General features: G+C 43.8%; 7 protein-coding genes and 1 pseudogene across 13 annotated transcripts; 4 read left to right on the forward strand and 4 right to left on the reverse strand.

The window, feature by feature from the left end:
• Positions 1 to 2,462: 2,462 nt before the first annotated feature.
• Positions 2,463 to 5,648, reverse strand: Tmem125 (transmembrane protein 125). Its single transcript, XM_090333774.1, has 3 exons — positions 5,452 to 5,648; positions 4,056 to 4,201; positions 2,463 to 3,838 (listed from the first exon to the last, which is right to left on the reverse strand). The coding sequence occupies exon 3, from the start codon at positions 3,706 to 3,708 to the stop codon at positions 3,052 to 3,054; it is 657 nt and encodes a 218-aa protein (XP_090189900.1). The 5' UTR covers positions 3,709 to 3,838; positions 4,056 to 4,201; positions 5,452 to 5,648; the 3' UTR covers positions 2,463 to 3,051.
• An 8,259-nt stretch (positions 5,649 to 13,907) lies between these two features.
• Cfap57 (cilia and flagella associated protein 57) lies at positions 13,908 to 75,117 on the reverse strand. 5 transcript variants are annotated; one of them, XM_090335052.1, is made up of 23 exons: positions 75,008 to 75,116; positions 74,636 to 74,809; positions 66,576 to 66,892; positions 64,237 to 64,523; positions 60,887 to 61,094; positions 59,434 to 59,586; positions 53,386 to 53,525; positions 52,275 to 52,440; positions 50,833 to 50,946; positions 49,408 to 49,620; positions 47,089 to 47,262; positions 42,602 to 42,763; positions 39,899 to 40,054; positions 38,227 to 38,320; positions 37,216 to 37,406; positions 35,962 to 36,135; positions 34,772 to 34,930; positions 32,704 to 32,847; positions 28,817 to 28,933; positions 27,248 to 27,382; positions 27,008 to 27,151; positions 18,957 to 19,089; positions 13,908 to 14,268 (listed from the first exon to the last, which is right to left on the reverse strand). In XM_090335052.1, the coding sequence occupies exons 2-23, from the start codon at positions 74,790 to 74,792 to the stop codon at positions 14,054 to 14,056; spliced, it is 3,753 nt and encodes a 1,250-aa protein (XP_090191178.1). In that variant the 5' UTR covers positions 74,793 to 74,809; positions 75,008 to 75,116; the 3' UTR covers positions 13,908 to 14,053. The 5 variants fall into 5 exon arrangements, with proteins under 5 accessions (XP_090191178.1, XP_090191181.1, XP_090191179.1 ...); XM_090335055.1 differs by having other exon boundaries at positions 66,576 to 66,697; positions 74,636 to 74,812; XM_090335053.1 differs by having other exon boundaries at positions 64,237 to 64,418; positions 74,636 to 74,812.
• LOC150061977 (chromobox protein homolog 3 pseudogene) lies at positions 51,010 to 56,226 on the forward strand (annotated as a pseudogene). The gene is made up of 2 exons (XR_016535971.1): positions 51,010 to 51,067; positions 55,262 to 56,226. The product of XR_016535971.1 is annotated as a chromobox protein homolog 3 pseudogene (transcript).
• Positions 74,991 to 82,868, forward strand: Ebna1bp2 (EBNA1 binding protein 2). The gene is made up of 9 exons (XM_090335056.1): positions 74,991 to 75,395; positions 75,498 to 75,581; positions 75,784 to 75,959; positions 77,469 to 77,592; positions 78,588 to 78,677; positions 80,391 to 80,466; positions 80,702 to 80,813; positions 82,375 to 82,537; positions 82,674 to 82,868. The coding sequence occupies exons 1-9, from the start codon at positions 75,330 to 75,332 to the stop codon at positions 82,722 to 82,724; spliced, it is 942 nt and encodes a 313-aa protein (XP_090191182.1). The 5' UTR covers positions 74,991 to 75,329; the 3' UTR covers positions 82,725 to 82,868.
• A 25,461-nt stretch (positions 82,869 to 108,329) lies between these two features.
• On the forward strand, positions 108,330 to 109,429 carry LOC150061979 (olfactory receptor 2A12-like). The gene has a single exon (XM_090333775.1). It carries the CDS (start codon positions 108,432 to 108,434, stop codon positions 109,377 to 109,379), a length of 948 nt encoding a protein of 315 aa, XP_090189901.1. The 5' UTR covers positions 108,330 to 108,431; the 3' UTR covers positions 109,380 to 109,429.
• Positions 109,430 to 112,894: 3,465 nt separating this feature from the next.
• On the reverse strand, positions 112,895 to 113,833 carry LOC150061980 (olfactory receptor 2G3-like). The gene has a single exon (XM_090333776.1). The coding sequence runs from the start codon at positions 113,831 to 113,833 to the stop codon at positions 112,895 to 112,897; it is 939 nt and encodes a 312-aa protein (XP_090189902.1).
• Positions 113,834 to 122,558: 8,725 nt separating this feature from the next.
• Positions 122,559 to 126,142, reverse strand: LOC150061981 (olfactory receptor 2A12-like). 2 transcript variants are annotated; one of them, XM_090333779.1, is made up of 2 exons: positions 126,134 to 126,142; positions 122,559 to 123,488 (listed from the first exon to the last, which is right to left on the reverse strand). In XM_090333779.1, the coding sequence occupies exon 2, from the start codon at positions 123,321 to 123,323 to the stop codon at positions 122,559 to 122,561; it is 765 nt and encodes a 254-aa protein (XP_090189905.1). In that variant the 5' UTR covers positions 123,324 to 123,488; positions 126,134 to 126,142. The 2 variants fall into 2 exon arrangements, with proteins under 2 accessions (XP_090189905.1, XP_090189904.1); XM_090333778.1 differs by lacking the exon at positions 126,134 to 126,142 and having other exon boundaries at positions 122,559 to 123,506.
• A 10,465-nt stretch (positions 126,143 to 136,607) lies between these two features.
• On the forward strand, positions 136,608 to 137,546 carry LOC150061982 (olfactory receptor 2A7-like). The gene has a single exon (XM_090333780.1). It carries the CDS (start codon positions 136,608 to 136,610, stop codon positions 137,544 to 137,546), a length of 939 nt encoding a protein of 312 aa, XP_090189906.1.
• Positions 137,547 to 142,023: the final 4,477 nt, after the last annotated feature.

Here is a 142,023-nt window from a genome sequence, read left to right on the forward strand (position 1 = left end):
TCCTTGGACTTTCTCAAGGCTAGAGCTCTACCACTTGAGCCTCAGCACCACTTCGGGCTTTTTTCTATGTATGTGGTACCGAGGAATCGAACCCGGGTCTTCGTGCATGCTAGGCAAGCACTTTAACTGCTAGGCCAAACTCCCGACCCTAACTTCTGCTTTTGTGTCAGACTTGTTCCTTTGATCATGGACCCTAATTTTGGGGGACTGGATCCTAATGCTCTCAATACCAATCTAGATTTCAAGGTCTACCATTCAGCCCCCCTCACCAATATGCTCAGTTTCTCTGCCCCATTGTTCCACCAGTACGTGCTCCACGTGAAGACGCTGTGCCCAAAGCCAGCTGCTCCCATCTGTGTCCTGGAGCTCTGGTAATGTCTGTTCCCATTTCACACGGGCTCTTGAAACTTCCAAGGCTCTTGCTGCTTTCTTGGTCAGATCCCCGTCCCTCCTCCATGACAGCTCTATTCCCATGGGGTTCTAGTCCCTCTGCTTCTACCTTGCAGAGGCAAGATCTGTTGGCGAGGGCCTCCCTTAAGTTCCTGCCTCAAAACCCACAAAGTTGCATATATTCACATTCTTCCTTCTATCAAAATAGAGCTGCAAGCCCAGCTCCGCCTTGGGTCCAGCCTCTGCCGCCTGCAGCTAATCAGCCCTCTGTGTTGTCTTCTTGTCCTCTTGTCTCTGGGCTCTGTCTCCTGCTACTCTTTCCTTCTGGGCTTTTCCCATCCTCTCATCCCTCAGAGGCCAGCCAAGATAGCACTTGTTGGTGTTTGGCCATGTTGTATCTTTTTCTCGTAAGATCCAATTCTTAGGCCTTACACAGCTGCCAGCACAGTCTAAACCTATTCTGGCCAGTACAAGCTTGGTTAAAATCTCTCCATGTTTTCTATTGTTCTAGAACAAAGCCTGCATTCCTCAGCTGAGCTGACAAAGCCACTTGACCCACAGGAGTAACTGAGGAAGGCTCCCACCCCACCCTCTCATTTTCTCTTGTGGTGGGGGTCTAAGGCTGCTGTCAAGGTCGTTGGGGACAGGAAGTAAACCTAGTGCTGATTTCTTCAATAACTTCTCACTGGAGGGTAGGGAGCAGGCGCTACTGCAAAAGCTGAAAGTGGATTGATTCCTGGAGAAGTTTATTTGTTTCTTGAATGGAAGAATGGGGCCCAAGAGCAGGGGTTAAGTTAGAATAATGGAATAAAGAAGTCTGTCAAAAACCGAGTGAAATGGTGGACCAAGAATCTTGACCAAATGGCAAGGACAGTGAAGACAGTGGTGGAAAGTATGGTGAGGAGGTAATTTAGAGAGAGAGAGAGAGAGAGAGAGAGAGAGAGAGAGAGAGAGAGAGAGAGAGAGAGAGAGAGAGAGAGAGAGAGAGAGGGAGAGAGAGAGGCAGAGAGAGAGGCAGAGACAGAGAGAAACAGACAGACAGACAGACAGAGACACACACACATACACAGAGACAGGGGTGAGGGCAGAGGCAGAGAGAGAGAGAGAGAGAGAGAGAGAGAGAGAGAGAGAGAGAGAGAGAGAGAGAGAGAGAGAGAGAGAGAGAGAGAGAGAAAGAGAGAGAGAGAAGAACACTGAACACTGGCTGTGATGACAGTCAAGCCAGCCGCAGAAGGGAGCAAAGGGTCTGTTTTAGCGATGGAGGACGCAGGAGTGTTTCTGTCATGCCTGTGTACCAGCACAGCACTCTCAGCTGCCTCATATATGAGTGTGTGTGTGTGTGTGTGTGTGTGTGTGTGTGTGTGTGTGTGTATGTTCTTTTTGCCAGTCCTGGGGCTTGAACTCAGGATCTAGGCTCTGTCCCTGAGCTTCTTTTGCTTAAGTCTAGCTCTCTACCATTTGAGCCACAGTGCCACTTCTGGCTTTTTCTGCTTATGTGCTATAAGCACTCTACCACGCAGCCGCATACCCAGCCCCTGCTGCATATGTTCTGGAGTAGACAGATGCCAATTCTACTATCCTCTGCAGTCGGCCCACAGCAGCGCCTGCAGCCGGCCCCATCTCACCTCCTTCTGGGGAAAGCCTGACCCTGGCCTGGGGTGGCATCTCCTTGGTCAGGTGCAGCCACCTGCCATTCTTAGGACATAGGCAGAAGGCAGACAATGTAAGGGAAGTAGAGTATCCAGGGGAAATAACTGGTAAAACCTCCTGCTCGAGTCTCTTTGATGAACTAGGAAGGGAACACAGGTGAAGGACTTCCATTTTCTACCCTTGTCTGTGGGGCCAGAAACCCACTATTTTCCCAAGCCTGTGTATCCACCAGGCCATTTGTTCTCCCCTCCTTGCCCCGTGTTACCTTAGAGGAGAAACCTGTGGCCTAGCTGAAGACATCCTCAAGGCAGCATTGATAAGCTAAGATGGAAGCAAAGAGCTATGTATCCATGGGCAGGGTAGGGTTGGGGTAGAGAGAAGGGAGGTCTTTGAAGTGAGAAGGTGAGGTGAAGATGACATGATGACAATAGCAGCTATCGTTTTATTGCAGATCTGTCAGGAGCCCAATCCCTCCATTCGTGATGACATTTAATACTCATAATCAGTGATGAAGGGATTCTCAAGAAATTGAAGCCACGGGGGCTAGCTAAGTCATTCGCTTGAGATCCCAGCTGTAGGCTCTGGAGGGGGTATTCCAGTCAAGGCCCATCTCCTTCCGGAGCCCGTGTTGCTCCAGCTTGGCCACCAGTCACTGTCCCCAGTGAACCATTCCTGGTACGTTCTTGGTGGACAACAGCCATCCCAATAGGAATTCCTCATGGTGTTACGGGTCAAGGCTGACGTTTAGGGACGTTAGGAATCTTCAGAAGGCAGAATGACAGTCCACAGACACAAACCCAGAGTTCCAAAGAGACCCACTAACCTTGCCTGGTGTGGAGGTGTGGTTGCACAAAAGGCTTCCTAATGGTACAGCATGCAGTCCCACAGAAGGACTGACCCTGCATCTCACACTGTCACACACATGCACACATACATGTGTGTACCCAGGCATGAACTGGTATGGTTCTGGGGACACTGAGGCAGGCCATGGGAAGGAGGGTTCTGGCTTCATCAGATGAGGCTGGCAATGCTGGAGGTAGTCTCCCGTTGTCGGCCAGAGGACAGCTGTCCTGAGATGCTGAAGATGCCGCTGTTGCTGCTGTGGACTTGGTGGGTAGAGGGGGCCTCTGCACAGATCGAGGGGCAGTGTCCACTCACACCCACCTGATACAGCAGCAGACCCAGCAGCAAGAAGGAGCCCAGGGCAGCCAGGGCAATGCCCACAGATAGCATGGCAGCCAGTGGCCGAGCCGGGGCAGGAGCAGCAGCCAGTCCAGCCAGGGTCAAGCCGGTGACGAGCAACACGAGGCCACTGAGCAGGACCATAAGCGCATCGGCCCCTCCCCCGCTGCGGAGCAGGGCCACATGGTGGGCCTGGCGGACACAGTTCATGTCCTGTATGGCCGAGCTCATCAGCTGCTTTATCAGAACCAGCAGGGCCAGGAGGCAGAGCACAGTGCCCACTGCTAGCCGCCATTCTCCAGAGCGGCTACTGGTGGAGGACAGCAGTGCCACGCCACCGGCCCCGCAGCCAGCCACGAGGCCCACAGCCACAGAGAAACACAACAGTGAGCGCCGGGGCTGCTGGGACCACCATAGCTCCACCTGCTCTGCCAGCACATCGGGGGGCAGTGCTTGGCCCAGCGGAGCTTGAGCTCGTTCTGCCATGCTTGGTCAGGCAGAGGCAGTGTCTGTCGTTAGAGGGTGCAGCTCATGGCTGGGTGCCCCCACCACCTGGTTTGCAGCTGCAGGCCCCACGTCTTGTTCCTTTCTCTGTCCAGGCAGTGGTTACCATCACCTGCAGGGGGCGATCGTCGTGTTATCTCCACCCACCCCGGCCCTTATAGTTGGGGTGGGGGTGGGCTGGGGGAAAAGTTCAGACTCTTCCCCCAGTGTCCTATGCTCTGCCTCTGCACCACCCCCAGGGAAAGCCTTTCTAATGACCCCAGGAGAGTTCCATCTCCCACAGAGCAACCCTTCTCCCCTCCAAGGAATCCCATTGCCCAGCCCCTGACCTCTCTGGCTCTGTCTTTCTCAGTCGCCTGTTCCATCCTGGCTGGCCCGAGGGAGCTGGTGACACAGTGGATGATGAGATGAACAGCCAGAAATAAAGCCTCATTCAGCATCAGACTCACATGGCCTCAGCTGTCACCACTGGTTCCTGGAAAGGGGGCGGGAAGGAGTTGTACGGAAGGAGGGGGGCTGATAACTCTTCTAGAACCAGCAGTCTGACCCTGGACTTTCTCCCTTCGAGCTGTGGCTCCTCCTCTGCTGGCTAGCCTCTAACTCCTAACACTCTCCTTCCCCTCCCATCTCACAGCCGGACTGGCAATAAAAGATGCCAGTTGCAAATCTTCTGCCCCCACCCAGAGCCCCTTCCTGAGCCAAATGTCCTTTTCGTGTACCACAGTCATCTCTGATGCAACAGGTCCCAGCCCAAACTGTGTCATCTTACCCCAAACCTGCTCCTCTTGTGTATTCCTCATCCAGGATGGCGCCAACACCCTCCCAGACTCCTCATGTGCCTCTGCCACCCTTAGGCATGCCTTTAACCATGTCTCTACTGCCACCCCCTCTTTGTTCCCCATTGTTCCTTCCCCTCCCCTGCTCCCTTCCTGGGTGCCTTCCTCCTCCATGATTTCTTCAAATTGGTGCAGCCACTAAGGGAGGGCTGTGAACCCCAGCCCAGCCCTTCCCATGAAAGGAAGTTAACAGTGGTTACTCATTTAACCTATCTGCTAAGGGAAAGTCCATATGATTCACACTGCCCCCGAAATAAAGCAAGTTTGGGTCCTGCCTTAAAGGAGCCCTGTTTGCTTCTGCAGTAGACAGAAGTAAACTGGACCTGTTGGTTCACTTAAGGTGCCTGTTTGTAGGTTGGCCAGAACACCTATTGTAGTTGTCCAGGATAGGTGTTTGGAATAAGACAGGAAGCCCCAGAAGTTTTCTTCTTAGAGCCTCAGTCTCCTTATCTGAAAAATGAGGACAATGGCTATGATCTAGAGAGAGAGGAGCCAGTCAGCAGGGAGTCGGCAAGAAGGCTCCACGTATGCTTTTGGAGCAAGTGATTAGGCTGTAGCCTCGGCAACAGGAGGGGACTGGGGACAGAGATCCTGAATCCTTCCAGGAAAAGGACAGCGTGGTGCACAATTTATACCCTGCAGAGGCATTCCCTCCTCCTCCTCACAGACTATGGGTGGGGCGGTACATCTCCCCCAGGGGAGATGAGGGAGGGGCCATGGGCAGAGTCAGTCCCAGCATTCTCCTGGGCTGTGGTTTGCAGGTCTGAAAGTGCTGGCACAGGGATACTGGGACAGCGGGCCCAGGCTGGGGGTGGGGTGAGGTCCCCAGGGGAAGAACCAGTGGGAAAAAGTAGGGGCAGGTGGGGGTGGAGGGGCTTAGGGCACTTACGCAAAGCCTGGAAGTGCTGGATCCGATTTGAGAAGACTGGACAGGTGGGGCACTTTAGTTCTGTTTCCGGGGAGACGCTTCACCTGCCTACCCAACCTGCACTCAGGTGAGCCTGGAGGGAGGGGGATTAACAGGTACTGTTTCTAGGGCAGGGCCTGAGCCGATTGGCTGACGTGGCACTGCTTCTTCGGCTGGGCAGAGACATTCCTAGGAAGGGAGGGGCTTCTGTCTGCTGCAGTTCAGGCTGGAACACAATTCTCACAGACCTGGATGGTGGCAAGAATGTTGTGTGTCCAGAGCCTGAGTCCCAGCCCAATTCTCAGCTGCAAAGCTAAAAACTTTAACTTCAGCTCCTCTATCAAGACCTTCTCTAGCTCCAGATGTCATCCTAAACCCGACCTAGAAGTTCACACTCCATTCCATCCCCGCTCCCATTCCAGGCCCAATGCCTCCTTCATTTGGACTGAAATTTCAGCTCTACCTCCAACTCCAATAGACTCTGGCCTTAGGTGAGAGCCCAGCCACACAGTCCCCTCAACTCCCAATGTGGACTTACTGCTCCCAAGTCTAGTCCCTCAAATCTAATGACAGCTTCAAAACCAGCCGCAGGTCCCGAAGCTCAGCATCTGACGATGATCTCAGTACTTCTGAGCCTTGTGCGACCAACCAGCCCTCTGTGTGGGCCTCAATCCGAGTCCCAATGCCTGGGCACTGGTAGGCCTGTCCCACATGGCTAGGGAAGCTAAAAGAAGGGGTAGAGGCTTTACCAGAAGGCTTGGGAATACATGCCGATAAATAGATCCCTTCATTTATCAGGCTCCCATAGCCCCTTCCTTCCAGTCAGGAGGAGTGTCTGTTCTTCAGTGTCTCTCTACCAGGGATATTTAGTACTCTCCAACCTTAGACTGGCCAACATGAATTCTTCAACCGAGTTATCACCGTCTCCAGGAAGTCCTCTCTGACCTGCAGGCTGCTTCGGTCTGCATTCATAGTCTCTACGTTTTCTCCATAACTGCTCATATTGAGTTGTGTTTCATCACTCTTTATTCATTTGTGTCATCCCCCTTTCCCAGATATATGACCTCCACCTCGTACAGGGCTAACCACCCTGACCCCAGTGGCCTGTATTCAGTAACCTGAACATGAGGAATCACCTATGAGTATCTGTTGGATGGTTGCTAGATAAATAAAAGCGTAAATCAACTGTTGTGGAGGATTTCTGCAGTGAGGGTGTAGATGAAATCAGAAAGACAAATCCGGCCCAGAGTATGTGGGACCCTGTTTGGGAATGTATGTGGATTGTGCATCTCCTTCTGATGAGTATGGAATAGAACAGAAAAACAGGACAATCTCCAGCTCACAAATGGTGCCTGACCTCCATGCTCGTCCCTACCCCCCACCATGGAGGTGACAGGGTGGTGTTGATTACTCGACATTAGCACTGTTGATACATACACATATAAACTACACGCTTAGTTTAAACATTTTCGATCAGAAAAGAAATATTATTTCCAAATAATAGAAATGCATCAAAATGAATATATTTGAATTCCAATACGTTTTGATACAGTCTTCTTCCCCCCCCCCTCTCTCTCTCTCTCTCTCTCTCTCTCTCTCTCTCTCTCTCTCTCGTGCTGGTACTTATACTTGAACTCAGGGTCTTGTTTAGCCTTTTGTTCATGGCTAGAGTTCTACCATTTGAGCCACACCTCCATTTCTTTTCTTTCTTTCTTTCCTTTCTTTCTTTCTTTCTTTCTTTTTCTTTTTTTTTCTTTCTTTCTTTGGCTGGATAACTGGAGATGAATCTCATAGACTTTCCTGCCCCAGCTGGCTTTGAACCATAATCCTAAAATCTCAGCCGTTTGAGTTACTAGGCTAGCAGGCATAAGCTACTAGTGTCTGACTTATTTGGTAGTCTTTTATTTTGCACACAGCCTTAAAATGTGGAGTGTATTTGACACACACAGTACATCTCAATTTAAACTGGTCACATTTCAAATGCTCCTGTCACCACATTTGGCTGTGGTTGTGCCCTCACTGGGCTCATTTCCTGGAGAAAAGGTTAGGGAGGGCTGGCTGAGTGCAGCCTGGAGATGAATGATGGTGGTGTGGTATTTTCAGGCATTTGGCCAGTCTATAAGGCATTATAAGGGTGTCTCTTTTATAATGAAGAGGCATCAATCCTGGCAAGGCTTGGCAGCTGTAGATTCCTCCTGTGTAAGTTAGATGTTTATTTATCCTTCTGATCCCAAGGAAAGTCTGGTTCCAAGCAGACTTGCTTTCCAGCTGTCCTGGGCAAAGCCATGGCAGGCGATCCATGAACTTTCCCCTCCTTTTCTCCTTCCCTGGGGACTTTGAAGTCTGTGGTAGCAGTGGGGAAGAGAGCCTGAAGAATTCTCAGTTTAAACATTGACTGGGAAGTGGGTATTTTAGTTCTGGGTTCTGTCAAGTGATTGCTGGGCGAGAAGGGAGGCTCTGCACAGAGCTGTTGCACTCTGTCCCTTGAGCAGAGGTTATGGACCTCTGAGATGGGTAGTAAAAGGAGACCTGGAAGGGGAGGGGGGAAGACAAGAAGGCTGTAGGCACACAGCAGAGAGGTATGAGTCTCACTTGCCTTTGGATGCATTGGAAGGCTGTGGGTGGACTGAGAGTGGAGGAGAAGCTGGAGGGCCATCTTCCTGCCATGTTCCCATCTTACACTTGGCTCACTCAGGAAGCTGAAGTGATCCTGTTGTAATGTAAACCTGATGAACTTTGCGCTGAGTCCCGCCAGTGACCACATTTGTCCTACTATCTTTTTCCTCTCTTTGTCTCTCTGTCTCTTCCTCTCTCTCTGTGTCCCTCTCTCTCTCTGTCTCTCTCTCTCTGCTGTTGTTGTTGGTCATAGAGCTTGAACTCAGGGCCTGGGCCCTGTCTGTGAACTTTTATACTCATGGCTAGTGCTCTAGCACTTTGAGCTCAGCACCACTTCTGGTTTTCTGGTGATTAGCTGGACAGAAGAGTCTCATGGACTTTCCCGCAGGGGCTGGCTTCAACCTGCAGTCCTCAGATCTCAGCCTCCTATGTAGCTAGGATTACAGGTGTGAGTCACAGGTTCCTGGCTCCTTCTGCTATGGTTAAGGAGTTCTCTGACCTCGTGCATACCAGAGCCTCTGGGCCAGCTGTTCCCTCTGCCTGGAATGCTTCTTTCCCATGTAGCTCCATCTTTTCTTTCCTTCAGGAGTGTACTCAACGGTTACCTTCTCCGTGAGGCTTTCCTGGCCATTGTATCTAAAATCACAGTCTGCTCCAATACTTTCTATCCCCATGCCTTCATTTCTTCCATTCCTCTACATTTCCCCCTAGCGCTTGGCCCTCTGTAATAGGCCCTATAATTTTCTTATCTGTCTAGATGATTGTCTATCTCCCTCTTGCAATAGAAGTTTTGTGAAGGAAAGGATTCATCTCTGTTCACTGTTGTGGTCCCGGCTCCTAGAATAGACCTGATATTTAATGTCAAGAGGTGTGATAAATGCTTATTAAATGAATAAGCAAACTGTAGAGACAATTGATGGTTTCTTATGCCTATAATCCTAGCTACTCAGGAAGCTGAGATGTGAGGATCACAGTTCAAAGCCAGCTTAGGGAGATCAGTTTGTGAGACTATCATCCCCAATTAACCAAAAATGTGGAAGCAGAGGTGTGGCTTGAGTGATAGAGCCCCAACCTTGAGTGAAAAAGACTTTAAGGACATGCCTAGGCCCTGAGTTCAAGTTCCTGTACTGGACACACACACACACACACACACACACACACACACACACACCACATAATAGTAGAAACGACACTGCTTTTGGAGCTAGAGAAGGGATCTTCAAGTTTCAATTTTCAGCTCTATTTGTGTAACTTTGGAAACATGGCTTACCCTCTGTGTGCCTCATTCTCTTTATTTGTAAAATGGGAATGTCGGTGTGTAGTCTGTGTGTTTAGTAATGAGAAAGGTTATGCTCATTCAGCAAACATTCCGTGTTGCTTCTCTTGACCAGCTATTGCTCAGGCATGGGAGATGGAGGGGTGGGCTGCACCTAGAACAGGGCAGCTTCAGGCCTCAGTTTCCCCAGCAGCTCCCCACTCGCCCTGCTTCGTGGAGCACTGGTCAGACTCACAATGACCCTCCTCTTGCTGGGGTTGTATTTCATGGCTCACCTTCCTGGCCAGAGTTGATTGGATAGAGGGGGGCTCCACATTTGAGCTTGAGCCCTGAGGCTCTATGTTGGCCATTTAAGAATAAACTGGCCGGGGCGAGGGAAACAGGGACAAAAACATGAGAAAGGGTATCAAAATGTGCGAGAAGTAATCCACCTATTAACTGACCAATGTAACTGTAACCCCTCCATACATTATCTACACAATAAAAGAAGAGAAAAGAATAAAGTGGATATTTCATTTCAACTTCAGGGCTTCTACCCAGGGGGGGTGCGAAGAAAACTCCTGCCACCTTGGCTGGCAATGACAGACTGGTTTCTACAGAGAGGCAAGGACAAGAGGGGGCAGGCCTCCAGCAATGTTTTAGGGTACCCTGCCAAAGACAGCCCATGCTACTGTTCCCCACTTCCCCAAGAGCAGGACAAGAAACTCTCCTTTTTGACCTGAGCCATCTGGAATCCAGCCAAAGAAGAACACCTATACCTTCTGTGATCAAAACTAGGATGCATTAATTCCAACCCATTGAATACATAAAATATATCTTTCTTAAGTGCCAGTCTACTGTCTCTGCCCCTTCCAAATCCTATCCTCTGACACATAGTAGATAGACAATAAAAAGGAAAATTCTGGAGCTGGGAGTTTGGCCTAGTGGTCGAGTGCTTGCCTAGCATGCACAAAGACTCGGGTTCATGGGGCCAGGAATTTGGCCTAGTGGTTAAAGTGCTTGCCTAGCATGCACAAAGACCCGGGTTCGATTCCTCGGTACCACATATATAGAAAAAAGCCGGAAGTGGTGCTGAGGCTCAAGTGGTAGAGTTCTAGCCTTGAGAAAGTCCAAGGACAGTGCTCAGGCCCTGAGCTCAAGCCCAGGACTGGCAAAAAAAAAAAAAAAAAAGACTCGGGTTCAATTCCTCGGTACCACATACATAGAAAAAAGCCAGAAGTGGTGCTGAGGCTCAAGTGGTAGAGCTATAGCCTTGAGAAAGTTCAAATACAGTGCTCAGACCCCAAGTTCAAGCTCCAGGACTTGCAAAAGAAAGAAAGAAAAAAAGAAAGAAAGAAAGAAAGAGAGAGAGAGACGAAAGAAAGAAAGAAAGATAGATTGATTCTGTACTACTGGCTGTAGTAGGTGAATGCTGCAGAAAGACCTTGCTGCTATCTGGCATACAGCTGGGTTTACTTAATCATAAATCTGGTGCTCAGTTGGGCTCAGCTCGGGGACCCTGGTTGTATCTCAGACATGATGAAAGTTTGTGCAGGTCCCTGGACCTCCAATGGACTTGGGGACCTTCTTGGAGAAAGAGCCAACTCCTGGTCTGCGATGGCTTCTCCCTCACTGCTCACTGCTCACTCCCAGTCCACAGCAGTGATTTGGAGGCGGACTTGCCTAGGTGCTCCCTAGGCACACAGGTGACTATCCCCAGGAGCACCTGCTCCCTTCATGGGAACAGCTAGTTGAGCGTCTAGATCCCGAATGGCTGGTGATGCTTTGTCTAGGAAACAGTAAGGAAAAGGGGACATTGATGCTAAACCCTGATTGTAAGACAAGGTCCTTGGTGCGCAGAGAATAGGATGCCGAAAAGGCCCAATAAATGTCTGAGCTCAGAGAGAAAGGATTCTGGAGGCTCACCTATCAGAATGGCACAGCAGCCTTCAGAGGCACCAGCTCTCATATTAGAATTGTACGAATCGCCAAAGACCACCAACAGAGGCAGCCAGCATGGTAAGAGTGGGGTCCATGTGTCAGTGTCTAGTCACCAGCGGGGCGGTAGGGGGCCCATCATCTGCTGTGGCCTACTCCATCAACAAGTGGTCAACCAGCCAGAAAGCTTGTGTAGGAGGAGGTGGCTCAAGTAGGTGTCTTGGGCCTCCCTGCAAACCCAAGGGAGGTCTGAGATGAGTAGCTGGAGAATCAAGTAGACAAAGGAGTACCTAAACCAAAATGTACATCTAAACAAGATTGTACCCTTGGCTCCAGTTTACTAAGGAGAAGCTGTGTTTATACCTGTGTAGCCAAGAAAACACACTGCTGAGCTGCTGGTCAAAGTATCAAGTTCTGCAGGGGTGGGGCTCTCCCTCACCCTGGACTGGCTCCTCCCTCCCTCCCTCCCTCATTCTCCTCACCAGCTGTACACAGCAGGTGGCTAGGTTTAGGTAATTCTCTGGTTAGCTCAGCTTGGGAGTCCTCTGTTCCTTTTCCTTCTGTTTGAGACCCTCTGGGAGTCACATTCATGTACCTCTCACCATCTGGCCTAGAGCATTGCGTGGGCACCTGCCTCTGCAGTACAGTGTGGGAGAGCACGGGCTTTGGAGTCCATTGAACAATGAGGCTTCCTGTGTGATCTTGGACCTTTACTCCTCATGGTTTTGTGTTCCTCATCTCTGTAAACTGAGGTCCATCTGGAATCAAAAACTTCTTTTTCAGTTGAGATGCCCATTATCTGACCATGGAGGTATCCTAGCCACCATGAATTTCCAGACTTCAGTTCTCTTCGCATTTGTCTTCTTTCCAGGCTGTTCTCCTTCTCCTCTGGCTTGGCTAACTCCTACTAGTTCTCCACCCTCCCATCATCTTTATCCAAACTACCAGCCTTTCACACCAGGACTTCCGTAAGTTCCTCCTAACTGGGTCCCCGTCTAATCTGGATCCCCTCAATCACATCCATGGTCAAACACCCAACTGAGCTTGGACTCAGCACTTGCCCACATGGAACTCTCCTAGTAGGAGAGGCAGATATTAAACTAAACACACAAGGTATGGTGAGGGCTACTGAGGAAAACAATATGGCCAGTGTAATCTAGGGGTGTGTCAAGCACTGACTCTCTGAGGCTAAGATCTGAGGGAGGATTGGGGCAGGAACAATCTGTGTAGAGGAAGCAGGATGTGGAAAGACCCAGGGGCAGGGAGTCTGTAGCCTATTGTTGGAGCTGAGAGGAGGCCAGTGAGGCAAAGGAGAGAAAAGCAGGTGCAGTGACTCACAGTGGTTTGGCACTGGCCTCTGGATTCTAGTCTATAACTTCCATGTGTCTTCAGGGCTCTGCATAATCTGGGCCTGCTGATCCCTATCTCCTATTCTCCCCCAGTTCCATTTTGAGACAGTTTCTTCTGCAGAGGTAAACTCCAGATGCTAGCTGGGAAGGGATATGTTCAATACACACAAGAGATCAACTGCCTGGCAGGATAACGTAATAGGTAATCATTTTTGTCTGAATTGCTTCCTACTCCTGGGATGTGAGGTGCATGTTGGTAGGGAGAAGGTGAGCTGGCTGTGGATAGGGTGCAGGCAGGGTGACGTGGTCCTTGGTGATGAGCCCACATAATCCCTGCGAAGCATTCTGCTATATGGTCTCTGCCTTGTACTTTTTGTACTTTCAGGAGACAGCTACGACCCAGTTCTTCTGTGACAATTCATCCAAGAACCATGCTTAAATTTGGTAAAGCAGCAGGAAAAGGTAGGAAGCTGAAGATGATTGCTGGAGAGGACTAGCAGAGATAAGAGGGACTGAAGGCTAAGATAGGGAATCTGGTCTCTAAAGGTAGAAGTTAGGAACATTTGGCTTACACTTCTTTGCTCTTTTGTGCATAAGGGAGTCTTTTCTGATACTTCCATATGGCCAGGTCTCCTAGAGTAGGGCTTAGAGGAGAAAGTGTCCCCCAGAAATGAATGAGCTGGGGAGAGTACACAGAAAAGATAAGAAAGAAGAGCAGAGGTCTGTCATCCTAAGAACAGTGTGAAACTTTGATATGCCTATTATTTTACTCATATTGTCTTTTCTGTCACCCTTACACATCTCCTTAGAAACAGGACTGGGGATGTAGCTCAGCAGTAGAGCGCTTACCCAGCATTTGAAAGGCCCTAGGTTTGGTCCCCAGAAACACACATGCATGACACGCACACACACGTGGGCATCCGCATGCTCACAGGCTCCTCAGCCTTACTGCATTTCATATAGGAACAGAAACTGTAGGAAGCTTTGGTTTTGATTTGGATCAGAGTTGAGAAAGCCAAGAAGGAGGCAGCAGGTGGGCCTCCCTAAGATGTAAGCAGACAGCCTAGTCCTTGGGTTCAGGAGGAGAACAGTGGGTGGAAACACAGCCTCACGTGCTACGTGATCTCTGCAGTCCAGGCAGCCCAGTTCCCGCACAGGACAGCCCACCGAAGCTTTGAATGAGCAGCTGGCCCCCAGTTGTCATGCTCCCCTCTTCCCGTCTTGCCCAGGGCCATTTAATTAAGCAGAATTTGGACAAGGTTGTAGGCAAAAGCCTTTATTCTGACCATGTCCCCAGATCTCCAGGATAGGAGAAAAAGGTCAGTAGGGTTAGTGGGGACAGAGCTGCAGGGACCAGACTGGGCTAGTGACATATCCTTGGGCCTAGGAACTTCGGGCTGTGACTGGAATCAGCTTATCAGAGGAGTCACTTGGTATGCACTTCAAAATCTACCTCTGAATCGATGAGGGAAGGGAGCCGGATCCCAGCAATGGTGTGGAACCCTGGAATCTGCTCTTGTTCTTGTATCTGGTCTCGGAGGCGCCGGATTTCCAGACGTTGCATTTCGATGATTCTCTCTGTTTCTTCTTGCTCATTCAATCTCTTGGTGGGAGAGACAGGGGCCATGGCTGTGGTGGGCGCTGTAAGGGTCACAAGGAGGAGATATTTGGCCTTTTTTACTGCATTGCTGCACCCACCCTACTTAATATTCTTTGGGCATCTTCTGCAGGGAGAGACTAAATTCCAGATGCTGGGTAGACAGAGATCAATCAGGCTACTTCACAGGCTCATGCAGAGACAGAGAAATGAAGAGATACACTGTGGAGTGTTAAGGCAGACATTGAGCATGATCCAAACCCAGCCCCTTCTTGACCTCCAGGTACCTTGCTGAGGGGAGGCTGCCCAAGCCTTGGCAAGGCGGCATGTCCCTGTACACTACCCAGGCTCCCAAGCATCAAGGACCTTGGCCTCTGTGCCATGTCAGTGCTCATTCCTATGGATTCTCTCACTCTGCATCACGCAAGATCCTTTACCACGAATGCTATTCACACATCAGCCCACTGTCCACTGGCACAGCCTGCTTGGTCTCAAGCCCTCTGGCTGAGTCCTCAGCTTTCTGGACTACTCCATTGCTTTTTTCTTTCTTTCTTCTTTCTTCTTCTTCTTCTTCTTCTTCTTCTTTTTTTTTTTCTTTGGCCAGTCCTGGGGCTTGAACTCAGAGCCTAAGTACTATCCTTGGACTTTCTCAAGGCTAGCGCTCTACCACTTGAGCCACAGCACCACTTCTGGCTTTTTCTATGTATGTGGTACCAAGGAATTGAACCCAAATCTTCGTGCATGCTAGGCAAGCACTCTACCACTAGGCCAACTCCCAGTCCTGGACTACTCCATTTCTTAGTCATCAAATGGCTCTTGAGTTCATTCCCTTTCTGGCCGCAGTGCTGTCCTGGACAGCATCCTCAGTATTCTCCCTGCCTAGTCCAGACCAAACAGGCCCTGTCCAAACTGAATCTGAGGTAACAGTGTCTACATGTCGACATCTGCCTTGGTGTAGTACCAAAATATGCAGCATAGAAGACTTGGATTCTTCATCTCGAACCAATAGTCATGTGCTTTTTCCCAGGTCTATGATCCCTGTATTACAAACTCTCCAGTAGCTGGGATTAAAGACATAAGCCACCAGCCCTGGCCCATCTCTCCTTCACTCTTAACAAATGATATTGCTGCCAGACTCTTGTTCCCAGAGCCAGTCACCAGTGACTCCTAATGGAAAAGAAGCTCAGCCTTCCCACTGCCAATACTATCAGGCAGAGGTGGGGGGAAAGCTAGAGAGGAACAAATATCGGAGGCCAAGAGAAAGTTTTGAAGAGGAAGTGGTCACGAATGGCTAGTATTGCCTTGGGCTTCTAACTGGTCTAACAGGGGCATTTGACTTATCCTTCTTCCCAGGCAAAGCCTGCAATCTCCTCTCTCTACTCCTTGGCTCTTCTTTTCAGCCATTGATAGACTCTTGATTTTTTTTTTTTTTGGTCAGTCATGGGGCTTGAACTCTAAGCCTGGGTGCTGTCCCTGAGCTCTTCAGCTCAAAGCTACCATCCTACTCCTTGAGCCACAGTGCCACTTCTGGTTTTCTAGTCGTTAATTGGAGATAAGAGTCTGAGGTCCTTTTGTGCCGGGGCTGGCTTTGAACCTTGATCCTCAGATCGCAGCCTCCTGAGTAGCTAGGATTGCAGGCGTGAGTCACCATGCCCGGCTTTGATCATTTTTATATGTCTTCCTCAGGCTTGGACCACCTCCTCTTTGCCCTCCTGGTAACCATGCCCTTGCACAAGCTGTACCCTGGTGCTGGGGTCCTGGGAGAGCAGTATACCCAGGGAAGGCAGAGCACACAAGGCCTCCCTGCTCCGTCTAACAGTTAGAGCTTGCATTGCTCACCTGTGTTTCTTTTCTTTCTCTTTCTCTCTCTCTCTTTCTTTCTCTCTCTCTTTCTTTCTCTCTCTCTTTCTTTCTCTCTCTTTCTCTCTCTCTTCTTTCTTTCTTTCTTTCTTTCTTTCTTTCTTTCTTTCTTTCTTTCTTTCTTTCTTTCTTTCTTTCTTTCTTTCTTTCTTTCTTTCCTGCCAGTCTTAGGGCTTGAATTCAGGGCTTGGGCTCTGTCCCTAAACATCTGGACTCAAGGCTAGCCCTTTACCACTTGAGCCATAGTGCCACTTCTGGCTTTTTCTGTTTATGTGGTACTGAGGAATCAAACCCAAGGCTTCATGCATGCTAGACAAAAACTCTACCACTAAGCCACATTCCCAGTCCCGTGTCTTGTCTTTTGTTTACCTTTTCACCTGTTCTCTCAGCTACCATCTCTCTTTCACAGTCACTAGCATAGGCTCTGAGAGGCAGTGTCCTCTCTCATCATAGCCTTTAGACTCAGTGACTTGTCCAGTCACCAGCTGGTGTCCCAGGGGATCTCACCTATGAAGCTGTGGTCTTAGAGGTACTCAGTGGCATGTGGCCCAGTTGGCCACACCAGCCTCTCTTTACCCTCAGTGCTTCTCCAGATGTTACAAGAATCTTGATGTAGACTGTGACTTTAAGGCAGGTTGTGCATGGATTTGGCGAGATCAGTGGACCTCAGCAGGTTCTACCCTTGCCCGGGAGGGAGAGGGATAGGACACTGCAGAAACATAGGGCAGCACAGGGACTTCCAGAGTTAACCGGTGGCTGACCTCCTGATAACAATTGTCTTCTGGAATATGCGTCCTGGCCACACTGCCCCCCCCCCCGCAATATTCTTGATTTGCCTCCTAGAAGGCCAGTTCATAGAAGATGAGCTGCACATAATAATTCCTTTCTCTCTCTCTCTCTCTCTCTCTCTCTCTCTCTCTCTCTCTCTCTCTCTCTCTCTCTCTGTCTCTGTCTCTCTCTCTTCTCTCTCTCTCTCTGGCACCATAGGAATGAGTGGTCAGACCCAACATTTAGCATTTAGAACTTCTGGAGGTTAGGTATAAGGTTGTAAACTTGGGTTTCAGCTGTATAACTCTGGGAACATTTTGTACCCTGTGCCACTTAGAAGGCGTTAAGTCACTATTTCTGGCTTTCACTGTTGCTACTGAAAAGTCAGACGCTAATGGGATTTTTATTCCTTTGTATGCAAATTATCTCTTTTCTGTGGTGCTTTTAATGTGGTTGCTTTGGTATTTTCCGGTTTAGATGTATATTTCCTTTAAATATCTTTCTTGTGAGCCATTGGGGATCCTGAATCTGATGTCATTCTATTTTACTCTCTGCCTTTTGGTACATCTTTGTCTCTCTAAGCTGCAATCTGGCTACTTTCGCCATTCTTTCAGTTCACAAATTCTCCCTTCAGATGTCTACTATGCTGTTCAATTTGTCCACTGAGTTTCTAATTACAACTCCTACATACTCCCCAGCTAATTATCTTCCCTCAGTGGTATTGTATTATACAGCTATGGTACATGACAGTTGACATCGAAAGATGCAACCCTGACTATGCCTATGAGCTTCTAAGCATTACTCCTGAATATAAACCACCCCAAAGCAAAAATACTTAAATTTCACTGGCTTACTTTCCATAAAAATGGTTTTCATTGGTTTCCCAGATAAGAAATAGACACCAGGGAATGTTACTCTACAGTCTGGAAGCCTACAGAGATCATTCATCACTCTTCAACATCCCTTCCGAAAAGACCATATGGTAAGTTTGTTTTTGTTTCTGTTTTTCTTTTTGCCAGTCCTGGGATTTGAACTTAGGGCTTTGGCACTGTCCTTGAGCTTTCTCAAGGCTAGCTCTCTACCACTTGAGCCTCAGCACCAGTTCTGGCTTTTCTGTGTATGTGGTTCCAAGGAACCAAACCCAGGGCTTCGTGTATGCTGGGCAAGTACTCTACCACTGGACCACACCTCAGGCCTTGGGGTAAATTTCTTATAGAATTTAATTCTAGGACAACATTTATTTTTCTAGAAGATAAAGTGAACTGTGTAAACTGTCCCATTTCTTTGTTTGTACTTTTACTGAAGCTATCAGAAATCCAAGGGTATTGCCCATTTCTTCTGCTTTGCTTTGCCTGTTGTGCTGGTCCAGGGCTTGAACTCAGGGTCTGGGCACTGTCTCTGAGTTTTTTTGTTTTTTGTTTTTTTGTTTTTCTGAAGGCTAGTGCTCATATTACTTGAGCCACAACTCTACTTCTGGCTTTAAAGTGGTTTTTTTTTTTTTTTGGTAGTTAATTGGATATAAGAATCTCACAGACTTTACTGTTTCAAACCACAGTCCTCACATCTCAGCCTTCTGAGTAGCTAGGATTACAGGTGTGAGTTGGCAGTGCCTGGCAACTCAAGGCGTATTTCTTGGGAAATTATTTCCCCTCTTCCCTTTTGATATTTTCCCATCTTTTAGTCTTCATTTTGAATTACACGGGTCCACAACCCTTTTAACTCATAATTCTAAAATGAAAACTAAAGATTTTTAAATGGAATACTTTTTAAAAAAAAATCCATGAAACTTACTGTGCAAATTCATATGTCACTGTAGACACTGCTGTGTCTGATTTCAGGGTGTGTGGGGGGCAGAATGTACAGCAGGCTCTTTATCAAATCTGAAAGGTTTTGAATTCTGAATTGTAGCTAACCCTGGGGGTTTCAGATACAGGTCTGTAGACTGGTATTTGAAGAGGGAAGGGGTGCACACATCTTTCGTGGGGTAGACAGAGGATCCCGAAGGCTAAGCTTGCTTGTGTCTGAACACATGAGGATGCTAAGGGGAGTCCTGCTCATGACTCCATCCGTTGGTCTCTCCATCCCTGGAGACCAGTGACATTACCTGTTTCTGCAATTTCTTGTGGCCTCCCTTTCTTGGTCAGTTTCAGAGCCGATTCAAGGTCAAAGACTTGCGAGCGGGTTAACTTCAGCTCCCTGCGGAGCTCATTAATTTCTTTGATCAGAGAGACATTTTCCTTCAGAAAGAAAGAAACAAAGAAAAAGAGTGAGTGTGGGTGGGTGAGTGATTGCCAGGTACAGGGCAGATCCTCCAGGCTTGAGGTGGTGGGGACAGGCAGGTTGGTCTGGACTGAGGTTAATGCTCTCTGGGGGCTGAACTCTTTATCCTGTACATTGCTTAGCCTCTGAAGGTACTGGCTAAAGTGCTTCGAGGTAGACTCAGCACTGCTCCCATCCATACATGCCTTCTTGTAGTTTTTCTTTCTTGGATTGAATCTAAGGCCTTGGACTTGCTAAACAAGCTTTCTACCATTTGAGCTCTTCTTCCTCTTCTTCCTCCTCCTCCTCCTCCTCCTCTTCTTCTTCTTCTCCTTCTTCTTCTTTTTAAATATTTTTGAAATACAGTTTGACTAACTTTGACTGGGCAGACTTTACACTCTTGATCTTCTTGCTTTAACATCCTATTCCAACCATTTTTTTTGTTGTTAGAAACTGAACACAGTATGTTGTACGTACTTTGTTTATGCGTACCACTGTACTATCCCCCACCAGACCCTACCGCCAGTCTAGGTCTTAAGTACTATGGCCCATCTTCATTTTTCCATTCTTTTGTTGCTGTTGTTGTGTTAGTGGTGTTCACAGGGCTTGAACTTGGGGCCTGAGCACTGTCCCTGAGCTCTTTTTTGTGCAAGGCTAGTGTTCTATCACATTGAGCTACAGAGCCACTTCCAGTTTTCTTCTTGAGTAGCTAGGATTACAGGTGTGGGCTACCAGTGTTGGGCTCCATTCATTTCTTAACCTATATTTCTAGGACATCCACTTAGTCCTTGGGATATAGACAGAAATAAGACATGGGTTCTGAACGTGGCACTATGCTATTTAGTGAGCAACCTGGAAGAGTAAAGGAATCATTAATATCTGCTGCAGCCAGGGGAATCCACCTCTTGTTGGTGTGTAACAAGTATGCATCATATGCCAGCCTCTGTATCAGTCCTGGGATATATAAAAAGTGGAGAGTTTACAGTGCAGGGTACATTTGAGCATGGAACTGCCTTGCTGAGATGGAGGATTCCTGGGAACTGATACTGGAGCTGAGGCTTAAAGGAGTTAGCAAGGAAGGGGACAAAGAGGAGCCTCAACAATTGGAACAGGAGGCTTGGCAGAAGTGCTTATGTATGAGAGAGTATGTGTGTGTGTGTGGGGGGGTGATGCTGATACAGAAGGTCTGCATCACTAAAGTATAAGCTGAGAAGGGAGAGAAGAGAGAAAGGTCCAGGCACTGGTGGCTCACCCCTATAATCCTTAGGAGGCTGAGATCTGAGAATTGATCTGAGGTTGGAAATCAGCCTGGGCAGGAATGTGGGCTTGAACTGGGCTTGAACTCAGGGCCTGGACACTGCCCCTGAGCTTCTATTGCTCAAGGCTAGCACTCTACTAGTTGAGCCACAAGACCACTTCCGGCTTCTTCTGGTACTAAGAAATTGAATCCAACGGTTCATGCATGCTAGGCAAGCACTCTACCACTAAGCCACATTCCCAGCCCTGTGAGACTCTTCAATTAATCACCAAAAATGCTGGAGCTCAAGTGGTAGAGTAAAGAAGTTTAGGGATAGTGGCAGGATCTGAGTTCAGACCCCAGGATTGGCACCAAAGAGGTGTGGGGAGAGAGGGGGGTGGGGTGGGGGAGAAGCTTGCTAGAGGCCAAGTGCTACAAGTTGGAACCAGTCTGTCATCTCCTTTTCCCATGCCTCAAATCTCTGCTCTTCCATCTTTTTTTTTTTTTGCCAGTTGTGGGGCTTGAACTCAGGGCGTAAGCACTGTCCTTGGACTTTTGTCAAGGCTAGAGCTCTACCACTTGAGCCACAGCACCACTTCCAGCTTTTTACTATATATGTGGTACCAAGGAATTGAACCTGGGTCTTCGTGCATGCTAGGCAAGCACTTTAACCACTAGGCCAAACTCCCAGCCCCATGCTCTTCCATCTTATCCTTAGCATCAGGGAGGAAGCCCCATGCCCAGGGGCCCCAGCATAAGGGGCTGCTTTGCCCTTAGAGAGTTCAGTATTCAGCTTGCCTACCATGAAGTCTTGCATATAACTATGCAAATAAATCACCCAAGCATCTTATTAAATGGAGCTGCTGACTCAGTAGATCTTCTCTCTCTCTCTCTCTCTCTCTCTCTCTCTCTCTCTCTCTCTCTCTCTCTCTCTCTCTCTCTCTCTCTTTGTTTCTTTCTGCATGACATTAAAAATGTACTGGTTTTTTTTGGGGGGGGCCGGGAGTTTGGCCTAGTGGTTAAAGTGCTTGCCTAGCATGCATGAAGACCCGGGTTCGATTCCTCGGTACCACATACATAGATAAAAGCCAGAAGTGGTGCTGAGGCTCAAGTGGTAGAGCTCTAGCCTTGAGAAAGTCCAAGGACAGTGCTCAGGCCCTGAGCTCAAACCCAGGACTGGCAAAAAAAAAATGTACTGTTTTTTTTTTTTTTAATAAAAATGACGTAACAGAGGGGTTATAGTTAGGTTCTGCATTTCTAACCAGCTCCAGGGATGAGGCTGCAGACAGAGCCACTCTGTCTGGTTAGCTCTTGGATGGATGGGAATACTTCCCTTACTCTTCTTCAGAAGGATGTGCCTGTGGGGGCCAGGAGGGAGTCTCGCTCGATAACTATTGGTAAGGTGGATAAGCCAATGAGTTACTAACAGCGGATACCAACTTGCATTATGGTAAGAGTCTTACTAATGAGAACAACACAAACCAAAGGGAAAGTGGTGGCAAAGGAGACCAGAGGGGAAGATAATCCAGAGGACCACAAGGAAGTCAGATGTGCTCTGGCTTAGGGCCTCCTATGCTTCTTCTCGGTTGGATTTGCTTAGTTCACTCCTACCTTGTTCAATAAAGTAAGAAAGATGATCAGAATGAAGATTTGAGATGGTGAGTACCCTTTTTGAGTCTTCTCTGCTGATATCTTTAGTTACTTCCTCTTTTTGGTCATCTACAACCATTTGATTACTGAATTCTGTCTTGTGCTCATCCTACCGTGATCTGTGGCCAGCACCCGCCAGCATCTCTGCCTTCTACTGTTATAACTACCCTCCTCCATGCCTTCTATCGGCTATGAGTCTATGTTTGGGATTTCCAGATCTTGGTATGAATGTCCATTTCTCACCCCTCCATGATGCCCAGATATCCAAAGTGGGCCTCTGAGGTCCAGCTAGATCCTTATTTGAGTGTGACGGAAGCCCTGACTCATTGCAGCCTAATTCTTTTGGGTTTTTCCCCCCTGTTTATGTCCTCATTCATTCTTCTTTTCAAATCACCTGTGGACCGGTTTCCTGACTGCTCCCCCCACCCCCCGCAATGCCTCAAATCATCTGTGAGCTACTGGTCATTGTGCTGAACTTGGTCTTTAAGAAGACTTTAAGGAAAAGTATGCCGTGGAAATCAGAAGCAGGGAATCAACTGAATATGAAGCAGTAATCCAGAGGATGGAGAAGAATGTTCCAGGCTTGAAGTCAAGAGGGAATCATTAGAATGTAAGACACTAAAAACTTGCTGGTAAGAACCATCCTAACTGGAAGGCTTAGCTGGATCCCAGAAATGTATCAAGCATTTTGAATATATAACCACAACAACCTTATAGGGGAGGCATTATCAGACTGATTTTTGTAGGCGGGAACAAGGCTGTGTGTAAATAGTAGAGCTGGCGTTTATACTGGCTGTATCTGTCTTCAGCATACCCTGTTTCCGCACGACCACTCCATCCGACACTCGACTTTCCCACTTCCCACTTACATTCCTTCTGTTCCAATACCACATATTATATTATGGCTAAGGAACCCCCCGAAAAACCAAAGTCAAGCTCCCTGAAAATGCTTTCCAGAGTGGCCTGTGTCCAGAGGTCACACAGAAGTCAATGTGAGCTCAAAAAATTCTTTCTGAGCCTTCTGTTCTGGAGGCCTCCCTGATCTAGATGGCCTACAAAAATCCCTCCAAGCTGGGTGTGGATCATGCCTGTAATCTGAGGATCTCAGTTCAAAGCCAGCCTGGGCACTAAAGTCTGTGAGACTCTTATCTCCAATTAACCACTAGAAAACTGGAAGTGGCACTATGGCTCAAGGGGTAGGGCAGTAGCCTTGAGCTGAAGAGCTCAGGGACAGCACCCAGACCCAGAGTTCAAGCCTCACAACCCACCAAAAAGAAAAAAAAAATCCTTCCAATACTCCAGACCCCTACTCAGCTACCCAGTTGCCTGGAGATCTGACTTGGGGGTCTCTTAAGTACCAAGTTTGGGGAATTTGAGGTAGCTGGAGAGATGCTAAGGTCTCTTTATATAGAAATTTCTAAACAAAGGGACCAGAACTGCCTGGGGCCTTCAGAACTACCTGACACTAGAGGAAGGAAGATACTTAGCACCCTCTACTGGCTTCAATAGGCCAATGCCCTACTCATAGGCATTCTCTTGAGCTCAGTCTCTTTCTCTTGAGTCACTGGGATTATGGGTGTGAATCCACTGGACCAAGTTTATTTTAAAGAACTACCTAAGAGTAGGAGCATTCTCACACTTACTTTGGAAATCTCCATGTCTTGTATAAGAAGCCCTCAAAAAATGTGAACCAGGGCTGGGGGTGTAGCCTAGTGGTAGAGTGCCTAGAATGCACGAAGACCCACGTTCGATTCTTCGGTACCACATACATAGAAAAAAGCCAGAAATGGTGCTATGGCTCAAGTGGTAGAGCTCTAGCCTTGAGAAAGCCCAAGGACATTGCCCAGGGTCTGAGTTCAAGGCCCAGGACTGGCAAAAAAGTGAACCAAATGCAGAAAATGTGTGTCCTAGATGTTTGCATTTCATAGCAACTCTCAATTCCTAATCTGCAAAGAATGCTGAGGAATGGAATGGAGAGGCCTCCAGCACATCTCTGGTTATACAGATGAGACAGTGACCTCATTTTTCCAATTATTTTCTAATGAGTTTCTCTCAGATACCATGTGTGTCTCAGCCTTCCTTAGCCATTTGGGGCCCTGGTAGCTGCACCTCCAGCTCTAGCATGTGCTGAGGTAAAGCATGCTGTCTCCTCATCATCCCCAGGCCACAGGCAGCACTGGTTCATGATGTAGTGGACATCCCGTTTCTTACTGGATTTCCACCAGGGTTCTACAATAAGTTCTCTGCCAAGGGGAAAGGAAGGGAAATGGCATTTCTGAGGCAGTTTCTAGCATTTTCTAGTTGGGTCCCTTGTTCAAAGGTGTTGGTGGACACCTTTCTTCCCCACTTCTTGGTGGGCAGGGTGTTCCTGGAGAGGGTAAGGAATTCATCAATGGACTCCTGGGCAAAGAGCAGTGGAAGCAGTGTAATCTAGGTCTGTACAACAACTGTGCTCACTTATCTTCCACCTCCTGGGAGTTCCACAGTTCCAAGCACAGGTGTGTGTGTGTGTGTGTGTGTGTGTGTGTGTGTGTGTGTGTGTGTGTATGTGTGTGTGTATACCTGTGCTGTGCATGTACACTGGTCCTAAGACTTAGGCTTGGGGCTTGGGGACTACACCTGAGCCTCTTCATGCTCAAGGCTGGTGCTCTACTACTTACGCTACAGCACCACTTCCAGTTTTTTTTTTTTTTTTTTTTCTGAGTAGTATATTGGAGATGAGAGACTCACTTTCTTGCCTGGGCTGGCTTTGAACCACAATCCTCAGATCTCAGCCTCCTCAGTAGCTAGGATTATAGGTATAAGCCACCAGGGCCTGGCTTGTACCTGAGCCTGTGTGCTCAAGACTAGCGTCTACAACTTGAGATACAGCTCCACTTTCCAGCTTTTTGGTGGTTAATTTAAGATAAGAGTCCCACTGACTTCCTGCCTGGGCAGGCTCTGAATTATGATCTGCAGATCTTAGCCTTCTGAGTAGCTAGGATTATAGCTCAAGCCCACGTTTGCCTGCACTGGCCTTGCCACCTGTCTTGGCTTTGGCCCAACATGTTTTCTTCCAACTTCAAGATCTAAGAGGGAAACAGTATTTGGCATCCAGAACAGCAGTTTGAAGTTTTCCTTTAAAAAAAAAAATCTGGCCGGGAGTTTGGCCTAGTGGTAGAGTGTTTGCCTCGCATGCATAAAGACCTGGGTTCAATTCCTTGGTACCACATACATAGAAAAAAAAAACAAAAACGCCAGAAGTGGTGCTGAGGCTCAAATGGTACACCTCTAGCCTTGAGAAAGACCAAGGACAGTGCTCAGACCCTGAGCTCAAGCCCAGGACTGACAAAAAAAAAATCTTCCTAAACTAGGCACAGAGTTTAATCTCCAGTACTGGCAGGGATACAACACACACACACACACACACACACACACACACACACACACACACACACACACACACACACACACACATCTTCCTGAGTTTTTTGAAAGCCAAATCTTTTCCACAGGGCCCTACTGCAACCAGTACAAATCTTCCTGCTTGGGGAGGGAGGGGCCTCACAGCCCTGCCTCGGGTCCCTGGGTCCCCTTCTTGCCCTCTGCAGTGGTCTGAGTTGCTTCTCTGGATCCACAGGTATGTACAGCACATGGCTTTACAATGCTGCTCTGCTAGGGTTCCTTTGGCTGCCTCCTTCTGCCCACCACAGGGAGTGACAGGGCTGGGCACAAACACTGCTTGGTCCTCCTTTGCTTCCTACCCCCACCCTGGCCTGGCACCCTCTGGGAAATGGAAAGGCTTGCCCCTGTGTGGATGCTAATTCCTCTTCACTTCTTCCGATTCCCCATCTAGGTGACTGACAATGGCTTTGGGTATTTGCCGTGGAGACAGGAATAAGCCTGTGGGAGATCCCCAGGCCTCTGTGTTGCTGCCAGGCCATGGATGAACGTTTAGCCATGTCGCCAGTCGATAACTGCTCTTGATGTCACCAGGTTTTATTGTTTATCTTACAGTGCTTGGGAGCTGGGGCCTCTCCTTGCTCTGGGCACTTGAGGCAGTAGTGATGGCTGCGTGTGACTGCTGTAAAGGGTCTGACTGTGCCTGTGCCTCTTTTGGGGCCTCCACCTGCTTTCGTGGCTCAAAGTAAGGTAATGGTTTACGGGAGGTAGGGGCAATTTTAGAATGGCATGAGAGCTGTCATGCCTGTGTCCAGCCTGAAGTACAGGGTGCTCTGCCCTGCTCTGAGCGGACTGGCCAGCCTAGGATATGGTTTTTAATGTAACTGCAACCTGTCCCCATTCCAGTATTTTAATTAAGGCATTAAAAGAGTGTGCATACTTCATAAATGAAATTCTGATGCTCTCTTTTGATATTAATTCACATTAGTTGCCTCAGATGATACTGAGACCCAAGCAGAATCCTGCTGGGCAATTCTGATGCTATGCTTGGGTGGGGTTGGTGATAATGGGGACAGGCTCCAGGAAGGGCCCAGTGAAAGAGCCCAGTGGAAGAGACTGGGAGGTGGGCGTAGTGAGCTCCTGAAATCTGATGGATGCCAAGTCAAGTAGGTGTGGTTAGCTCTGGACCAGGAGATAAGGGTAGGACCTGGGGCACCAGAAAAGTGAGATGGGGCAGGCGTGTTCCAGCAGGTGAGAAATGCAGAATAGAAATAGCAAAATCAAAGACAGGTGAAACAAGAATTGGAGCCAGAGAAGGGAAAAGATGAGTCACAGGAAAGCTGACCTGGTTCAAAGCCCCAAAGGATGTGGAGGTCACTGAGGGGAGTGAGGCAGGGACACAAGTTGGCCGTGGATACAGATGGGCTCGGAAAGAGAAGAAGGAGGCCTGGTGAAGTGAGATGGACATGGAGAGGCTCCTGGGTGGGCTCTTGGCCACAGTTGAAGCCAGAATGAGCTCTGGAAGGTCAGAGGGAGGAGGTGAGGGACCCCAGGAAGTCTGGGAAGCATGGAGGATCTCTGCCACCCAGACCTCACAGGCTGTTCAGGGAAGTGCGCGGTGCTGATACCTGCATGATGCGGACATAGTCAGTGCGGTGCAGCTCGCTCTCCTTCACCACCTTCTTCTTGAGAGTGGCCAGGTTCCTCTCCAGATGCTCCCGCTGGCGGGCATACTCCTGCTGCAGGTCTGAGTTCAGCCCAGCAATCTCCACCTGGTGGGGTCGAGGGGATTCTCCATGAGGGAAGGGAGGTGTGGAGGGCGTGGCAGGGCAGGGCAAGGCTGGACAGGAGGGGACTTCTGAGCTCACCATGTCTGCCCGCTGCACGTACTTCTCAAAGAGAGCCCGGGTCTTCTCCTTTAGCAAGCGGGGCTCCTGGATATATGCCACGCAGTTGTGAAGGTCTGTCTTAAACCGCCTGACCAGCGATTCCAAGTCCCGCTCCTGCAAGCAGAGATATTTAGTCTGGCCACCACCAGGTGTGTTCCAGATGGAGAAGCCAGACACTAAGGGTACAGAGAAGGACAAGAGTCCCCTCATCCAGGACTTACAACAGACCCTCAGAGGGCACACTGGGGCATGGAGATGGAGGTGAGAGCACAGCTAAGAGGGGGCACTACTGAAATTCTGGTGCACCTACTTGGGCTGGGTCCCCTGCCTGACCAAGCTAAGTGGCCTGGTGCATGATCCTTAGAAGACCACACCTGGCTTCCTTTATCGCTCTGGATCCTTTTGAGGGCTACAGTCCTGGGATGAAAGGAAGCTCATATAACAACTCATGTTACTTCAGAGCTGAGATAGAGAGGCCTGGCCAGGGCTCCCAGTGTCTTTCCTGACAGTCAGGAGCACTGTGTAAATAGGGAGTGAGGATCATGGAGAATCAGGCAGATCTCTGTGCTCCCTGACCTGCACAGGCTCCCTTCTTTCTCTCTGCTCCCCTAGCCCTTAATCCACATCCCATAATTTTCTGTTTCACGCTGTAATATGCACATGTCACCAGGCTTCTCCAGTTTGTGAAGGGATTAGGATCCGTTCCCATTTGTAGCCCTGCAACTTCTGGTATTATCTAGTTAGTACACAGTGAATGCCTGATGTGGAAGATGGAAAAATTCACTTTGATTCAACAAACACTTTGGCAGCTATGTACAGGCCTAGGACCAGAAGACTTGATTGGCTTTATTTGTGCTAGCTAGCTATGCATGCTGAGACTTCTCTTTCCCTCTCTCCCTCCCTCCTTCCCTCCCTCCCTCCCTCCCTTCTTTCCTTCCCTCTTCCTCCCTCCCTTCCTGTATTAGGGCTTGAACTCAGGGTCCATAGCTTATTTTCACTCAATGTATCACTTAAGTCACAGCTCCACTTCCAGCTTATGATGGCTAGTGAGAGATAAAAGTCTCAAGGAGTTTCCTGCCCAGGCTGGCCTTGAACCGGGATCTTCAGATCTCATCCTCCTGAGTAGCTAGGATTACAGGAGTCAGCCACTCCTGTAATTGATAGTTTCTTACCCTCCATATTTTTTTCTGCCCATACTTTGCTTATAGCAATTGATGAGGTTCTTCTAAGTCTTGATAGTTTTGTTTGCTTTTGGTGGTCAAAGAGTTTAATCACTGAGTACAAATGACTTCTCTGATCATATTTTTCCCTAAAGAAGCCAAAGACTAAAAATAGTCTCATGAAACCAGTGCCTCTCTTTCTGGTCCCTGCACCCGAGTCATTTTATAGTCTCTGATGAGACAGGGCTGTGGCCAAGTAGAGTGAGAGTTAAAATGAGAAGTGTATCTTAGCAGTGGGCTACTTCTGTCTCCAAGAAGCCAGCCGCCTGCTGCAGGCAGGTGCCAGATTCTGCATCCAAGCACTGCCAGGCCCGGCAGATCCTCCCACCTTCTGTTGCTCCTTGCGCATCTCTTGGTCGGTGGCTCTCAGTTTCTGCCACAGTTCTGTGATGTTCAGCTCCAGTTGTGTGTTCTGTTTATGGAAACGCTCCAGCTCGGTTTCCATCTTTAGAGAACCAGAGAAAAAGAGGTAGCAATTTACATCTGAGAACTGAAGTCTTTTGGAGGGAATGTTCCCTAATGCCACCTACCAAGGCCTATCTTTGTTCATTCCCCTTTGCACTCCCTGGTTGACCTTTCTTCTTGCTCATTGCTATCTAAAAGCCTCCTTCACGGATGTGAATGAACTCAGGGCCCTGTGTGTCTATGGACAGTCACCTTTTCTTCCCTTTACAATGAAGACAGATTCCCCCCGCCCCTTCTCTTTCTCTCTCTCCCTGCTTCTTGCTTTCTGTGCCAGTCTTGGAGCTTGAACTTGAGACCTGGACACTGCTCCTGAGCCCCCCCACCTTTTTTAAACTCAAACCAAGCACTCTACCACTTGGACCACAGCTCTATTTCCTGCATTTTGCTGGCTAACTGGAGATAAGAATCTCCCCAATTTGTCTTTTGGAGGGGTTGGCTTCCACCCATGACCCTCAGTAGCTAGGATTACAGGTAGGGAGCTGCCTGCATCCAGCTTCTTCTCTTTTGTGGAATTCCTTCCACCTTCGTAACTCTCAAGTACTAGAGCTTGAGTTCAACATAAAGCAGGGCTCTCAAGAGAAGTGCCTCCTCCTGTTTGCTTTGTGGGATTCTATGACTGAAGCTTGACCACAGAATGGACCATAGTCACCCTAAACAGAAAGTTTAGGACGGACTCTAAAGCACAGTCTGAAGGCATAAAACAGGAAAAAAGCTGAGCAGGAAACTCAGTATCATTCTCCTGAAAAGTTCTTCAAAAGTACATCAGAGAGGTATTCTATCTTCAAAAGAAAAAGAAAAGAAAAGAAACCACCAGGGAGCTGAGGTTTTCTCTTCATCATTAAATTTGTACTAACCAAAGATGTCTGTGTGATAGCTAGAACTTCTGAATAGGATGAAGCTTTTAAATGTGCCCAAAGCAAAGGGTGATGGTTGATTTATACACAAACTCTGTTAGCCACTAGTATTCCTGTTAATAGGGAGGCTCATTGACTAGGTTGAGGGAATGGGGTACCTTGTGTGTGTGTGTGTGGTTCTGTAGAATAACCCCTGAGTTTTTCCCTGGTCCTTTGATGGGTTTCAAGGCTCTTGGCAATGGTCTGGGTACCAGGAGGCTCTAATGAGTCACCCCCATGTTTGGGCCATGAAAGGGAGCCTCTAGAGGAAGTCTCCTGTGGCATTAAACTAGACAGAATAAGATGTCTGACAGAAAGATGGTGCTCAATGAACATTTGATGAGGGCAGCAAAGGAGATGACTGGTAGGGACTTGAGGAGGAACTGAAAGCCTTGCCTCTGGGAAGGTAAACAGGGAGCGCTCCGGGGAACCCAGCTTTAGAAGACACAGAGCCCCTGTGGGTTACCACACTATGAAAGAAAGAACTGACTGCCTGGAGAAGCAGGCATAGGATATAAAGCGGATTGATTGAGAAGTGGCTTCTGACTGCAAAAGGCCTCAGGTCCAGAGGGATAAGAGAAGTGAGCGTCAAAGGAGAAAGGGGAGGCCTTTGGTGACTGAGATAGAAGGTATCCTGTTGAGCACACAGGAGGTGGCCCTTAGAGACTCTAGATGGGTTTGGAAGAAGAACAAGTATTAGAGGAAAAAAGAAACAGAAATGGAGGCAGAAAACAGCCAGAGGGACTGGCAGTTCCATGCAATTCTGCAAGCCACAGAGGTTCTAGGTAACTAGAGGACAAGAGCAGGCAGGAAGGAGAAAGGCAGGTTGGAGAGGGCTACTAGGTCATACAGTACCCAGGGACCAGGGCTCAATCCGACCTTCATCCTCGAAAGCCCTGGGAGTTGACACAGTACTTTTTTTACCAGAAGCAGCAGGAGCAGGTGTCTCAGAGGGCTGGATGCAGAGGTTTCTAGCAGAAAGGACAAAACCAGAGCCAGGCAGAGCAGCCAGGAGGCCTTCCCTGGGCTTCCTGTGAGGGATGCTAGCGTTCTAGTCTAGGGAAATGTAAGCTGGAAGGAAAGGGTTTCTCCAATCTCAGGGTTTCTAAAGGTGGAGTCTGAGTGTCTGTAGCTGATCGGCCTTTTTCTCTGCCATCCTGTCAGACAGACTGGGTTGAATGAAAGAGATGACCCAGATTATACTTTGACTTCTTCTCTTTGCCCCGGGGCAAAGCCTCAAAGTACTCTGAGAATATAAAACATGTAGAGAAAACTGGTGAAATATGTGCAATGTGAGTATTTGAAAGTCAGAAGATGAGCCTAGAATATGGGAACATGAGTCCCCTTTCCCAGTGAGGAAACTCCATCAAATGTTCCTCGTGTGGTTCTTTCCATTCGGGGAGTCTCAGGGGAGGCAGGGGCAGTGGGAGAAGCATTTCACCCTCTGGGACACATTTGGCAATCTCTGGGGACATTTCTGATTGTTAACACCCTGAGCCTGAGCAAACAAGAGGCTACTGGCATCTAGTGGGCAGAAACTGGGGATGTCGCTAAACACCCGGCAATATACGGAATAGCCTTTCCCCACCCACAACAGAGAATTGTTCACCCCCAAACATTAATAGTCTTGAGAAGCCTTGTACAGTGTGAATAAATAAGCAAGTAGAAACCAAAATGATAAGTTGTGCGGGTTCTGGAAACTTGAATACTTCTCCCTTGGCAGAGGGATTCTCTCTCTTCCCCCCCCTCTCTCTCTCCATCCTCCTCCTCCTCCTCCTCCTCCTCCTCCTCCTCCTCCTCCTCCTCCTTTTTCCTCCTCCTCCTCTTCCTCCTCCTTCTCCTTTTTCTATTACTGGGGGCATGAACTTAGAGTCTTGTGTTTTCCCTTGGCTTTTTTTTTTCTCGAGGCTGGTGCTCTACCACAGCCATACCTTGCACTTGCATGGACTTAATCTTCAATCCAGCTGGCAAATAAACTGTCAAATAAGGAGAGAGATGAGGGCAGAAATTTCAAGGGGCTGGCAACACCTGGCCCCTTCACTCGTCTTGACATTCTGTTAGACTTGGTCTATGGAGTTATGAGAAGGGAAGAGCTAAGAAAGATGTCTACATTGCCATTTTAAGCAACTGGGGGGGAACCATGGTCTCATTTATTAAGAAAAAGAACCTGGAGAAAGACAAAAATTAGAGGAGGGAGTATTGAAGAAAAATTTTCAATTTTCCATCAACCAAAGACCTCCACTGTCTGCTGCTTCCTACCCAGTGAACTCATGGTGTGTGCAAATGCAGTGTGGGGAGCCAGGGAATAAGCAGGAATGCTGACCATTACCCGCCTCTCAGAAGCCCTGGTTCACTCATCTTGCTTCTAAGCTCTCCTCTCTACCTTCATCCTGTTTGTTTCCCAGAACATATTCTGAATTGTTCCACTTCTGGGCTGAAGAGGCTCTGAAGATTTCCGATTCCTTATCAAATGACGTCTGAGCACCATACTCAGGGCCCACACCAACATTCTTAGTTTAAGAAATACCGAGTGAATGGCCCAGGTGCTTGGTGAGTCTGTTGGCTGGATACACACTGCCCTCTGGTGGCCTAACATTCAACTGCTTCGTCTCTCCCCAAGGTGCAAGCTAAACCCCAAAGTATTTTGCACTGGGGGAGCTCAGCCCTCAGTTGGACCTTCTTGGTGACATCATCTGTGGGGAAGAGGCTACACTCACCTTTTGGAGAAGAGAGGAGCTAAGAGGAGAGTTTTCATTCACCCCAGGGGGGGAGGGGACAGCTAGTAATTGGAGAATTTGGGGGCAGTGATGGAGGGATGAGGGGTCCTGAGAGGACCAGTGTGGGAGATGGCTCTCACCTCCTGAATCTGTTCCTTCATCACCTTTATTTCATTCTCCCGAGGCTCTATTTGTTTCTTAAGTTCCTTTATTTTGTAGTCGAGCACAAACTTGAATTTCTCTAGTTCCTGGTTTTGCTTTTTCAGGTCATAAATTCGCTTTTCCTAGGGTTTGAAGTTGGGAAGGAAGTGAGAGCTATCGCGAAGGCCTGGTACATGGAACCCCTTAAAGACCTCAAGTCCTGAGGAGACTCCTGGGGAAACAAATCTGCCACTCTCTCCTCTAGGGCTGCTTGCAACTATGTCCCCACCCCACACTGTAGCTCTCCCACTGAGACCTTCCTGCTTCCCTTTCTTGGTAACTAGTTGGACTTATGACTTGCTTATGATCCAAGCAAAAGTTGTTGGGTCGCTTCCAGGCTACAATAGAAAGGTCAAGGAGCTTCTTGGAATACTTGCTCTGAGGGAGGCTCTGCAAGAAGTCTATACGGAACCCTCCAGACTGAAGAACACATCTAGGTCTCTGGTAGAAACATCTGGCAATGCCTAGCTTCTCCACCACCCTTGCCACAGAGCCAGGCATGTGAGAATCACCATTTTGGTTGCTAATCTTCCAGTGTCTACCTGTTTGAGTCAACCCCTAGTCTTCTCAGCTGAGGCCCGAGACATCAGGGAAGAGACAAGCCATTCTATTGTAACCTACATTTCCAGGTAATTTGTTGTATACTGATAGCAACTGGGATTTGTGGGTGAGTCTATCATCCATCCATCCATTCATCCATCCATCCATCCATCCATCCATCCATCCATCCATCCATCCATGTTTTACTGAATGAAGACCTTTTGCCATGTAATTCCTGTTCTTAAGGAGAAAACACTAGTGGGAAAGAATATATATATATATATCCCTGAGACGTGAAGGAGGGGGCTATGAGGCCAGCTATGTATTAAGGGTGCTGAGACTAATTTGCTTGAGTGTCAGGGGAAGTGCGAAGTGAGGCTGGGGAGAGGGTGGAAGGCAAAGTCTTACATGTTGGTCTGAAGAGCTCAGAATTTATCCTGTGGGCCAGGAAAAATTCAGCCCATGGGCTACATTTGGTTTGTGGCCTATTTTTTTTTTTATAAATTTTGATCGGAATATAGCCAATTTCATTCATTTATGGTTATTTGCTCATAAGTAGTTTCATGTATGGTACCCAGAGTTGGTGAGTTGAGACAGAGACCATGTGGCTAGGAAAAGCCTAAAACGTCTATCATCTAGTCTTCTGCAGAAAAAGTTTGTTGAACCCTGCAATTGGCCACTAAAGAGAGGGAGCATGACATAGTGACATTTTTCCACTGGCTTCTGTGATGGTGGAGACAGGGGATGTGACACATGAAGGATGTTGGGAGATAGTTTTCTAGGTGAGGTCTCTTCCTTGTCGATTCTCACTCTGGGAAACTGAGGAGAGCTTCAGATTCATACACAATCCTTTCCACGTGGAAATGGCACAGGACCGGGGAACCCTTCCAGTTCTTCTCCATGGGTGTCATCCTCATTTTAAGGTGAAAATGGAAGGCTTGGAGAAGTGCCCAACAAGCGACCCTCGGTAAATGGAGGGGTGGAGCCCACATTGGACCACAGGGGAACCTTTGCTTGACTAAGGTAACAATCAGCTTCCTGGGGTACCTAGTAGTTATGGGGCCATATAGGGACACACAGGAGTCCTTCTCTGGCCAAGAGGCCCATGTAAGCCATGTGGTGAGTAAGCTACCCTTGTCCTTGGAGATGGGTCACCTTAGGATGTCTGGAATAGTGCTGGGAGTCAGCTGACTCAGCCTGACCCCATCACTTACAAATGTGATTTGGGGCAAAATACTCAACCTCTTGGAGCTCAGTTTCCTGACCCATAACATCACTTGTTCATTCTCCCCAGCTGTTGGCAGAATTGTGATGGGTTGCAATAACCATTCCAGTACCAAGCACACAGTGGGCAATTCATGTCTCCTCCATCGAGTCAAATAAATGGGCTCCAAGAAACTGGATGCCTTCACTCCCAGGCCTGAAGACAGGGCTGTGGTTGAAAGAGGATACGGGACAAGCCCTCACCTTGTCTTGAATAGTCTCATCCCTTTCCTGGATCTCTCGTTTGAGGCCTAGCATATCCTTCTCCAGAGACTTGATAACTCCTTGCAGCTTCACCTGTTCTGCCTTGAGCATCTCAATGTCATTGGTTCGCTCTTCGATTTCCTTCTGGAGGCTGCTGAACTGAAGATACAAACAGCAACAGAAAAGACCACGGGGGTCTTGGAGCTTATCCCCACTCCTCCCTAAGAGCTCCTCACCACTGACCAGCTGTGGGCTGAAGGCTTCTCCCCTGAAGAACTGAGAATGTCATGCACTCAACATCTTTGCATTTGGAAGGGAATACACTTGGTTGTTGTTTTTAAGACTGGGTCTCAAGGTATAGCTCTTTTTTATTTTTTATTGTTCGTGGGAGTGAATTTCTTGATAATCTGAGATCATTTCAGATTCTCCCAGGCCAAATGGATGACAGAGTATTCCAAGCCCCATTCCCTGCATCTGAAAACAGCTTGTTCTGATAAGAAGCTTCTGAGGTAAGTTCCCTGAGTAGACTCAGGGTCTTCCATGATCACACAGGCCTTGAAGGGTGGCAATCAGAGACCAATGAAGGTCACAGCGGACCTTACTTACTGAGCTGTCTTAGCCATGTTTGAGAATGGAAGGCATGATTGTCCCCTAGACTCAATAGGAGTATGAGTTCTTGGCTTCTCTAAGGCTGACTAATTTGAAGGAAACTATAATCTGTAAGAGTCACTCAGCTACCATCAGTAAATAAATAATTCTTGATTCACCTTGTTAACAAATTAAAAAAAGCCTCTTTATCCAGGCTTATACTCCCACCTTCAGGAATTCAAACAGGATCCACCATGCCTGCAAGATAGCTCCAGGCCAAGAGCTGTCTATCTCAAACTCAGCAGAACTCATCCCCACTTCTGTCACTTTCTGTTCCCCAGAAGTGAAAGCCCAGAGCATCTAATCATGTGTGGGGAAGCCCAGTGACCCTATGGAAAAGGATGCTGGGAAAATGGATGTGGCTCCTTCAAAGGCCACGGCAGGCACATGTGCCTAAAGGCACACTTGGCACTGTTACTGTCCTAACCTGCTCTCTGGAGGTGAGGACATACAGGAGGGACTCTTGTTTGGCTCTCTGTCCCCAGCTTTCTCTGCCATATGTCCTGGGCCTGCCCTGGGTCTCTGGGGAACAGCCCTCGTACCTTCTTCCTCATGATGCCTGTCTCTCCCTTGAGCCTCAAGTTAGATTCCTTCTCATCCCGAAGCTTTTTCTCATACTTAGTTTTGATATCTTGGATTTCTCGGTCTTCATCTTCTTCAATCTGTTTCTTGGTCTCTTCAAACTCTCGTAACTGCTGCCTAACGTCTTCTTGTGCCTGAAAAGGGGGTTAGGGATGGGGTAAAAATCATGGGACAAGGGGCTCAGGTTGCTCCTGTGCTGAGAGGACCTGGAATATGGGGAACACAGAAGCCTTTCCTAGAGAATGAGACAAAAGCCTGATGACAGAGGTGGAATCTGAAGCTCTGTCCTGTCCACCTTCTTCCTTGGCCCCCTCAGGCCTTGAGCTCCATCACTATAACTTCCTTTTACCAACATCTCTAGATCTTTGCACAGAACTTGAGACAGCTGTAATTATAATATATAATTTTATATTATATAATTATATATTTTATACATTATAAAATTATACTTTGTTATTTAAAATTATATATAAATATGATATATGCACACTATATGTACATACATATAGTTTGTGTGTGTATGTGTGTGCACGCCTGTGCATACATACATGCACATATGCATGCATGCTAGTACTGGGGCCTAGACTCATCTTTAGTTTTTTTTTCAAGGCTAGTGTCCTATCACTTGGACCATAGTTCTGGGCATTGTCCTTGGTTTTTTGGCTCAAGAGTAGCACTCTACTAGTTGAGCCACACTTTCAGCATTTTTGTGGTTAACTGGAGATAAGTGTCTCATGGATTTTCTTGCCCAGGCTGGCTTTTGATAGGGCATGATCCTTAGATCTCAGTTTCCTGAATAGCTAGGATTTCAGGCACAAGCCACCAGCACTGGCCAGTTCCACCTTTTTCTTTTTTTGGCTAGGAAATTGAAGATAAGCGTCTCAGAGACTTTCCTGCCTGAGCGGCTTTCGAACCACATCCTCAGATCTTAGCCTCCTGAATACTTAAGATTATAGGCGTGAGTCACTAATACCCAGCTCTAATTCTATATTTATTTGTGAAGCTACTGGTTGTCTCTCCCACTCCATGTAAGTTTCTTGAGGGTGAAAAGTTTCCTTTCATAACTCCCACTGAGTCCCCAATGGATAGCACATATTGGCAGACAGCAGCTACTTGACAGAACATTGAATGAATGAATGAATGAATGACTAATGCTGGCCTCTCTCTACTTCCCTCTGGAAAGGAAGACGCACAGCTTGGTTCCCCAAAGGTACCTCTTCCAGAAGGCTAGTTTTCTCCTGTAGCTTGGCCTCATAAAACTCGGTCAGCTCCTCCAGGGCTTGGCTCTTGGTCTCATCATTATCTCGGAGTTGTTTTTCATATTCTTCCTGCATCCTCTGGGACTTGAGCTGCAGTTCCTGGTACTTCTCATATTCTAGAAGCAACTTCTGGTTGTTGCAACATTCTGAAGGGAAGAAAGAGGGCAGGTTATTTATTTATTTGTTTGTTTATTTATTTATTTTTGCCAGTCCTGGGCTTGGGCTCAGGGCTTGAGCACTGTCCTTGGACTTTCTCAAGGCTAGAGCTCTACCACTTGAGAGTCAGCACCACTTCCAGCTTTTTTCTATGTATGTGGTACCGAGGAATCGAACCCGGGTCTTTGTGCATGCTAGGCAAGCACTCTACCACTAGGCCAAACTCCCAGCCCAGAGGGCAGGTTATCACAGTGGCTGAGCAGCAGCAGCCTTAGGGGCATGTGGCTGGAGCAGCCACCTTCAGAGCTAAGGTCAAGCCTGCCTGACTTCTGCCCCTGCCAGATCTGTACCCTTGCCTTGCTCTTTCACCTGTTCCTTCTCTACATTTCCCCAGGCAGCTCAACCAACTCCATACCACTCTGGGCAGAAAGGCTTTTAGGAAGGTATGGAGGAGGTGGCATTTAAAAGTTCAGGGCCAAAGAAGAATGGCCTGAGAATGCAAAATAGGGAAGAACACGGTGAGCCTTGGGTAAGGTCAGATGATGCCTTAAAGCACCTAGCAGGCAAGTGCTAAGTCTAGGATCAAGGCATTAAACTTGAGCTTTCCTTTATCTCCTACAGGCATGTATTAGGTGTTCAATATGTACTTAAGAAATAAGTCAATAGGCAGGAGTGAAAAACCATGGTAACTGGCAGGGGATAAGTGTGGACTGTTTGTAGAGTCATATCTGTTGTACTCATCTGTCCCTGGCTGTCCCCTTCCGGGTCTCACCAGTCTCCCTTGGCCCACGTGGCTTTCTGTAGACTCACCTAGGTCTTGCAGTTCCCGGCTTTGTTTGTCTAGGAGTTCATCCAGGTACTCCTGGTGAGCTGCATCCTGTCTTTCTTTTTCTGTTTTTAAAACCTAAAACACAGAGTCACATTTTTCCATTTCAATGCATCTGCTCAAGGCACCCAGAACCCATTTCACAAGTCACACATTGTACAGTTCATATATGAGGATTTGTTCTTCAGGCTTTGATTTTGCACTAAACACAGTTCTGTGGAGCAACTTGATCACTTTTACCCGTATACAATTTCATCCCAAATGTTCTTACACTTCCTGTTTATACCCTGGCTGTTAAATGGGTTTGTCAGTGATGAGTAGTTCTGGTCTATCAAGTAGATTTGGGGTTGAAAAGGTAAGAATTCACTCATATCCTTGTGGATATGACGTGACTTGCATATTGCTTCTAGCTCTTTAGGTAATGTCACCATGTACACTTCTATGAAGAGCTTTTTCTGACTGACCAGGACAGCTGCTCACTACCTATGGAGTTCCAGCCAGGCATCTAATTTTGTGCATATGAATCACCTCACATAAATGCTTGCTGACTAAATAAATGAACTGATAACGTTGTTAGCCAGGGATTTTACAGCCTAAGTCTCTGATCCATAGAGGTAATACATTAGAAGAAACATCTCTCGGATAAAAAATTGGGCTTCACACTGGTGGCTCACACTGTAATCCTATCTACTCAGGAGTCTGAGATTTGAGAATCATGGTTTGAAGATAGCCCGGGCAGGAAAGCCTGTGAGACTCCTATCTCCAGTTATCACCAGCAAACTACAAGCGGTGCTGTGGCTCAAAGTGGTAATGCAAAAGCATTCAGGGACAGTGCCCAGGCTCTAAGTTCAAGCCCCATGACCAACCAAAAACAAAAGAAAGGAAAGAATGGGGTTTTATGTATTTATTGTTTATTCATTTTGGTCAGTCATGGGGCTTGAACTCAAGGCCTGGGTACTGTACCTGAGCTTTTCTGCCTAAGGCTAGTGTTCTACCACTCTGAGCCACAACACTATTTCCAGTTTTCTAGTGGTTAATTAGCGATATGGATTTCAGACTTTCCTGCCCGGGCTGTCTTCAAACCATGATCCTCAGGTCTCATCTTCCTGAATAGCTGGGATTACAGGCATGAACCATGAGCGTCTGGCCTAGAAATCAATATTCTAAAACCTTGTGGTTTTATTCTCTCTCTCCTTCGCTTTCTCCTTCCTTCCTTTTTTCATGATACTGGGACCAAATCCAGGATATTCTACCACCAAGTCATTTTGTATACCTTTTTTTCTCTTGATCATACATGTAATAAATACTATTGTAGGAGACTTGGAAACTTGATAGAAAAATATAAACAATGAAGTTTAAATTATCCATAACCCCAGCTTTACAGAGATAACTGCATGGCTATCTACTTTCTGTGCTTACTTGTTGTACCTAATTAATACCATTCAAGAAAGAAAATTTTATCCTCTGCTCCTTTCCACTTAGCATCTTATTGTATACATTTCTGACGTGCTTTACAATCAACTTTGCTTCATGACTGAACATTATTCTACACTTCTTGATTGATCAAGGCCTGAGCACACCAAGCCAGCCTTGTCTTCAACAACAGAGCAATTTGTTTAAGACTTGTGGTTGTTCCTTCAGTGTTCTCGGACAGACCTGGTTTTTGGTTTTTAAGGCCTCCATTTCCTGAATGAACTTGTCTGTGAGTTCCTTAATCTTCTCAGAATAGTTCAGGTCCTTTAGTCGAAGCTGATACTCATTCTCCATTTTTAATTCTTCCACACGAGTCTTTAGCTCCAACATAACCTGAGCCTGTGGAAGAAGGACCCAGAATCAGGAGTGTTCACAGCAGATGAATGAGAATATTTAAACCGTGGCTTTAACCTGCGGCCCGCAAGGTCTCGTGAGTAAGCTGACTGATTTATTTATTTATTTATGTTGGTCCCAGGATCTTTCTGACAGCATTGCGCAGCAATGGACATGGATTGGACATGGCTGTTCAGGTAATGGGTTTGGGAATGAATGCACAGTCCAGGTGAGAGATGGTAGGCACTTGAGTTGAGGCAGGGATAGAGGGGAGCAGAAGAAGAGAATAACCTAAGAGTACTAGTTTAGCAAAAGTAGAGCCCGAGTGGGTGTGGGGTAGGATGAGATCAGATGGTCAGGCCTTTCACCTGAGAGTTGGGCCTCGCTTAAACTCAAGGGCCTTGAATACTCAACTGGTTGTTTTGATCAAGGCTGGTGTTCTACTTCTGTCTTTTTGCTGACTAACTGGAGATAAGAGTGTCATACTTGTCTTCCTGGGCTGGCTTTGAGCTGTGATGTTCAGATTTCAGCCTCCTGAGTAGCTAGGATTACAGGTGAGCCACCAGGGGCTGGGAAAGTGTGACTTTTAGGATACAGGTTGAGGGGGAGCCAGGGAAGGTGCTAGGCAAAGATCTGAAAGGAAGAATTAGAGAGGTTTGTAGGGGATGATTAGCGTGTGGATTCTGAGAGAGGAAGGAGGGCCAGGAGGTAGGCAGCAAGTAAGCCCCAGACATTTCCAGCTTGGTGACAGGGTCTTCATGCCTAGCTGGGCACTGGGGTCAATCAGGCCTTTGGTTCAGCCTTGTATCTCCTATTTAGTCTCCTCTTCTACCCTCCAGGAAGAAAAGAGAAGGCAGCCATATTTGCCCACCACAGGGATACTGGAATCTGTCTCTGTCTCTGTCTGTCTGTCTGTCTGTCTCCACTTTGACTTTTATGTAGAAAGTTCCAGGGATCTCTAGAGGGGTTCTTCAGGGAACACCAGTTACTTATCATCTTGCTTGGTGGCTGCTTTGCATTACTGTCCTGACAAGTTCACCATCTCTCTCCCCACTCAACTGTGAGCATCTGTGTCTGGCTTTTCAACTGTGCATACCCAGTGTCTAGCTAATGATCTTCAGTGAACACACTTAGGTTCTTGCTCAGTGGCAGTGAGTACAGAGCTCTGGGGTTGTCTGTAAGTCAGACATGTAGCTTCTCTTATAGGGAGCTCTGTCCAGAGGTATGTACTCAAGTCTACAAGATGCTTTTTGGAATGTTTGCTGCATCGATGGGAAAGAAGTCCCCTTGGTACACTATTTAAGAGAATGGGCTCTGGGGCTGGGAGTTTGGCCTAGCTCTTTAAATTTTTTTCCCCTTCTGTACTTGAGTTTGAGCCCATGTCTCACATGCACTAGGCTCTAGCATTGAAGCTACAAGCCCAGCCCACTCTTTTGCATTTATTTATTTATTATTTTTATTTGAAAATGTTTGAAACAGAGGGGGTTACAGCTATACATGGCAAGCAAAGCACATACCTCCCCTAGACAACATCACCCCTTCCCTTTTGTTTTTTTAAAGAAGGTTTCATGCACTAGCAATTAGTACATTTCACAGATACAATGGGGTACTTGGCTTGTCAGTTTGATTTTGTCAATACTGATTGTCTTCTTTGTGTGTAGCATAGAAACTATGTGCCACACACAGGAGAACTGTACACACGGTTCCTGCTCTGGCACAGAGCTCAAGGCTAGTGGTCTACCACTTGAGCTCCACTTCTTGCTTTTTTATGATTAATTGTAGATGAGAGTCTCATGGACTTTTCTTTCCCTGGCTGGCTTTGAACTATTATCCTCAAGTCTCAGCCTACTGAGGAGCTAGAATTACACAGCCTCACTTCTATTTGCTCATAAAAAGAGCAGTGAAGGCCCCCCTCTCTTTCTTTCTTTTCTTTCTTCACTTTCTTTCTTCCCTCTCTTTCTTTCTTCCCTCTCTTTCTTCCCTTTCTTTCTTTCTTTTCTTTCTTTCTTTTTTCCTTCCTTCCTTCCTTGCTTTGGCAGTGTTCAGGTTTGAACTGAAGGCGTCACACTCCTTGTTTTCTTGCTCAGCTGGCATTCTACCATTGTAGCACCCTCCAGTTACTTTTTTACTGGTTAACTGGAGATAAGAGTCTCGTAGACTTTTCTGCCTGGGTGGGCTTTGAGTCATGACCCATTTCATTCTTGCCCGGGACCATGTCTTTCTCACCGTGAGGCTGTGCCTGAGGCACCTAGGCTAATCCTCAATTTTATGATTTTAATAAATACACCAGAAAATGGAGATTTTTTAAAAAGCCCAAGCTAGTTTTCAAGGGTCTATTTGACATGATCATGAGGTAAAAAAAAATAGGCAGTACAAGGGTGGAAGAGAATGGAGGACAGCTTGATCGTGTGGATGGAGTGTGTAGGCTGTCGTGGTGGCCTCTAGGACAGGGCAACAGCCAGGCTTGCAGAGGGCCTGAGATGCTGGTCTGACAAACTGAATGCAGTCTAGTAAGGAATTTCCACATCCCTCTTCCCTAGAGCTGGTTCTTACTTTCTCCTCCATGTCTGTTTTTGTCACGAGCACCTCTTCAGCAAAGCCTACTTCCCTCTCTCGCTTGATCCCCCGGCCATCCTTATCAAAGACCTTCCAGGTGAACAGGCACCCGTCCTCTGCAACGGTCAGTAGGAACTGGTCATCGAAGGTCAGCGTCATCTGTCAGAAAGAAAGATCACAGAGAGGAAGCTTTCTGGGACCATGGATGACTGGGGCTGAGCTGGCTTTGGGGCAAGGCATCTATGTTACTTCTGTGGGCTCTAGTCTCTCTAGCAGAGAATCCCGTAAAAGCACTGTGGCAGAGAAATGGATCTCTTTATTGGCAGGCTGCCTCTAAACAGGGGTCAGTCAGGAACCTGGCTCCTTCTTTTTTTATTTTTCTGGCAGTTTTGGGGATTGAACTCAGGACTTCATGCTTGTGAGGCTGGTAACCTTGGTACTTTGTAATTTCACTTTGTTTTACAGATAGTGTCTCATGCTTTTGCCCAGGGCCAGCCTTAGAATACAGTCTTCCTACCTGAATGCCCTGAGTGTCTGAGATTCACAGATGTGTTCCATTATGCTTATTTTGTTTGTTGAGATGGGGGTCTTGGGATCACTTTTGCCAAGGGTGACTTTGAACCCCAATCTTCTTGTTTCTATCTCTCAATTAGCTGGGATTACAGGCATGCACCATCATGCCCAGCTCCTGGTTTCTTGATGTTATCACATACAGCATTTTAGCTAAGGCTTTATTCTTCATCATGCCTTTTTTTGCCAGCATGTCTCATTATTATCTTAAGTCTCTGTCATTGGGTATAATTTTTTCTGTGCAAAAAAAGGTAAGGATAGGTTCTTTAATGACTATTTTACATATGCATTTGTCTCTTGCTACCTGGATTTTAGTGGGTTTTAGAGCAGGGACAATCACTCCTCTGCCTTGGTAGATTTGATTTTAGTAATCTTGTATTTCTTAGCATTGACTTTTTGGTATCTCAGTTGACTGTATCCATAGTCTTGGCAGAGATGGATCTTGACTTCCTGACTCTAATGTGCTTTCTTCATAACCTTAAAAACACTCCACCTCTTTAAATTCCTGATTCTCTGGTGTGTGTGCAAACCCCATAAGACCAAGGGCCGGCCTCGCTGTCTCATCTTCCCAGGGATGGAAGAAAGAATGAGACAGAAGCCCTCACAAGCTTCCTTCTGAGAATGAATAAGGGTGAGGCTATGTTTACAGTTCCTGTGAAATTGGAATTTCAAGATTCTATGGGCCAGGAGTTGTGGTGCACTCCTATAATTTCAATATTCAGGATGCTGAGGCAAGAGGATCTTGAGTTTGAGATCAGCCTGGGCTACTTAGTGAAATTGTGTGTGTGTGTGTGTGCGCACGAGAAAGAGAGAGAGAGAGAGAGAGAGAGAGAGAGAGAGAGAGAGAGAGAGAGAGAGAGAGAGAGCGCATATGTGTATGAGAGAGAAAGAGAGAGAAGCAGAGAAGGAGCCCATTGTGATTTAGAATATAAAAATAACTCTCCAAACTCAACAATGAATGAACCACTAACAGTCCAGAGTAGGCAAAAGACATGAAGACATGTCACCAATGAGGAAAAAGAGATGGCCAGCGTGCATGCAAAAGATGTCCCATGTTCTTAGCCGCTAAGGAAATTCAAAGACCATGATGAGAAAACACTGCACATCTATTAAATCAACTGATATATAAAACAGTGGTAATAACAAGTACCAGGTGCTGGTGATAATGCAGAGAAACGGGGTCTCTTTTATGGTGCTGGTGGGAAGGTACAGTCACTGGAGATGTTTAATGGAAGTTTAATCTGCAAGTTTCTTAGAAGACTGAACATCCACTTATTATACAAGATTGAGCAATTACATCCCTGGGCAATTGCCCCAGAGAATTGTCAATTTTCATACAAATGAACACATATACATGATGGTTTATAGCAGCTTTAGTTGTAGTGGCCAAAACATTAGGAAAAATATATTCTACAAGGATTAAGTGATTTGTTTAGCATGGACTAGTGTGGAATACTACTCATCAATGACAAGAATAAACTTAATAAACAAAGCAACTAGAGGTGAAAGAGAATTAATTCCAGAGAGAATATTGTGTAGCTCCATTCACATAAGGGCCTTTCAGTGACAACACTAAAGAAATGGAGACAGAATGACTGGTTGCCAGGGATGGTGGGGAGGAGTGGGTGTGACTACAGTCTGGTAGCATGACAGGTACGTTGGTGGTGATGAGACATTTCTGTGTCTTGATGGTGGTGGAGGGCAATGAACTATACTTGTGATTCAACGATACAGCTTTCTTTACACACATGTGGTGTGCCCATGTCAGTTTTCTCATTTGATATTATACTCGAATTAAATTTGATGTAATTCTCTCAGATCCCATGTAATTCTTTTTTTTTTCCCCTGTCAGTTGTGGGTTCGATGTATGTGGTACCGAGGAATCAAACCTGGGTCTTCGTGCATGCTAGGCAATCACTCTACCACCAGGCCAAACTCCAGGCCCCGAGTTAATTTTTTTACAAAAAGAACAGATCACAAAAGAGTGGGCATGTAGTATGATAATTTTTTTCTAACATATACATAGTATATATGAAAGGGAAAGTGGAAATGCATCAAATATTAATGATGATGTTATTCCTTAAGAAGATTTTACTTTGGAAACATGTATTGCTTCTATAGTAAAAAAAGAACTCTCTGGTGCCAGGAGTTTGGCCTAGTGGTAGAGTGCTTGCCTTGCAAGCACGGAGACCTGGGTTCGATTCCTTGGTACCACATGCATAGAGAAAAGCTGGAAGTGGTGCTGAGGCTCAAGTGGTAGAGCTCTAGCCCTGAGAAAGTCCAAGGACCGTGCTCAGGCCCTAAGCTCAAGCCCAGGACTGGAAAAAAAAATGAACTATCATATTCATGAGACTTAGTAAATCTGAAAGGAACATGAGAAATATACTATAGCAATTTCCTTTAGACCCAAGGCCCAGGCTCCACACAGAAAGATTTCATTTTATAATGAAAGATCTTATCTCAATAAGGAGAATGCCTATGGACAAGCCAATGAAAGAGTTTGCGCTGAATTTAAAACTTTGCATGTTTGTGTTTTTTAGTCTGAAATAAGCCTGAGGAAAGAGGAGAGGAAACACATATTTTCCCCCTATGTTTCAGGGGTTCTTTAAAATAAATGGTACATTTTTATTTACTATGAGTAATCTTTAATCTACTATTGGCTATCATTTTTTTTGTGCTAATACCAAATGCAGGGCAGACATTAAATCTTAGCTTTTTTACTCAAGGCTGGTGCGCTACCATTTCCAGCTTTTTGCTGGTTAATTGGCCTTCCATGGACTTTCATGGTTTTGAACTGTGATCCTCAGATCTCAAGCTACTGTCTGGCTAAGTACCTAGCTTGGCTGATTTCTTAGCAACCATTTCTCATGCTGGATAATCCTTTTTATTTACTTTAGCTGTAGCAAACCACATCTAATACAAAATGTACATCTTAACCACTTTAGGTGTACAGTTCAGTGCTATTAACTACATCTGGCACATATAGCCATCACCACCATTCATCTTTATGGTTTTGGGTTTTTTTTTTTTTTTTTTTTTTTTTGCCAGTCCTGGGCTTGAGCTCAGGGCCTGAGCACTGTCCTTGGATCTTCTCAAGGCTAGAGCTCTACCACTTGAGCCTCAGCACCACTTCTGGCTTTTTTCTATATGTGGTACCGAGGAATCGAACCCGGGTCTTCATGCATGCTAGGCAAGCACTTTAACCACTAGGCCAAACTCCCGGCCCCGGTTTTGGGTTTTTTTTAGCTTGTAAAGCCCATCATTCCTCCTTCCTCTAGCCCATGGCAACTAGCATCTTTGTCTTTATGATTTTGAAGACTCCTAAGCTCTTATAAAAGTGAGATCCTGCCTTATTTGCCATTTTGTGATTCTCTTCTTTAATAAAATATCCTCAAGGTTCATGTTGTAGTAGATTTTAGAATCCTTTTCCTACTCCATTACATGAATCTACTACAACTTGTGTATCCATTCATCTATTTACTGTCATGGGTTGTTTGCCACATTTTCACTATTGAACATAGACACTTGTTCAACAAGAGGAGGAAATTCGAGGATGAATTTACAAGTGTGTGCTCACTTTCTCCAGAAGTGGCTTTCTATATCCTTAGGGAGGTGTAGGGGATAATCTCTTGGCCAAACTGCTGGTGTGCTGGTGACCTAGGTAGGACCCCCTACAGTATCCATCCAATGACTCACTATTGTACATGGCATTGTGGCTAACAAGTTGGACATAAACTCCTAGGATCCAGTTTAAAAGTTGTTTAAAGAACACTAGTGGCCAACAGATGTGTGGGAAATGGTTGGTAGATGAATAAATAGGGCGAGCAGATCCTGGGGGTGAGACTGAGGTAGAAGGGTAAGAAAGCAAGTCAGGTAGGACCTAGCACTGGGCCCTGAGGGGAGGGCCCACTCACCTTGGTGACAGGGCCAGCATGAGCCTGGTACTCGTTGAATTCTTTCTGCGCTGGCAGAGGATACTTCATGGCACGAATGGTTCCCACCGAGGTACCCACAAACATCATGCGCCCGGAATGCGAGATGATAATAGCTGTGTAGATGACGTCAAATGCTGATACTTCTCGAAGGACCTGGAAGACATACAACTGTGTTTAGAGTAAGGGTCCAAGCTATGTCTCTAGATTCCTGGCAACATTTGCTTCCTCTCCTTCAATAGTATCCTTAGGGGTGTGTGTGTGTGTGTGTGTGTGTGTGTGTGTGTGTGTACACGCACCAGTACAGGAGCTTTAAATTAGGACCTCGTGCTTCATTTGGCCTTTGCACTTAACGCTGGTGTTCTACTTGGGCCTTAGCTCCAGCTTCCAGTTCTACTTCCAGATTTCTGGTGGTTAATTGGAGATAAGAATCTCACTGACTTTTCTGCCCTAGCTGACTTGAAACTGTGATCCTGAGATATCAGCCATCTGAGAGGCTAGGATTACAGCATGAGTCACAAGCACTTGGCTTCAAGACTTTTTTTTTTAATTTAAGGATTTTTCTTCTATTCTTATAGTATTTGACATAGTACTTAACATATAAAAGGCCAAATACTTCTTATTTGCTTGACTGACAAGGAGTAAAAAAGAAAATATTAGAGCCTGGAAGACATTATTTAGCACTTACTGTGTGCTAATCATGGCTCTCAAATCATTTACATGTGGCAAGCCATCAGACCTCACCATCTCCCTCTCAGGGAGTCCCACTTCTGTGTGATTTAAAGATGATGCAACAGATGAGTCCCAGTGATGGAAAGTAACTTGCCTCACCTATACACCTGAGGGCAGTCTGACACCAGGCTCAGTTGTTGACAACTATGTTGTCTTGCTTCTCAAAGTGAGAATGTGATGTTGATCCTAAATTTATTCAAGAAACATTGATTTCTTCCCATTATATGTAAAATTCCATATATATATACCACATTTTTTGTATTCAATTATCTGCAGTAGGACATCTGGGTTGTTTCCATCACCTGGCTATTATGAATAGTGCAGAGATGAACATAGCTGAGCAAGTATCCTTATTATATCCTGGGTTATGATGCTCAGGATAGATGCCCAGGAGTGGTAGGGCGGAATCATAGGGTAAGTCTATTTTCAGTTCTTTAAGAAACCTCCAAACTGCTTTCCAGAGTGGCTGAACTTTTTAACATTCCCACCAGCAGTGCAGTAGGGTTCCTTTTTCTCCACAACCCTGCCAGCATCTGTCATTGTCTGAGTTCAGAATATTGGCCATTCTACTTGGGGTAAAGTGGTATTTTAGGAGGAAACATTGATTTCTGCCCATTATATATAAACAGCAGTATACTAAGGAAACTTATTTATTCCTTCATTCCTCAATGCACCCATTAACCACTCCATCCCCCCCACCCCACTTCCCTGCCCCAACCCATATGTCTACTGGAAGGAAGTTTGTCATGGGCTATGCAATGTGCCAGCTAGAAGTGATCCCAAGGAGACTGGAACATAGCCCTGTGCTAAGGAAGCATTATTCTGGTCCAGCTCTGTAAAAGCTGCTACAGAATCAGGACCAGGCTTCCTAGGCATGTAAAGGAGAATCTTCAGGTTCTAAGTGGGTTCCAACAATGCCACAGTCTGATCTGTGGCTGTGGGAGCCATAACAAGGGCTAAGGAGCCCTAGAGATGAGCTGTCGCTGGGCTCCTGGTCAGCATCACAAGCCACATTTGTCTGAATCGCCTTTGTTGAGCTCTTCTCCCTACCCATGGAGCTGAACGTAGAAATTCTTTAATTTTACAGTTCAAGATTTCAAAAGGACCCGCTGTTGCATCTGAGTGACAGGAGATAACTCTAGCTACATTTTTTACTTCTGCTAAGTGCAGACCAAAGGCAAGGGTGCAGTGTAGAGGTGCTTCTGGTCTCCATGCCTGGAGGGCAAATGGGAAGCTCCAGACAACAAGCAAAGTGAAAAGAGAAAAAGACCCCACAATTCAATCCAGTCAGAAGGCCACTGGGCAGGAAGTTCAGAAAGTGACCAGAACTGAGTGGACGCTACAGGAAGAGTAGTCAGATGCTTTTCCATGAGGAAGTACTTTTTCTACTTTCCCTTTTTTAAAGTCCAAGACCAGAACTTGAGTTTGGTACCAGCTGCTCTCTCTCATTGGCTAGCACTCTATCAACTGAGCCACGCCTCCAACCCCCACATTATACTTTCTTGAGTAAGCCTAGGGGGCTGTCTCCTGCCAGAGGCCGTCCCAGAGGTGGGACAGGTGGAGACTCACTGAAGAATCTGCAATTTCCTTGAGTGTGTGGTCTGATCCAACAGCAAAGATAATTTTGCCATCAGGGGAGATGGTCACAGAGTTGTAGCTGCAGGACTTGATGACACATTCGGTCTCTCTCTTTCCAGTAGACAGATTCCATTCATACACAGCACCATCTGTGCCGGCAGAAATCAGCTTGCTGTCATCTGAATTCCACACAACAGATCGAACCTATAGGAGATAAAGACATACCAGATAAGAGTACACACACACACACACACACATTCAAAGTGTGGAAAAATGAATTCTCAAGGGCTCAATTAGACTAGGGCTCAATGTCCCTTCCTGACCAAGACTGATCTGAAAATATAAAACATGGCTCCTTGGAACTGCTAACATTCTGTTTTCTAAGATACTTGTAGTACTAAAAACCAATCACTCCTTCCCTTTTCACTTTATAAATACAAGACTGAATATGAGTTTTAAGGCTGTGACAAATTATTGCTAGGTTATCATGACCAGGATCCAAAATACTCTCATTTATCATGTAGACATACACAAGTATTTCCTTAGCATCTTTGACCCCCTTCTCTTTATTCTTCTGTCTGCAACCAAGTTAATCTTTTAATTATGATCATATTCCCTTTCCTGAAAATTCTCCATGAGTTTGAGGAACACGGGAGATAAGGCATAGAATCCTTATAAGGCTAGTAAGGGTCATGGACTTGGACTTCTGTAAACCTCCCCAGTCCCATCTCATCCCATGCTTTATCCCAACAGCTATGTTGCAATTCTATAGACTCTTCAGTTTCTTTGACATTCCTGAAATCTAGCTCCTTCTCTCTCTCCCTCCCTCCCTCTCTCTCTCTTCTCTCTCTCTCTCTCTCTCTCGCTCTCTCTCTCTCTCTCTCTCTCCCCTCTCTCTCTCTCCCCTCTCTCTCTTTCTGTGTGTGTGTGTGTGTGTGTGTGTGTGTGTGTGTGTGTGTGTATGTGTGTGTGTGTATCAGTCCTGGGACTTAAACCAGGGCCTAGGCACTGTTTCTGAGCTTCTTTTGCCCAAAGCCAGCCATAGCACCACTTCCAGCGTTTTCTGTTCATGTGGTACTGAGGAATTGAACCTAGGATTTCATGCATGACAGGCAAGCACTCTACCACTAAGCTATGTTCCTAGACCCATTTTGTTTAATACTTATTTACAATGACTATCACCACCAGCTCTGGTTAATTCCTACTCAGTCTTCTAGGAGCAAGCCTTTGAAAACACCCCAGCTTCCAGTGTGCCTGGCTCCTCCTCACTTCCTTTCAAAGTGAGTGCGTTGGTTTCGTTTCTCCCCATGTTGACAGTGAACCTTGTGAAAAAAGGAATTACTTCTTGGGTCACTTGTATCACATAGTGACTGTATCTAAGCCTTTTATTTTCCTAGATGCCAATTGCTCACTTACCTTCCCTGTGTGTCCTTTCAGGTTTGTGATGTTTTCTAGGCTGCTGGTGGTGAAAATATGAATGACATTTCCACTGACTGCAGCGAACAGGTGACCTCCATTGCTAAAGGAACACTACAGGGAAATACAACAGGAGCAAGCAAGAAGAGGTGAGCAAACTGACTGGAGACTGGAGTCAAGGTTGGCTATTCTGGAAGAGTTTGAGTGGGAACTCCATGAGAAGACAGGAGTGGAGGTGAGGAAAGTGTAATAATGCTGACTTGGCTACTGTGTTTATTCATGGCTGATATTCTGTAGCTCATCACAGCCAAGATGACGACCAATCCTTCCCTGCCCAATAATCATTACACAGCTTGGACTCTTGGGCTGTAGATACCCTATTTCAAAATCATTGTCTTATTTATTCAAGTTATTTGGTGGGGACGGGGTATCATCTGAATGGATTGTCTACTGCTTCTGTTGATGCTTAGCTTTCCTGGTTCTACCTATTTCCACTCTCACTTTCCCAACTGGGACCGTCATTTGGAGTTTATTCTGTGTGTGTGTGTGAGCATGAGCACGCATATGTGTATGCTGACACTGAGTCTTGAACTCAGGGCCTTGTGCTTTTGCTTGGATTCTTTTTTCCTGTCCTGGGGCCTGGGCACTGTCGTTGGACACTTTTTGCTCAAGGCTAGTGCTCTGCTATCTGAGGCACAGCATTACTTCTGGCTTCTTTTGTGTATTGAATTGACCCCAGGGCTTCATGCATGCTAGGTGAGTACTCTATCACTAGGCCCTATTCCTGGCCCCAAGGATGTTTTTTTGCCCAAAGCTGGTGTTTTATCATTTGATCCATACCTCCACTTCTGCCATTTTGCTAGTTAGTGGAACAGAAGAGTCTCAGTGGGTGGGATTGGCTTTGAGCTGCGATCCTCAGATCTTAGCCTCTCACGTAGATTATACATGTGAACCATTGGTGCCTGGTCCAGAGATCAGTTTTCTTCTTCAATATTTGTTCAACTCTATGAGCATAGAGTTGACCTGTCTCTCAGGTGGATTTTAACAAGTTTTTAGGTCCAGTAAAATAGACAGGGATAAAACCATATACTCAAGCTAGGCGCATAGCCTAGTGGAGGAGCCTAGCATGCATGAAGCCCTGTTCTGTGGGTATGTACCACATACACAGGAAAAAGCTGGAAGTGATACCATGGCTCAAGTGGCAGAGTGCTAGTCTTGAACAAAAAGTGTCCAAGGACAGTACTCAGATACACACACACACACACACACACACACACACACACACACACATTGAGTTCAGAGGGAGATGTATTTGATTCATTTTAAAGCCACTGAAATTCTGTAAGTCAGACTTTGGTCCTACTTCCCCAGTTTGTGTTAGTTTTTGATATTCCAACTTTTGGATTTCCAAGAGACTAGGTCTTTATCTGTTTGGTTTTTACCTCTTTGCATCCTCTCACAGAATATTCTTTGAAAGATCGTATATCATCAATGAGTAGATTCATGAGGCGAAGTTTGTCAGCAAACCCTACTACAATGAAGTGCCCAGAAGGGTGAAGGCTGATTGAATAGGCCTCTTCTTGGTATTCCTTAAATAGTTCCAGAGTGCTATGAAAAAAATTAGTTACTGAGTAATAAGTCAAAATCTCTTAAATATCTCAAGCCCTCAACTGTATTTGGTACATATTGTTAACACATTTTTTGCAGTTATTTGTTTTACTTTTCTAGATTCTCGTACTTGAAGATTCTTGCTTAGCCCTTGAAGATAATGTGCAGCCAATAAAGAAGCTGATCAAGACAGGTGCTAGTGGCTCATACCTGAAATCCTAATTACTCAGGAGGCTGAGAGCTAAGGTCAATGGTTCAAAACCATTCTGGAAAGGAAAGTCTGTGAGACTCTTACTCCAATTAACCATTAGAAAACCAAAAGTGGCTGAGTATAAAAGCTCAGGCCCCAAGTTCAAATGCCTACCCCCCCTCACAACAATAATAGTAACAAAAGAAAGAAGGAAAGAAACTGGTCATGTGTTTTGTGTAATGATTTTGAAGATACTGCTTTGACAAGACTCTAAAACTCATGAGTATTATTCCCCTCCCCAACATCAGCTCTCATAGTGTAAGTTCTCTCAGAAGAATACAGTCATTCGGGTGTTTGGGAGTGTTTGGAGCAGGAGGAAGAGGAGGAGGAGTAAGAGGGGTTGGAGAGTTCCATAAAATAAAAAATCAGATCTGGGAGAAATGAGCAAAGAGATATGGAAGGACAGCGGAACTTACACAGGAAGATGAAATACTAAGGTATTACTTTTATGTCCCTAGTGTCTAGCATAATGTCTGATATGTAGTAAGCATTTCATAAACTAGAGTAATTTCCTAGCTCATGCAAGAGTGAGAAGCAGGCAAGGTGACTAATGATTTAAAAAAGCAAAAAGAATTTTCCAACTGAAAGCTTCAAAGTAATTTGATTGCAAAACTCGCTAATTAAATCACTTTGCATAAACAAATTTACCAACTGAAATTCTTCATACTGCAGCAGCAAAGCCTTTGAGTCCTTACTTTGATTCATAGTTCCAGATGCGAACGGATCGGTCCAGGGAGCAGGTGGCAATGAGGGGTTTGCGGATGCAGGTAGACAGGCCCAGGATGGACGCTGAGTGCAGTGGGTACATCAGGTACTCGAAGTGAGCAGGCTCCCCCTGAGAAATCACACAGAATGCAGACCCAGCAGGGTGAGCAAAAGGCTGGCTGTGTTCTTCAGCTCTAATTAGTACCTGGGAGCATTAATTAGCCTGTATGTATGGAAATTAGGCCTTGGCAGATTTTCTTAAATGGTATGCGGGTGTTCCTATGGCGCTATTATTTCAAAACATTATTTTAATGTCAATAACATTTTGTTCTACAAATATTCTACAATTGAACTATTCTTGTATTATGGGAACATTTTAGTGGCTCCCAATTTTTCTTACTGATGAACAATACAAAACTAGATATCCTTCTATACAGGCATGTATCTCTCTGACTGCTTCCTTACAGTGCATTTCTAAAAGCGAATGCTGGGTAAAATGTTATGAGTAATTTTAAATATGTCAATAAGTGATGCCAAATTTGCCTCTGAAGAGAAAGAGCTAATTATTTTACCACCAGGAGCAAATAAGAATAGGTAAATGATTTTAAATTTACACAAATCTTATTGTGGTGGCATGTAGTTATTCCAGGTATTTGTCATCAAAGGCAGTATCCCTAGGACATCTAAATGAGATGTGATGGTTGGAAATTTAATGAAGTACATACATGTTAGAAGTGTTCATAGCCACTGGGCATGATGGCTCACACCTGTAACCCTAGCTACTCAGGAGGCTGAGATCTGAGGATCGAGATTCAAAGCCAGCCTGGGGACTAAAGACCATGAGACTCTTATTTCCAATTAATCACTAGAAAATGGGAAGTGGGGCTGTGGGTCAAGGAGTAGGGCAGTAACCTTGAGTGGAAGAGCTCAGAGACAGTGCCCCGGCCCAGAGTTTAAGCCCCATGACCCACAAAAAATAAGTAACTTAAAAAAAAGAAGTGTTCATAGCCAAGACAAAGCTGGGATGGGGATTTCTTCAAATTCTGGCCCTCTTCCGTTATAAACTTCCACACACCTACTCTGCTTTTGGCAGGCACAGATGACTTCCCTCTTCTCCATTTGTTTCTCCTTTTCCAAATATGTTCAACATCCTTGCCTCTACTAGCACATCACGATCTCTTGGGTTTGGAGGATTAGAATCTAGGCCTTAAACTTGCTAAGCAAGCGCTCTACCACTTGAGCTTCATGCCTCACCCTCCTATACGATTTTAAATATACTTTCTTGTCTAAAAAATAAAGCACTGAGGGCTGGGAATGTGGCTTAGTGGTAGAGTACTTGCCTAGCATGCATAAAACCCTGGGTTCAATTCCTCAGTACCACATGAACAGAAAAAGCTGAAAGTGGCACTGTGGCTCAAGTGGTAGAGTGCTTGCCTTGACCAAAAAGAAGCTTAGGGAGTGTCTAGGCCCTGAGTTCAAGCCTCAGGACTGATAAAAAAAAAACCCACAAAACTTTTTCTTCCCATTCTTTTCTGTACAATATGCTTTTTCTGTTTAGATGTGGGTCTTATGAACTTTTTTCCAAGACATGGCCTCAAACCATGACCCTCTAAATCTTGGCCCCCTGAGTATCTACCTAGTTCTTTATATCTGAACAGTGTTTGTCATCAAAAGCAGTGGTCTATTCTGTGCGCCACCCATAAATAGATATCATGATAAAAATGCTAAAAGCCTTTATTTCCTCAAGGAGAAAATCTTGAAAGCATCAGAAGAAAAATGACTAGTCATTTATAAGAGAACATGGAGGGCACATGGGTGACCTCCAATTAGGCTCAGTCTCCTAAAAGTTACATAATCTCCCAACAGTGCCATAATCTGGAGACCAATCTTGGAGTGCATTGTGGATTCAAATAATAGTACTGACAGATGGACAGACAGGAAGCACTAGAGAAAATCCTTCAGGTTGGAAGCAAGTGGCCACAGACAGTAACTGAAATTCACATAAGAAAAAAAGGAGCAGGGTGACTGGAGCTGGGAGCCGGTGCTGCTGCACGATCGCGACCGGGAGCAGCTGAGTAATAGCTCATCAAGCCTACAATTAAAAATGGCCTCTAACAAAACTACATTGCAAAAAATGGGAAAGAAACGGAATGGAAAGAGTAAAGAAGTTGAAGAAGCAGAGCCTGGAGAATTTGTTGTGGAAAAAGTACTGGACCGGCGTGTAGTAAATGGGAAGGTAGAATATTTCCTGAAGTGGAAGGGATTTACAGATGCTGATCATACTTGGGAACCTGAAGAAAATTTAGATTGTCCAGAATTAATTGAAGCATTTCTTCATTCTCAAAAAGCTGGTAAAGAAAAGGATGGTACAAAAAGAAAATCTTTATCAGACAGTGAATCTGATGACAGCCAATCAAAGAAAAGAGATAGTGCTAACAAACTAAGGGGCTTTGCTAGAGGTCTAGATCCTAAACAAATCATTGGTGCCACAGACAGCAGTGGAGAATTGATGTTTCTCATGAAATGGAAAGATTCAGATGAAGCTGACTTGGTGCTGGCAAAAGAGGCAAATATGAAGTGTCCTCAGATGGTAATTGCTTTTTATGAAGAGAGACTAACTTGGCATTCTTGTTCAGAAGATGAAGCTCAATAATTGTTTGCATTGTTTTTTATATATATTTATACATATATATAAAATCTGAGTCTTGGTTTTTGAATTAATGGTGTGAAACAACTACATTCTAATGAAAATCAAGTTTGATATGTTGGTTTTGAAAGTAGTATTGGGAGTTGTTGAGTTTGGTTTTTTTCCCCTCAATAGCACTGGTTACTTTGAGCAAATATAATTAAGGCTTTCTGTAGTTGTTTCCTTTAATATCATGGTATATTTCCTCTGTATTCAGGAACAGATTTTTTTTAATAAGGCAACTTTTTCTGGCAATTACTTAATCAGAACAACTTGTCTTTAACTGCTATGTTGAAGGACCATCCTGAATTTTTTTGTGTGTTTGTGTGTGTGTAAACAAAATACTTACATGGGTAGTTTTTTATTTTGGAGATTTTGCTTGTTTAGAGGTATTGGACATCAGACCCACAGCCTTGCATATGTAGGCAAATGATGTATCACTGTGTTACATCCCTGGCCCTTGTTTTATTTTGTTGTTGTTTAAGACAGGGTCACTAGGCAGCTCAGGCTGGCCTTGAACTTAGTAGGTAGACAGGCTAGCCTCAACTTTAGGTCCTCCAGCCTCTGCCATAGATAGCAAATGCAATACGTTTGCAAAATGTCTTGAAAGGAAAAGTGTCTTATCAACAGCTTCCCTCACCCAGATGAGACAACTAAGATAAATTTTGATTTCCTTTCATTAAAAGTTTGTGTAATGAGCATTCCTTTACAGAGTATTAGAATCTGTATACTAAAAGCTCATAGATTATGAGCTATCTAAGACTGCTCATGGAAATGTAAAATCAACAGGTTAGAGATTTCGACTATTTAGGACCTGCTGGCCTAAATGAGTGAACAAAATTTTATAATTGTTGACCTGCATGCTTTTTCTTTACCCTAACTCATTCCTAACATGTAGGCTCAATTTTTTTCAGTATTGGGTTACTGGATCCACAAAAGCCAGAAAAACAACTTTGTAGTAATCAGAATGTTACCCAACTGTATATTGTTTACTTTATTGTAAATAATGGTGAACAGTGGTCAATAAATAGTTTTATATTCCTTTAAAAAAAAAAAGAAATAAGGAGCAGGGCCAAGAGTTTGACGTAGTGGTAGAGTGCTTGCTTAGCAGGCCCAAAGACCCAGGTTCGATTCCTTGGTGCCACATACATAGAAAAAGCCAGAAGTGGTGCTGTGGCTCAAGTAGTACAGCACTAGCCTTGAGAAATCCCAAGGACAGTGCTCAGGCCCTGAGTTCAAGCCACAAGACTGGCAGAAAGAAAAAAATACGGAGCACCAGTAGAGGTAATTATAAGGACAATATAACTTCATGTTTCTTTTTTTCTTTCTATTTCAACTGGCTTAACCATACATATATATGTTATTGGACCCACAGGTATAAAGGCAATGTATTTGCCAATAGGATTACACAGAGGACTGGGCTGGGAGTTTGTCCTAGTGGTTAAAGTGCTTGCCTAGCATGCACGAAGACCTGGGTTTGATTCCTCGGCACCACATACATAGAAAAAAGCCAAAAGTGATGCTGAGGCTCAAGTGGTAGAGCTCTAGCCTTGAGAAAGTCCAAGGACAGTGCTCAGGCCCTGAGCTCAAGCCCAGGACTGGTCAAAAAAAAATTACACAGAGGAATGTATTAGACTAATAAAGTATCCATAAATTGGTAACTCAAACCCACAGAAACAAATTAAGAGAACAAAAATGATAAGTTTAGTATTATAGACCTGTTCCTCAGTCTTCCCTTGACTTCTTTTAAAAATATAGATTATGGGGCTGGGAGTTTGCCCTAGTGGTAAGAGTGCCTGCCTATAATGTACGAAGACCCGGGTTCGATTCCTAGGTACCACATACATACAAAAAGCCAGAAATGGTGTGGTGGCTCTGGGTAGAATGCTAGCCTTGAGGAAAGCTCAAGGACAGTACTCAGGACTGGCAAAAAGAAAAAGAGATTTTAAAAAAATATATAGATTATGTATGAGAGTAATTTTGACAATATACTGTTGTAGATTTATAATATTTATAGATATAATATAAATAAGCATAATACCATGAAAAGAGAAAAAGTAATGGAGTTAGATAGAAGTTAATATTCATTAATAATACATTATTGTCAAATTGGTATAAGTCTAAATCTGATTATGACAAGTCACAATGTATATAAAGAGTCTCATGAAATAACTAAAGTATATAGTGAACAATAATCAGAAATTAAAATGCTATGTTAAAAATTTGCTTAGCTGGATGCCAGTGGCTCCTGCTTGTAATCCTAGCTACTTGGAGGCTGAGATCTGAGGATTGTGGTTTGAAGCCAGGTCAGGCAGTAAACTCCATGAGTCTTACCTCTAAACACAGAAAAAGCTAAAAGTGGAGCTGTCTCCCACTGTACCACTAAGCTACTCTGTAGTCCCAAGTCTTCTTTATAATCTATTCATACTTAATGTGTTAGATTAAGTGCTTGCTTAGGATTGGGGAGGGGAGGCAGGAAGGCAGAGGTATTATAATAATGTTGGCTTCTCTGAGGTGGGTGAAGATGTTCCCAAAATAACTCAATAGAGCAGTTATGAAAACATTTTTAAGAAAAGTATGTTAGAATCTCCTGTCATGATGGTAGATGATCTATTTTCGTTATTATTCCATCAGATGTTTTATATCCATACTATTATAAGGTGCCTATGGATTTAACATAATAATATTTTGCTGATAAAGTAAGCAATGTAAAACATTAGCTTCATCATTTATGGTGCTTTTTTTTGGTTGTAGTATCTGCAGTGTAGTTATGGCAACTTTTTTGTTGTCATTGTAAAACAATACAAAAACCAACACTAAACATTCTTTTTGTTTTTGTTTTTGTTTTTTGCCAGTCCTGGACTTGAGCTCAGGGCCTGAGCACTGTCCTTGGACTTTCTCAAGACTAGAGCTCTGCACTTGAGCCTCAGCATCACTTCCGGCTTTTTTCTATGTATGTGATACCGAGGAATCGAACCCGGGTCTTTGTGCATGCCAGGCAAGCACTCTACCACTAGGCCAAACACCCGGCCCCAACACTAAACATTTTTATATACACATTTTTGTGCCAATGAACAATATGGCAGTAGATTAAATTCCTTCAGTGCAATTTCTGGGAAAAGGATATGTAAATTAAATAGACAGCATCAATATGTCCTCCAAAGGCAGCAGCAATTGCAGATACTGTAAATGTTCCTAAAAGAACAGGTTAAAATCAGAGTTTCTTTTGCTCAGTTACAAAGTGAGGCTGGAGGAAAATCTACTCATACAGTGAACAGCCTCTTCTGCAAGTATGCAGGCCTGCCCTGGAAGCGGGGTGCGGTGGGGTGGGGGGGGGTTGGAGTAGGCTCACCTTGCTGATTTCTGTCAAGGACATGGTGATGCTGTAGAGCTGGTTCTTATTGGTGCTGGCAATCAAGGTTTCTTCTGAGGGGCTGAAGCACATGCATAGAATATCCTGTTTGTCTGACTGACTTGGATCATTGCTCTGTGGGTCTGTAGGAATCTGTCCAAGACACAAAGTAGGTATCAGTAATGGCACCATACTATCAGCATGTACTTGATCAGCATGTAATAGGGTGTTGAGAGTTCTTGTAGAATCCTGACCTATATGAATACTAGACCAGGATTCTTCTTGGGATCATCCTCAAGTACAAAGAAGAGAGGGCTGGAATGCCTCTGTTTCTGTGCTTTTTTGTTTTTTATTATGTTGAGATTAAACTCAGTCTTGTACTTGCTTGGCTTGATTACTCAGCCATGTTTCCACCTTACTTTTCACTGGGTAATTTTTTTTTGGGGGGGGGGGGCGGTGTCTTTCGGACTTTTCTGCCTGGACTGGCTTCAAGCTGTGAGCCTCTGGATCTCAGCCTCTTCCTCAATTGCTAAGATGACAAGGGTGAACCACCAGGGCTAGGATCTGTAGGCTTTAAACACATTTTGTTATTAGTGAACAAAATGGAGGTTTTGGAAGATCCAAATCTCATCTCAAGTCACTCAGCCAATACATGCAGAGCCAAGTTTAACTCAGTCGGTGAATTCTGAACCGCTTTTGGAATGAAGCGCCTCCAGGATCACTGCCAATGTGTATCATAGACAGGTTGTTTTCTGTAATCATAATAACCTTTTTCTACTTAAAGCTTCTGTATTACATTCTCCACCCTCGGGCTGATATTAGGCATCTTAATCAGCTTTGGCTACTTCTCTTTTCTCTTCAAGTACATTTCATCCCTCTTTACTGGGGAAAAGAATATCTCCAAACATAGCCTTGCATCCTCCTGTGATTCTTTTGTTAAGTGTTCCTGTCATCTAGAGTTCCTGTTTCTTCCTATCAAGTATTATCCATCTTCTGAAAACCCTTCTTCCAAGTATCAACTACTAAGAAATCTTCCTTGATCTTCCCCAAGCAGTCATACCCTAACTCTCTCCATAATACTCTGTAATAATTGTTCCACAAGCACCACTGAAAGCTTATTGTGTGCCAGGTATTTGGCTTGGCATTAAATATCAACACACGCTAACAACAGATGTGTTAAAAGCCAGTGGAAGCCCTGTGGTTTGGAGAAGATTTGCCACAGTTCTCTCCCAAGATTCAAATTCAGAACTTCCTCTTCTACAACTCCAGTCTTATTTGCCTTGTCCTAAATGCTTTCTCAGGCAAGATATCTGTGTTATACTTTCTGGTCTGCTTTACAGGCCTCTCTCTCCTCTTCAAGTGCCTTATCAGAGTGCTGCTGATACTGCTGCTACTGCTGGAGAGCAATGCCAGCAAGACCCCAGCCCTGTTTCTTCCTTCCTCCTCTACTTACCCGGATCTCTCTGCTCTCCCGGTAACAGTCCTTGTCTTCCACCTTCTCATACAGCAGAACTCTTCCTGGCCCAGCTGAGCAAGCGAATCCCTTGGAATAGGTTGCGATGGCAAACACTTGGGGCAAGAGCAGCTGATTGTGGCTACTGGTTGCCGCGATCTGTTCATAGGAAGGGACTGGGGAACTGACTGGTGGAAATTCAATCAGGCTGGAAAAGGAAAACAGCAAATAAAAACATCAGCGGCAATGCTAAGGTGTTGAGTTTTTCCTGGAAGGAGAAAAAGGGATGTCCTTAGATGTGGATAATACCACCACAGATTCTCCTTTCTTAGGCACATGTTGCCTTATAGCCTGGGTATGTGCTACAAGCTCCAAAGAGAAAAGACTGTAAGGTGACACACTTATTTGGTAGTTCCACAACCTGGTGTGGGCATGATGATGGTGATGATGATGACGATGGTGATGTAATGATGATGATGGTGGTGGTGATGATGATGATGGTGGTGATGATGAAGATTTCCATTTTGTTTAGGAAAAAGTGGCTCAGAGGGTTTGCGTTTTCTAAATCACACAGAGGAGGGCACGGTCCAAGAAGAAATATATTCTTCCTTTTTTTTTTTTTTGCCAGTCCTGGGTCTTGAACTCAGGGCCTGAGCTTTGTCCCTGAGCCTCTAAGTGTTCAAGGCTCTTCCACTTGAGCCACAGTACCACTTCCAGCTTTTTCTGAGGAGTTTATTGGAGATAAGAGTCTCAGGACTTTGCTGCCAGGGCTGGTTTTGAATCGCAGATCTTAACCTTCTGAGTAGCTAGGATTATAGGTGACCCACCATTACCTGGCTAGAAATATACCCTTTATTTGACTTATGTCACCATAGCCCCTCTGTCCATCACCTTTACAGTAACCTTGTTTTTTAAAAGAAGCTAAGCCAAGCTGGGAGTCAGTGGTTCATGCCTATAATCCTAACTACTCAGGAGGCTGAAATCTGAGGACTGCAATTCAAAGCCAGCCCAGGCAAGAAAGGCTGTGAGTCTTCTTTTTAGTGGTGGTGGTGGGAGGATTTGCGGGGGGGGTTATGGGCTTGAACTCTGGTCTGGGTGCTGTCCCTGAGCTCTTTAGCTCAAGGCTACCATCCTACCCCTGGAGCCACAGCCCCATTTTGTAGTGCTTGGGGTGGCTTTGAACCCTGATTGTCAGATCTCAGCCTCCTGAGTAACTAGGATTACAGGTGTGAGCCACCTCACCTGGCTATGGGAGAGTCTTATCTTCAGTTAATCACCAGAAGACTGGAAGTGAAGCTGTGGCTCAAAGTGGTAGAGTGCTAACCTAGAGCAAAAAAACTCGGGGACGGCACCTGAGTTCAAGCCTCACAACTGACCAAAGGAAAAAAAGAAAGAAAGAAAGAAACTAAGGCAAAAAAATACATAAGGGAATAAGAAGTAGAACAAGTTTTCATTAGTATTCATTTATTCATTCATTTACTTAATATTTATATTTGTTTATAAATATTATTTGGAATTATACTATGCATATACCTCTGGGAATCAGTGGTAAATAAGGTCAATGTAGTCCTTGTCTAGAGGCACAAGGGCTAGGGACTCTTAGGGGACTGCTATGTATGCCAGGAAGACAGAACCAGCAACTCAGCAGAGATGGGGCAAAGGTGAGAGACGTCCTAGCCGAGATGTGCAGAATAAACAGGAGCCTACCAGTACGTAGGAATCGGGAAGATGGAGGGTGGGAGGACAGAGGAAACTGCACATGATGACGCCTGTAAGCAAGAGGGTACACAGGGCACGTGAGGAAGACTGAGGTGAGAGCTGACATTCCACTTCAGAAAAGGAGAGCGTTGCAGGGGCATGCGGGCTGAGTTACGAAGTCTTCATGCTGGAAGTCCAGGACCCACAGAAAGACTGTACCTGCATCTTGTAGACATTTTATGATCTGTCATTTTTTGTGCCCACTCCTTATTTTACCATTTAGTATCTTGGCATGGAACTCTAACCAGAGCTGATGTTTCAGAATAAAGAAATGTGGGCAGTACCACTTAGGTTTTACTCTTGAGCATCTCCTTTTGATATGGGTTGTTTCTGGACCAATTCGTCTTAAGTCTTGTCTGAACTGGTTCAGATGAAATGTTATCTTTACTTCTTTATGTTATGTGAAAATGAGAAAATGAAAAATGTATGAATAACAGCATATTATTATTATTTTTAGAAAGACTGTATGTTCAGAAAACTAGGTTTGAAACTTGATTCTGATCTGTGCTGTGATCTTAGGTTATTTGAACCACCATTTCCTGATTTATAAGACTGGTATGATAGAACTATGTATTTAGAGGGGTAAGACTCAATGGAAATTCAGGAAATATACTAGCAGTAATGCCTGATATATCCAAAGGCACACTGCCATATGTGTGTGATGAGATTGTTATTGGTTATAAAATGATCACATCTGCTGAAGTACAGTTGACTGCTCCTTCCTGAGTCTCCTTCCTACCTCACCTGCTCCTATCAGATTTACCAACTACACTTGCTTGCACTTTGTTTTTGATCTATAGCCTCTTATCGAATTGTTTGCTCCTCGAGAACTTGCATTCCCAATACCTAGCTAAAGGCCTAGCACACTGTGAGGGTTGGCAGATACATATTTGATCAGTTCATTAAATGAAGTGGCCTTCCATTAGGATATTTATTTTGGGGGAAAAAACTATAATTTTGGAGATTAATCATAGTGAAATGAAATCATGTATAAAACCAAAAAGGGGCAGGGAGCTGAGAGTTTGGCCTAGTGGTAGAGTGCTTGCCTAGCATGCAGGAGGACTCAGGTTTGATTCCCTGGTACCATATACACAGAAAAAGCCAGAAGTGGTGCTGTGGCTCAAGTGGTAGAGCACTAGCTTTGAGGAATGCCCAAGGACAGTGCTCAGGCCCTGAGTCCAAGCCCCAGGATTGGCAAAAACCAACAACAAAAAACAACAACAAAAACAAAATGGGGGCCGGGAGTGTGGCCTAGTGGTAGAGTGAGTCCTTGCCTAGCATGCACAAAGCCCTGGGTTCGTTCTGTGTATGTACTATATACACAGAAAAAGTGGTGTGGCTCAAGTGGTAGGGCACTAACCTTAAGAAAGCTCAAGGACAGTGCCCAAGGCCCTGAGTTCAAGCACCAGGACTGGCAAAAAAAAAAAAAAAAAGGAACTGCATCTAGGCAATGGCTAGAAGTGTAATTTATGCTCAAATACAGGTGACACTAAAAGAGAGAAGTGAATGTAGATGGTATTTAAGGAAGAAGGCTATTATTGGATAATACCAGTAGTACAAGTGCATGAGCGTCAGCCTAGGGACTTTGTTACCTCTCCGATTCATGGATGATCTCCAGGCTCTTGGAACCATTTTCTGGCTCCTTGACCATTATGCTCGTTTCCCAACGTGCATCTCCAGACTCAAAGAGGAACAGCTTTCCTGTGTCGGTGCCAACAATGATCTTTTCTTCAGTTATCCAGGCATGGGCTAGATAGTTCTGGGGTTCTCCTCTCTGAAAATTGGTTTGCTTTAGTGTCCCCTCAGTAAAACGCAGAAGCTTAAACATCCCACTTCCAGTGACACAAACCTGAGTGTTATCCTGGGGATTGATGCTCACCTGTAAAATGTAAGTGAATAAAAGAAAAAATGCATAAAACTAGTCTTGATGGAATTATTTTCTACTTTAATCATGAAGATATTTCAATTGGTGGAGACTATTTCATCCAGTCACTGAACCATGCAGAGAGTGTGTGTGTGTGTGTGTGTGTGTGTGTGTGTGTGTGTGTGTGTGTGTGTGCCAGTCCTGGGGTTTTAACTCAGGGCCTGAGCACTGTCCTTGGGTTTTCTCAAGGCTAGTGCTCTACAACTTGAGCCACAGCACCACTTCCGGCTTTTTCTATGTATGTGGTACCTATCAGTTGAACTTGGGTCTTTGTGCATGCGAGGCAAGCACTCTATCACTAGGCCAAACTCCAGGCCCTGAACTACGCAATCTTATTTCACATTTGGTAAGGACAGATATCTATATCCATTGTATATGTAGAGGCCTATAATCTTAAAGAAATCTTTGCAGGTCAAAAACAGAACAAGCTGGCAACAGTGCTTCACTCCTATAATACTAGCTATCCAAGAGGCTGAGATCTAAGGTTCACAGTTTGAAGCCAGCCTGGGCAGGAAAGCCCATGAAATTCTTATCTCCAATTAATTGCCAAAAATCCAGAAGTAGAGCTGGAGCTCAAATGGTAGAGTGCCAGTTTGAGTAAAAAAGCTAAGGGACCCTGCCTAGGCCTTGAGTTCTAGCCCCAGCACACATACACACACACAAGCACGCACACAGAGTCTGTCTCTCTCATACACACACACACACACAGAGCAGCATGAGAAGTATTTACAATAGATAAACTGGATCAACAAAATGGATTTAAACTCAGCTGGAAACACTGAGAAATGAAGGTCAGGTTAAGTGTTCGCAGCCTTTTCCTTAGGGGAAGAAATTGTGTGTTGGGGCTTGCCATGTGATCCCAATGCAGCTTCAACTTGGTTGCTGACCAATGGACAGTCAACCTTCTGATCTCACTAGATGGGGAGCAACTTAGGGTCTGTGGCTTCTTCATCTGTCCTAGTTCTATGCTCCATGTGGGCATTAATAAATGTTCATTGGGTCATTGAATCTACTTCAAAGAAGATACTCCCTGCTCTGGATAGGACTGCTTTTATTATGGTCTGGGTGGAATAACTTCTGTTTTTACCTGCTTTTGCTCTGATTCTTTGATTAACCAAGCAACCTCTGATTCCTCTGATTCACTTCTCAGCTTCAGTTGGGAATGAAATACACTGGATAAATCAGTGTCCTGGTTGTGATGCTCTCATTTTCACACCGACCTTTTGAAAGATGAATGGCTGAGCCTATGCTTGAGATACTGATTATCTAGTATCTCAGAACATAAACTGAGTTATTGAACTTTCCTTGAAATCACTGTAGAAAATTCTGTTTTGCACATAATTACAACTCCATTGACAGATTCCTAAAGAACCACCATTTTATGTTACATGTCTGAAGTCTTCCTATTGCCCAGCAACCTTTCTGAAAAGAGATCTGGCCATGGAGAGGTGAATTCTAAGAATTCTGTGAATTCGATGAATTTTATGAACTCTATGAATTCACCTCTAGGTCAGAAAAAGATGACAGGAGCTAGAGTCAGCAATGGCTGGTTTTGCCACTTACCACCTCTGTGGTCTTGGTGAATTACTTAATATCCTGGGACCTCAGTTCCTTCATCTAGAAAGTGGAGATAATATGACATTTTTTGTGCCAGTCCTGAGGCTTGAACTCAGGGCCTGGGTGCTAACCCTGAGCTTTTTTGCGTAAGGTTATCACTCTACCACTTGAGCCACAGGCTCACTTCCAGCTTTTTGGTAGTGAACTGGAAAGTATCACAGATTTTCTAGGCTGGGTTAACTTCAAACTGTGATCCTCAGATTTCAACCAACCTCCTGAGTAGCTAGGAATACAGTCATAAACCAGGCATCCATGGTTTCTTTATATGATTATTGGGAGACTAAATTTTTAAATGCATGTGCAAAATGAACACTTTGGGACAAAGAAATTGTTTACTAAAGAGTAGTTCTATTTTACAGTCTGCATGACACTTGGTATGCTAGTAGGTACCTGGTAGATAGGATTGTTCTGAAGGTCACTTCTAATTACGGCCATTACTTTCTGCTTTTCCCATAGCCAGTAGACCAGATTTGATTCTGGAGGTGATGACTGAGTCAGTAGGTATTTGGAGTCTGGAGAAAAAGACATGCTGATGAATTTCTGAGCTGGGAAGTCAAAATTACTCAGGACTTTGCGCTTCCGGCAAGGAATGGATGACAGTTCATAAATGGTGATTATGGGTCTATCTTGCACAGTCTCGGAGATAGCGAGGTATCGGCGATTGGGACTGATGGACAAGGCCAGCATGCCCTGACTCTTGTCTGAACCTGCAAAGAGAAGTAAATGGGGACAATGAGGGCAGCCCATGCCTTCACGGAAATAGTGAGTACCACTGGCACGAAGAAGGAAGGTGCACGATTACCAAGAATCAGTTCTTGGCCATCCCTGGGTTCAATCTGTGTCTGGTTCTCAAACCAGGCAGAAACTTCTGAAGTATGAGAAGGTAGGGTGGGAGATGGGGAAATGAGCAGGAGGAGCTGGAGCTACAGGTATAGATGTGAGAAAGGATTTAAGCAGGCTGGGAGAATTGCAGCAGCAGTCATAGCTGAAACATTGCATAGGCCTAGATGGGTGGGATAGGGGTCTAATTATAGAGGCTTTCATGCTCTCGGTACCATCAATTAACACCCTCCTTCTACTCCAAAGACTCAGATGCCCACATGTTAATTCTTCAGCCTCTCTTGCAGTAAGGCTATCTATGTGCCATTCTGGCCATGAAATGAATGCAGAAGTCTGCTAGAGTGGTTTTCTTGGAAGCACATACATTCTATTTCCCGGAACTTCTCCTGGAATATAGAGGTGAATGTCTAAAGACACAGTAAGCATATTGCAACCATGAAGTAATAAGCATGAAATGAAAGCTGTGTGCCTCAAGCAAACAAAGCCCGAGGCAAAGATTAATACAGTGTCAACGCTGTATTTGGGAAATAAAATTGGGAGTGTATGACAATTTTAAGGGCCCTAGTATTTGCTTTCATGGGATCCTTCCATTAAAAGTATTGTTTAAAAAGTATTTAAAATATTTGCAATCATATATTTGATGACTACATTGATATAAAGAGAAATATAACTCAGGCTGGATTTGCTATTATATAGTCATATAGTTATATCCAATTTTTCCTGAGTTTAATACAAAATTAGAGCCTTTTTATGAGGTATCATATCTAGGCATTGTGCATGGTAAATTAAGGCATCCACAGATACCAGCCCTGGGTAGGTGGGGTGAACAAGACAGGAGAAGATGTGCTAGTCCCTTTGTGATGGGCTCCATGCAACATTCCTGCCTAGAACACAGGATTCCACTGAAAGAGCTGTGGGAACGACTGCACCTGGGAAGTGGGCTCTGGGACACTGAGAACCCTGCATGGAGTTTTGACTCTACATGGAAGGCAATGAAGAGAAGTTTTAGGAAGGGTCAGGCGTGTGTTGTAGGAAGCTCTCTCCAGCAACTGTGTGGATGACAGTCCTGGGAGGGGTGGCGAAGAAGCAGAGGTGTTAGCAGCAATAAGCTGTATGAAGACAGTCGGACAGGAATGAGAGGATGGGTGACTACAGAAATGTTAAGCAGTGGAACCAACAGTGATTTCCTTGGTGAGAGGTTGCAGGAGAGAAAGGTATGAGTAATACCACTTGGGGTGGGTGGAAGATAGACTGACTAGACTGCGGAGGTTAGGAGTGGCAGTGAAGATTGCACCCATTGACTTTGCCTTAAAATGCTTTTTGGGGGGAGTGGGAAGAGGGGGTTGGTTGCAGGGCTTGAACTCAGGGCATAGGCTCTAACTCTGTTCAAGGCTTGTGCTCCACCACTTTGAGACACAGTTCCATTTCTAGTTTTCTGGTGGTTAATTGGAGGTAAGCTTTTTAGAGTTTCTTGACCCAGGTGGCTTTGAACTGCAATCCTCAAATCTCAGCTTCCTGAGTAGCTAGGATTAAAGGTGTGAGCCATTAGTGGCCAGCTTACATACATACATATATTCATACATACATACACACATACATACATACACACATACATACATACACACATACATATATACATACATACACACATACATACATATATATACACATACATATATACATACATACACACATACATACATATATATACATATACACATACATACATATGTAACTTTTAAAAATGTGGTTTTGATTCTAGATTTTATGGTTTGATGGATTTATACGTAAGTCCGTAATGATTAAAAAAATCATGAAGTAAGGATCTAAATTACTTTCCATTCTCAAATACCCAATGGATTGTTCAGAAACTAATTACGAATACCACTTGTATGGTATATTAGAGTTGTATGCTTACATACATATTTTCTGGGTTTCTGGGATATTTATACAAGGGTCACTTGTTTTTGTGATCATGTCTTTATCCTGTGTTCGACTATCTGATAAAAATCAGGTCTAAAGAACAGAGTAGGGACAGGAAGTATGGCCTAGTGGTAGAGCGCTTGCCTAGCATTCACAAAGCCCTGGGTTCTATTTCTCAGTCCCACATACACAGAAAAAGTTGGAAGTGGTACTATGGCTCCAGTGGTAGAGTACTAGCCTTGGGAACACTCAAGGACAGTGCCCAGGCCCTGGGTTCAAGCCCCAGGACTGGTAAAAATAAAAAATTTAAAAAAATAACAGAGGAAGAGGAAAAAATAATAAAAATGGGCTTGGGTAGATTATATGAGATCTGCAGTTAGATGGGAATCTAAAGCTAGAGACACCGGTTAGATTTGAAAACATAAAACTGAGGGAAAAGCAACAGTGAGAAGTTAAAGGTAGGAGTATGAGATTGCCTGGAGTAGGCAAAGAAAAACTGTGAGTCAAGGGTGATCTTCAATTTCTGCTAGGCTTGTATGGGGCATAGAATTTGTCTTACTTGTTTACAAAGTTCTATGCACATGAAGAATACACACATTTCTATCACAACACTTAGAGCTCCTGTAAGACAAAGGGTATGGTTTTTTCCTTCATTCATCCATTAATTCTAGGTGTCCTTATCTGGTGCCTAGGAGGTGTCCAATATACTCATGTGTCATAGATAAGGATTGACTTCTGAGAAATGTGTCCTTAGGCGAGTTGTCTGAATATTGTTGAGCTTACTTATGCATAAAAAGGAGTTACTTACAACATCAATAGACAACATAATCTCTCTCTCTCTCTTTTTTTTGGTCAGTTGTGGGGTTTGCACTCTGGGCCTGGGTGCTGTCCCTGAGCTCTTCAGCTCAAGACTACTACCGTACCCCTTGAGCCACAGTGCCACTTCCGGTTTTCTGGTGGTTAACTGGAGATAAGAATCTCATGTTCTTTAGTGCCAGGGTTGTCTCTGAACCTCAATCCTCAGATCTCAGCCTCCTGAGTAGCTAGGATTACAGGCGTGAGCTGCCTAGCCCTGCTTAGACAACATAATCTTACGGGACCAATGTTATATACGTTCGGTCAGTTGACCAAAATGTAGTGAGGCTTATGTCTATACATACTGACTAATTTTGGAGTTTGTTAAATGTTTTCATATTGTTTTTAGTCAAGTTGATGACTTGTCCTTTAATATTTTCATCTCTCCTACAAATGCCATCTTATCTTTTTGGCCATTTATTTTGTTGGTTCTTCCACATGCTCTCAGTACAAAAATGGTGCCGCTGCGTTTTTTTATTCCACCCTCATATCCACATTACAAGGAAATCCGTTACCTCTGCCTTCAAAATATACTCATCTGCTCTCTTCCCATCATTCCTATGGCCTGCCTTCCCCCTTCTCTAAGCGTGGCTTCCCTTATCTGGATTACAGCAATCATCTCTCAGTATGTCTCCTTGCTCCCTTGGCACATCTTTCAGTCTGTTTACCATATGGTTGCCAGGATGAACCACAGGAAAGGTGAGTCTATACCCTTCATTTTGCTCAGTCAGGGACTATGACCTACCTGGTCCTATGTGGTGCTGCTCCCATTATTTCTTTGTCTCACCCCTTGCTCCAGCTCTCTCATTCTCTCCATGCTTGCTATTCCTTGCAATTCCCCTAACACAATCAGCCCCTCCTAGGATGCTGACCTTTGCTATTCTCTTTGCTCTACACCCCCATCCCCTCCCATGTCATCCTTTACTTCCTTCATTCTCCATCAAAAGTCACTAATCAGAGAACCTTTCTCAGCCACTGAGATGTCTCTGTAACCTGAATGGGAGGTAGAAGAAGAGAAAAAAGGCTACCATATCATACTTTCCCAAAAGGTTTTCATGTTCCATTTCCTTTTTATTAGTGTCTGTAACAAAGTAATACATATATACTTTCATTGACTCTGGGTGGTTTTTTTTTTGTCATTCTCCTCTACTGGAGTGGAGTACTTTAAGGATAGGTGTGTGTGTGTGTGTGTGTGTGTGTGTGTGTGTGTGTGTGTGTGTGCATACGCACATGCATGTATGTGTACGTGTGAGTGATTTTTGGGTCTGGCACACAGGAGGTGCTTAATCAACTTTTGTTGGCTGAACAAATGAGTAGTATGTTTGATCTCCATCATAGTTCTGTGAGGAGAGCAAGCTAGGCATCATGTCCATTTTACAGATGAGGAAAATGAGGCTCTATGAGCCAATGAAATGGAAAGCCAGATCAGAGTCAGGTCTCTTAAGTTCATGACCTGACGGGTAATAATTTTACTAGGAAGCTAGCCAGCATGGGTTCTTCAGGGGCCCCATATTTCAGAGTCACTATCCTCTGGCTATATCCCTTACCGGAATATGGAACTGTGGGCCACCTGGAATTTGTGTTGCCTATTCTAGATTATATTCTAGGTCCTCAGGACCCTGGAATTCCATGCTCAAATGGTTCTAAGTCTGTTCATAAGACCCCCATTGGCATCTTCCCAGGTTTGTCTCTACCCTTGGCCTAGGCTTAAAGAATGATCAAAGGGTGGCTGTTATATGGACAGTACCTGAACCTGTAGCTAGGAGGATCCACAGGCATAGGAATGAGGACCCTGGTGATGTAAGACAGAGTTTGGAGAAGAAAAGGAATAGTGCATGTAAGAAATATGAGCAGAAATTAAAACCTCGGTTTGTATCTCAAGTGGTATATTAGACATAGCTGATAAAAAAGATCAATGAAACCAAGACAAAAAAACCTAAAGGAAATTGTTTGGTATATAACATAGGGGTTCAGTGAGATGGAAAATCATGGAGGATGGAGTTGGATGGTCTGGACTTCAGAGAAGATCATAGAATGAAAAAGATAAGTTGCCAGGCATCTGTCTGTAATCCTAGAAACTCAGGAGGCTGAGCTCTGAGCATCACAGTTCAAAGCCAGTCCAGGCAAAAAAAAGCATATAAGACCACCATCTCTAATAAACCACGAAAATGCCCAAAGTGGAGCTGTGGCTCAAGTGGTAGAATGATTGTCTTGAGCAAAAAAGCTCAGGGACAGTGCTTGAGTTCAAACCCCAAGATTGGCATAGATAAAAAAAAGATACTATATCAGAGGCTTGTCACCTGTGGTTCAAACCTGTAATCCTAGTTACTCAGGAGGCTGAGATCTGAGGATCCAGGTTCAAAGCCAACCTGGTCAGAAAAGTCCATGAAACTCATCTCCAATTTACTACCAAAAAGGCCAAAAATGGAGCCATGGTTCAAGTGATAGAGTGAAAAGGTAGTGAGAGCACAAGGCCCTGAGCTCAATCCTAGTACCAGCACACACACACACACACACACACACACACACACACACACACCCTATCTGAAGTGACAATTGCCAATAACTATATTATGCCTTAGGTCCAGGGACCCCAGGGAACCCCTAGGAGGATAAATAATAAAAGTAAAACATATATGTGTATACATACCCACATATACATGTAAACAGATAAGATCTTAAAAGAAGATAGAAGAAGAGACATCATTTATAGAAAAAAGATTTAGTGGATATTTTTTTCACTGCAACAAAATAGAAGACAAAAATAACCCACTGAAACAGACCTAGGTGCTGTCACCGAGCTCTTCAGTTCAAGGCTAGTGTTCTACTACTTTGAGCCATAGCAACACTTCTGGTTTTCTGGCGATTATTTGGAGATGTGTTTCATGGACTTTAGTGCCTAGGCTAGCTTTGAACCACAATTCTTAGATCTCAGCCTCCTGAGTAGCTGGGATTACAGGCGTGAGCCACCAGTGCCCAGTGACAAAAATCTTATAACTAATCAAACTATCTTTCAAAAATGAGATGAAAAAAGGTATTTCTTAGACAAACAAAAATGTTAAGAACTTAGTACCACATTCAAGTCTAATGGTGGCAACATCTGATATGAGAACAAACATAAATAAATGTCTGAATAAATGGATGTCTAGTATAAAATATAGAAGTACTATGAAAAATATAGAAAATATGAGCAATAAAATTCAGTTATTTGTCCACGGAGGGCAAAATAGCAAATTAGAGAAGATTCCTCTCTCCCTCTCCCTCCTTCTCCCTCTTCTTCTCCTTCTATCTCTTGCCTGCTGTGGGGCTTGAACTCAGGGTCTTGGTATTGTCCCTGAGCTTTTGTACTCAAAGCTATCATTTTACCATTTGAACCACAGCTCCACTTCCAGCTTTCTGGTGCTTAACTGGAGTTAAGATTCTCATATATTTTTCTTCCCTGGATTTCAACCTGGGATTCTCAGATTTCTTCCTGCTGAGTAGCTAAGATTATAGGCGTGAGCCCAGCTTAGGAAAAAATCTTTAGCCTGATAAAGGATGTCGATAATTTTGTACATTAAACATTTTTCTTTAGTTAGACATGTTAAAAGAATTCTCTTTAAGGTCAGAAATATGACAGGGTGCCCATTTTTATACTTTTATTCAACTCTCTCTGGCAGTGTTTATCAGTCAGAAACATAAGAAAAAAGAAATAAATAAAACCACCATTTTATAGACAATATGATTGACTGTAGGGAACTCTCAGACAGTCTACAGATAATACATTAGAAGTAATCATAGTCTAGCAAATATGATGAACATAAAATTAGTAAAAAAATCAACTCTGTTTAATATAATTTATTCCAACAGCATATCACATTGTGTTTAATAACTATGATTTCACTAAAACTAAGAATTTCTGCCTATCACGAAAAGGAGGTAGAAAATACAAGTACCAGATTGGAAGTATTTATAACAGAAGTATCATTAATATACAGAACATACAGTATATCCACAAATCAGTAAGAAACTTATACCCAAGACTCAAAAACCACAAGAATGATGAAAAAACTGTAAAAAATATGAGCAAGATTTTTTTTTTTACCAGTCCTGGTTTTGAGCTCAGGGCCTGAGCACTGTCCTTGGACTTTCTCAAGGCTAGAGCTCTACCACTTGAGCCTCAACACCACTTCCGGCTTTTTTGTATGTATGTGGTGCCGAAGAATCGAACCCGGGTCTTCGTGCATGCTAGGCAAGCACTTTAACCACTAGGGCAAACTCCCTGCCCAGAGCAAGATGTTTCACATAAAAGTAGGTAGGTATATTCCATTCACACTTGAAAAGACGCTTACCATCTTCAGTAATAAGAAATAAACTAAAACCACATTAAGATACCTTTTCTCGACCATTAGATTCACAAAAATTTAGGATATTAAGAGTTGGTGAAGTGATAAGGGAACAGGAATTCTTATGCACTACAAGTGGGAATGTAAATTACATTCTTAGTAGTTTTAGTGTTGGCTGTGTGCTCTGAAGACTCTTTGAACAAGAGAAGCTGCACAGTGTTTCCAGTGGTATGATTTCTAATAGCAAATCATTAGAGTTTGCTAGATCATTCCCAAATACTTCTCAAACTTCCAACGGTTGTGTATATTTGAGACATTATAGCCACGGGTTGCAACACTCTGTTGCAATAAAATGAGATTCGTTATAGGTGTCAAGATGCATGAATCACAAAAGCATAATGATGAACCAGAGAATCAGGTCGAACCAGGCTCTGGTGGCTCATGCTTACGAAGCCTAGTTACTCAGAAATCGGCTAATATGTGTATGGGGATGGGAGGGGGTTTTACCTGGGATGAATTTTTGCCATTTTTGATCCACATTGTACTTCACACAGTGATTTCCTGAAGGGAATATAATGATCTGCTCATCGAAGAAGAAGACATTGTTGGCCACGTGAGACCGGAAGCCAAAAACATGCAGCGACTGGGCTACTACGGTCGACATAGTGCTTTACCAGAGTTCTGCTGCAGATGGAACGCACAGGTGAGCGCGAAGCCCCGCCCCTCCCCAAGGCCACGCCCCGCCCCGCCCGCCCCGCCCTCCAGCCCGCACCCACCGCGCACCCCGGCAGCGCCAGCGCCTCCCTTTCCTTAGCTCCCTGTTGCCCCCCCACCCTCCAGCTTCTTCCAAGAATGCTGGGGACCCCCCCCCCCTCCTACCGTCCGCTTCTTCGCTCGGGGTCCACCGGACTACGGACGTATCCGGACTTGCAACTCCTAAAGAGCCCAAGCCACTCCAGCGCTTCCGGACGCCAGAGCGGTTCCCATAGCGACGACCCACCGGAAGTGTGCCTCGGAGGCCGGAAGCGGAAGTTCTGACTGAAAGGGGGAGCCGGAGTTGTCAGTGGCTGGTGGTGGCGGGGGTGCACGTGGAGCCGCGGCGGGCGGACGGGGTGCGCTGAGAGCAGCACCGGCGAGGAGGACCGGCCCCCCCAGCTAGCCGCGCGGGCCTCCGCCATCCCGCTCCTTCCGGCGGGCGGCGATGGACACTCCCCCGCTCTCGGGCTCCGGCTCGGACTCTGAGGACTCGGTGGTGACGGACCGGGAGGTAGGTGTCCGCCGCGGGGCGGGCGGGGCGCGGGAGCGGAGGTGCGGCGGCGACGGGGGCCGCGTTTAGCCCTGCAGTGTTGACCGCGTCCGTGTCCTGCAGTTGCAGGATGCGTTTTCCCGCGGACTTCTGAAGCCAGGCCTCAATGTCGTGCTAGAGGGGCCGAAGAAGGCTGTGAACAACGTGGTGAGCTAGCTCGGGGCCGCACGGGGGGGGGGTATTCGGAGGTGGGGTGAGCACCGGGCACTGCTGTTCTTGTTCCAGGAAAGGCCCGTCCTGCCCATTTCCCCGGGTGGAGGACTCTTTGTGGGTATTTGGGATGAGGGCTTTGGCTTGCTGGTTCATCAGCACCATGGGTCCTCACGAGCGCAGTGACTGACTCTCCTAGAATGGCCTGAAGCAGTGTTTGGATGAATTCAAGCGGGATCTAGACTGGGTCGAAAGGCTGGATGTGACCCTGGGTCCGGTGCCCGAAATCAGTGAGCCACAGCCAACATCTCAGGAGAATAAGGACCAGAAGAAAACTGTGAACCCAGAAGACGACTTCAAGAGAGAAATGAGTTTGTATGTTTATTTTCCAACGTGGTGTGACGTTGGGGGTCCTTGTGCTAGAGATTGGAGGAGAGGGAAACACAGTGAGTCTTCCTCTGCAGAAGCCCTAGGGAATTTGCATAGGCCTAGGAAGAGGCTGGAAGAGAGAAGCGAAAAGATTTTTCCCCTAGTTCAGATAAAAGCTACTTGGTCCTCCAAGCACGAGTGAAATTCAGTTTATGGATTTTTTTTTTTTTTTTTTTTTTTTTTTTTTTTTTTTTTGCCAGTCCTGGGCTTGAGCTCAGGGCCTGAGCACTGTCCTTGGACTTTCTCAAGGCTAGAGCTCTACCACTTGAGCCTCAGCACCACTCCTGGCTTTTTTCTATGTATGTGGTACCTAGGAATCGAATCCGGGTCTTCATGTATGCTAGGCAAGCACTTTAACCACTAGGCCAAACTCCCGGCCTATGGATTTTTTTTAATAACTCACTTTAAATTTTTTTTTTTTTTTGCCAGACCTGGGCTTAGCTCAGGGCCTGAGCACTGTCCTTGGATTTTTCTCAAGGCTAGAGCTCTACCACTTGAGCCTCAGCACCACTTCTGGGTTTTTTTTCTATGTATGTTGTACCAAGGAATAGAACCTGGGTCTTCGTGCAAGCTAGGCAAGCACTCTACCACTAGGCCAAACTCCCAGCCCCGACCGAGAGTGTGGCTAGTGGAAGAGTGCTTGCCTAGCATGCAAAAAAAAAAAGTGGTTTGATTCCTGGGTACAATATACACAGAAAAACCCAGAAGTTGTGCTGTAGCTCAAATGGCAGAGCATTCGCTAGTCTTGGGCAAAAGGACACTGCCCAGGCTCTCAATTCAAGCCCCAAGACTGGCACACACACACAAAAATATGTGTGCATGTGTGCATTTTGTTACTTTAACACACTTTATGTAAGGTTCCTGATTGGACATTTTTTTAGTGATTAAGAATTCAAAATTGGTATTAGTTTGTGTCAATCATTACTTTAGAGTGCTCATTCTTTTTCCTGTGTGTGTGTGTGTGTGTGTGTGTGTGTGTGAGTGTGAGTGAGAGAGACCCTGGGGGGGGGGCTAAGGGGGGCTGCATTTGAACTCAGGGCTAGCACACTGTCCCTAAGCTGTTTTATTCAAGCTTTGTGCTCTAGCACTTGGGCCACAGTTTTTCTACCTTTTTGGTGTTTAACTGGAGATAAGAATCTCAGGACTTCTCTGTCTGGGCTGGTTTAAAAATGCAATCCTCCGATCTCAGCCTCCTGAGTAGATAGGATTATAGGGGTGAGCTCCAGGTGCCCTGCTTTTAATCTACGAATTTTCACTTAAGAAAACAAAAAACTGTGTAATGTAGATTTTATTGGATATTTACTGGATTAGTTAGGTTTTATTACTGTTTGCTTGCTAGTTCATTTATTATTGTTAGGAATAGTCAGAGATTGATAGACAGTCTGAGCTTGGATAACTCATGAGAGGAATGAATGCCATTCTCACCGCATTTCATACTTTGTCCTATAATCTTAGCTACCGCCAGGCCCAGGCTGCTGTGCTTGCAGTATTACCTCGGCTCCATCAGCTCCAGATCCCTACCAAGCGTCCTAATGATTATTTTGCAGAAATGGCAAAGACTGATCAGCAGATGCAAAAGGTTAGAAACAAAGATTTCCCCCTCATCTGGAAAACTAAGGCTTTATACTGAAGTGTATTCAGCTGGCATATCTCTCAAATGTTTGAAAAAGTTATGTAAAGCTCAGAAAGAATGTTTGGTTGTTAAGAGACAAGTATGTCTCCAGAGTTATGCCAGTCACACTAAATAAAATGACACTTCCCTAATTTAATTAAGGAGAGACAAAGCATTGTAAGAAATACAAGTAAAGATGGGTGTTTGCATTTTCTTGCTGGTATGGTTGTTACATGGTACATAGAGAAGACAACAACAAATCCAGGCTGTATTTAAATAGTTCCCTTGAGCCTTAAGTTGAATTTTAGGGACATCTTGGTGGTACCCAGAGAAACTAATTCAGCCTAACTAACCATCCCAGACATCTCTTGAGCTTCTTATGTTTTCTCTGAGAAAAACATAAGAAATTAAACATACATGTTAATGAAAGAGGGTAAGTGTTAGGAACCTATAGGAATTTTTAATGTATAATTTGGCCTGTTGGAGAAAGGGCACTGAGGCTGTGTGTTGGCTTAGCCAGAGTACACACACAGCAATGGGGAAGAATACGTATTCTTTCTTAGACTACAAGTAGGCCGATACGTGTGCTGGAACAGACAGACCCTGAGAAGGAAGGTTACTTGGTGGTGGTGGTGGTGGTCATGGGGCTTGAACTCAGTGCCCTGACACTGTTCCTGAGCTTTTCTGTTTAAGCGCTCTACCAGTTTGGGCTACAGTTCCACTTCTAGTTTTCTGGTGGTTAATTGGAGGTAAGAGTCTCTTACTTACTGCCCGGCTGGCTTTGAACTGCAATCCTCAGATCTCAACCTCCTCAATAGCTAAAGGAAGGTTACTTTTAAGCTCCACCACTTTTGTCTTTGTGTGTATTGGTGAATTACAGGTCCCACAATTGATAGAACTGGGAAGATATGATCTCTGTTCCAGTGCCTTATAAGTAATTTCTTCAACATTTTGTATTTTAGATTCGACAGAAGCTACAAGCTAAACAGGCTGCCATGGAGAGGTCTGAAAAGGCCAAGCAACTGCGAGCACTTAGGAAATATGGAAAGAAGGTAAGAAAGAAAATATATAGGGAGTAGAGAGAGGCCAGGAATGTCTGTCAGGTTAGATTGCTGTGGTCTAATTTGATTCTAGGCTACACGGTGTTAGATCATGTTCTGTTCTCAGTGTGCAGTGTTATTACTGCTAGTTTTCCTGAGCATAGAATTTATACCAGACACTGTGCTGCACTGTAATGTGATATCAGCAGGAGAACTGAAAGCTCACTAGGCTTTAGTTCTCACATCTGTATAGTACAGAGCTGGGTCCAGGTCAGTGGTTTCTCATCCTCATCCCACAGCATAACCGCAACTGGCCTCATAGTCTCCCATTTCCTCCAGAAGTCATGATAGGCTTCTTGGATGGGATGCATTAGTTTATAGGATACTCAAGTCCTCAAGAGGTTCATACTATTGGTTACTGTTAAGTATGAGAGAAAAAAACAGTACCCATGTTTGTTTTTTTGTCAGTCTGGGGCTTGAACTCTGGGCCTGGGCGCTGTCCCTGAGCTCTTCAGCTCAAGACTTTCGCTCTACCACTTTGAGTCACATTGCCACTTCCAGTTTTCTGGTGGTTAATTGGAGAGTCTCACAGACTTTAGTGCCTGGGCTGGCTTTGGACCACGATCCTCAGATCTCAGCCTCCTGAATAGCTAGGATTACAGGAGTGAGCTTCCTGTGCCCAGCCCATGTGTATTTGACTATGAATGTCTGAGTTCTAGTATAAAACTAGACCAGGTATATGATGAAACAGCTTGGTTTTCTTGTCTTATTGGATGGTCTTCTAAAGAGAAGGGGACAGGAATTAGAATCAGTATGTGGGAGGGAATGGAGATGAGAAGGCTCTGTCTAGGTTTCATAAGCATTTCTGATGTAATACTTGTATTCTGGGGTGTGGAGCTGTTGTTCTTACTTGGAGTCATTTTACTGACAAGCCCTAGTGTCCTGTCTTCTGTGAAAGGTCCACTGATCTTGATTCTCTAATCTGAATGTGGATGGTTGGCATCATTTTAGAGATAACAACCGTTAGTTGAATCTAAAAGTATAACCTAGCTTGTTAAAATTGAAGAAAAAGACAGTAAGGCTGTTAATAGCAATGTATAATTTGAGGAAACTTTAGTGGTTCTCAATTGGAGTGATTTTTGCCCTCCAAAGAACAGACTGACTCACTGGAGACATTTTTCAGTTGTTACATCTTGGTGTGGAGGGTTCTGCTTGCATCAGGTGGGTAGGGGCAGGGGTGTTACTAAACATTGTACAGTGTACAGGACAGGCCTGATGCCAGTGAAGAACTATCATCTCCAAAATGTGTTGAAAAACTCCACCTTGAAGCATAGTTTTTTTGTCCCTAAAACTTTTTCCTGGATTTTGTTTTGTTTTCATACTTTCATACTTAGTAACAGAGGATTGGATATTTAATCTGCCCAGATATAATTAATAGGAAAACTTGAATATAGACCTAAATGTGATTTGCTAGTTTTTAGGCAGAATTGTGTGATGAGTGAAAAATAAGGCTTTCAGGTCAGTCTGTCTACAATGCAGTTGTGGTACAGCTTAAAAGATATTAAGAATTTGAACTATACTGGTTTACTGTAAAGATGTGCATGCCTGTACGTGTTAAATGATCATGGTACTGATCTGTGTATGTGTTTTAACTAGTTATTGAAAGAATGCATGTGCTTGGAGTAGTGGTTTGGAATGGATGTAACATTTGTGTTCATATCACAGGTACAAACACAGGTTCTTCAGAAGAGGCAGCAGGAGAAATCACATATGATGAATGCCATCAAGAAATACCAGAAAGGTCAGGATATTTCTCTGCTAACTATGTAGGAAGCAGGGATTTCTAGTACCCTTAATCTGAACACATAATGCTTTGGGAATTCCTCTTTATTGATTTGGAACTATTAGGCTTACATTTTGGGAATGGTAAGATTTTAGAATTTATGTCTCCAAGTTGCTTATAACAGTTATATTTTGATGCTTAATCTTTTTAAAGTAGTATCCTGGTGCTGATCAGAATGTTTCTTCCTTTACAGGCTTCTCTGATAAACTGGATTTCCTTGAGGGAGATGAGAAACCTGTTTCACAGGCCACAAAGGCCACAAAAACCACAAAAGCGGGAGCGAAAGGCCAGAATATGAAGAAGGGGTAACAAGTGTTTTGATTTGCCTTGGTTCTGGGATGAGTACTGGGCTGACAGTCCATGAGTAGTGTTGAGCCACCGCTGGGTGGAATGAAGAGTACCCCTGTTGGCTGGGACCAGGACTTGGAGTGCATGGACGAGCTTTTAAGACATAGTCTTTTCAGATGAACGTAGGCTTATTTGAATGAATGTCAGATCATTGTGTGATTTCTTGTTAGTGTGATGATTAAAGAGTACAGGGCCATGGTCTAGTGGTAGAGTGCCTGCATAGCATGCATGAAGCCCTGGGTTCGATTCCTTGGTACCACATACACAGAAAAAGCCAGAAGTGGTGGTGTGGCTCAAGTGTTAGAGTAGCCTAGAGAAAGCTCAAGGACAGTGCCCAGACCCTGAGTTCAAGCTCAATGATTGGCAAAAAAAAAAAGTGCAGAACAAGGATTCAGATCTAGCTTCTGCCATTTAGTGGGAGAGTACTGAGCCAGTCCTTTGTTAGGTATCTAATCTACCATGTCTAGGAAGTGGTTTTTTGCCCTTTAGTATTACAGAAATAGAGAGGGAAGTATGATGCTCTGGTTTCAGGAAGAATACAAATGAACAGGATCAGAGTTACGAAATGGCAGGTTGTGTGTGAGGAACAGCCAACATTATCTGTTACTGAATATACAATGAGAGCTAGGAGTGAGGAGTTGTGTTGGGTTCCCAGGATGTTCATTTGCCTGTTTCAGAGCTCCAGCTTCATCCGTCAGCAGTGTGGAGACACAGGCTTTCCCCACAAGTGGGGGTCATGCTTTTTAAAAGTTTTGGTTGGACTTGAGGGCAGTGAAGATTTAATTAGATGACTATTGCAGAAGTCTAAATGACCAGTGATGAAGCTCTGAAGGAGGGGTGGAATGGGAAGGAAAATTGCTTGAAGAATATTTAGGAGGTGGAGTTAAAAGAACTCAGTAGTTGAATAGAGTATGGAGAATGAAACAGGCAGCCTGGGTAGCTGAGAAGTTGGGGGAAGCACCAGCCCCAAGTTAGGCCTAGGAAAGGGGATTACTGGTGATTTTGGACAGGTTTTTAAATTTGTTACATTTGAAGGTTACCTACATATTTATATTCCTGTGAGGAATAGCAATACTTGAGGGTGATTAGCAAGGCTGAATTGAAATAGGACTTTTTTTTTTTTTTTTGTATATGTGTGTGTGTTTGAGTCCTGGGGCTTGACCTCAGAGTTTAGGTGCTGTCCTTGAGCTTTGTGCTGGTACTGTATCACTTGAGCTACAACTTCACTTCTGGCTTTTTGGTAATTAATTGGACTTTCCTGCCCAGGCCTCCTGAGTAGCTATGATTACAAGTGTGAATTGTCAGTGCCTAGCTAAAAAGCTTTTTGAGACTAGGAGAAAGCCATATAATTTATTTACATCTCTTCCTGCTTTCCTTTTCTGGAGTTTAAAACTATGGAGGCCTGGTAAACAGTATTGTCTCAGGACTTTGTAGCAAGGATCCAGAGAATATTGATATTGTTGGGTCATAAAGTTCTTCAGAATTTAGAATGTTAATCTGCAAGCCTACTTTTTCCAGGCCCAGTGCTAAACGACGGTATAAAAACCAAAAGTTTGGTTTTGGTGGAAAGAAGAAAGGTACCAAATGGAATACTCGAGAAAGCTATGACGATGTATCCAGCTTCCGGGCCAAGGTTGCTCATGGCAAGGGCCCCAAGAGGCCTGGGAAGAAAGGATCAAATGTGAGTGAGCCAGGGTTCCATGCTGGGGCAGGGTCAGCCTTTTCTGTTCTCCACATCCCCTTCTCCTTTTGTCCATCTCTCTGAGCAAGTGCTGTGTTGACCATATGTGTTTTTGTTCTTTTTTTTTTTTTTGTAGAAGAGACCTGGAAAACGAACGAGAGAGAAAATGAAGAGCAAAAGCCGTTAAATAGCATCTTTTTATGCAAATCATGAAGAAAAAGGGACAATGTGGAATTTTACAGCATACCTAGATCCTTTTTCTTGGTTTCTTTTTGTACAAAATTCTTTTAATAAACAATTTGAAAGAAACACTCATGGATTAAAACCTGAGAATTAAAAACTTTGAATTTTGTACCTTAAATAACTTCATAGTAACTTTTGAGTCCAAAGTCAAAGTTTATTCATAATAACTGAAGATGAAGTTCAGATACCACGTCACCTCATCTCTGCATCCTTCTAAACAGTCTTACCACAGATAATCCTTGTATAGCTGGGGTAAATGCAATCCAATTTCCTCTGTGTATAACTGTTGGTTTGCTCTTGAGTTAATTATAACTTTTTTTCCGCCTGCCTAATTTTCCTTCTGTGTCCTTAGCTTTTTTAAGACCCTTTGCTACTTTGTCTGCTTATTTTCCTGCTGTGGCCTAAGTCTGTCATATAGTTGTTTCATTGTCTCTCTTCTAGATGGTCTAGAGTGGCTCCATTGTTGGATCTTGTATTTTCCTCTTACCTTGTGCCTTTTGGGTGCATACTGTTGTCTAGTATTTCCTCGCATTTTTGAAATTGCCTTTATCTCCATTGAAGCACTGAAGGTCCTGCTTCCCTGTCCTGTGGACTCTATTTTGTTAAAGAGACTGATTCCCTCATTCTTCTTCTTCTAGAAGCTTTTCTTCCTGACCATCTGAAAGTTCTAAGGTGACCTTCTTGGTATGGGCCTATGTGTACTCTGGCAACTTTTCTATCTGGAAACGGGACATAGTCACCTCTTCTCCCTACCACCTGCTTTTGTTCTGACTCTTAGATATTTAGCCTCTTCTGCTGAGGATGTCTAGATTTGTAGTTTGGGTCTGTGTTGAGAGAAAGATTACTTCTTTAATCATTTGATTGGATATTTTCTCATTTATCCTCTAACAGGTTCTCTAATGGGTCATTTTTATGCATTTGACTCTTCTCTAGTTCCAGAATCTACATATAACAGAAGATTTAGATTATATTTGAGCTTTTGAAAAAAGTGTTTGTTTCTATTGCTACCCCATTCCCTGTGCATACTTGCTTCCCCTTTTTCTTTTTAAAAGTTTAGTTATTTTAGCCATCTATTGGTGTCTCATGTCTGTAATCCTACCTACTCAGGAGGCTGAGATCTGAGGATTGAGGTTTGAAGCCAGCATGGGCAGGAAAGTCTATGAGACTCTTCTTTTCCAATAAACTACTCAGAGAAGGCTGGAAGTGTGGTGTGGTTCAAGTGGTAAAGTGCTAGCCTTGGGTAAAGCAGCTTAGGGACAGTGCCTAGGCCCTGAGTTCAAGCCCCAAACTAACACCCAAACAAAAAGATGTTATTTAATTGTACATATTTCTAAAACAGTGATAAATGATACCTATATGCAATGTATTGACCAGGGTAATTACCATGTCCTTGTTATTACTTTATATTTGGAGTCTCTAAACTATTATTCCCAAATATATGCTGCTAGGATATGTGAACTGAAATCACCCACTTGGGCTGTAGAACACTAGAACTTATTCTGTCAAGCTTGCTTTGTACCCATTATCCAGCCTCTGCCTCCTTTCCTTCCCAGCCTCTACTAACCACTACTCTGCATTATTTAAGCATCTCCCTATGAGAAAAAAAGGAATATTTGTTTTCTCTGTCAGGTTGAGTAGAGTCTACTGTATAAGTTGGAAGCTTGGGGTGGGAACGTAGCCTAGTGGTAGAGTGCTTGCCTAGTATGCATGAAGCCTTGGGTTCAATTCCTTGGTACCACATACTCAGAAAAAAGCTGGAAGTGGCGCTGTGGCTCAAGTGGCAGGGCTCTAGCCTTGAGCAAAAAGTGTGTAGGCCCTGAGTTCAAGTCCCAGGACTGGCAAAAAAAAAAAAAATTGGAATCTTGGAATTGAAGCACTAAGCTGGCTTTGCAGCTTTAGTGCTCTGTGACTTGACAGTTTTATCACCTGTATAACAAAATGTAGACATAGTATTTATTACTTTTTCTATTTACATTGAGTTAAGAAATAAAAGCACATAGAACATTGCCTGCCACAGAATTAATCAGTGCAATCCAATCATTCTATGCCCAGTAATCCTTTCATAGACCCTTGTTTAGGACTGGGGTTTTAGGTGGGGTTGTATATTTTTGTTTTAAAATTTGCAATGACAAATGGGTACTTTGTAACTCATGGTTTGGAAGCTGATAGTTCAGGGTTGGGTGAAAACATTTTCCTGCAATCTCTAATGAGAGCATCATGGTTGATAGCCTCCTGGTAGCAGCGCTTGTCTAGACAGGAAGCCAGACAAATTCAGGGGTCAGGCATGTTTGGTAAGGACCATGCACTCCCTAGAGTCTAATTACCTGGCACTGGGGTCTACCTCCTAAAGGTCTTACCACCTCTTTATTTTTATTTTTTATTTCATGTCTCATACTATCACATAGGGCCCCAAGCATATAACACATGAGGCTCTGGGGGACAAACTCCCAAGTTCAAGGCCAGCTTGGGCAAGAGACAGAGGCTGTCCTAAAATAACAAAAAAATAAAATAGCATTTGACTTACTAAATAGAACTAATCACTATGTAACTAACATGTACAATAATTAGTGGTCAAGCATCATTTCTTCCAAAGTCTCATTACTGTGTTCATTTCAGCAACAGATTCATGGACAGCAATATGTAGTTACATCGCCTCCCGTTTTCATTAATAAATCCACATGCATGTTAAAGAAGCAGATAATTGAAGGAACTAACAGGCAAAGATAAATGTACAGCACAGAAACAAAAGTGATAAGGTTGGACATGAACAGAAAGCAGGAGCTGTAGAAGAAATAGCTGATGTGCGAGTACTATTATTGCTACCATTGTAGAAGCTAGATGTGGGGAAGGCCAACTTAGTAACATTACTAAGGAGAGATGCAAGAGATAAAAATGTCCCCAGTGGAGTGAAACTACCAAAACTATTGTTGAAGAGACTTGTTTTTCATGACATTTGCAGCGCCAAGTGTTAAAACATTGGAAATGAATCCGACTTATTAATTTGCTAAGACATTGAAAAGAAGCTCAATTATGGAGTACCTGCTTAGCAAGGCTCTGGACCCTGAGTTTAATATCTAGCTTAAACAAATAACAAAAACATGCTTTTTTACATCATAGATTATCCAGCAAGAAAGAGGGCAAGTACTTTTTCTTACAGTGATTCATAGTATTTGCATTGTTTCAAATTGTAGACTCTATAGCACTTGTTTTCATTTCTTACATATTTGACAATTTTTAATGTCTTGGCATTTTAATTTTTATTTATTTGCTGTTTTATGGATAGGGACTCATTTGTGTTTTTGCCCCAGGACTATGATCCTCCTGCTTCTACATAGCTGGGATTACAGGTGTATATCACCATCTGCAATCTTGTTTAATATTTGTACAGGTGGATCTTGGTCTCACTAAGTCTTTCTAGATAGACCTTGAGTTAAGATCTTCCCCGAATTTCTGCCTCCCAAATAGAATTACAAGCTTGAGCCATGGCTCTTGGCTTGACGGACTTGGCTTCAGAGTAACTGATAACCCTTCTCCTCCCCAGCCAAGTGATAAGTGAGATCATTTTGCATGGTTTCAGCAGATGACTCCCCCCCTTTTTTAAAAGGATGAATTGAATCACAGTTCAAAGCTAGCCTAGGTATGAAAGTCCATGAGACTCTTATCTCCAGTTAACCACCAGGAAAACTGGAAGTGGTGCTGTGGCTCAAAATGGTCAAGCAGTAACCTTGAGCTGAATAGCTCAGGGACAGCACCCCGGCCCCAGAGTTCAAGCCCCATGATGGACCAAAAAAAAAAAAAAAAAAAGATGAGTATGTAAAGTGACAGCTTTCCCATTTTGTGAGGGAATTGGAGAAAAGTGAGAACAGAAATGGTTTTGCTCTATTTTAAAAAGACCTACAGCTATCTACCTTTTGACAAAACAGGGTCTTAATGTTTCATAAAACATTGCTATCATTATTATTGCTGGTCTTGGGACTTGAACTCAGAACCTGACAATTGTCCTTGGGCTTTCTCAAGGCTAGCGCTCTACCACTTGAGCCACAGCACCACTTCCAGCTTTTTCTCTGTATGTAGTACCAAGGAATCAAACCTAGGGCTACATGCATGCTAGGCAAGCACTCTACCACTAGACCACACCCCAGCCATAGAAAAACTTATTTTTATATTGTCAAATAGCAAATACTCATGGTGTTGATTTCATGTATAGCAGGTACATTTTCAAAATTGAAAGCTGAATGATAAAAGTATCTTCCAGAAACAGTATATTTTTTTCAGTACAGTTATATGTAGGATTCACAAACACCTTGTGTACATTGCAGGATTTCATTTAATTAGTGTAATATAATTGTGTGCTGTTGGCACAAGCACAAACCAGTGGCTCAGAACAAGTGTAGACACACACAGGGCAATGAGCATTCCATTGAAGATTGATTCCTAGATGACCAGGTTCATTGCTGGATTTTGCACTGAATTTTCCATTTTAATTTACACTAATTAAATGACCATTTGGGCTTTAAGTCCTGATATCTGATATGGAACACTTTCTTGTCTATGCTGATTCTTTTACATTTTTGTACAAATTCTAGTCAACAATAACTTACTCCTCCTCCCTTTTCTTCTCCTTCTCTCTCTTTTTCTGTATTTTGTGCTTGTCCTATGGCTTGAACTTAGGGCCTGAACACTTGTCTCTGAGCTTCTTTTGCTTAAGGTTAGCATTCTACCACTTGAGCCACAGCACTACTTCAAGACTTTTTTCTAAGTAGTTAATTGGAGATGAGTCTCATGGACTTTCTTGCCTGGTCTGGCTTCAAACTGCACTCCTCAGATCTCAGCCTCTGGAGTAGCTAGGATTGCTGGCATGAGCCACCAGTACCTGGCTTCTAGTCAGCTTCTAGTCAGATTTCTAAGTTTTTTTCAAATATATTCAGATTATTTTTTGCCAGTCCTGGGCCTTGGACTCAGGGCCCGAGCACTGTCTTTGGGTTTTCTCAAGGCTAGAGCTCTACCACTTGAGCCAAGCACCACTTCTGGCTTTTTTCTATTTATGTGGTACCGAGGAATTGAACCAGGTTCTTCGTACATGCTAGGCAAGCACTCTACCACTAGGCCAAACTCCCGGCCCCATATTCAGAATTTTGGTTATGGTTGTATTGAATGTATCAGACTAAGGAGAGAAGGTGTTAAAATGTTACTTGGGCATTGGATGCTAGCAGAGGGGCACAATGTCACACACTTTTATCCTCCAGACCGATGCCTTACATGTTCTGGACTCAAGGTAGCTGATAGTGTCAACCTTCAGGACTTTCCCTACCATTCCAACAAAGGTATTTCCTAAGATCATGTCTGGTTTTAGGGAAGTCCCTGGGTTCTGGAGCCAAAGGGCGAAGAAAAATGGAGTCAAAGAGAGGCCAGAATAACATAGAACACAGATAAGGACCTTGAGGACCCATCTATTTTTGTATTCAAGAATTTATTAACATTGATTTTTACATATTTCAAATGTCATGTTTAACAAACAAGTGTTCAAGAAGGGAATCTCTATATAATCACTGGCACTTAGATTTTAGAACATAATTAAAATTAAGCTGAGGGTTTGTATGTCATAGATACATATTAATGTATATAATAAAACATTATGTCTATAGAGTACATAGTCCATCATAAATTTTTTATTAAAGAATTTATTAACACTGATTTTTACATCATATTTCAAATGACATGTTTAACAAACAAGTGTTCAAGAAGGGAACCTCTATGTACAATCACTGGCACTTAGTTTTTAGAACATAATTAAAATTAGACTAAGGGTTTGTATATCATAGATACATATTAATTTATGAAATAAAACATTATGTCTATAGAGTCATAGGTTTTATGTCTATGTAGTTATGTTTATATTGCCAATATCATGTCTATAGCATTAGGTATGCAAATATTGAGTCCTCGCTCTTGTACTGTTTGGATCTAATAGCCACATATTAAGGATACCATGCGCCTTTTGTTCCTTTGGTCTTGACTTGTCTCACTCAACATGATTCGCTCTAGATTCATCTACTCCCCTGCAAATGCTATTATTTTATCTTGTCTGTTGGCTATATATACACCACATTTTCTGTATCCATTCATCTGCAGTAGGGCATCTGGATTGTTTCCATTGCCTGGCTATTATGAATAGCGCAGAGATGAACATAGCTGAGCAGCTGTCCTTATCATATTTTGGATTATGATGTTTAGGGTAGATGCCCAGAAGTGGTATGGTGGGATCGTAGGGAAGGTCCATTTTCAGTTCTTTAAGAAACCTCTACACTGCTTTCCAGAGTGGCTGAACTAATTTACAATCCCACCAGCAGTGTAGTAAGATTCCTTTTTCTCCACAACCCCACCAGCAACTGTCATTGTCTGAGTTCAAAATCTTGGCCATTCTTGTTGGGGTAAGGTGGTATTTTAGGGTTGTTTTTATTTGCATTTCCTTTATGACCATAGATGATGAACATTTTCTCATATGCTTTTCTGCCATTTTAATCTCTTCTTCTGATAAGTCTCTCTTTAGTTCCCCATCATAGATTTTTATGTCTGTGTAGTTAGGTTTATATCTCTAATGAGGACCCATCTATTTATAACAGAGCCATGTGTCCTATGAGTGAGTTCTCAGAGTCTTTCCTGCTCTCACTTAACCTAACCCCCCTTTTCCCCATTGCTCTATCATCTCTGTCACTGGTACAGAAATTTGCTCTCTGGTTATAGTTCTACAGAGAAGCCAGTTGTGAATTTGAGGCTCCTGCAAGCTGGATCAGGCCCAAAAGGAAAGGAAGAGTTTGGACATTGGAAGTTGCTACAGGTATCTCTGGCACCACAAGGGCTGTCAATATAGGATGAAGGGAAACACAGTAATAAGAACCAGGATCTGGCCATGGGAAGGGATGCTTTGACTAACCAGAGAGATGTTCCAGGTTGAATGGTGGTTCCATCATCCTGCATTCCCTGTGTACACCAGTTCAAGGGGATGGAAACCCACAATCCTGGAAATCCTGGTGTGGCCAGTGATGTGGACTCTTCCATTCTGATTGGGGAATGGCCAGATCACAGTGGGGAGCAGAGAACAGGGAGCTAGACATAAGGGCTGGGAGGAGGAGTCAGGGCACAGATGGAGAAGTAATAGGAAAGGGGACCAAAATGAACTGGATGCTTAGTAGAATGTCTGGAAGGTTCCTTGGAAGGCTGGGCAGGGCTACCTTTAAGGTGGGGTGATGGGAAGAAGTAGTTAGAGAAGGAAATGAGGTATGGCAGAAACCAGTCAGGGGTGTGTTGTAGTGGCATCTAGACTTCTGCTGTAAGATTCAGGGAGTAGGGGAGGAAGGTAGACCAGATGACCAGCAGATGAAGGACCAGAAGGAGCAGGAGGAGAAGAAAGATGGGGTTGAGATGGGACAATCCCAGGAAGCTTTTTGGCCATCTTTTTTTTTCTCTGAAGGAAGTCCTAACTTCTTGCCTCACCCAAATCAAGTTGAGGGAACTTGAGCCTGATCTGGCCCTCCTTTTGTCTCAGACATCACCCCATACATCATCCATGAATGAGTGCCCCTTATGAGCCAGTGAGATGGTGAGGGCCTCCACTCTTCAGTGTCTACCTTAGAGTGTCCATGGAAACAGCCAAGAGAAGAGTGGTCCTCTTAGGCAGCATGTAGTGTTGTCCCTCAGTAGACAGAGAATAGTTAATAGGATAGGCTAGAATTAAGGGTTTGGGACCTGGGAGAGACACTCTGAGGCAGGAATTGGAAGAAATGGGAAGAAGTCCATTCTGAAGGCCTCTCCTATCCTTTATGACATTTGCAAGAAAAGAGGTAGGCAGAGATATCTTTCCTATTTTGCCAAGGATGAGGGCCACTATAACCAAGAAGGACTCATCCTTGGTAGGCAGTTGGTGGCAGAGCAGGTGGGCTGAACTTGAGCTAGAGAAGAAAGACCAGGGGACAAGTACAAATGGCACAGTGGGTTGACAGGCAGCTGGACACGTCTGTGCTGGACAGGACCTAGAAGAGGTGTTTTGGATCAGAGCTTTGCCTCCTGGAGCTTATGTTTTGGTCTTTCTAGTCACATGCTCTGCTGTGAAACTCAACTGGGATGAGAAATACAAGAGGAAAGCTTGGAGGATGTATATTCATTTCAAAGATCCTACTAACTAGATTTGGACTTCTTACCTGAGATGACTATGTGGCTGATTAAGGAAGCTGCTAGACCTTCCCATTCTTTAATCTGATACTACTTCTGGTTCTTTGATTACTAGCCACATTTTTTAAAAAGAATTTATTAACGTTGATTTTTACATCATATTTTTAATGACAAGTTTAACATACAAGTGTTCAGGGAGGGAATCTCTATTTACAATCACTGGGACTTAGCATTTAGAACTTAATCACAATTAGGCTAAGGGTTTGTATGTCATAGAAACATATTAATTTATGAAATAAAACATTATGTCTATAGAGTCATAGGTTTTTATGTCTATATAGTTGTGTTTATATTTCCATTACCATGTCCATAGCTTTGGGTATACAGTTACTGAGTCCTCGCTCTTGTACTCTTTGGATTTAATAGCCGCATATGAAGGATACCATGTGCCTTTTGATCCTTAGGTCTTGACTTGTCTCACTCAACCTGATTCGCTCTAGATTCATCCACTTCCTTGTGAATGCCATTATTTTATCTTGTCTGCTGGCTATATAGAATTCCATTGTGTATATATACCACATTTTCTGTATCCATTCATCTGCAGTAGGGCATCTGGATTGTTTCCATCGCCTGGCTATTGTGAATAGTGCAGAGATGAACATAGCTGAGCAGGTGTCCTTATAATATCTTGGGTTATGATGTTCAGGATAGATGCCCAGAAGTGTTATGGCGGGATCGTAGGGAAGGTCTATTTTCAGTTCTTTAAGAAACCTCCACACTGCTTACTAGCCACATTTTAAGCATTATTCACCCTCCTTTCTCTCATAAACTTGCATCACTATAATTTTCAGTTTTCTTTCTTTGACTTAAGCCTCTTTTCCTTGCTTACATGGACAAGCTTTTGGTTTATTCCTAGGTATATGATTTCCTATTTCTTGGCTTTGTTGTTGACTTTTTGATTTCCTGGCTTTAGCTGTAGCCTGGTTTTCTCTTGAAATCAATATAGAAGTACTGAAAATTCAGTCCCCTGAACTCAATGCCAATTCATACATAATGAGGTAAATATTAACTCCCAGCAATTATACATTCATGACACTGTCTAGTTCCTGAGTTCTCTTAGGGTCTCCCAGATCATATGAAGGGCCTCCCAAGTAATATTTCATTCATCTTAAGTTGGCACTTGCTCCTAGGGGCCACCCATATCCAACACAGGGAAATAGTAGATGTCTGCACAATTCATCACCGGAAGCCTTCTTTTACATATTCTTTGTTGTAGTTGTTTTGTATTATCCCCCGTGGTACTGGGAATTGAATGCCAGACCTTGCATTTGCCAGGCAAGCACTCTATCACTTGAGCTACGGCTTCAATCCTGAATCCAGTTCTTTGATTTGTAAGAGATCTGTGCAGTGGCAGTTTAATAGCCAATGAGGTTTATTCCAGGTTTGCTTAATTTTTTTGCTAATTGAAAATTTTTTTTGTAAGAGCAGGGGAAAAATCATCAAAGAAAAACTTAGTTGATAAATGACTTGTGATAAGTATGGAAAATAATTATGAAAATTTCAGGAAAATCATGATAAGAATTGTTTCTACTACCATATCAGATCATCTCTCTCTTACTTAACTAATTAGCACATTCTATATTCTCTGTCCACAGCAAAAGCAACATTTTACTAAAAGCACATTTAGCCCCTTCCTGTCTTATATCAGGCCCTCCCTGTGAAGTTGAACCTTGACTGTAAAGATTTTTTACATGGAGATGTTATTAAATTCACATGCTTCCATAACAAGAGAGAGTTCCAAAATGGAGGCATCCCACAATAGTGCAAAATTAAAACATATATAAAGACATTAAAAAACCCTTGTAAATGACGATGTCAACCTGATGCTTACTGGTGTGAATGTGAGAGATGGAGACATAACCCCCAACAAGAAGCTGAGGCTCTTCAATCCAGCACTGCTGAGGTAGCAAAATGGGAGTTTGTGAGGATGACCCCATCCAGACCAGAACTTTTCTCCAGTGCTCAGCAGACCACTATCAGTGCTTCTGTATCATCTTGTGGTAAATGCTCCTGTCCTTACAAGACCCCATGGACAAGGGGAGACTTCACTGTTGTCCTTTCTCCTCTTCCTACCTCCAAGGGCCTCTCCACCATGGCTCTTGCCTTCTGGATTCCCCTGGTGAGAAGGAGGCACCAGTGTCCTTCAACCACAAAGCTCCAGGGGACAATGATCAAAACCTTCCAATCTGCCATGATGTACTTGCCCAAGAGCATTATAAGTAGGGTGTTTGGAATTGCTATGGCTCAGATCCATCTCTCTGCAATTCTTCTCAAAGGAGTATCCATTTCTCTCCTCCCTTGAGGAGGGCAGAGCCACATTATTCTTCTTGGACAAATACTATATAATAAACTTCCTTCTTACATTCCAAGTCTTTTTATGTAGTCTACATGTGCATATTGATGGTCTGATAATAATAGAGTTGGTTTGTGTCTAGCAACTCACTGAATCTCTTTCCAGGAGTGGAATTTTTAGCCAGGTGAAGCAATGCAAACCTGTAATCCCAGCACCTAGGAGATGGGCTCAGGAAGACTGAAGGTTCTAAGTAAGTCTCCATAGTGAGACCCTATTCTACCTCCCAACCAAATAAAACAAAACAACATGGAGGTACATTGTTGAGCAGAAGTGGTGAGAGCAGACATGCTTGTCTTGTTCTTGATCTTATGATAAAATAATTCATACATAACATTAAATATAATTTATATTTAAATGTATATTGATTTGTAAGTATAACTTATATTAGTTTTCATAGACATTCTTTTTTCAGGGGGGGGGTCACAGGGCTTGAGCTATTCAGCTCAAGGCTACCGCCCTACCCTTGAGCTAAGCCCCACTTCCCATTTTCTAGAGGTTAATTGGAGATAAGAATCTCAGGTCTTTTTGTGCCCAGCTGGCTTTGAACCTTGATGCTTAGATCTCAACCTTCTGAGTAGCTAGGATTACAGGCATGAGGCACTGCGCCTGGCTCATAAACATTCTTTATCAGGTTCAGGAATTCCCTTATCATGCCTACTTATTATGGATGGATGCTGAATTTTGTTGGTGCTTTTCTGTAGCTATTGAAATAATCATATGGTTTTTAGTTAATTATGCAGTTAATTACGTGTAATTAGCTATAATTATACATAATTAACTATATAAACATAGTTAATTATAAATAATTTAGTTAACAGAGTGAAATACAGTGACTGATATTTTTGGATTTAACTAAACGTTGAACCCTATATAAATCTTACTCTGTCTTGATGTACTTTTGTAGATGAAGTGCTCAGGGTCTGAGCACTGTCCTTGGGTTTTCTCAAGGGTAGAGCTCTACCACTTGGGCCACAGTACCACTTCTGGCTTTTTCTATATATGTGGTACTGAGGAACTGAACCCCAGTCTTTGTGCATGCTAGGCAAGTATGCTACCACCAGGCCTAACTCCCGGCCCCTGATTTGCTAATCTTTTTCTTTTGAATTCTTTTTTTTTTTTTTTGCCAGTCCTGGGCTTGAGCTCAGGGCCTGAGCACTGTCCTTGGATTTTCTCAAGGTTAGAGCTCTACCACTTGAGCCTCAGCACCACTTCTGGCTTTTTTCTATGTATGTGGTACCAAGGAATCGAACCCGGGTCTTTGTGCATGCTAGGCAAGCACTTTAACCACTAGGCCAAACTCCTGGCCCTTCTTTTGAATTCTTGTATCTTTGACTAATTTTAGAATCAGGGAAATGCTGGCTTCTTAGAATGACTTGAGGGAAATATTTTCTCTTTTTGATGTTCTGGGACTTTTTGTAGAATTGATGTTAGTTTCTCATTAAATATTTAGGAGAATTTACTCATAAATATAACTGGGCTGGAGAGAAAAAGAGAGAAAGTACGTGTGTATGTGTTTTTATTTAATAAGTGAAGTGTTATTCAAGTTATCGATTTCTTCTTAAGTGGCTTTTGGTTCCTTGAGAACCAATCATTGAGTTTTGCTCTCTTGTAAAACAACAGTTCACTCTATTTTTAAAACTTATTTTATCTCTTCTGTATAGTTATGAATTTCCTTTAAGTACTGCTTATGCAATCTCTAAATTTTGTTTTCTATCTCATTCAGTTAAAATATTTTTAGTTTTCCTCTTTATAGAAATTTGCTACTTTGTTACTTGTTTTCAATTAATTTGTTATCAGGAAACATACTCTGTATGACTTTAGTACTTGCAATTTATTGAAACCTGCTTTGTGGCCCCAAATATAGATTGTGTTAGACAGATGTTCTCTCTGCCCTGGGGGAAATGTTTGTTCAGTTGTTATTGGGTGGAATGTTCTATAAATGTTAATTAGGCCAACTTGGTTGTTAGGATCACTGAAGTATTTCTTTGGATTTTCTTTTTGCTCTGTGGATTGTAAAGAAGGGAAAATTGGTATCAGTGAATGTTATTGTGACCTCATTAATTTCTCCTTGAAGAGCTCCAGTTGTATCTCATTCTTTTTGAAACTCCTCCTCTTCAGAATGTCCATTTTTTCCCTCTGTGACCCTTGGAAAGAAGGGAGACAGATGTGGTAGCTTGGTAGATAATGGTAGAAAAGGATATACCTATCTATCCCACAGGTAAGTATATCTATGATAGATGTAAGATTTTTTTTTTGCCACTCCTGGGGCTTGAACTCAGGGCCTGAGCACTGTTCTTGGACACTTTTTGTACAAGGCTAGCACTCTGCCACGTGAGCCACAGCACCACTTCCGTTTTTTTCTGTGTATGTGGTACCAAGGAGTCAAACCAAGGGCTTTGGGTATGCTAGGCAAGCACTCTACCACTAGGCTATGCTCTTGGCCCAAGATAATGTAAGTTTAAGTGGACCTGTCAGCTTGTTTCCACTCAGTCTTGACATATGACAGAGTCTGACAGAAGTTCTCTAGCGCCTCCCATATCATCAAATAGTTGTACAAAAGATGTGCCATATAACAAAGCAGTTTATGAATACAATGCATCTTGATTGGTGTCACCCCTTCACTATTCTCGCCCTCATTCTCCCCATCCCTTACCTTGCCTTTCTTAATTTTGTGGTATATGCAATGAATTCTTGACTACATTTTCCCCCTTTCCATCTTTATTCATTCATCTCCCTCTTTCCCTTTGGCACCCCCTTTTGCATGTACCCATTTACTGGTGCTGGTTTTGTTGGAATTTGACCTGGTCTTTCTATAAGATTATACTATTTGAGCTCTCCAGAGTCTGTTATACTTCAGTTACTTTATTTGTAACCGTTTGTATATGGCCCATCCCAATGTGTTTACTTATAGATTTATAAGAACATTCTGTCTACCACAAATGAGGGAAAGTATGCAACCTTTGTTTCTCTGGGCCTGGCTTACTTTGCTTAATATAATTTTTCCAAGTCTTTCCAATTGCTTATGAATGATACAATGTCATTCTTTCTGGTAGATAAATAAAATTACATTGTGTATATATACCACTTTTTTGCCAGTTGTGGGGCTTGAACTCAGGGCCTTGAGCACTGTCCTTGGGCTTTTCTCAAGGCTAGAGCTCTACCACTTGAGCCACAGCACCACTTCCAGCTTTTTCTAGGTATGTGATACTGAGGAATCGAACCCAGGTGTTCATGCATGCTAAGCAAGCACTCTACCACTAGGCCAAATTTCCGACCCTATATATCACTTTTTAAAAATCCATTTGTTCATTGAGGGCATCGGGGTTGATTCTGTACCTTGGCTGTTGTGAATAGTGCTGCAATGAACATGGTTGTTCTGGTGGCTTTACTGCAATCCTTGTTTGTCTTCTATTGGATAAATGGCCATGAGTGGGATTTCTGTGGTTAGGTTAGTTCTGTGTTCAGTTTTTTGTGAAACCCACATACTGTTTTCCAGAGTGGCTGAACAAGCCTACATCACAACCAACAGTGTATTAGAGTTCCCTTTTGCTGGCATTTGTTGTTTGTTTTCTTGATAATGGTTACTCTAACTGGGGTAAGGTAGAAACTCACTGTTGTTTTGATTTCATTTCCTTCATTGCCAGAGATGTTGAGAATTTCTTCATGTATCTACTGGCCATTTTTACTTCTTCTGAGAAGACTTCTTTAAGTCATTAGCCCACTTATTAATTGGGTTGTTTCTTTGAGGGCTTAATTTTCAAGGATTTCTTTTTTTTGAGCTCTAAGTATATTCCGGATAGTAGGCCCTTGTCTGATGTAGAGCTGGCAAAAATCTTCTCTCATTCTTTGGGCTTCTATTTAGGTTGTTAAGCTGCCTCATTTCTGAGGGATAGCTAGGATTTAGGTATCATCTTGTCAGAACCAGACTGACAATGACTAACTGACTACCTAGTCCTTTTGGTACCTATGGGAGGTTTAAGATCATGGAGACAAAGCCCTCATCAATGAGATCAGTGTTCTCAAAATAATGCCTCATCCCATTCACCATATGAAGACACAATAAGAAGAAACTATTTATGAATAAAAAAAAATGGGCCTTCACTAGACCTTGATCTGGAACCTCCAGATTTGTGAGAAATAAAATTTAATTGTCCTTGAGCTGCCCAGTTTATGATGCACTGTTATCAAATCCCAAGCATAGTAAAAGCATAATGTAAATTATATTTGAGACTCTCAAATATAAGTCAATCTTTAAAGTCTTAACCTTGACACATTTGTCTTTTTTGCATACTTGTGACAGTCTCAGACATTATATCTTCAAATATTTCCTCATTCTCTGTAGGTTTTCCTGGAACTATTACTAGACCCTATATAACTTTTGCCTTATAGTTTTCTTCTTTAGAAATTCTTTTGTTAAATTTTTTTTAACCAGTCATAGGGCTTGAGCACTGTCCTTGGACTTTTCTCAAGGCTAGCCCTCTACCACTTTAGCCACAGCATCACTTCCAGCTTTTTTCTGTGTATGTGGTACTGAGGAATTGAACCCAGTCTTCGTGCATGCTAGGCAAACACTCTATGACTAGGCCAAACTACCAGTCCAGAAATTCTTTTGTGTTTATAAGATGGATCTCTGTTCTCATAGTTATAATTTTCTATGCATTCTGAAAAATATTTCAGTTTTTGCAAGAGATCAGGTTTTTTTTCCATTTCCTTTTTGCAAGAGGTGATGGAATGATGAAACTGAGGGATAATGAGAATGGAGATGGTTAGATAGAGTTGGGTTATGATATTGAGAATGATTATGCATAGACAAAAGCAGATAGTTTGGGGATGATGGTGAGTGAATATTGTTGAGGAGAATCCAAAAGGGAAATGAGCTTGTGATGAGGTTACATGTGTTGAAGAGAGAAAGGGCTGTTGAAAAAAAAAGAAAGTACCTTGGGCATGTGCTTCCTAGCTATTGCACACACTTGAGAGAACATTAAGAAAAAGCGAAATTTCTTCAGGTGCCTCTGAGGGACATTGAGTCACTTCTGCTTTTTTCTGCTTAGCTACTGGCCTTGTCCCACCTGTCTAATAAGTTGAACTTCTTAATGATCCTCCCATTTTCTTAGGCACTGAACTTAACAAGTCTCTGTGGAACTCAGTTCAGAGCAACTCAACTGTAGCTTAATTGGCCTCTGGGTAGGAAAGAAGGACTCCTGGGGGCAGAAGAACTTATGAGTGGCCTCAGAAATGGAATAAACTTGGAAACTCACAGGAGGAGGGGGAAAGAAGTGGAGAGTTTCAAGACATTACATTAGCTTAAATGGAATTAGATGAGTGAAGCTCTTGGTATAATTGGCAATTTTCATATCCTCTGGGAAGTGTCTAGCTAAAGCAGAACTTGTGGGAGATTCTCAGTATAGTAGCTCAAAGCCTGGGATTTGGGGTAGCTGCATATCCAAAAGCAGGACTCAGAAGTCAGATGGCATGTGCTGCTGCCTGAGTAGTTTTCTTCCCTCTTGAGCTAACCTTGACAGGCAAGTCAGCCCCTGAATATCACATCTACTAGGAGCCTTACAAATTGTCTTTGGCCCCAGCATCAGTGGCTCATGCCTGTAATCTTAGCTACTCAGTAGGCTGAGATCTAAAGATCGCAGTTCGAAGCCAGCCTGGACAGGAAGTCTGTGAGACTCTTAACTGCAATTACTCACTAGAAAACCAGAAGTAGTGCTGTGGCTCAAGGTGGTAAAGTGCTGAACTTGAGCAAAAGAGCTTAGGGACAGCACCCAGGCCCTGAGTTTAAGCCTGATAACTGACAAAAAAAGTACTCTTTATTAGTTGTTAAGTGACCATTCACATACTAGTGAGCGCCTGAATATATCTGAAACCCCTGAAATTGTTATTATTATTTATAATTTGATTTTCCCATAACTATACAAGTATATATTAATACAATCATTGCAATCATTCAAACATTACAGACAAATCAAAGTTACCTTTGATCTTCGCTTTGATACCACTCCTCATATCAGACGTTAAGTCTGCTTTCAGACTTTCTAGAAATATGCCTTAATACTGCATTAAGTTGAAAAAAAGCCAGATGTCACCATGGTAATCTATACATGAATATAGTTAGATTGATTTCTTCCCCTGTTCATTCTTTCCCTGTCTGCCCTAATGCACTGCTGTACAACAGCTCTTAGTGACAGTCCTTATGTCATCTACAAACAGAGACATGTGTTCTAATGTTATTAGTTTTCTGTCATTCACAGTTATGCTGTAGGTATACATACATTTATATACACATGCATATATATACACATGCATATATACCATTATGTTATCTATATGAAATCTGGGTTTTTCTTAACCAATCCTGGGGCTTGAACTCAGGCCCTGAGCACTGTCCTTGGGCTTTCTCAAGGCTAGAATTCTGCCACTTGAGCCACAGCATCACTTCCATCTTTTTCTATATATGTGGTACCAAGGAATCAAACTCAGGTCTTCATGCATGCTAGGCAAGCACTCTACCAATAGGCCAAACTCCTGGCCTCAAGATCTGATTTTTTTAATGTAGGTACTCATGGCATAAAATTGTATTTTAAAACTACCTCCTTAAATAAAACTAACCAAAGCAGCCAAAGACCTTTATAGTGAAGACTGTTTTGTTTTGTTTTTGCTTTTTTTTTTTTTTCCTGCCAGTCCCGGGCTTGAGCTCAGGGCCTGATCACTGTCCTTGGACTTTTTTCTCAAGGCTATAGCTCTACCACTTGAGCCTCAGCACCACTTCTGGCTTTTTTTCTATGTATGTGATACTGAGGAATTGAACCCGGGTCTTCATGCATGCTAGGCAAGCACTTTAACCACTAGGCCAAACTCCCGGCCCTGCTTTTGTTTTTTTAAATCTGAAGAAAGACACCAAAGATAAAATTAGGAACTGGAAAAACCTCCCATGTTCATGGACAGGTAGAATTAATGCTGTGAAAATATCCACATTGCCAAAGGTGGTCTACAAATTTAATGCAATCCCCATTAAAATCTCAATGTGTTTATAACCATAGGGAAATCAATGAAAAAATTCATCTGGAACAACAAAGTACCTCAGCCAAAGCAATTTTCAGCAAATGCAATGCTGATGGTATCACAATCCCAGACCTGAAGCTCTACTAGAATTATAAGCTTTACTATAATTACAAAAACAGCTTGGTATTGGCACAAAAATGCTCAAAGATCAATGGAACAGACTAGAAGAGAAATGAAGCCATGTATTTATAGTCATCTGATATTTGGCAAGGCAGCCAAAAAATGCACAGTGGAAGAAAGATAGCCTCTTCAATAATTGGTATTGAGAAAACTGGACATCATATGTAGAAAACTAAAAATGGATACTTGCTCATCACTATGTACTATTATCAACTCAAAGACCTCAATGTCAGACCTGAAATTTTGAAATCACTGCATGAAGGAGTAGGAAAAGTATTAGAATTTATAGGCATTGGAAGAAACTTTTTGAAAAGAGTTCCAGAGACACAGCAGATAGGTGAGAGACTTGACAGATGGAATTACATAAAAATAAAAAGTTTCTGCACAGCAAAGGACACAACGACTAAACTAGAAAGACAGCCAATACAGTGGGAGAATATTTTTTACCAGTAATACGTTTGACAGTGGCTCAATATGCAAAATATACAAGAAGTTCAAAAAGTTAACCCTTCCCTAAACTAATAAACTGATCAATAAAATAGTCAAAGGAGAAATGGGGACCAAGACATGAGAAAGGGTATCAATGTATGTGAATTAATGCACCTTCTATTTGGCAAATATAATGTAACCCTTCTATTAATTACAATAAAAATATATGAAAAAAAGGTCAAAGGAGCTAAAGGGGAACATATCAAAAGAAGAAGTAAGAACGGCAAATAAACGTATGAGGAAATGCTCAACCTCCCTGGCCTAAAAGAAATGCAAATCAAAATAACTTTGAGATCCACCTTACCTCAAACTGGCCAGCACGTAGAAATTGAACAATAATAAAAGCTGGTGGGGATATGGGGAACAAAGAACCATACTGCACAGTTGGTGGGGATGTAAACTAGTACAGCTAATCTGGACAGCACTCTGGGGTTTCCTCAACAAACAGAACATAGATCTTCCCTAGGACCCAGCCATATCACTCCTGGGTATGTACCCAGAACATCACAGGCCAGGATATGATAAAGGCACCTGAATATCCATGCTCATTGCTGCATATTCACAATAGACAGCCCGGGTGCCCTACAATAGACAAATGGATCAAAACAAAACAAAACAAAAACATGATGATACCTACACACAATGAAACTTTACATTGTCATTAAAATAATAATATTATGTCATTTACAGGGAAATGGATGAACCTAGAACAAATCATTAGGTGAGGGAAGCCAAGAAATATGGTTGCATGTTTTCTCTCGTATGCAGAAGCTAGATCTAAAGTACACTGGAATATTATAAAGCATACAGGATTCTAGTCATTTATACACAGTGAGACCAAAGGAAGACACTCTTAGGAGAGTAACACAAAGGCACAATGCCTATGTGTATCTGATCTTATAAAATAATATGTATCTCAATGAACTCCAGGAAGTAGAAGCAATATGTTTCTTTCTTCATTGCTGTTTTTGCCTTCTTTTTGTCTTGTGTATCTTCTTTGGGAGTAAGGGGGGAGCACAGAAATGAAGGGACAAAAGGTGAACAAGTTCAACAGTGGTACTAGACACTAAGTTGAAGATGAACTAGACAACTTGTGGGTGGGGATGGGAGGGAAAAACCGGGGAGAGAGCAAAGAAAGGGGTGACATTGTCCAAAAAGAAATGTACGCATTACCTGGCTTGTGTTAAGTGTAACCCCTTTGTGCATCACCCTTATAATAACAAGAAAGGAATTCAATAAAAATATTTTAAGAGACTTGTTCTATGCCATAAGATGTGATCTATTTTGGAGAAAGTTGTTAGAACCCCAAAAGCTGAGCTGTGAGACCCAAAAGGACTGGGAATTTGGAAGACTTTCTCCCAACATACTCTCAGAACACTGAGGGTCTCCTGAAAAGGTCAGTCCCTCCTGGCTTGATGGGAATTCAGATTTCTATCCTGGGGGTGGACTAACTTCACTCCAAACTTTCTGGGAGCTTGGGGATAGACAAAGACACATGCAACTTGTAAATCATTTTCTGCTTACCTCTACCGCTACTTCCTAAGATAAGGAAGTCATTTAGCACTTAAGTAAGATTGTGTCACAAGATTGGTGCTTGTGACTTCAACAATATTGTTACCTCACTTTCTACGTGTACCCCCCTGTATCTTACTCATTCAATACCTGGTAAAAAGGACCCTGGGCACCTGAAACTGGTGAAAGGTTTCAGGCCCCTGGTGCCCCAAACCTCAATGCCATGATCCAGTGTCCATTACTGCCTGTTCCCAGTCACAGCAGGCTGCGACAGAAAGTTATGTGGGCTGATGAGAACAATATATGTTAGACAGAGTGATCTGTAGATGTCTCTTAACTGTACTTGATTGTGGTTTTATTGAATTCTGAAGTTTCTTTGTGGATATTTGGCAGGGAAGTGTCTGGGTGATTTATTAATGAAAGTGGGGTGTTGAAATCATCTCCCATTTTTGTATCTAGAACTAAACTAGAGCTGGGTTTGGAGCTGTTATTTCCTAGTTTTCTTTTTTTTTTTTGCCAGTCCTGGGCTTGAGCTCAGGGCCTGAGCACTGTCCTTGGACTTTCTCAAGGCTAGAGCTCTACCACTTGAGCCTCAGCACCACTTCCGGCTTTTTTCTATGTATGTGGTACCGAGGAATCGAACCCGGGTCTTCATGCATGCTAGGCAAGCACTTTAACCACTAGGCCAAACTCCCAGCCCCTATTTCCTAGTTTTCTTTGCACCCCATTTCTGTTTCTCCATGCTGTTCTTAAGTGTTCAGTCACCTCCTCCTTGTCAATGCTCTTCCACTCTTTGTCTTCTTGGAGTAGGATTGCCCTTGTTAGTTTTTTCAATGGCAGGCTACATGGAGAAACTGGGGAGTTTCATGTAGGCTATTGTTCCTTTGGAAAAAAAATGTCTTCTTAAAACTCTTACCAGAAATTCAGCCCATGTGGTATTGTGCTAAGAGAAAACATGGAGCCTGAGATGGCATGGGCAGTAGGAAGAAAGGCCTCACCAGACCAAAGAGGACTTGTAGTGAGTGGTCTGAGATCAGGCTTCGAGGTCCGGGCAATTCTGTCTATACAGACTTGAGCAGGAGATATTGGAGTACTGACTTATTGTTTAGACCTAAGGGAATTTGGAAGCACAGGAAGCTCATTAGGAAGCTGCCAAAGTTGACCTCTTGGGAACCAGGGATCCCTGGAGTAGAGTTTCATAAAAACTCCTCAAAATCCTAACCTACTCCACCCACAGAAACCAAGAACAGGTAAAAAAAAAATAAGCACTGGGGCAGGGCACCCGAGGTGCTACAGCAACCTCATCTGGGGCACGTCTTCTGTCTGCCTTGGTCTCCCAACTCTGTAGACTTGGGTGTCTGCATGTTTCTTCATGTCTGTGCTTCTCCCAGTGTCTTGATACGTCTCTGTCCATTTCTACTTCTTTCTGCCTCTCTTCCTTGATTATTTGTTTCGCCATGTTCAACTGCCCCCTCCTCTGATTTTGGGTGTATTCCTTCCTCAAAGCACCTGGACTCCAGTTGCTAATGAAGAGAAGGAGAAGGAAAAGAAGAAACAGGAGGAGAAGAAGAATGAGGCTGCTGTCAGGGAGGCTGAAGGCATTGGACTAGTTACAGAGAATGGAAGCCAGGGAGGTGGGGAGTGCTGGTAGGACAGTGTTAGGGTACTGCATGGGAACTAAAGAGAAGTAGGGGTCTCAGAGATGACCTTGGAGCTGAGTTTCTTTGAGGTGTCTCACGGAACAGGAGACGGATTGCCTCCCTCTAGGCTACTTGCCATCTGGTGATGCTTCCCAGTCGAATCACCAGGAATGGTAGGTCTGAATCTGCTTTGGAGCCTATTCATCTAGTCCCTTCCCTTCCCAATCCCTCTGTTACTTTTGTAAGTACAACATCCTGTTCCCCAGAATCTGCACCCTATTATGTATCTTCAAGCATGCCTAGGTTATAGTGGAAAAAAAATCTTTTTATCCAAGAATGTTGAGTGTAGACATTGGCCTGGGCGATGAGAGTTACAATGAGAGGCTGTCCTTGTGATCCACACATTGGGATCAGGACCAGATGATGTTAGGTAATGAAGAGGTAAGAGCAAACTGTGAATTCCTTAACTCTTCCAGTTGGACTGGGCTTTAGCAGACCTCCTGTCCCATCTCCCTCTAGATCCAGATTAGTAGGAAAGCATCTTTGATAGTGTGTTTGTAGGTTGGTTTCCCATAACCAAAGTACTTCCAGCAACTAAAGTTTATCATAGTACTAGGAAGCTGGGAAATCTGACATCAGAGTGCCAGAACAGTCATGTTCTGGGGAGGACATCTTCCTGGTTATGCCCTTTGCATGTCCTGGATCTCCTCTTTCATAAGGGCATTAATCCCATTAAGACGGTCCTGTCAACCGGGCGCCATGGCTCATGCCTGTAATCCTAGCTACTCAGGAGGCTGACATCTGAGGATCATAGTTTGAAATCAGCCCAGGCACAAAATGACCTGAGACTCTTATCTCCAATTAACCTCTAGAAAATGGGAAGTGGGGCTTGACTTAAGGGTAGTGTAGTAGCCTTTAGCTGAAGAGCTCAGGGACAGCACCCAGGCTGAGTTCAAGCCCCATGACCCCGCACAAAAAAAAAAAAAAAGATGGTCCTGTGCTTAAGATCTAATTAACCCTAATTTCTTTCCCAAGATCCACCTTTTAATACCACTTTATTGGGGATTAAGATTTTCAACATATGAATATGGGGGGAATACTCAAACATGCACATGTGCTTAGCTAGATCCAGCCTTCTTAGCAAAAATGGAGTTCCTTGCCTCTCAGTATAGGTTTTTATGTCTATGATCAACCCTGGGTTCCAGAAAATTTTCCATAGTCAAACTAAAGCTTGACCTAATTCTAAATTTAGAGGGTTTGAGAGTAAGTCTTATCTAGGCTCCTTAATAAAGCCCTTCACACCTCAGTAATATCCAGACATTAAATTTCTGTAGAGAAAATTATCACCAGTTATCTAAGTTTATGCGATCATCAAACAAATATATCTTGCCCACAACTTATCTACACACCTCTCAGATATGGGTCATAAAAATAGTAGAGTCTACATTCCATATGTGTTGAACTAGAGGACAAGTGCCAGCCTCCACTCCTTATCTTTGGGTAAGCTTATCTTATGGGTAAGCTTTTAGGGTGGAGTTCAAGACTGTTCTGCATTGCTTTCGTAATTTAACAATATTTACTGAATTTCTACCCTAGGGGGGATACAACTGACACTAGAGATGCATGAGTGAATGAAACAAAACACCTACATGAATAATCAGGGGCAACAGACAATAACTAGATAAGCAGGTTAGGTTCTTTTCTGAAGAAATGAGAAGTACAATGAAGAAAAACAGTGAAGAATGGCTGTATTTCTGAAAGGATGGTGGGGAAGGGTTTTCTGATGAAATGGTAACTGGGCAGAGATCTGAAGAAGTGAAAGGAGTTCCCCCAGTAAAATACTTGAAGAGAGCAGTGGTGATAGGCACAGATGGAAGCTCCGTAGCAAATTTCAGCTGGTAGTTTATGGACTAAAATGATTGCAGAGGGCTTTGGAACGAGTCAAGGAACAACAGTCGAGCTGAGATCTGAATTAGATGATGCCATTATTTGGTACCTGGCTGTAAGAATATGGAACCTTGCTTAAAAATGAATTGCAAAGACTAACCTAGTTCTTTATAGAAAATACACTAACACCTTACCCAGAGACTAAACTATCCATCTTTGATTTATTATAGGCTTATATTATATTTGTACTTTACTTTTCAAACAGTGCAAAAATCTTTAATAGTTTTAGTTCATTTCCCTCCTATGTTGGGACTATTTTTGCCACATATTTTGCACACAAACACACATAGGTACACACACATACAGTTTATGAATGTACATAAATCACTTATAGTTACCTACTATTATTACCAAGTATTGTATGCTGTAATACATTCTTGACTCTGCTGTTTCTCCCATTTTCTCTGTCTGTTTGTTTGTTTCAGTTTCTGCCTGTCTGTCTCTCTCTCCTTTTAGCACATGCAATTCAACTGTCTTCTGTTTTTCTTTTGAGAGACCTGAGCCTGTCCCATAGTCTTTTACTTGAAAGTAATTTTTTTTCTTAAACCAGTTTGTAGATCGTAGATAGATATAAAATGTTATTTTACAAAATGTTATTTTCCAAGAAATGGAAAAAAAAGAGGTTTTGCTGTTGTTGTTGCTGCTCTTTTTGTTGTCTTCCTTTTGTCTTTTTTTGGTGGGTTTATTTGTCTTTGGGATGATAAGGATGGTTGCAGAAAAAGTAGGACAAAAGATGGACAGATGCAGCAGTGGCCCTCACTGGACACCATGTTGAATATGAACTTTACAACTTGAGTGCGGGGATGGGAGGGGAAAAGTGGGAGAGAGAGAAGGAAGGGGTGACAGTGTCCAAAAAGAAATGAACTCTATACCTGACTTATGTAACTGTAACCCCTCTGTACATCACCTCTACAATAACAACAAAATATGTTTAAAAATAGTAGATGGGGAGTTCTCCTCCCCCTCCTCCTCCTCTTTCTTTGTTGTTTTTTTTTTTAATTTTGTCAGTTATGGGGCTTGGATTCAGGACCTAGGTGCTGTCTTGAGCTTAACACTAGCTCTTTTATCACTTTGGGCCACAGCTTCACTTCCAGTTTTCTGGCAGTTAATTGGAGATGACAGTCTTGCAGACTTTTCTGCCTGGGTTGGCTTTGAGCCACAATCCTCAGCATCCTGAGCAGCTAGGATTACAGGTGTAGCCACCAGCACCCGGAAATGTTTCTTATTCTAAGTGCTCATTGGGCAGCATATCATTTCTGCAAGTTGAAATTTTTCCTACATTTGAGAAAACTGTTGGTCATTATTTTCCAGGTGTTTTTCCCTTTGTCCCTACCCATTCATGTCTCTTACTTCTGATCCATGAAAACATGAGACTCTGACCCTTCGTGGAGTATGACTTATTTCCAATGACCACTGGGTTATTTTGAATTTGAGTCAGATGTCTAATAGGTGTCTCAAGGTACCCAGCAGGCTCTTCAAGTAGTCCAGTTGAAGCCAATTTAGGGAGGAGTCCCAAAGTGAAGCAAAACTTCCCTATCTGTATGAAATGCATAACAAATGATACAGTACTAAGTATTTGACTTTTTTTCTTGTCTTCTTTGACATTTTCCATAAGTTACATGGACTATGAACTCTAAGACATTCATTTTGAACCGTCTTCTCCTCCTCCTCCTCCTCCTCCTCCTCCTCCTCCTCCTCCTCCTCCTCCTCTCCTCCTCCTCCTCCTCCTCTCCTCCTCCTCCTCCTCTCCTCCTCCTCCTCCTCTTCTTCCTCTTCTTCTTCTTCTTTTTCTCCTCCTCCTCCTCCTCTTCTTCTTTCTCTCCTCCTCCTCCTCCTCCTCCTCCTCTTCTTCTTCTTTTTCTCCTCCTCCTCCTCTTCCTCCTCCTCCTCTTCCTCCTCCTCCTCCTCCTCCTCCTCCTCCTCCTCCTCTTCTTCTTCTTCTTCTTCTTCTTCTTCTTCTTCTTCTTCTTCTTCTTCTTCTTCTTCTTCTTCTTCTTCTTCTCCTTTTTTCTCCTTCTTCTCCATCTACATTTTGAAAACTAGAAGTTTTTATTTGACATTTCAGGAAAAACTGGGTTACATAGTAAAACGTTAGCATATTAAATGGAAATTTCTTTAAAAGTTGTTCCTCAGTTTTGTGGGTATCCCATGTACTTTCTTTGTTACATTTGTTTGTCTTATTGTTTGTATCACATAAATAGCAGAGCAGGGTTTGGGTCTGAATGGTGCACCTTCCTGAAGTCATAACTCTGTTTTGTTTTTGTTTTTGTTTTTTCTCTACAGCAGGTGAAAGATGCAGGGGTTCCTTTGGAAAAACCATAGCTCTCTTACTGAGTTCATTCTCCTAGGATTCTCTAGTGATGAAAAGATAAATGTCATTCTCTTCAATGTCTTTCTCTTCCTCTACCTCATCACCCTTCTAGGCAATGGGCTCATTATCACTTTGATACGCACAGACTCCCGCCTCCACACACCCATGTACTTTTTCCTCAGTGTCTTATCCATTCTGGACATGGGCTATGTCACCACCACAGTGCCCCAGATGCTAGCTCACCTGGTGTGCAAGAGGAAGACCATCTCCTATGGTGGATGTGTGGCCCAAATGTACATCTTCCTGATGCTGGGCATCACTGAGTCTTGGCTTTTTGCAATCATGGCTTATGACAGGTATGTGGCCATCTGCCATCCTCTCAGGTATAAAGTCATCATGAGCCCTTTGCTGTGTGGCTCACTGGTGGCCTTCTGTGGATTCTGGGGCGTCAGTTGTGCCCTCATATACACAGTCTCTGCGATGATTCTTCCCTACTGTGGCCCCAATGAGATCAACCACTTCTTCTGTGAAGTGCCTGCTGTCTTGAAGCTGGCCTGTGCCGACACCTCTCTCAACGACCAAGTGGATTTCATCCTAGGCTTCATCCTTCTTTTGGTTCCACTGTCCCTCATCATCATGGTCTACATCAATATCTTTGCTGCCATCCTGAGGATCCGCTCAGCCCAAGGGCGGCTCAAGGCCTTTTCCACCTGCGCCTCCCACATCACTGTCGTCACCATGTTCTCCATCCCTTGTATGGTTATGTACATGAGACCCGGCTCCGAGTCCTCCCCGGAAGAGGACAAGAAGCTGGCTCTATTCTACAATGTCATTTCTGCCTTCCTGAACCCTATCATCTACAGCCTCCGAAACAAAGACGTTAAGAGGGCATTCCTCAAAGTGACAGGCTGGAGCCAAGGAGCACGATGAAGTTTCAAGACCAACCACTAAACTAAGGCCACAGCCTATATGACTTATAGGGGGAGGGAGCAATACTGAAACTTGAACTCAGGGCTTCATACTTGCTAAGTAGGGACGTTACTACTTGAGTTACTTTGCTAGTCTCACCTATGTGACTTCTTTATAAATGTTTCTTCTAACATTCAGTTGGTAGAAACTGGCAATGGGTCCTTCTTAAATATGAAGACTTCAGATGATGGACTCCACATAGGCAGGTCTCATATTGATTCATCTCTGTGTCATCAGCTTCCGAAACCTGAAGAAGAATTGGTATCAACCTTTATCTTTTTATGAATAAACGTTTGTTCAACTGAATGCTCAAGCTGCGCACTCATAAAATAATGGAAGGGTATAAGCTGACTTCCAGATCAGTAACCTGACTACATACAGATCAATTAGAGGTACCTATAAATGCTAAAGATAGAGGAATTAAAGAGAAAGCAATGATGGTCATATATAATTGAGTTCAAGGAAGTAATTAAGGTCAGTTTTGGTGAGTACTCTTAGGAGACTATAAATTCAAGGCACATAAGCCCTCATATTAAAAAAAGAGAGAGCTCTTTTTTTAGGGTCCTACAGGTCAAAGTAGGACCTCTTAGTTATTTGGTGAAATTGTTCAGTTCCCTGGAACCTTTTGTAATTCATCTTTAACTTTATTTAAGTAGATGGACATAAAATAGACTATAACTACTCAAAGTATGAAAACATCATCTTGACTAAAATGAAGTTTCTTGACTTTTTGTCATCCCTCTGGATTAATAATTTATGTAAAGCTCCACCTCAGAATTTATACTCTTGCTATTCAAGGAGTAGCCTTGATTTAGCATTATCAGCATCATCTGCGAATTTAAGTTGCAAAAATTTGACATTTCCACACTGTGGAAATATTCCATATTTTTTTCTTTTGTCCGTCATGGGGCTTGACCTCTGGGCCTGCGTGCCGTCCCTGAGCTCTTCAGCTCAAGGCTAACACTCTACCACGTTGAGCCCAGCATCACTTCCAGTTTTCTAGTGGTTAATTGGAGATAAGAGTCTCACAGACTTTCGTGCCCAGGCTGGCTTTGAACTCTGATCCTCAGATTTCAGCCTCCTGAGGAGCTAGTATTACAGGCACATTGGTGCCTAGCTTATATTTAATATTCTTAGTACACACATCTTGCCAACAGGTCAATTTGTATTCCCATTAGAAAAGTAAGACAGTCCATGTTTTATTACATTTTGGCTACTTTTGACACAATTATTTGATAACTCTTTGGCTATTTCAAAGGTGAAAAAGGTTGAATTCATTGATATTTAATAGGCATTTCTTTGATGCCAACTGCAGTAGGCTTTTCCTACATATTTATAATTGGGATTTCACATTTAAGGAATATACTGCCCATTTTCTGAGGTGTTTATATTTTTCTTACTCATTACTGAAAGCTTCTTCTAGGTTAATGATATTAACCATAAAAGTTTGTTGTAATTGCAGACCCTTCTTGATCATTTGCCTTTAATTTTTCCTGATTGTTTATGCAACACTCTGGCTCCTAGGTAGGTGGATCAGGTAATAACTTTGAGTACCTGCACTGTTGGCATAGTCAGATCCTGTCTTGTTATGAGGGAAACAAACCTACCTGTCAAATTTATTTCACGCAAGGCCAGTTGATTTTTTTTTTCAATGAAGGGTTCCACAGGCAGTCTACATCATCAAGATTCTGAGGCAAAAACACTTAAGAGAGGGATGCATGTTAGCTTATAAAATGCATTTATTTCTACGATCTCCTAGAGATTGCTTTGTTGGGTGTTAGTGTTTCTGAAGAAAAAAGAAGAGAGTATGAGTGATGCCTGATACTGTACCTCTTCAGAATGGTGAAACCTGGGAAAACAATTCATGTTAGAAAAGATTCTTTTTAAGAAATTTATTATCAGGGTGATGTACAGAGGGGTTACAGTTACATTTGTCAGGTAATGGGTACTTTACTTCTTGAACATTGATACCTCTTCCCATGTTCTTTTCCCACTTTCCCTCCCCCCTGCCCCTACCAATCATCTTAATTTTTCCCTTCCCTTCCCTATTTCTTTTTTTTTTGGGGGGGGGTCAGTCCTGTGGCTTGAGCTCAGGGCCTGAGCATTGTCCTTGGGCTTTCTCAAGGCTAGCACTCTACCACTTGAGCCACACCACCACTTCTGGCTTTTTCTATGTATGTGGGGTGCTGAGGAATCGAACCCGGGTCTTCGTGCATGCTAGACAAGCATTCTTACCACTAGGCCAAACTCCCAGCCCCTCCCTTCCCTATTTCTTTTCATTCTTTCCTTTTTTTTTTCCTTGTTGGTTGTGGGGATTGAACTCTTGGGCATTGCCCCTGAGCTCTTCATCTCAAGGCTATCGCTCTACCCCTTGAGCCACAGCGCCATTCCCAGTTCTCTAGAGGTTAATTGGATATAAGAGTCTCGTGAACTTTCGTGGCCAGGCTGGCTCTGAACCTTGTTCCTCAGATTTCAGCCTCCTGAGTACCTAGGATTATAGGTGTGAGCCACCCGGCTGAACTTGCATTTTCTTTTTTTCTGTCATGGGCCTTGAACTCTGGGCCTGGGCATTGTCCCTGAGATCTTCAGCTCAAGGTTACCCCCTATCTCTTGAGCCACAGTGTCACTTTCAGTTTTCTGATGGTTATCCCTTCCCTATCTCAAATAAACAAATTAACATATATACAATATGCCAGGTACCAAAGCCAGATATTGTAATAACATGAGATAAACCAAGGTAGGTGAAGAGAAGAGAAATAATTTCACATAACAAATAAGTGGATTTGGGGGCAGAAGTGCCTCCTAATCAAGAGACAGTAGGTTCAAAGCTCCCAATGATTCTTTACTCTCCAGGTTCCCTAAATTTTGCTTCTCAGGCTTCCACTATCCCCAGCCTTCCCATTCTAATGTCCCTCATTTCTTACTTTTATATGTACAGAATCTCTTTCCCTTGATATTACCAAAGCTGTAATTCCTCAACTTGAGGTTCTTAAAAAAAAACAACAAAGGGAGATAGAAAAATCAAGAGGTAAAAAATATTTTAAAAATTAAAGTACAAAAACAATGCTTATAACATAGCCCTTCCCCCAAGAGAATTCAATCAACCTTAAAGCCATACTCTGTACTATGCAATTTTAATATATCATTTAGTCATTACAACTTGCCTGAGAGAAAGAATTGCAAACCATGGGGTTATTACATGACTTCAAAAATGCATGTGCCTAGTAATTGGTAAAAATCATGCTTCTCAGCTTGTTCTATCTGGCATTAAAGTCCAGGCTCTGAAGCATTGCACTTTACCCTTAGAATAGAATAACATCATCACACATAATGCAGGAGTTGGAGTACCATTTTCCTTTCCCAGCCGGGTAAGGGGATCAGTTTATATTTTTCTATTTAGAATCCAGGTCTTCCTTTGGGAGTTGGTGATTGCAAGCCCTGCTTTGTTCAGCTCCTCAGTCTCCAGTTCTAACGCCTCACTCTGGACCCCTGCTCCATCCCATCAGTTTGAGGAAAGCCCTTTTCACATCCTTATTCCTTAGACTATAGATGACAGGGTTGAGGAAGGCTGTGGCAATGTTGTAGAAAAGGGCCATTTTCTTGCCACTGTTTGATAAGGAGCCAGAGCCAGGGCTCATGTACATGATGATGCATGGGACGGCAAACAGGGTGACCACAGTGATGTGGGAGGCGCAGGTGGAGAAGGCTTTGATCCGCCCCTGGGCCGAACGGATCTCCAGGATGGTGGCAAAGATGTTGACATAGACAATGACCACCAGGGACAGGGGGACCACAATGACATTAAAGCCTGTGATGAAGTCCACTTTGTCATTGAGGGATGTGTCTGCACAGGCTAACTTCAGAACAGCAGGAACCTCACAAAAGTAGTGGTCGATTTCATCAGGACCACAATAGGGCAAGCGCATGGCAAAGAAGGTATAGCATAGACCACCCACCACACCGTAGGCTGCGCATATACCCACCAAGAGGAGGCACAGCCTCCGACTCATGATGACATTGTACCTGAGAGGGTGGCAGATGGCCATATACCTGTCGATAGACATGATGGAGAAAAGCCAGGACTCAGTAACTCCAAACAGGAGGAAGATGTACATCTGGGCAACACATCTAGCAAAAGAGATGGTCCTCTTCTTGCTGAGAATATGCACAAGCATCTGGGGTACCGTGGTGGTGGTGTAGCACACGTCTAGCATGGCGAGGACACTGATGAAAAAGTACATGGGTGTATGGAGGTGTGAGTCCTGGTGGATGAGTGTGATAAGGAGGCTGTTGCTCACAAGAATCAGCAGATAGAAGACTAAAAAGAAGGTGAAGAGCAGGGGATTAGTCCTGGCGTTGAAGGTGAATCCCAGTAGAATGAATTCTATCACAGTAGACTGGTTGAGTTCCTGCATTGCGATCTGCCTATTTTCCAGAGTTTTAGAAAATGCGTAATGTCTGTGTCAAGAATGTGTAAGGAATTTGCACACTTATTGTTTCAGTTACATTCTATGATAGTATCAGGACTCTTTGGATCGGCAAGATGGAAGCACACATACACACCCACATACAAAGTTTACCACTGAGGATGAGTGATGCCTGGATTTAGCTCCGGATGGGGGCGAGTCTAGAGTTAGCAGTGTAGTCAATGTTCCATTCTGGGCTATAAATATCTGTTTCTCCTTTTATCGACACAGTCTTGTTTCATCTCTACTCTCGCTCACTTTCTGTTTTCTTTTGGAGCTGCAGAAATTCCTAAGTCTTATGGATAAAGATGAGAAGCATAGTTAGCACAATGATATTCATGATTTGGTTTACAGTTTTCAATCAATGTTGGGGTCAGGGCAACAGATAGTATTGAGGTTAAGGTCAATGCTAAGAGCAGTAAAGGTTAGAGTTAACAGTTAGTTAACTCTAGATTTAGTTTTCTCTGGTGTCTGAACTTCATATGTATTCATTCTGTCAGTCATCCAACAATTTTGCCAACATGATCACAAATAACACTGTTTTCCCTATGGGAAGGTTACTTCTCTAATTTGTTGAGAGGATCTTGAATAAATTGAATATAGTGCTATAAATAATTTTGGAATAACTAAAGGAAAAACAATAGGAATCCCAGTGCATACATACAAAGAGAAATGAATAGCAAATTAATAATGTATGAATTCTGCAATTAATTTTCTTTTGTCATTCTTTCTTTTTTCTTTTCTTTCTTTTTTTTTGCCAGTCCTGGGCTTGAGCTCAGGGCCTGAGCACTGTCCTTGGACTTTCTCAAGGCTAGAGCTCTTCCACTTGAGCCTTAGCACCACGTCTGGCTTTTTTCTATATATGTGGTACCAAGGAATCGAACCCGGGTCCTCATGCATGCTAGGCAAGCACTTTAACCACTAGGCCAAACTCCCAGCCCCTTGTCATTCTTTCTTAATTAGAAACACCGCACAAATTCTGTCCATCATACTATCAATATAGTGCCAATAGATTGGTTCTGCTTTGCTGATGGCAATGAACATAGGTAGATTTAAGAATGTTCCCTGTGGCTAGTCTACTTTTCAGTAGTGATTATCTTTCTAGTTCTCTGAGCCAGAACCTAACCTAATGAATTTTTCTCCTAACACACTCAAAATGTATTATGGTAAACCATGCAGAAGTATATCCATTAAAACCAAGTTGTGCCAGTGATTGTATATAGAGGTTCCCTTCTTAAATACTTGTTTGTTAAACATGACATTTGAAATATAATGTAAGAATCAATGTTAATACAGTCTTTTAAAAAAAACCCAAGTTTTCTGAGAGGGCAATTTGCTGGGAGGGATTTATGATGCAAGGCTGGTTAGAGCCCCTCAGCCTACTTCCTTACCTATTTCTGACTGGCTACTCCTGTTGATATTTTGGTCTCCTCGATTCCTTTTAACATTTTAATTTTTAAAATCTGTCACAGAGAACACTGAATATTGCATCTCCAGCAGGAGTTATTTAATGGGGCCATTTAATGTAGGCTAATTGTGACCTACAGATGTACTTTGTTTGGTGTTGGTATTTTAAACAATTCAAAGAAATATGCATTGTGGCTCCTTGGCTTGGGCCAGGTGGTGAGGGCTGTGGAGATAGAACACAGGGCGCCAGGCCCATGATCCCTCGTCCTTGGTCCTCAGATAGACAGTGCTTACGTGCCCTTCAAGTGAGATGCTCGGAGCTAAAACAGGCAGGGAGGTGTGCAGTGTTCTTAGACGGGCTGTTCCCTGAGAAGAAACCTGAAGACAGATAGTCCAAGCTGTTGGACTGGGTGGGCGTTTCACCAAAAGAAAATTTCTGCAAGAGTTGGGGTCCACTCTACCCACCTTGTTCTGGATAAGCATGGCCCCATGCTCCCCCTATTAATGAATTGTGGGTCCTTGGGCCTCAATTTGATTGCAACAAGTACAATCCTTTCATTTTATCAAAGCCCAGAGAGAGGGTGCAAGTGGGCTCAGGCCAGCAAGCAAGGTCTGAGCAGATTGTCCCCCGGTTTCTGCCCCTATAGTGCCAAGTGCTGCTCTCAGAGATGAGCTGGGATCTGGGATTAGGAGACAGAAAGCCTGATGCTACAAATCATATCAACTCCTGACATGAGGTCTTTAAACAAGGACCATGGCGCTGAGGCAACCTAATTCTTACCTCCAGCTTGCTGTTACAGGCTGACAGTGGGGGGTGCACAGAAGGCGACTGGTTCTCATTCCCCTGCCCCTAGGCTCCATCCTCCATAATGCACTTGCGTGCTCATCCAGAGCCTGTGGACTGGTTTCTGGTTTCAGTTTCCTTAGCTGGCTTGCCGAGTGCCTTAGGATCAGTTATGTGGCCTCTCAGAGCCTTGGATTTTGGCTGTCACAGTTAGGTTGGGGTGATAACCTGATAGCGAGAGACGATGGACACAGGAGGAAGAGATAAAAATGAGTGACAGAGATACAGATGACAGCAATAGAGACAGAGATAGAAGACAGAGGAAAATAGGAGGGAGGGAGGGAAGGAAGGAGGGAGGGAGGGAGGGAGGGAGGAGAGAGAGAGAGAGAGAGAGAGAGAGAGAGAGAGAGAGAGAGAGAGAGAGAGAGAGAGAGAGAGATATCTCGGCAGTGGAGACCAGGAGTAGAAAGAGTGCTGGAGGAGGATCTCAAAACGTGGGGCTGACTGTGAACAGAGGCATGCACTGGGGAGGGTAAGGGACAGAGAGCCAGGCTTCCTTGGGAGATCTGTAGGATGGGAGGTGGTGGTGGTGGTGAGGTGTTTTGTGAATCAGGGTTAAGGGGTGGTGGAAGATGGCAAGAATTGTGCTAAAGTGACACAGAGAACCCAGAGGAGAGAAAGAACAGCAGAAAGAATAAACTCAAGACCAAGACAGAGAATATTAGAGCAGCAGGAAAGATGAATGGGACAAAAACTTGGGAGACAGAGACACCCAGAGACAGAAAACAGAAGCGAAGGTAGAACAAGACGGACAACAAGGAAGAGAGGTGGAGAGATTTAAAAAGAAAAAACGCCCAGGGAAATGGATAAATAGATAGCATGGAGAGAAGTTGCAAGCAGTCACGCATACACACATGCAGATAAGAAAGGATTAGATAGAAAGACAGGCAAATGGCCACTGGGAACTCCAGACTGGCCTGGTCCTACCTGGGGCTTCTGACCAGCAAGCCTAGTGTGGGGACAGTTGGCAGTTCCCCAGGAGAGCTAGGGACACTGCGGTCCTGAGCTTATATTTCTACAGGAAAAGGGGTATGGGCAGGGCCACCTCAGACTCAGGTGGCTATTCCTGAGTGTCACTTAATTCCCAGGGCTCCAGCCAGAGCAGATCCTGTAGCCACCTCCAGCTCAGGAAGGAGACATCAGGCTCTTATGGGGCCTTGCCCTCCAGAGATGCTCAGGCCATGCCCTTTTCTGGAGCTGAAGGTGGGCTGGGGAGATGAGGCTCGCTGGGGCAGGAGTGGTGATACTTGTGGGCCGATGTGTGCTTCTCAGACAAGACCTCACAGCAGGCTTCCCCTCAGTGGCTCCCTCTTCCCTAGGAGAAAAGAAGGAAGCACCCTGAGCGATCTAGTCTGGTGGAGGTGGTGACATTGTCCTCTCTGCCTCCCAGGTCATGTGCTTAGGGCTGTTTCATTCATTGGACACTATACACAAACTATTTAGGGGCATTCATGGTCTGCAGACATATTGGGGACTTCAAAAAATAGAGATCATGAGAGATAAAAATAAGTAATTATTTAACTATTCATCTTTCATCAGTCGTCAACTACAATTCGTTAGCCTCTGATATCGTTACACACAAAGTGATGATATATGAGTTTTATTTAGTATGGAACACTTTAATATGTATTGCACAGCCCATACAAGAGTCAGGCAAGACCAGAGCAGGGTGGTCTCTTCCTACGATAGAAGGAAATGTCAGGATGTGCTGGAAGGAATCTCAGGATTAATGGGTGCCCACATCTGGCTTATATGATTTAGGATTCCTCTTGGACCCTCAGAGCTGGAGGGCTTTGCCTGCCTGCCCACCCACTAGGGATTTCTTCACACCTTGGGAAGATTCTTCTAGTATTCCCCTGGTACAACCTGGAGCCTCTATCCCCAAACACTCTGGGATTCTAGGTATGTGATCCATCCCTCTTCGCAAGTGGTGGGGCCTGAATTTGGCAGTATGACTGTCTGGGCCATCAATGTCTGCATTGCAGCTACAACCATTTCCCTGACCCTCAGCCTTGTTTTGGCTCCTTTCTTGCTCAGAAATCTTCAAGAATTCTTGTCTATGGAATTCATTCTCAGCTTTCTGTCTAGCAGCTGGACCACTTCTCGAGCCAATCCTTGTCTTGTAAATGCTCCATACTCTGTGGCAGCTCTCTGTCTCACATCTCATCATCTGGGCAGTCAGCACTTCAATCTTGGTTGCCCTGCTTCAGCACATCACCTGTGCCTCTATTTACCATTGCCCAAGAATGGAATCTGCCCAGGTGACCATCAGTGGATGAATGACTGTTATCATAGCCATGTTGGAGTTTTATTCATTCAGTAAGAATAATGAAATTAAGTTCCTTGCTGAAAAATTGATGGAACTCGAGAAATATTGCATGATTTCATGTATAAGTCAAATTCTCCTTTGAACCAGTCCTGACATCTGGATCCTTTGTGAGTGAATTCCTTGATGTGTGCTCACTTCATCAGCAGATGTGTGTTCCAGCTGTATTACATTAATAATTGTATACATTGGGGCCGAGAGTTTGGCCTAGTGGTAGAGTGCTTGCCTAGCATGCACAAAGACCCTGGTTCAATTCCTTGGTACCACATACATAGAAAATGCTGGAAGCGGTGCTGTGGCTCAAGTGGTAGAGTTCTAGCCTTGAGAAAGACCAAGGATCATGCTCAGGCCCTGAGTTCAAGCCCCAGGACTGGCAAAAAAGAAAAAAGAATTGTATACATTGAAGATCATTTCTAGTTTATTATCTTCATGAAAATGGGAAGTATATTCTTTAGCAATAAAAATATAAATCAAGGTGCTGGGAGTGTGGCCTAGTGATAGAGTGTTTGCCTAGCATGCACAAAGCCCTGGATTTGATTCCTTGGTACCCACTTACCCAGAAAAATCCAGAAGTGGTGTTGTGGCTCAAATGGTGGAGCACTAGCCTTGAGAAAACTTAAGGACAGTACCCAGGCCCTGAGTTCAAGCCCCAAAACCCCAGGACTGGAGATATATGTGTGTGTGTGTGTGTGTGTGTGTGTGTGTGTGTGTGTGTGTGTGTGTAGTGTGTGTATGTGAATCAATATGGATAAATGTCCAAGAACCTGTTGCTGAGAAGGGTAAAATACAGAAAAATTATACAATTAATAATTCTATTCAAAATTCATAAAATAGGCAAAGTTTTTTTTTTTGTGCCAGTCCTGGGCCTTGAACTCAGGGCCTGAGCACTGTCCATGGGCTTTCTCAAGGCTAGAGCTCTACCACTTGAGCCACAGCACAACTTCCAGCTCTTTTTCTGTGTATGTGGTACCGAGGAATCAAACCTGGGTCTTCCTGCATGCTAGGTAAGCATTCTACCTCTAGGCCAAACTCTAGGCCCCCCAAATAGGCCAAGTTTCTTTTCTGTGTGTGTCAATTCTGGGACTTGAACTCAGGATCAAGGAGTGTCTCTGCTTAAGACTAGTGCTCTACTACTTGAGCCATAGTTCCATTTCCAGCTTTTTTGGTGCTTAATTGGAGATAAGTCTCATGGACTTTCCTGCCTAGGCTGGCTTTGAACTCTGATCTTCATATCTCAGGCTCCTGGATAGTTAGGATTACAAACATGAGCCACTGGTGCTTGGCTGTATTTTCTGTATATTTCTTAAAATATTGATGAAAATATTAAAAATAGACACTGGAACGTTAACAGTAGTTATCTTCAGCACTAAGATAATAAATAGATTTCGTCTCTGCCTTTGTTTCCTAAAATGTAAGGACAAATGTACTACTCTGTAACAAAGAAAACCAATCATAAACTCATAAAAGATTATTTGCATTGTATGCAGTAGACAAAAAAATCTGTTCAAAATGTAGACACAAAAGGCTATGTTCAAAATGTACAACAAACTATTTTTTAACAATTAATATATACTAATAAAAAGACTATGAATAAATGTATAACAAACTTCAAAGCAAACAATATTCGCCATGGGTCGTTCACTGATTAGTACGTCACATGCATTATCTCACCTAATCCTCCTAACCACCTTCCAAGGCATATTATTTTCTTCCTACTTACAATTAAGGCAATGACCCAGAGAGGCTGGGCAACTTGTTCACCATCACTGAGTTAATAAGGACAGAATAGGGCTTGAGCCCTGAAGTCTAATTCTAGAGCCTGCTCACCACATGTTATTATTATTAACAGCCTTATAGAAAAGACATTCAACTCACCAGTCACTTTCAAATGAAACAAAAAGTGATATAATCACCTTTCATTTGTGAGATGGATAGAAACATTAGAACCTTTGGTAGAGATAAGCAACATCAAGTGTTGGCAGGTACAAGGATGGACTGGCATAAATAGTGGAAGAGTAACTTAAAAGCATCTAGTAAATTGGAATTCTCTTTGATCCTATGATAAACTTGACATCTATATGTAAATCTTAGGAAAAATATTCTAGGTGGAGAAATGCCCAAAGACATCTTGCCAATGTGTTTAAATGGTGAGAAAATAGAGGCAAACGAATATATAAAACAGGGAATTAGACAAATAAAAGGGGGTTGTTCAAAGGAACTGATAAAGCTGTACTTATTAAATGAGGGTGTCAGAAACATGACCTTAGGTCCAGTGTTTTCAGAGCCATACAGATACCATGCTACTATTAAAAATTTACACATATACCAAATGATTCCATGTATTACTTCTGGAACACAAGTGCATATAAACAAAAGTTTAAAAATAAGCTGTGGGACTAGAAGTAAGACTCAGGTGACCCTCTAACAAATATGAAGCCCTAAGTTCAAACCTCAATACTTCCAAAAATTAAATTAAAAATGGATTAAAAGCTGGGTGCTGGTGCTCACGCCTGTAATCCTAGCCACTCAGGAGGCTGAGATCTGAGGATTGTGTCTCAAAGCCAGCCCAGGAAAGAAAGTCCATGAGATATTTATCTCGGATCACTGACGAAAAATTATGAAAGCTGGAACTGTAGCTCAAGCAGTAGAGTGCTAGCCTTTAGGAAAAAATTTCAAGGACAGCTCCCAGACCCTGAGTTCAAGCCCTAGGACTGGCACAAAAATAAAATAAAATGAAAGCTGAGTAGATTTCAGTTTGAAGAGTGGTTAATTTATGGGAATCAGAAATAGTCAAAGGGCAGTTTAACTTAATGTGTTATCTAGTCTTTCAAAAAAAGAAAGGGTATCAAAGTGCAAGAAGTAATGTACCCACTACCTGATGAATGTAACTGTAACTCCTCTCCATGTTACCTGACAATGGAATTTAAAAAAAGAAACTTGAACAAAAGATGTTAAAATATTAAAGTGTTTATCTGGGATGTGAGAAAATGGGTCTTAGTTATATTCTTTTCTATTATCTTTCCATATGCCTCCTTATCTCTGTCTTTATTGTTGCTTTTTCTCTATTTGATATAAGTATGCACACTACATAGATACATGTAGATCTGGTATGCATAATATATATGCTTTTATGAAACATGTATTTGTTTTCCCAAAACAAAAATAAAAATTTAAATGTCAACTCTCAACGAACCAAGTAAAAGTCATTTTTACAAATTGAGCCCAGACTAGACCAATTATTAGTCATATTTTTTACACACATTCAACATAAATCTAGCTTAGATCTTATAGCATCTATGCAATAAGCCATGCCATATATTATCTATAAAAGCTTGCAAAGCCATAACAGAGGATTGTCACACTGGCTATTAATCTGCCCACTCTTTGTCATTTCACCTCAAACTCCTTTATTCTGTAGAAAAGCGTATGTACCTGTTAAACATTTGCCAAGGCTCATGTAGAACCTATATGCTTTCAGAAGTAAGACAGCACATGAATAACAACAAACCAATGGTCTGAACTGCAAAAGAATCATCTTTGCAAAGAAGTCCTTTGCTTTCAGTGTATGACTGTGTCTTTGGATAGTGGCAGATAAAAACATTTCCAACCATGGGATGGGAGTTTGGCCTAGTGGTAGAGTCCTTACCTAGCATGCACAAAGACCCAGGTTGGATTCCTCTGTACCACATGCATAGAAAAGTGGAATTGGTGCTGTGGCTCAAGTGGTAGAGTGCTAGCTTGAGGAAAGCCCAAAGACAGTGCTCAGGCCTTGAGTTCAAGCCCTTGAACTGGCAAATAAAATAAAATAAAATAAAATAAAATTTCCAACCAATGGTTGGCTGGAATCTTCAGTTAAGAAGTGGCCACACCCACCAAGCCATGAGAAAGGGTATCAATGTTTGTGAAGTAATGCACCTTCTATCTGGTGAATATAATGTAACCCTGCTATTAATCACAATAAAAATATATATAAAAAAAAGAAGTGGCCACATCCTCTGGCTGCTCACAACTCCAGAAAGACTCAGGTCTAGAAGTGGTGTATCAAAGAACTCCATTCAGTCTGTCAGTGAGCATGCACAACTCTAGAACACACTGGGTTATTGGGCTGTCACTCTATCTCCAAGAACTTTCAGAAAGGCCCCCTTTACGTCCTTGTTCCTGAGGCTGTAGATGATGGGGTTGAGGAAGGCAGAGACAACATTGTAGAACAGGGCCAGCTTCTTGTCCCGCTCTGGGTTATACCAGGAGCCAGGTCTCATGTACATGATCATGGCTGGCCCGTAGAACATAGTGACCACAGTAATGTGGGAAGCACAAGTGGAGAAGGACTTGAGCTTTCCCTGGGATGAGCGGATTCCAAAGATGGAGACAAAGATGCGGATGTAGGAAGCCAGGATGAGGGAGAGTGGGACCAAAAGGAGAATGAAACCCAAAATGAAGTCCAAGTGGTCATTAAAGGATGTGTCTGCACAGGCCAACTTTAGCACAGCGGGTACCTCACAGAAGAAGTGGTTGATCTTATACGGGCCACAGTAGGGCAGGTGCATGGTGAAGACAGTGTAGACCAGAGCCCCAGTGACACTAATGGACCAACAGATGGCCACCATTTTAATACAAATAAGACGGCTCATGCGTAAGGAATAGTGAAGAGGGAAGCAAATGGCAACATACCTATCATAGGCCATAACAGCATAGAGAACGCATTCAGCAATACCCAGGACCAAGAAGATGAACATCTGTGCTACACAAGCACCCCAGGATATGGTCTTCCTTGGACACACCATATTAACCAACATCTGGGGCACAGTGGTGGTGACATAGCTCATGTCTACCAAAGACAGGACACTGAGGAAGAAGTACATGGGTGTGTGAAGGTGGGAATCTAGGAAGATCAAGGTGACGATAAGACCATTTCCCAGGAGGGTGAAGAGGTAGAGCAGGAAGAAAAAGACGAACAGGGCCACTCTGCCCTGTGACTCACGGGAGAAGCCAAGGAGGATGAACTCTGACACTGAGCTGTAGTTCTCCTTGCCAAGCCTATGCATGACGCTCTGCCTGTGAAGGAGAGACAAGCATTCCCCTTTATTATCTGTTGCTAGTGCTGGAGGAAGGACCACAGATCTGACAGAAACCGAGCCACTAACACACTGTGCACAGTAGCTTCATGACCAAACATCTGTTGAGTTGAATGAAAACGAAAAGAAATCTAAGGCAGCTTTGCCACTGCACAAAAAGTCAGAAGATCTGAATTCAACCTGAAATAGTGAATGCCTGACGGACCACAAGACTTTCTCTGAAAGTCTTTTAAAAGACAAAGGACATAGGTGACATATTTTTTTTAAAGCAGGGAACCCAGCTAATCGTACCAAAGATGTATACTTGTCCCAAAATTATGACAGGAAGTCTGAGTCAGCAGGCTTGGGGATGCTACCAACCCTGAGCTACTCGCCTCAAGCCATGAAAGCTGAACTTATAGAGGAGACAAAGTAGAGGTTATAAGGAAATTCTAAAAGACTTGGAGGGAAAAAAAAACACACACAATTTTACTACTGACTCTAGGTTACGATCAAATACATTTAAAGTATATTAATATACACTTGATAATTTCAGATATTCATTGACTAGATTATGGGTAATATTTCTTAATATATTTTTAAATCAGTGACCCAGATTAATTCTCAAGATTACTCAATATCTTAGTTTATAGTATAGAAGAAATACATTTCTATAGTAATACTTGAAAATGCTGAATTATAATCTTGCTATGGCAACATTTTATTTGCACAATAACAATTATGGCATAAAATGAAAGAGAGGGAGAGTGAGAAAGAGAAGGGAGGAAGACAGAGAGATAGAAAAAGGGGACTGGTAGAGTTCTTGCCTAGCATGCACGAAGACTGGGGTTTGATTCCTAGGTACCACATACATAGAAAAAAGCCGGAAGTGGTTCTGTGGCTCAAGTGGTAGAGCTCTAGCCTTGAGAAAGCCCAAGGACAGTGCGCAGGCCCTGAGTTCAAGCCAGGACTGGCAGAGAGAGAGAGAGAGAGAGAGAGAGAGAGAGAGAGAGAGAGAGAGAGAGAGAGAGAGAGAGAGAGAGAGGGGGGGGGGGGGGAGGGAGGGAGGGAGAGAGAGAAAGAGAGAGAGAGAGAGAGAGAGAGAGGGAGGGAGGGAGGGAGGGAGGGAGAGAGAGAGAGAGAGAGAGAGAGAGAGAGAGAGAGAGAGAGAGAGAGAGAGAGAGAGAGATGCTGAGAAACACAGTGACCTTGTAGCCATGAGAAACACAGTGACCTTGTAGCCATGAGACAGTGACCTTGGCTTTCTCTTTGCAAGGTCCTCTGAGCCCTGTCTTGACTTTGTGTCCTAGACACAAGCAAGGGTTTCTATTGAATCTTTACAGTTATACTCCTATGACCAACTTTTTAATTCAGCCTTACCTGAGTGCCGTGTGACCTTGTGCACACTCTTTTTTTTTCTCATGCACACTCTTTCACATCTGTTGACCTCAGTGTCTCCAGTTGGTAAATAGATGTAGTATCTATGACCTAGGAGTTGGACAAAGTGAATATAAGCTACTGTATGGCAAGATGTTTCAAAAATACAAACTATGAGACAAATGCAAGGGGTTAGTTTAAGTGAAATGAATCTGGAAATCAGAATTGTTGGGGTGAATCCTGGTGTTTGCTGTGTGATCTTGGCTAACTACATAGCCTCCTCTGAACTGCCCAGCCCCATTTTTGAAAAAAAATGAGGCCCTGGTATTTGATGATCCCACAGGGTTCTCCCACCTTAGACATTTCTTTGACAGCAGGCACATAAAGCTGAAAACCTGTGACCAGCCTGATGGTTTGAGCATCACAAGAACAGCTGGGCTGAGCCAGATGGTATGAACCTGGGTTGGATTGGGAGAGGTAAGCCCAAAGCATTGGTGAGAACTTAGTGCATAGATTCAGAGTTGGCACTGATAAGTTTGGCAGACGCTTTGCTTCCTTCCAAGTGGAGACTTCTACTATGGAGCTGCTTTACAGAACATGCTCAATAAATGGTGGCAATTTAGATAACAGGTAGCTGTGTGGAAGGAGTCAGGCAAGAAGAGGAGCAGAAGCAATCTCCAATCCCAAGGTTTCAGCAGATAGGTCTAAGGCCAGGATCAAGACGACTGAGTGTCTCAGCATGGAAATCTGGGAGAAGAACAGATGTCAGAGGCCCAGAGGGCCTTGGAGCTAGTGGCTCATCTTGTAGTCCTAGCTACTTTGGAGGCAGAGTTCTGAGGATCCCAGTTTGAAGCCAGGCCAGGCATCAAAGTCCTTGAGATTCTTATATTCAATTAACCAGGAAAAAAAGTGAAGGTGTCAGCCTTGGGCAACAAAAGCTCAGGAACAGTGCCTCATCCTGGTCCTGGAGTTCAAGCCTCAGTACTGACCAACTGCCCTCCCCCCATCACTGTTTTTGGTTTCTGTATCCTTTGTCTTGTATATAAGTTTAGCTGCTTTGGAGAAGGAAAGGGAAATCACAGAAACAGTGAGACAAAGGGTGAATCAATTCAACAGTGATACTCACTAGCTATTATGTTGGAAATGAACTTTATAATTTGGGGAGGGAGCAGGGGAAGTGAGAGAAAATTAGGGAGGGGATAACACTGTCCCAAAAGAAATGTACTCAGTATCTTACTTACATAACTGTAACCTCTCTGTACATCACCTTTACAATAAAATTTAAATTAAAAAAATCAGATTCGGATGTGTGCTCTGAGTTTTACAGTTACACACCCATGACCACCTTTTTAAATTCAGCCTATCAATGATCATCAGCAGATGGAAAGAGAAAATAGCTCAGAAAAGGAAAGCTTAGAACAGTAAGAGCAAACCTGGCATAGCTCAGAGTCTTGACATTACAGAGAGGAGCTTCCAGAGAGAGAGGACTGGTCATCAGAGCAGACAGCCATCCTCACTTCAAATCAATCATAGAAGGGCCCCAGTGAGGAGAGGCCTGCATCTTCCTTTCTACCAGCCCACACCCAAACATGGATGCTATGGAGGCCCCCACTGAATTCCTGATCTACTCGCCTCCTGGTCTTCTCCAGAACACTTTTTCAGATGTTCTTCGATGGAATTCATGTCTTTTTCAGTGGTTCTAACCAGTTTTCTAATCAGTAGCTCGGGTGAGCTTTCTGATCCACGGTGCTAACATGATCCAATGGGATTTGAGTGTGGGCAGCCAGGGACTGCTTCTCCCAGAACCTTAGAGCTTCCAAGCCAGCCTACCTGCCTTTGTCCTAGCTTTTCCTTGTCAGCAAGACTCATCTTTTCTGCCTCCTCAGATCCCACCAACCTATAAGTCTTAGCTCCGGTTTTCTACCTCCTTACCTGTCCAGTGCAACCTCTCTAGCTAGGTAGTAGGCAGAGTCTGTGTCTCTTTCAAATCTTTCCACAATGTCTAGCACAAGGAAGGGCTCATTTAGGGCTTGCAGATGCTTTGGGGACTGTGTTCACTTGGGGAAAGATACAGAGGAGCCTCACCACTGCCTGACCAGCAGTTATCAGATCCTTGTTCCAGTGATAGCTGTCTTTGCTAAGATCAAGTTCTTCTCTGTCCTCCACCAAATTAATAAGTGACATGATCAGGACTAGAACCTGGATCTTCAGCTGCATAGCCTACCAGACCTTTAACCATTGTACCCTCCCATGCAGTTGCAAAGGCACATGGGAAAGGACAGTCACACCAAGCCTTCTTGCTAGGAAAGCTTTTAAACATAGCCACTCTCCTTCCACTTGCCAACACTGACTGCCCCTTCCTGGTCTCTGTATCTCTAGTAGAGAAGATGGATGATGACACTTTATTAGGGATTTCCCTAATAAGGAACCTCAGGATATGTTCTGGATGCAGAGGTGGCTGTGGACCCCTACAGGAGATTGTACAAGCCTGGAAATGGCCATGAAGTGAGATGGAGATTGGTTCCTGCCTTAAGAGGGCAGATTCTTGTTCTTCCTCCCCACGGAAGTGGGGCAGAAAAACTGTGACACCCTTTGTCCATTCTTGGGTGTGTCCAGGGCAAAAACCTCCCCACTGTCCTTCCCCCAGTCACCTAATGAATGACAGCTTGTTCTTTGTCTGAGTAGCTTCCTCCACCCTGGCACAGGCAGCCTACTTTCTCTGGATTCTGGGCAGATGGCACTGGAGGAAGTGGTCCATCTTTCTTTGCCCAGAAAAGTGGCTTTGCTGGAGAGATCTGTATCTCTCTTAAGCTGTGAGACCCAGAGCATCTCTAAGGGGAGGGACTTCCAGTCCACAGTCCCAGGAGTCCCCTTGGATAGGGGTTGGAAAGTGGAGTTGCAGGCCTTGGGAAGCCCTGGAGAATTCCTTCTCCAGGCTGGTAAATGCCACACCGAGCCCGTGGGCTGCATGAAAAGATATATCCAGCAAGTCCAGGGTCCCTAAGGTGTTTTTGAGTTTGGTCCCTGGAGCTGAGAAACCTAATCATTCTTTAGAAGTTTCAGTTTGAGGATATAAACTTCTCGCTGAACTTTATGAGAGGAGGGTTGGTTCCTTGTCTGAGTTGCAACATCCTCATTTCATGCTAGGAAGTCATGTCCTTGTGAGGAATTTGGGTCATGTGGTACCTTTAGTGGACAAAGGATGTCTGCAGGACTAGAGCTTTAGTCACTGGATGGGAACTGAGGGGGAAAACTGGCTAAGTTCTGATAACTTGTAGGGTCCTAACAAGAGCAAGTCACCTTAAAGGTCAAGTCTGGACATTCTATGGCTTCCTAGTTCATAAGCCTGGCAGCTATTCCATATTGGGAAAGCTTTACCAGAGCATATGTGGTAGATGATGTGTAGATAGTCATGCTCTTAATATGTTTTCTTCCTCGATTATTTGTTTGCTTTGTACGGTTCCCTAAACTTGTGTTCTTAATCCATGGAGTACATAGAACCTCATTATGTGACACAGAAAAGAAAAATGCTAGACAGCCTGTGGATTCAATGCTGGCTCTACCACTTCTTAGCCCTATGGTCTTGGGTAAATCACTTTCCTTTTCTCTTGACCTCATTTTCAACCTGTTTACAAAAGAAAGAATGCCATGATAGTAAAGGAGGTGCCAGTACAACTCTCAGCACTGGCTCTGTAGGTAGAATGGTTCTAGATGAGGAAACGGCTAGAAGGATGGGGTTGGATCATGGCTACACTATCTCTTTTACAAACATTTCCACAAACTTCTCCTAGAATTCCTCATGAATATTACTCGAGACCAAGTTCCATATCTAAAAGTGACTCTGGAAAAAAGCAGAAACAGGGTTGTTTGAGCCTGGATTGTTCATGATGTACTGCTGCCCAAAGCAAATTTTTTCTTTTCTTTTTTTTGCGCCAGTTCTAGGGCTTGAAATCAGGGCCTATGCACTGTCCCTAAGCTTCTTTTGCTCAAGGCTAGCACTCTACCATTTGAGCCACAGCACCACTTCAGGATTTTTCTGTTTATGTGGTACTGAGGAATCAAACCCAGAGTTTCATGCAGGTTAGACAAGCACTCTACCATAACCCACAATCCCAGCCCCCACCAAAAGCAAATTTTCTCAGCAAGAACATGTCACAATAATAGCAAAAGTCAAGTGAGGGAACACATCCACTATTGTTTAGCTACAGAAAAGAATCAGAGAGGAGCATAACTGAGCCACAATGGCATCTCATGTTCTCTCTTCTACATGGAATTTAGTCCTTGAAAATGAATGACAAGGTTGGGAGTTTGGCCTAGTAGTAGAGTGCTTGCCTAGCACGCACAAAGACTTGGGTTCGATTCCTCAGTACCACATACATAGAAAAAAGCTGGAAGTGCTGTTGTGGCTCAGGTGGTAGAGGGTTAGCCTTGAAAAAGCCCAAGGACAGTGCTCAGGCCCCGAGTTCAAGCCCCAGGATGGCAAAAAAAAAGAATGACAAATGGGGAAGGGAACAGACAGGATGGAGAGGCAGAGAATGATGAGAGGAATGACTAGTTAAGAGACATAGGACACACAGATGGACACGTTAAAAACAAAATTAAATTGTTTTAAAAATAAAAAAGAACAATTTAAAAATGAGAAAAAGGAGTTTAAAACAGGTTCTGTGTTGGGCTTGGTCTAATGGGAGAGGAAAGGGGGAAATGAGAAAGTATGTGTGTGTATGTGAGGGTGAATATGGTTAGTCTATACACATATTCATGCATGAAAAAAGAATAATAAAATCTGTGAAACTTGTTCCAAAAAGAGGGGTTGGGGTTGAGGGAGAGTGACAGAGGGAATGAGTTTGGTCAGGACACATTAGATTCATATGTGGAAATGTCTTGATGAAACCCCTTTGGACAAATAATACATGCTAATAAGACATGAAAAGTCAAAATGGAAATTGTCCTTGTGGTATGGAAGTAAAGTGTAATTTTGTCTTTCTTCCATGTTTATTAATTTTCTTGAGGAACTCTGATTGGTTCTTAAGAACAGAAAATAATCTAGTAGGAGTTCGCTCAGTCATAAAAGAATCCATACTAGAACCATCTCCAGACTGAGAAGTGGGATTCTGTTTCCTGCCTGCTTCTATTGCTGGTGGTCCAGGCAAAAACCTCAAGAATAACTCAGGATTCTTGAAAAGACTAGTGTCTGGCTTAGAGTAGGCATTCTGCAGGCAACCCAGGAGTCAGAGAGATGATGGCAGACTCTGAAGAATACACTTGAGTGGTCCTACCCCCCCACTCCCCACGTAGAGTACTTGAAGGGAATGAGCCATGTGCCAGACCTAGGTGGGATCTCAGCTACCTTAAATATAATTGACCCTGGATAAACCATTTGACCACTCTGATCTTCAGTCTGACCTACAATAGAAACAATGTGCTCAAGAGTTGTTGGATCTTCAAGTAAAAATCTGCATGGGAAGTGCCTGGTAATAGAAGGTGTTTGATAAATACCAGTTATTCCCCTCCCCCCACTTCTTTCAGAATCTCCAAGAAAGTACATATTTAGCAAAGGCCCCAGAAGACTCTCCTGTCCCCCCACCAAATTATTGTTCTTAGCTCTAGAGTCCACTAGTTGGCTACATCCGCCTCCTGACACTTCCACATACATGTGTCCTTCTGTATAGCCGAGACCTGGTGGCTCTTCGCTCCTGATCTGACTTGTACAGGATGGTGGTACTGGTTTGATCATTTGTTAGGACCCCATTTTTATTTTTTGCCAGTCTTGGGCTCAAGCTCATGGCGTGAGTACTGTCCTTGGACTTTCTCAAAGCTAGAGCCTCATTCCAGCTTTTTTCTATGTATGTGGTACCGAGGAATGGAACCCGGGTCTTCATGCATGCTAGGCAAGCACGCTACCACTAGGCCAAACTCCTGGCCCCAGGACCCAATATTTGTATCAGGCAAATCTGTGCTTGTGATCCCAGCTCTACACAAGCCACATAATACCCCAAGTATCCCTCTGTAAAATTGGAGTCATAATACAGCAAGGATTTGAGATATATCAAATGCTTGGCACCTGATGGCTACTCAAAAAATCACAAGTGTAATTATGATCTAGGGAACACAACTCCAATCGAGAGAGGAAACACTGGCTTTAGGAAGCTATGTAACTTTCCTAAGTCACAGTGACCAAGACAGTGTAACTATAAGCCTTGGGCTCTTCTGTTGTGACAGTTGCTTCCCCTGAGATTGTTCTCGGAAGCCATTAGGCACTGAGTAAAAGTGAGTAGTCCCCATGGCTGCCAAGGGAGGAGTCTGCAGGGGCTGCTGTCTTGGATTAGAGATGTTGGGCAGACGCCAAGATCCAGCTTGGGAATTCTGAGCATGAGCAGACAAGAAGGGCAAGAGAAGAGACCCAGACAGATGCACAGTACTTCCTAAAAGGTCAAAACAGGTAAGGGATGCCATACTGTAATGTAGATTGAGAATTCCAAAGGAGAGGAGAGAGCGGCCATGGGAAGATAGAAGGCCATGGGAAAGTTTGGTGCTTTAGAGAATGCATTTTTTTTTTATGTCAGAGGGATTAGTATCTATTCTTACCTGGTCCTTCTTTTTTGTTTTTGCCAGTCTTGGGGCTTGAACTCTGAGCACTGTCCTGGGGCTTTCTCAAGTCTAGAGCTTTATCACTTGAGCCACACCACCATCTTTGGTGGCTTTTTCTATGTGATACCAAGGAATCGAACCTGGGTCTTCATGCATGCTAGGCAAGCACTCCACCACTAGGCTAAACTCCAGGCCCCCTGACCCATCTTACAAGGAAGAATCTTAAGAAGGGCAAAATCACGGATACCTAGGCTGCCTTGAGAAAGACTAAGTTCCCTGTCTAGGGGTATGTGAACAGCATTGGAGCATCCTGTGGTAGCAAGATGTAGAGAAGGAAGGTTTTCTGGAGCCAATCTGTCACTGACAGTTCAGGGGAGGTGACTGGAATCCAGAGCAGATAAAAAGCAAGTCCTAGAGTCTGCTGGCTCTGGATTCCTGCTCAGCCTCAGCCACTCAGACCAGACCCCTCCCAGGTAGAGGCTCTATAGAGCACTGGGATTGACTTCTTTGGCAGGGGTGAGGGGCAAGATCGTAACTGGGGATCTGGGGATGCATCTTTCACCGAAGGCAGCCTCTGTCTACAGTGCTCAAGGGAGCATCCTGGTTGAGGATGTGAATCTGAGTTGTCTGAATGATGCTGTAAACGCAGTGAGGGATGCGAGGTGGTTATGAGCGTGATGGACAGGGCCTGGACATTGGTATGTGATTGGTAGGTGATGTGTTTGCAGATTACATGGTAAGGTCTTTACATAGAACACTGCTCCCTGCCTCAGTCTCACTTGTCCTGCTTTTTGGGCACATTTTCTGCCCCTCCTATTTCCTTTCATTCAGTTTCTGCTCTGGAGGAGACAGAAAGAAACAGCAAGGCAAAGTTTACTTCTCCAGAGGAACACATTACTGACAGGGTGCCTGGAAACAGGCATGCTGGACAGGCAGCCCACCAAGGTTTCATTCCTAAGGCCTTAGGGCTAAAGATATAAAGTAATAGCATTTAATTATCACTTGAGCATTAGGAGGCTAATATTTATGATCAATTTGATAGGGAATGTTCTATCTGTAGGTTGCATATAATTTATAGAAAGCAGGACCATCCCTCTATAAGGCTTGACAAATCTAGTGACTTTGGGAGGGTTGAGGTGTGGGACTGCCAGACTTGGCAGAGGGGTAAAGGGTCCAGCCTCATTCCATCATTTGAAAAACTGTCTCAGTTGTGAGCAGGACTTGATAGCCTTCCCACATGGAATTGCATTTATCTTCCTTCTAGGCATCAGTGTGATGAGCATGAACTGGAAACGCGAGGAATTTGAACAAAAAGGCTTTGCATCTTGGTTATCGGGGTGCCTTCTTGGGCTGCTTTCCTGCATTGCCGATTGACTTTCCATTGAGAATCCACTGTCGGCTGTAAGTGTGACTGGTAAGCAAGAAAACAGCATGGAGTGAGTTTTCAGGCAGGATAGTCAACCACATTCTATCTACTGATCCTGCTTTATTCCTCTGGGCATAACCTCCTGGGCTACTGACATCTCTGTAAGGAGTGGTACACACCAATTGCCTGGACAGGTAGGTGCTGGTCCAAGCCAAGGGAAGGAGTAAGGTGGAGGGCACTAGTCTAACCCCTTAACTTTTCTCTGTGGACAAGTGAGCCAACATAAAGTGGCTGTCAGATTTTTGATTTTGAAAGAGCACTCTGAACCCAGACAGCAGTGGCTCATGCCTGTATCCTAACTACTCAGGAGACTGAGGTCTGAGGTTCAAAGACAGTCTGGGCAGGAAAGCCTATGAGACTCTTTTTTTTTTTTTGCCAGTAGTGGGGCTTGAACTCAGAGCCTGGGTACTGTCCTTGAGCACTATCTCAAGGCTAGTGATCTGCCATTTGAGCCACAGCACCACTTCTGGCTTTTTCTGTGCATGTGATACCGAGGAATCGAACTTGGGCCTTTGTGCATGCTAGGCAAGCACTCTACCACTAGGCCAAACTCCCGGCCCCTAGAGTGCTAGTTTTGAGCAAAAGAAGTTTAGAGACAGTGCCCTGAGAGTTCAAGCCTCAGGACTGGCAAAAGGAAAATAGAAAGAGGAGAGAGAGACAGATACAGAGACAAAGACAGAGACACACAGAGATACCCACAGAGAAATAGAGACAAGAGACAGACAGAGACAGAGAGAGATGGGGAGATAAAAGGGCAGGAGGGAGGAAAAGAAGGGGAGGAAGGAAAGAAAGGAAGAAGCAAGCACTCTGAAGGCTAATTCAGAGAACAGGTTGTCCATTGGGAGGATTGAGTTGAGAGCAAATGAGAGAGATGCTTAAGGTCTGACCTGGATGTTGGCAGTAGGCTTGAAGAGGGATAGGTGGGTGCAAGGGACCTTCTGGGGGTGACAGCAATGGACTGATAGGACACAGGGGACACAGGGGACAATAGGGGATGAGATCAAACTAAGGAGTCTTTCTCACTGGTCTGATTGAATTGATCTTCCAGATACTATCAACTATTTTTCTGTCTGTCTGTCTGTCTCTCTCTCTTGCTCTCTGAATGTATGCATATATTTATTGATATATATATAATTCATATGATTAAACTAAACTAAACCCAACACAAGATTCTTTGCCCTTACGATTTACCTTCCGCCAACTAAAACTCAAAAGACAAAACAAAACAAAAAAACAATGATAAATTGAGGGTCCAGTGGAGCTGAGTTCTGGTTAGCTATAGGTTTGCTGTGCATGGGAAACTCTATTGTTTATTATCTTTTTTTTTTTTTTGCGCCAGTCCTGGTCTTGAGCTCAGGTCCTGAGCACTGTCCTTGGACTTTCTCAAGGCTAGAGCTCTACCACTAGAGCCTCAGCATCACTTCTGGCTTTTTTCTATGTATGTGGTACCAAGGAATCGAACCCGGGTCTTCGTGCATGCTAGGCAAACACTTTAACCACTAGGCCAAACTCCCAGCCCCTCTATTGTTTATTATGAATGAGATTTCTCACATACATTTCCTTTCTGGGTCTTGGTTCCCCATCTGTGAGATGGAGTGATGGTTCCTACCCTGTACTTCTCTTGAATTGATAAATTGGGCTCGAACAAAGGTGCATCATTATCTGCTTGGTGTTTCCTGTTCTTTTTCATGTAGACTTTCTGTTTTCCATGCCTTCAGAGTTGGGTGGTGTTTTCCAGTTGCTTTGTATAGCCTTAGAAGAGTCAGGGAGGGATGTACTGAAATTCAGGGAGCCTGAGGGTCTTGATGTGAAGGGCCTTGCTGCAACACAGCATTTGAGGACTCACTTTGCTGGTTTATAGACAACTGTCCCTGTTGACCTCAGCCTGGCCTCACAGTTTAAGCAGAAGAAACACTCCTCAATATCAGATCCTGATGGAAAATCCCGCTGCTTGGCTCTGTGTGAAAATGAGAAGTGAGAGGTAGCAATGAATTTTGCCCAGGTAGAATATTCTGATATCTTTGACTGATTCTTCCTAGGAAGGATATGGCTTTCAAAGAAGATATATTTTGATATTTATTTTACAGCTAAGGAAACAGTCCTAGAGATGTGTGCTAACAGCTCAAGTCACAGAGCTGTAAAATGAAAGCCTGCGTTAATGCAGAACCAGCTATCTCTACCACACCTTAATTTGTGACTTGTCAGGATATTTGCTCTGTAACCTTGATCCTGAGAGAGAACTGTTCAAAAATGCAGCCAAACTGGATACCAGTGGGGTCCTATAATCCTAGTTACAAAGGAAGCTGAGATCTGAGGATTTCAGTTCAAAGTCAGCCTGGGCAAAAAAGTTTGTGAGACTCTTACCTGCAATTAACCAGCAAAAAGTCAGAAGTAGAGCTGTGGCTCAAGAGGTGGACTGCTAGCCTTGGGGAAAAAGGCTCAAGGACAGTGCCCAGGTCCTAAGTTCAAGCCCTAGGATTGGTGTGAGCACACACACACACACACACACACACACACACACACACACACACACACACGTGCCGTTAAGCTGTGTGCTCACACCTGTAATTCTAGCTAGTTGAAAAGTTGAGATCTCAGGATATCAGTTCAAAGTCAGCCTGGGCAAAAAAGTTTGTGAGACTCTTATCTCAAATTAACCAGAAAAAATCAGAAGTGGGGGTATGTCTCTACTGGTTTAGCACCAGATGTGAGCACAAAAGCCAGATGAGAATGCAAGGCTCTGAATTTAAGCCTCAATACTAATACAAAAAAATGCAGTTAAATTTTATTAAGCATCTACATATGTTAGATCTTCCATGGAATGATCTTTATGCCAAAATATCACGGACTTCTTGTAGTAAACCCGTAAGTGGGCAGTCTTGAAGGGTTGGGAAAAATTTAAGGCTTGCTTCATAAATTACACATCATGATAATATAATATAATATATACATACATATTATATAATATAACATGTACTATAATATATACAATGTGATCAAACACTGTTTCTTCTAATACTCTGTGGCCGGAGATGAGGTGAATGAATAATCAAAGAGCCATCTTTACTGGGGGAAAATTAAAGTAAAAAGTAAACTTCTCTCCCTGTCTAAGACAACTGAAATTTGCCAACCTCTGTAGAATCTGTAGACCAAAATTTATCTCTAAACACCTAGCTGAATGAAAGACATGTAAGTAGTATACTAAGAAGAGGATTCTGCCGGGCACGGTGGCTCACTCCTGAAATCCTAACTGTTCAAGAGGCTGAGATCTGAGGATCGCAGTTCAAAGCCAGCCCAGGCACTAAAGACTGTGAGACTCTTATCTCCAATGAAATTCCTAGAAAACAGGAAGTGGTGCTGTGGCTCAAAGGGTAGGGCAGTAGCCTTGAGCTGAAGAGCTCAGGGACAGTGCCCAGCCCCCCCCCCACACAAAAGGATACTAAGAAAAACTAGGAATCTGCTCAGTGTTTTCATTTCATAGTTGAGGAAAACATGAGATGATGACCTATTGGTAGATTTGAGGCCAAGCCAATATTCGATATGAAGTTATCATCATAAATTTCTTGACAGTAGTCCCAAATGCCAAGATCAGGTAAAACGGGATGTCTAATTGAAGGAGGTTATCATCAGCTCTAGTGCATAGCTTTGCTAGTTCATGGTCTGAATTAGTGCCTTTCTTTTCCATTGAGTTGTAGAACACAATGCAAGAACGCAACCAGACTTTTGTGACAGAATTCATCCTTTTGGGTTTCTCTCTGAGTCCCAGGACCATCCCTCTGCTCTTCTCAGTCTTTCTGATGCTCTACTTGTTGATTCTTCTGGGCAATGGCTTCATCATCATCCTCATCTGTCTGGACTCACATCTTCACACTCCCATGTACTTCTTTATTGGCATCCTTTCCATATTAGACCTGGGCTACACCACCACAACTGTGCCCCAGATGTTGGCACATCTGGCCAGCCGTAAGAAGAGCATCTCTTTTTCCAGCTGTGTGGCCCAAATGTATATTTTTTTGGTACTAGGTGTCACTGAGTCCTGGCTGTTTGCTATTATGTCAATAGACAGGTACGTAGCCATCTGCCACCCGCTCAGGTATAAGCTCATCATGAGCCCATGCCTATGTGGGGGAATGGTAATTTTCTGTGGACTCTGGGGTGTCACTGCTGCTCTAGTCTACACCATCTTTGCCATGCGTCTTCCCTACTGTGGCCCCAACAAAATCAATCACTTCTTCTGCGAAGTCCCTGCTGTCTTAAAGCTGGCTTGTGCTGACACCTCAGTTAATGACCGCATAGACTTCATTCTTGGTTTTAGTGTCATACTAATCCCACTGTCCCTTATCCTTGTCACGTATGTCAACATCTTCATGGCCATCTTGAAAATCCGTTCAACACAGGGACAAATGAAAGCCTTCTCCACCTGTGCCTCCCACGTCACTGTGGTTACGATGTTCTGTGTGCCAGCCATGGTCATGTACATGAAGCCAGGCTCGAAGGCCTCCCCAGAAGAGGACAAGAAGCTGGCTCTGTTCTACAATGTCATCTCTGCTTTTCTTAACCCCATCATCTACAGCCTCCGGAACAAGGATGTGAAGAGAGCTTTCCTCAAAGTGACCAGATTGAGAAGGGCTCCAGAATAAAGCCCTGGAAGGACAGAGCAACAAGATTCATGAGTCACTCATGTGACTCAGCAGCAGCAGCAGTGCATAATCCCTTTCAGTTCCTCAATCCAAGTCTAGATAGATCCTTCTATTAAGTCGCAGGATCAAGACAGGAGGAAAGATCTGGACACATCAGTCCTTCTTGTTGCCCTTTATTCTAGAGTCTTGAACCTTGAATGAGTTTGGTTTGTGTCTTGTGGATGAATCTTGAGAAAGATTCTCTCCCTTCTTGAAATGACATATTATTAGGTAAGCTAGGTGCAAGGACAGGGGCACTGACTTGGAGAATTCCTTGCCCCAAAGGAGGAATTAGTTCCAGATATGCTCATGACATAACTTGAGATAGCTTGAGATAACTTGATGGAATCCCACCCCACTGACTCAGCTCAGCTCATCCTGCCCCCTTTCTCTACATGCTCTTGACTTCTGTTGTTGCCTTTGTCATGCTGTGAATATGTAATATCCCTTACATGCTCATGTATTTGGGATTTGGTTGCCAATGGATTGGCATTTGGGAAATGATTCGACCCTGAGGGCTCTGATGAGATCAATGGATTAATACTTTGAAGGAGCCATAACAGAGCAGCATTGTTGGGAGATGGTAAAAAGTACACGATGGACCTAGTAGAAGGAGGTGGGTCATATGACCACATCCTTGGGAGCTACATCTTTCCCTGGCTCTGTTCTATGTTTCCTGATGTCTTCTTCCTGGCTGCAATGCATTGGACAGCTGTTTCACCAGACCCGATCTGTCATGGTAGCCTGACTCTTCTGAAATCATGAACACAACTGGCTTTTTCTTGGTTATTTGGTTCTAATAACGTAACTCTAACACAAAAAGCCCTATATGTCTTTTCCACATCTCCTTGTCCTTAACCCAACACCTATCCCCATCCTACCCCAAAGGGCCTACTCAGCCATCAGGACATGGCCTAGGCAGTAGCTTTTTCAGAGAGAATTTTTCTTGAGTCCCCCAAAATTGGCAGTCAGTTATCTTTCAAAGAATCCTATACTTCTTTCCCACAAGAATACGGCTATTGGGCAGGTACCTGTAGCTCACACCTGTAATCCTAACTACTCAGGAGGCTGAGAGTTGAGAATTACAGTTGAAAGCCAGCTAGACAGAAAAGCCCATGAGACTCTGATTTCCAGTTAATCAGAAAAACACTGGAAGTGGAACTGTGGTTCAAATGGGATGTCATCAAATTTAAAAATCTTCTGCACAGCCGAGTGTGGTGGCTCACGCCTGTAATCCTAGCTACTCAGGAGGCTGAGATCTAAGAATTGTGGTTTAAAGCCATCCCAGGCACTAAAGAACCGAGATTCTTATCTCTAATTTACCATTAGAAAACCGGAAGTGGCGCTGTGGCTCCAGGAGTAGAGTGGTAGCCTTCAGCTGAAGAGCTCAGGGACAGCGCCCAGGCCCACAGTCCAAGCCCCACAACCAAAAAACAACAACGAAAATCTTCTGCATAAGACTTAGAGTTTAGCCTAGTGGTAGAGTGCTTGCCTAGCATGCATGAAGACCCGAGTTTGATTCCTGGGTGCCATGTATATAGAAAAAAGCCAGAAATGGTGCTGTGGCTCAAGTAGTAGAGCTGTAGCCTTGAGAAAGCCCAAGGACAGTGCCCAGGCCCTGTGGTCAAGGCCCAGGGCTGGCAAAAAAAAAAAAATCTTCTGCACAACTCAAGTGGATTATCCCCAGAAGACCGGTCTAGAATGAAATACATTATATGTAAGCATGAAAACATCATAATGAATTCCACTCTTCTGTAAAAGTAATAATACCTTACTTGTTTTTCTTTTTTTGCGGGGGTGGGGGGAATAGGGTCATGGGCTTGAACTGGCCTGGGCACTGTCCCTGAACTCTTCAGCTCAAGGCTACCGCCCTACCCTTGAGCCAAGCCCAACTTCCCATTTTCTAGAGGTTAATTGGAGATAAGAGTCTCAGGTCCTTTAGTGCCCCTGGCTAGCTTTGAACCTTGATCCTCAGATCTCAGCCTTCTGAGTAGCTAGGATTACAGGTGTGAGCCACCGCGCCCAGCTTAATAAGTTACTTTCAAAAAAGAATTAGTTATTAGACATTCTGAGGGGAATGAACTGGATATCCTGTGGGCAGCAATGGGAGGGAAAAATCGGTAGAGTGAAGGAATGGGAGACATGGTTCAAAAAGAATTATACTCATTACCCATTATCTGATTTAACTATCAACTCTAAAATAACAATTTCCTTGCCAGTCTTAAGGCTTGATCTCAGGGCCTGAGCACTGTCCTTAGGCTTTCTCAAGGCTAGATAGAGCTCTACCACTTGAGCCACAGCACCACTTCTGGCCTTTTTTCTATATATGTGGTACTGAGGAAATGAACCCGGGTCTTCATGCATACTAGGCAAGTGCTCTACCACTAGGCCAAACTCTTGGCCCCTACAATAACAACTTTTTTTTTTTTGGCCAGTCCTGGGCTTGAGCTCAGAGCCTGAGCAATGTCCTTGGACTTTCTCAAGGCTAGCGCTCTACCACTTGAGCCTGAGCACCACTTCCGGCTTTTTTCTATGTATGTGGTACCAAGGAATCGAACCCGGGTCTTCATGCATGCTAGGCAAGCACTTTAATCACTAGGCCAAACTCCCGGTCCCATACAATAACAACTTTTAAAGAGGTTTTTGTTGTTGTTGTTGTTTTGGGTTTTTTGTTTTTAAAGTACTAGTCAACAAAGCATGGGACTAGAGATAACCAAGGTATAAACTGCAGGAGGCAAAGCTCTCATCTAAAGCACCCAGCACAGATGTGTCTGACTGCCTGTCAGCTCATTGTCCTCCCACAGACTTTCTACTATAGCACAAGCTCAGTCCATCTTCTCTCTCACCTGCTGTCTCCCAAGGATAAGCCCTGGCTATAGCATCCTTGTCCTTGGAAAAATGCAAAGGATATCTCTGCCTACCTCTTTTTATACAGTGTTAGAAAGGATGGGAAAGGCCTTCAGAAAATGTACTGGGGCATGGACTTCTTCCCATTTCTCCCAATTCCTGCCTCACGGCATCTCTCCCAAGTCCCAGACTCTTCGCTTAAGCCTATCCCTTTAGCCAATCTCAGTCTACTGAGGGACAACACTGCATGCTGCCTAAGAAGATCACTCTGCTCCTGGCTTTTTCCATGGACACTCTTAAGGTAGACACTGGAGAGTGGGGGCCCTCACTAGCTCACTGGCTCCAAAGGCTGAGACAAATGCTCATAATGGGCATTCACTCATGGATGATGCATGGGGTGGGTGATGTATGAGACAAAAGGTGGGCCAGATCTGGCTCAAGTTCCCTCAGCTTGATTTGGATGAAGCAAGAAGTTAGGACTTCTCTCAGAAAAAAAAGATGGCCAAAAAGCATCCTAGGACTGTCCCATCTCAACCCCATCTTTCTTCTTCTCCTGTTCTTTCTGGTCCTTCATCTGCTGGTCATCTGGTCTACCCTCCTCCCCTGCTCCCCATGTCTTCCAGACAGAAGTCTAGATGCCACTACAACACACCCCTGACTGGTTTCTGCCATACCTCATTTCCTTCTCTTATTACTTCTCCCCATCACCCCACCTTAAAGGTAGCCCTGCCCAGCTATTCCAAGGAACCTTCCAGACATTCTACTAAGCATCCAGTACATTTTGGTCCCCTTTCCTATTATTCTTCCATCTGTGCTCTGACTCCTCCTCCCAGCCCTTATGTCTAGCTCCCTGTTCTCTGCTCCCCACTGTGATCTGGCCATTCCCCAATCAGAATGGAAGAGTCCACATCACTGGCCACACCAGGATTTCCAGGATTGTAGGTTTCCATCCCCTTGAACTGGTGTACACAGGGAATGCAGGATGATGGAACCACCATTCAACCTGGAACATCTCTCTGGTTAGTCAAAGCATCCCTTCCCATGGCCAGATCCTGGTTCTTATTACTGTGTTTCCCTTCATCCTATATTGACAGCCCTTCTAGTGCCAGAGATACCTGTAGCAAGTTCCAATGTCCAAATTCTTCCTTTCCTCTCTGGCCTGATCTAATCTGGAGAAGCCCAGAATTTACAACTGGATTGTCTGGGGAACTATAACCAGAGATGATGGGGCAGGGAGGAAGGGAGGGAGTAAACCTAAGAGAGCAAATAGTGTTGATCTATGAAAGCAGGAAAGGGTAGTCTGAGAAAAGGTAGTCTGGGCATGAGTCCCTCATATAGACAGATGAATCAAGTTCTGTTTTGTGTTGTGCTCCTCTCTGACTCCATTGTTCCTTGTTGTTGGCCTTCAGAACTAAGTAAGGAACTTTCTGTTCTTGGAAAATGCCTCCTGACAGAAAAAGATGTTACTTCATTAGGTTCATATTAAAGCTGCCGAAGGTTGAGCCCCTGGACTCCAGAATGCAAAGAGCAGCAATGTTAGATGGAGAAGACTATGTCAGATCCAGTGATAATACTCTTGGGCATATATCTA

This window comes from Megascapheus bottae, chromosome 6 (assembly GCF_031878675.1).
Source record: "Megascapheus bottae isolate mThoBot1 chromosome 6, mThoBot2.hap1, whole genome shotgun sequence".
NCBI lineage: Eukaryota > Metazoa > Chordata > Mammalia > Rodentia > Geomyidae > Megascapheus > Megascapheus bottae.

Excerpts from the sequence above, each read along its gene's own strand:
- LOC150061979 (XM_090333775.1), top strand. The coding sequence starts at position 108,432 with ATGCAGGGGTTCCTTTGGAAAAACCATAGCTCTCTTACTGAGTTCATT.
- LOC150061981 (XM_090333778.1), bottom strand. The coding sequence starts at position 123,506 with ATGCATAGGCTTGGCAAGGAGAACTACAGCTCAGTGTCAGAGTTCATC.
- LOC150061980 (XM_090333776.1), bottom strand. The coding sequence starts at position 113,833 with ATGCAGGAACTCAACCAGTCTACTGTGATAGAATTCATTCTACTGGGA.
- Cfap57 (XM_090335052.1), bottom strand. The coding sequence starts at position 74,792 with ATGTCGACCGTAGTAGCCCAGTCGCTGCATGTTTTTGGCTTCCGGTCT. Across the intron at positions 36,136-37,215 it reads AAACTAGCCTTCTGGAAGAG|GCACAAGAAGACGTTAGGCA; the intron begins GTACCTTTGGGG and ends CCCCCTTTTCAG. Across the intron at positions 14,269-18,956 it reads ACAAGAAATTGCAGAAACAG|CGCCCACCACAGCCATGGCC; the intron begins GTAATGTCACTG and ends TGACCCTTACAG.
- LOC150061982 (XM_090333780.1), top strand. The coding sequence starts at position 136,608 with ATGCAAGAACGCAACCAGACTTTTGTGACAGAATTCATCCTTTTGGGT.
- Tmem125 (XM_090333774.1), bottom strand. The coding sequence starts at position 3,708 with ATGGCAGAACGAGCTCAAGCTCCGCTGGGCCAAGCACTGCCCCCCGAT.
- Ebna1bp2 (XM_090335056.1), top strand. The coding sequence starts at position 75,330 with ATGGACACTCCCCCGCTCTCGGGCTCCGGCTCGGACTCTGAGGACTCG. Across the intron at positions 75,582-75,783 it reads AGAAGGCTGTGAACAACGTG|AATGGCCTGAAGCAGTGTTT; the intron begins GTGAGCTAGCTC and ends TGACTCTCCTAG. Across the intron at positions 82,538-82,673 it reads CTGGGAAGAAAGGATCAAAT|AAGAGACCTGGAAAACGAAC; the intron begins GTGAGTGAGCCA and ends TTTTTTTTGTAG.